The sequence below is a fragment of the Hypomesus nipponensis genome, chromosome 11 (genome assembly GCF_054491055.1).
Source record: "Hypomesus nipponensis isolate SF chromosome 11, ASM5449105v1, whole genome shotgun sequence".
NCBI lineage: Eukaryota > Metazoa > Chordata > Actinopteri > Osmeriformes > Osmeridae > Hypomesus > Hypomesus nipponensis.
In genome coordinates, this window is record NC_140371.1 from 17,403,566 (window position 1) to 17,514,662 (window position 111,097).

At 49.2% G+C, this 111,097-nt stretch overlaps 4 protein-coding genes across 6 annotated transcripts; 2 read left to right on the forward strand and 2 right to left on the reverse strand.

Moving 5' to 3' along the window:
• Window positions 1-4,259: 4,259 nt before the first annotated feature.
• Window positions 4,260-14,448, forward strand: tnfaip3 (tumor necrosis factor, alpha-induced protein 3). Its single transcript, XM_084710157.1, is given in 10 exon segments — window positions 4,260-4,500; window positions 5,622-5,962; window positions 8,757-8,947; window positions 9,131-9,272; window positions 9,895-10,065; window positions 10,180-10,360; window positions 10,538-10,668; window positions 10,671-11,483; window positions 11,786-11,991; window positions 12,129-14,448. Coding segments are annotated over 9 exon segments (2,445 nt in total). The 5' UTR covers window positions 4,260-4,500; window positions 5,622-5,655; the 3' UTR covers window positions 12,432-14,448.
• A 6,846-nt stretch (window positions 14,449-21,294) lies between these two features.
• On the reverse strand, window positions 21,295-26,770 carry perp (p53 apoptosis effector related to pmp22). The gene is made up of 3 exons (XM_084667273.1): window positions 26,414-26,770; window positions 24,340-24,480; window positions 21,295-23,052 (listed from the first exon to the last, which is right to left on the reverse strand). The coding sequence occupies exons 1-3, from the start codon at window positions 26,616-26,618 to the stop codon at window positions 22,841-22,843; spliced, it is 558 nt and encodes a 185-aa protein (XP_084523399.1). The 5' UTR covers window positions 26,619-26,770; the 3' UTR covers window positions 21,295-22,840.
• A 654-nt stretch (window positions 26,771-27,424) lies between these two features.
• Window positions 27,425-59,174, forward strand: sdccag8 (SHH signaling and ciliogenesis regulator sdccag8). Of its 2 annotated transcripts, XM_084708910.1 has the most exons (18): window positions 27,425-27,661; window positions 27,878-28,027; window positions 28,210-28,289; window positions 28,638-28,751; window positions 28,948-29,073; window positions 29,165-29,260; window positions 29,443-29,507; window positions 29,669-29,857; window positions 29,995-30,133; window positions 30,223-30,375; window positions 30,889-31,023; window positions 31,444-31,560; window positions 31,923-32,065; window positions 45,380-45,507; window positions 48,128-48,236; window positions 49,392-49,523; window positions 58,392-58,518; window positions 58,615-59,168. In XM_084708910.1, the coding sequence occupies exons 1-18, from the start codon at window positions 27,601-27,603 to the stop codon at window positions 58,633-58,635; spliced, it is 2,085 nt and encodes a 694-aa protein (XP_084565036.1). In that variant the 5' UTR covers window positions 27,425-27,600; the 3' UTR covers window positions 58,636-59,168. The 2 variants fall into 2 exon arrangements, with proteins under 2 accessions (XP_084565036.1, XP_084565037.1); XM_084708911.1 differs by lacking the exons at window positions 45,380-45,507; window positions 48,128-48,236; window positions 49,392-49,523 and having other exon boundaries at window positions 58,615-59,174.
• An 827-nt stretch (window positions 59,175-60,001) lies between these two features.
• On the reverse strand, window positions 60,002-77,991 carry LOC146268466 (RAC-gamma serine/threonine-protein kinase). 2 transcript variants are annotated; one of them, XM_084708913.1, is made up of 13 exons: window positions 77,871-77,991; window positions 75,776-75,844; window positions 75,394-75,505; window positions 73,318-73,471; window positions 72,853-72,984; window positions 72,464-72,529; window positions 71,769-71,837; window positions 70,087-70,209; window positions 69,399-69,527; window positions 64,956-65,170; window positions 64,759-64,846; window positions 64,441-64,543; window positions 60,002-64,062 (listed from the first exon to the last, which is right to left on the reverse strand). In XM_084708913.1, the coding sequence occupies exons 3-13, from the start codon at window positions 75,492-75,494 to the stop codon at window positions 63,977-63,979; spliced, it is 1,266 nt and encodes a 421-aa protein (XP_084565039.1). In that variant the 5' UTR covers window positions 75,495-75,505; window positions 75,776-75,844; window positions 77,871-77,991; the 3' UTR covers window positions 60,002-63,976. The 2 variants fall into 2 exon arrangements, with proteins under 2 accessions (XP_084565039.1, XP_084565038.1); XM_084708912.1 differs by lacking the exon at window positions 75,776-75,844.
• Between the last annotated feature and the right edge of the window lie 33,106 nt (window positions 77,992-111,097).

Consider the following 111,097-nt stretch of genomic DNA (forward strand, 5'->3'; position numbering starts at 1 on the left):
AGGATAACACAGCAGTACAACTACAAGCCATCTTCAGAACTAACAGGTTGTAATGCCCTCCATAGCCATGAAAATGCAGTGATTTGCAACATGGAAGCGGTGACCTGAAAGCAGCCCGGTTGAATCTAGCCAAGGACTCTAATCCCTCAGCAGGTAGGATGAAACCATGCAAGGAAGAAAAACCAGGCTAAACCTTCACCAGGCGCCTCCAACAACTTCCTCCAACAGATGGCCTGACGTCCCTCAGGACAGGCCTGTGTGGGCCACCCCGGGTTGCCAGGGGAGAGGGGGGTGACGGCGTGGAGGGGAAGGAGAGGAAGGAGGGAAAGGAGGGGAAGGAGGGGGCCAGAGGCATATGTCCACAGCCCTGTCCCCTGCCGACTGCCTGTCTCCATGTTGGGCTCCGATCCCTAAAAAGTCTGCCTAACACACACACACTCACACTCCCACACACACGTTTGGCAACGCCTGGCAGATTGCAGCAGAACACCCCCTTCCTGTCTTTCCATCTGCACCTTAAGACCCTCATGGCCCGACAATGAGGTGACCATGTCAGTGCCTGCTCAGAAACAGAGGGGCGGGCGGTGAGGGAGGGAGGGACACATTAACAAGCTATAATCTCAACTGCCTTATCCATAATGCATTGTCTGTGCCAATTTACATGGTGCTGGACCCTTTGGGAAAAGGACAACATCCATCACATTAGTTTATTAGCTTTCTCTCCCCATCTCCTTCTCTTTTCTTTTTTTTGTGGGCTTGTTTTGTCATGGTTGTTGTACAGAGCTGTGGCTAGCTCCATAAAAAAGTTTGAGCAGCTCCATGGCATGGCTGTGTGTAGCCTAAAGCATGGTAGAGACACCCCGAGGCAGAAGCCAGTTACAGATAGAGGTGGATGGATCGAAGAAGGAACAAGTTAGGGTTTGATCTTTAAAAGTACATGTTTCATACAAGTAAATGTTTAGGCCTTACTTAGGATATTGTATTTGGATATTTATTCTTATAGTTTAACCAGTCAACATTAACATCCAAATCCTCACTGACATTTCACCATTTTTTAATAAGGGAATTCGTTTTGACAAAAAAATAGGCCTTTACATTGAGGGCCTAATTTATGGCAAAGGAATAATTATAAATATCTATCACAACTGCAAACATTTAAGATTTGTTTTTAATGTTCAGTCCAATGTTCCAGCAAAAATAAAATATTATGATTTAAGAAACTGAATTTGATAAAAGAAAATAGGCAACTATCAGATACACTTACAGCCTTCCCTTAGTAAAAACACTTAAGATCATTTTTAAACATAAAACACAAATTCAACAATGAAAAAATATTGTTTGATTAAAACACAATTTAACATAAATATTATGTTACTTATAAATGTATATATATATATATATTTTATGGTTATTCCGATTTGTTTACTAAATGTGACAATTAATAGGCTACAGCACATTTGTTTCCTATTTAGCTCAACGTAGAGACACCCCCAGATACCTTTCCTACTAAGACTACTCGACTCCAAGCCGCCTGCGATCCATCAGTCTCATCTTACCCTCCCAGAATGGAGTCTGAATCAGAGGATAATAATTGCAATCATATATGTGGAAGTTTAACATTCACGCCATACTGTACCATTAGTTTCACAAATAAGTAATAATTTGCTAATGACAACATTATGTTGAGCCAGTTTAGGGGCAATTAAAGTGAGTGATATTTACATATGCCTAATGAATCACCGTGCGTGGCAGCTTGAGAGAAGCTAATGAATATTCATCCAGGCATTCTCAGCCGCCGCCGCAGTTTATAAACTGAATTATGGTTGATTTGCCCTTTTAAAAAATGAACATGGGCGCATCTCCCACAAGGAGGGAGCGAACAATAAAGGCTGATTATAAAAATGTTTTAGTGGTAAACTGCTGGTGAGGAGATCACGGGGCTAGTGTTTATAGACTTCCACCGCCTTCATAAAAAGCGCGCCTCTGCTCACCTTCTATTGGGCTGAGGTGTCGACAGGGCCTGCGGTGCGCCAGTGATTGACCTGCAATTATCGTGCGTGCGGTTGATTCCGACCCCTCAGGTGCGGGTTCAACGGGCAATCAGTAGCCCCATATTCGCGATACATGTTATATCATGCAAATACCAGCGTGCCAGCAGGTTTTACAAGAACAATCTTGATAACAGTTGTGGCCAACCACTAGGTTGTAAAAAATAGGCACAATATGTTTCCCTTTCCATAGATTTGTTAAGATGTAAACCATGTGTTTCACCTGTCGTGAACTGCAGCATGCATGCTTACAGCTTCAGTTTATGATGGTCCAAACGAGAAAAGTTATATTCTTGTTGTAGGCCCTTTCAAAAATGCATTCAATATGTTTTATGTATAAGTCTCTAGGCTATATAAACTCAACTATGAATTACACATACATATAGGCCTAACCATATATACTTTTATGTGTCCCAGTAGAGTGCTAATGATTCACATTAAAATATACAGCCATATACTTTTTGAACATGGCACACTCCGGCTTAGACAGCTTACAGCCTTCTGTCGTGCTTCTGCCATAGGAAATGGAGCTCAGGTCACTCGTCTGAGTGAAATATATTGACCACCCACTGCAACTTTATTGGCAATACATCAATCAATATAGAACTAGTTTGAGAAATCTAATGATTTATCAGTAAAAATTTAAAATTGTAAGTGCAGGTGGTAACTTTTTGACAATTAAGTTTACATTGATGCCGACCACAGAAAACTATTTTGAATAAAAATACAATGGGCCTACTACTTCAAGTTGTGCTAACATCTAGGCCTTGGGAAATATTGGTACATTATTTGTATAGGCCTATTCCACTTTCAATGAGTAGGGCCTATGTATTCAAACCCTTGCTAAACATGTTGCCTCTCACTCTGTAGGCCTGTAACGCAGAGTGGAAGGAACGGTATGATCTTCTGTCTACCCTAAAGTGGAGCGCGTCTGTCATCTTGTGGTTAATGTGATGTACTGCAACTAGCAAACATATTTTGTATCCACCCAATAATTACACACCATATTCAACTATAAAACGGATAGTGAATATCGTATTCACAAATGTCATGGCAATCAATAATCAAAGTTAACAGATCCCCTATCAACGTAATTCAATGTATTCAATTTGATAAGTCACATAGGCCTACTTATTGTCCTTTTATGTAGGCTAATAGTAATTTATAACAGACTATTGAAACCTAAGTGTCGCCTACCTATGTTATGTTGGGTTGCATGGTAGAGGAAACTACAGTTAAGTCCGGAAGAGGGCACTGCTGCAAAGAAAATCACAGGCATGGAGAAATCTGTTTTGTACAACAGCAAACATAGGCTACAGCAGCCTATTGATTTTACTTAACAGGGATAGGTTTTGCAGTCACATGGGGATTACAGGATGTGTAAATAGAAAATATAGGCCAAATCTGAAAAAAGTCGCCTCTTTATTTTGGGCGGTGGAAAAAGAAATGGTTAATTCTGTTCTTGTGATCTATTTTGAAACGTGTTTTAAATTATTATTATTTTAGGCTGCCACCATACAAGTGTTTGAATATTTAGGCTAAATGGTAAGACAAACATCAACATCTCCATCCCAACTCCAAAACAAAGAAAGTGACACAGGTTTTTGTCATCCACTTAACTATCCACAGACGTGTGACATATGTTCTGGGAGGAACCAGTTTTTTTCTGGCTAATGCCTTTTGCGGTTGTTGTGCTTTCCCTTCTCTTTAATTAGCAGTAACTGATACTGAACGTCCTGTCCAATTACCTGTTGCAAACTAGAATTTGGTGACGTTTTGTCTGAGAACATAACCTGTTCGCTGATTCAAGGCCCCATATCTCACGTAACAACATTTCGGTTCTGTAATCCTATTTGCGTGCCTTTATTCTTCCCTTCCCTTGAATTGCTATTCCTTTCCTTCCCATCCCCTTTCTTTTCCTTTCCCTGATTTCCCCCCTCTTTATTCCTGAGTCATGGCTAGGTCGGGCAATGACTACCCTCGTTCCAATGATTATTCTAGGCAGTCTGAGTCTCATGAGGAATATGCATGCAATGACGCTACTGTTTTTTTTTTCTTTTTTAGTAAGTCTCGTCCTTTGTGCACAGTAGGAGGGACAATGCTTTTTCAGTGCGCAATTCGTCACTAACCCGTAGAACGTAACGTCACTCCGTACAGAGACACAGACGGACGCCCCTACTGGCAAAAAGCCATAACTGCACCTATCAATGAGAGATCGGTGGAAAGTCCCAGCCTGGAAATCCCCTCAACCATCCCCGGGCTTTCCGTTCCGTTCTTTACAGTTGCTTCGCAGGATCTATAGGGTGCTTTGACAGAGCGTACATCGAACACACCGAAATAGATCTGGTTGAGAAGACTGAATGGCGCCGTGGACATCTGTGGTTGGGCAGACTGAAGTGGCAGAAGACCCTGAGCATCCTTAGGGCTTTGTTGGTACCGACATATTGCACAGGTAACACTCACGCCTTTGCTCTCTTTTTCTTGTAACACAGTAATTAGTATTCTCCATTTTGGGACATATTTCTTAATTTAGCACGATGCCTATGCGTATATTGTTTCTGAGGGACATGGTGATAGCTTTGCGAACGACAGTAGGCGCCATGGCTTTGACAGCCATTGTTTACGAAGACGTCACCCTCTCAAGCAATTAAAAGGCTTTTAACCAGTAAAATGAATAATTCATGTATCGTTGTACCTTTGCTTGTGGATTGCACGAGCCGCAATGTTACATTGTCTCAGAGGTTGCTGATTGACGAATTACGTAACCTAAACGTCAGCAAAGTCTGACTGTTATTGTGTTTGTGTGGCACCCGCAGAGCGCACCACTGTGGCACTGTCTGCCCAAAGTCTGCCCCTGTAGGAATAGAGGCTGCTGCTACAATATTAACAATGTTAAGCCAAATTTTGGAAATGTCCTTCCTTGGTAACAAAATAGTAGTAGGCTAACTATTGTCTGTGCACAGTGACTGTAACTAGTCCGGTAGGACATCATAGCACTAGTCCAGGTGTCGGACAGGCCAAATGAGTCTACTCACTGACTCGTGAAGTCTGGCGAGAGAAAGTTATTTTAGACAATGTACAGCTAAAAGTTAACATCATTATCACTTCTGAAAGCAGTTCCTGTTTTTGTAGCTTGTAAATCTCACAGCTCTTTATTTTATGCAGGTTTCCAGGGTTACTGAAGGTTGATTTATAATTCATGGCATATACCGTAGTCATTACATTTTAGACCTATATCACAGTCAATGATCTTCATGACTGCTGTGTTGGTGTGTGAGTAAGGTAGCTCACTGGTCTCTGCCAGTCTTATGTCCTATAGCCTGACTGTCCCTAAGGTTTGTCACTGTTATTATCAATTTCTACAGGGCATAACATGGCTCATTCCAGCTAGGCCTTTACAACCTGTTGGGATATTTAGTTTCTGAAAGTTTGAAAATAACAAATAACTCAAAAAAGCTCTTGTGGTCCCCATCACAACGATCTGTGCCCTTCTAGGAACAATGGTGACTCCTCCTGGGTTGATGCCAGGTTTCATTTGTGTATCCAAGAGTTCTCCATTTTTCTTCTCCTCAGTTCAGCGTTGGTGCTAGTCCGCGTGGCCAGCACCATGTCCCAGGGACAGAACTTCCTGCCCAAGTTCCTGTTCGTCAGCAACTTGCTGAAGGCAGTGAAGATCCGCGAGCGCGTGCCCAACGATGTGGTGAAGCCGGCAGCCAGCGGGGGGCTCATGCACCACCTGCGTGGCATGCACCGCTACACCCTGGAGATGATCGGCATGAGCCAGTTCCCCCAGGCCTTCCGAGAGGTGGTGCAGGCGGCCATCTTGGATCGAGCCATGCAGACCTCCCTGGAGCAGGAGAAGAAGCTGAACTGGTGCCGCGAGGTCAAGAAGATGGTGCCCCTCAGAACCAATGGTAAATAACCCTCCTAATAACCCTCCTATTACACTGCTATTTTCTCAGGCACGGGGATGGCTGTTGTGTCATACATTTACGAGAGGTCAGTGGTGGCTAAGGTGAAGGTATGGCAGGATTACAGAGGGTTACAGTTTGGGGTTTAAGGTTTGTGATGGTAGCAGCACCCCAGGTGTCCCACTCAGATGCTCATTGTCAAGGTTTCTCTTTTCTGTGGAGGAATTCTAACGTGTGAGAACTAGATGAGTCAAGATACTTTAAAATATGCTTTCAGAAATGACCCATTCACACATTTACAGTAAGTGAGACTCATGTCATCCTTCCACTTTCAGAAGTGCGACATTCATTGACTGCTGTTGGTTTTACTGCTGTCTGCCTACCATGACGTCAGAACAATAGCCCCAAACAGTAGGAAGGGATGTTTGAAAGCATACAGCAACAAGATTGTTGACGCCAGATATTTGAGCCCGTCTGGGAAATTCACAGTCACATTTTCTTTCAGGCTTCAGATGAACTTGTTCCATTTCGATGGGATAACACAGCTTCCTGTATGTGGACTGTGAATCACTGGCCTCTGTCCTTTTGTAGATTGTGAAACCATGTGTTCCAGTAACTCAGTCAAGCGATGAGGTATTTTGGGGGTTTCTGATGAGTGGTGTCTTGAGAAAGACCCCTAACATTCACATGTCTCTGTTCTGACCCTGCTCTTGCTCTATGATGACTGGAAATTCCTCCCAGTAATTCCCTGTGCAGGTGTACCTAAGGCACAGCGGGGGGGTATAAGTGGTGTATGTTGGGGCGTAGGGATATGATGTGTCTTAAGAAGTATGTGTGGAGCGGTAATAATGTGTCATGGGCAGAATGTGGAGCTTTTCATGACCCAGAAATCACTTTGAGCTGGAGTGTTCAATGCTGAGTCACACAAGCACACAACATCAGGTGACCAGAGGACAGGGACAAGGACAGGAGGAAGAGTCAGACAGCCTAGCAGGTAGGCGGGCGGGCCGACAGGCTGGTGGTCAGGCACGCAGGCTGACACAGATGAGGGCAGAAGAAGAAGACAGAAAGCCATAGAGGCGGACAGACTCTTGGACAGGACGCACGCCTCAATCCCTCTCATTCATGGACAAAGTATTTCCTCAGAGTGTCTAATGCAATTCCGGTCTGTTTCCTAATGGATGGGATTGTTTAGTATGTTTATGGGTATTTCCCAGATTATGTTGCATGTGTGTCATGTGTTCTTGTGGGTAGGAACAGGATGCTTTTTCAACAGACAGTTCTTGAGATTTCTGGAATGAACTGGTTCCCCAGGGCTTGATGAGAACTTGGTTAACTGGTGGCCATCACTGATAGATGTGGCTACTTGTTTGACTACTGCACAGACATCCGTGTGGATCATAAAACAGTTTAAAGAACGTTTGAAGCCGTGTCAATGGAGGAGGGGGTTTTGCACATAGTATCTGGGTATTTTCTCTCAGAAGAGAATATTTGTACAGAATGATGCAACCTCTGGGTGGAACATGAAGGTGACCTGAGACCAGAGCCTGAGACCAGCAGAAGCTTGTTTTTGGCTTCATTGGAACCATGTTTGTTCATGCAGAAACCTAAGTCTGTCTTACATTCAGTTTTCTCAAGCTGCTGAGAAGCTAATGTTAAATCTGACAGAACTTGCTGAGCAGACAATCAAAAACAGAATGTGTAGACAGTACTTAAAGGTAGTGTTATTTAATTATAGCCATATGTTCCTACACTTGACTTTGGACTTCAGACCTTACTAAGGAGTTGAGGCGATTCAATGCAATGCAGATTGTGTGACGTTGTAGCGGTTGCTATGGATTCCAGTTGTCACCGTAAGGCTCAGGTGTACAGCGGCGCAGAAATAAAGAAACAACAGAAACAGAGAAAGAGGAAGGCCAAAGGTGTCATGTGTCACATTTGAAAAAAAACTTCCTTCTTTCGCTGGACAACCAGTGTATGTACATTTTACATGGCAACACACGCGGCCCACCCCTGAAGTAAGACCCCAGTGGTTGGCTAGGACGACCGCCAGTGGGGAGCCCAGGCTCTGCCCCTTTGGAAAGTCCAGAGTTGGTAGGATCAGAGGGGATGAGTGGAATGGACACTCACAGCATTGACACACACACACACACACACACACTACTTATCAGCTCAACTGGGGGAAATTCCTCTGCTAAGTGTAGCAGTAAGAAGGGTTTTTCAAACCAACCTCTCACACAAACACACACAGGCATGCAAGCACACACACACACACAGATACACACTTTCTCATGTTTCCCAATGACAGAAAGACCCAGCCCTGTAATGAGAGATAACATTTAATTATTGCGTTTTGTGGTCAAGACACTTTAAGAGTGGTGTAAGAGCAACGTAGGTAACTTATGTAAGTTACTAAATACCCTAGAAGGCCGTATGTGTGCACACAGCTTCCAGAAGTGAATGAACTGTACAGGTCAAAGTTTACTCTACTTGTTAAAGACAAATGAGTTTGGGGGGCTATCTTGTTGTTATTATCAGACCTATGCACTTTGTAAAGCTCTCTTTTGGAAGTGTCTTTGGATAAAAGCGTCTGCTAAATGAATACATGTAAATGTCAAAACAGAGAGGTGAAAGCCCAGCTCACTAACGAGGACGCCGATAGAAACAGGGCTCCTAAACGTTTCTCAGGCTTGTCTCACCTTTCCTCTATGAGAGACGAATGGTCCGCTACGCGACGCTAACTCCCCTCTCTCCCCTCTCTCCGTGCCACGGTGTGTGTGTGTGTGTGTGTGTGTAGGGGATGGGAACTGCCTGCTCCACGCTGCGTCCCAGTACATGCTGGGGGTGCAGGACACAGACCTGGTCCTGAGGAAGGCTCTCCAAGGGGTTCTGAAGGAGACTGACACGGGGAGCTTCAGGGCTCGTTTCCAGACTGAGCTGCTCCAGTCGCAGGAGTTCACCCAGACAGGCCTGCACTACACCACCACGGTGAGGAGCCCACTCGCACGCAGACACTAATGCACGCACGCAGACACAGACAGGCCTGCACTACACCACAACGGTGAGGAGCCCACTCGCACACAGACACGCACGCACGCAGACGCAGACACAGGGCCTGTTACAGACCGGATCGGTGTCGTTAATGTTCATGCTGTGGTTGTGCCGGGGCAGAACTGGGAGGAGGAGTGGGAGAAGATAGTCAAGATGGCGTCTCCCGTGTCCCGCAGCAACGGGCTGCAGTTTGACTCCCTGGAGGACGTCCACATCTTCATCCTCTCCAACATCCTCCGCAGACCCATCGTCGTCATAGCAGGTGGGTGGGGCTGCGGGGTCAGGGGTCACGACTTGAACCTCGCTGGTCTACGTGACAGAGATGCACGGACATGGCAGAAAGAACCAAGTATCAGCAGGCAGGTCATACACAAGAAACTCACAGTCTGGTACGAGCAAAACCTATGCTAGGAAATGGAACATTTATTGGGAAATGGTAAAGTCAGTAGTCCTTTGTACCTACAATATAAAGTAGGAATTACCAAGCCCCACCAGACAGCGTTTTACAACAGGTAGTTTACACATTGTAATTGCCAGAAAAATACCCCATTGTTACTATATAATTAAAGGAATAACCAGAAAAATACCCAACATCTCCACATGACAGCCCGGTAACGACCAGGTAAATACCAGTGGAATCAATCTGGGAACATAAACAGTTATTAAATGAGAGAGGGAATTCCCTTCCCCTATCCTTTGTTGCAAGCAAATTGGCTAGTGAACTCTGGGAGGTGAGGGGAGAAGATCAGAAAAGTGCATTAAGTCGGGATTCAAACCCATGCGGCACCATAACCTGCCATTGAGGCAGGAATGTGAACCATCTGACAAGCACCACACACTTGTTGTCTAGCTGTGTCCCCTTCCTGATGCCTGTACCCCTACAGACCAGGTGCTGCGCAGCATGAAGTCAGGCTCCTCCTTCTCGCCGCTGAACGTGGGCGGGGTCTACCTGCCGCTGCAGTGGCCTCCAGGGGAGTGTTACAAGTATCCCATAGTCCTCGGCTACGACTCACAGCACTTTGCCCCTCTCATCACCATCAAAGACAGTGGACCAGGTGGGGAGCAGGTCACTCGTTGCTGCTAGTCAAAGATACCAGTCACTATTTATACTTGTTACTGACTATTAACTGTCACTCAACTAACTATGTGTGTGTGTGTGTGTGTGGCAGAGATCCGTGCGGTGCCCCTGATCAACCCGGGCCGGGGGGGTTTCGAGGAGCTGAAGGTCCACTTCCTGACGGAGAAGGAGCAGCAGCAGAAGGCCCGCTTGCTGCAGGAGTACCTGGTCCTGCTGGACATCCCCGTCATTGGCCTGGGCTACGACACCACGCGCATCATCAACGCTGCCCGGTGAGGACCCACGGAGGGGAGGGAGGGGGGGTGAAGGAGACGCGTGGAGGACCCTCTGTCTCATGATGATGACACCACACCACTCCATGGCTTCAGTTATTGCGCTGTTGGTTGTTGAGTGTAGTTGTTGTGTGTAGAGCTGTGGTGCTGACCAGGCGTGTGTCCCTGTGTGTTCAGGCTGGATGAGGGGAACCTTCCGGAGGACATGAACCTGATGGAGGACTACCTGCAGCTGGTCAACCACGAGTACAAGCGCTGGCAGGAGGACAAGGAGCAGGTGTGGGCGGCCCAGTCCCAGAGACCCCCCCCTTCTCCGTCTCCCAGCTCTCCCTCATCGAGATCCGCTGCGCCACGCCGCGGTGCACCTTCTACGTCTCCGTGGACACGCAGCCCCACTGTCACGAGTGCTTCGAGAAGCGGCAGGCCAACGGGCACATGGAGGCGGCGCCCACCAAGGGAGGGGGCCAGGCGGGGGTGGAGGCGGAGGCCCGCGGGGGCCGGAGCAGCCCGCCGGGCCGAGCGGTCGTGTCCAGCCCCCGCTCGGCCCCTCCCACGGCGCCCAGCCTCAGCCTGTACAGCGAGACGCACGCCATGAAGTGCAAGACGCCCGGCTGCCTCTTCACCCTCAGCGTGGAGCACGACGGCCTCTGCGAGCGCTGCTTCAACGCCCGGCAGAACGCCCCTCCCCCGGCCACCACCGCCCCGCCCGCCGCCCCCCCTGGGGCTCCCCAGGGCCTCCCGCTCCCTGCCCACCCCGGCTGGCCTCAGTGGGGGGGCCGGGAAGGCGAGGCGGAGAGGTGCGGCATGTGTCGCCAGGAGGTCTTCAGGGTGTTTAATGGGCTCTGCACCCCCTGCATGCAGAGGACTGCCACAGAAAGGGGGGAGCCCCAGCACATCACCCCCAGGACTGAGGCCTTGTCGTCGGGCTGGAGCCAGCCCCGGGACTCGGAGAGGTCGACCACCTCCGTGCTGAACCCCAGCCTGGCCCCCGGCCACGGGCACACGTCAGCCTGGCAGACGCCACTGGCACGACCCTGTAAGAGGTCGGGTTGCCAGTTCTTTGGGACGCCAGAGAAGCTGGGCTTCTGTACCATCTGCTATGTGGACTACCAGACCAACCATCGTAAGTTAAACCCAGCCTACAGTTAGCAGCACCCGTCATTTAAGAGTTCTCCAATATTCTGGTTTGTAGTGTCTGACGAGTGGTGTGTAGTGTGGTTGTGTCGTTTGGATCCATGTGGTTAGGGTTAGTTTTAGGCAGAGTGAGTGACTGGGAGCTTTTTGAGCCTGTGTGAAGTTGATTCTCTCTGACTAGTCTCTCTCTCTCTCTCTGTCTCTCTCTCTCTCTCTCTCTTTCTCTCTGTGTCTCTCACTCTCTCTCTCTCTGTCTCTCTCTTTCTGTGTCTCTCTCTCTTTCCCGTGCAGAGTTAGCTCTACCCCCAGCGCCGACACAGAGCCGCCACGCTTCGGAGGCCGGCTTCCAGAACGCCACGCGGTGTCGCGGCCCTGGCTGCGGCTCGCTGGGCAAGGCCATGCTGGAGGGCTACTGCAACAAGTGCTACGTGAAAGAACAGAGTGCCCGGCTCAACCAGGCCGCCATCCGCACCCCGCACTCCCCCCCTATGGTCATGGTGAGTGCAGCCTGACCTCATCCAACATCCTGTTGACCCCCATCTCTGCTCCTCTACCCCCCACCACCCCGACCCACGGCCCTGGTATAGCTGCTGACATGGTGTTATATGCTCTCCTTCCCCTCCCCCTCCTCTAGCGAGCTGCCAAGCCCAAACAGTCCCAGACGCAGACCCAGACCCAGACGCAGACGCAGACCCAGACTGAAACCCAGACCCAGACCCAGTGCAGGCGGAGCGGCTGCAGCAACGAGTCCCCGGGCTGCACGGACCTGTGTCCGGAGTGCCACACGCGGGGCCAGAGGGAGAACCGCAGGGCCCAGGCCCCCAAGGAGAAGTCCAAGCAGAGGTGCCGCACCCAGGGCTGCGACCACTACGCCAACCAGGAGAAGCAGGGCTACTGCAACGAATGTGACCACTTCAAACAGATCTACCGTGGCTGAAGCCAGGGACTGTACCCGACCTAGTTGTGCCATCCTGTGCCCACCATGCCAGTCAATGCACCACTGTTACAAGGACCCCCTCTCCATGTCAACTGTCTTATGAGGGTGGGGGAGGGGGCGACAGATGACCTCTTAGTGCAGTTCTATAATCTTACATGTATAGGAGGGGGAACCTGTGTGACTACTGACTAGCTAACTCATGCCTACATTATGTATCTACCTAAGGACACGATCCATCACATTTGGACAAAATGATTGTATGTAAAACCACGAGCATGAGATATGCGTTGCTTTAGAATCCGGCCAAGGAATACCATTTGTCTGTGTGTCTGTCTGTGAAGCAGCTACTACTGTAGTTCCTAGAGTCCCAGTGGAAGTTGGACCTGACCTCTTCTAAGCAGTGCCTAGTCGGGCCAAACCAACAGTGCACTAGCATAACAGGGAAGGAGGCTGGTTACCGTACAAACCTGGTTACTGCATACATGTGACACGTAAACAGGTGTACCTCTGCCAGTCGTCAGTCCCACTGTAAACTGCTGATGTACAGTGTGTTTGTGTGTGTGTGTGTGTGTGTGTGTCTGTGAGAGAGAGAGCTGCAGACACTGGACAGGCAGGACCCTGACAGTATGGTGCTACCTGTGCAGAAATACATCCCTCTTAATAACACAGAGCCTGTGTGCGTGCGTGCGTGCTTATGCATGCACATGTGTGTCCCATTTTAGTCTGGATGATACAGTAAATCTAGATGGCAGTAATACTCCACCTTCTCCATGGCACGGTGCAGAGATGTTGCCTTAGTGGTTGTGTGACACTGTTTGCTGTTGACCACTTTTATACTCTGGACTACAGAACCCCAGTCACTGCTAGCCCTGACAGAGTAGAGCAAGGTTCGAGTCTGGTCTCAACCTGTCCTCCACGGAACTCCAACTGTTGTTGACAAGGCCAGTTATTGACTGAATTCAGTTAACGAACAGATAAGAGGAGGAGGAGGGAGAGGAGGAGGAGAAGGAGTAGGGGATTGCCAACAAAGAAGGGAGTGTGTCAGAAGGGAAAGAGAAAATAACACGAGGTGAATTCCCCGCCGCTGTTCTCCAACCTCTCACCTCGCCCCTGTAGCAGAGCAAACACCACGCCCCTGTAAGGAGAAAGAGAGCGAGAGAGAGAGAGACAGGCAGGGAGGGAGGGGGAGGGGACAGATGCAAACAGGTGGAAAACATGCCTTTGGAAGGTGGGAGTCACTGTTCTCCTTCATCTCTTTGCACGGCCACAGTAGTCTGGGTCCCTTGACGGGAAGTATTCCTTGTCAGGCCCTCAGTCTCCATGCCTCGTCTGTAGCCCTGCAGTGATGTGCGCCTGTAGTCGGTAGGATAGTTGTGACCCCTCCGGTTGGCCGGTTCTCCTCTGAGGTCTGCTCACACGATGCCTCGGCCCTAGACTCGCAGCAGTCAGAGATCTCCTGACAGATCTGGGCTTTCTACAACTGACGTTTCTTGTTTTTCCTCATTCCTGCCAAACAAACTTGACGTGCCATCACCTAGCCCGGCGCTGCTGCTCTGCCCTGCTGAGGACAGCCTGCCTGTTAGATACCTGCTTAGCTGGCGTCTGTTGACGAGAAGACGTTTTGTGACAGCCTGGCTCTAGATAGAGAGATGTGCTTAAATCAGAGGAGAAACTCATTGGGGCAATTAGCAGTCAGCTTGCCAAGGGTTCTTGAAGGTTTCTGGGTCTGAACTGGATTCATAGCATCACAGACTTGTTGCACAACACTTTATAAGCTGCTCTGGAATCTGGCTCGGTACTTTGATATGCGTAGGGACATTCCAATGGTAGACATTGCCAAGCAAAGCTGTAACAAAAATGCAAAGGTGTAAGGTCAGTTTTGTGTAACCTTTCAATAATAGGGTATTGTACGACAAGCCTTGATTTGTTTGTTAAGTATTTATTCATATCAAATATCTGTGGTGTGATTATTTATATGTTGTCCTGAAATGAATTATTTTTATTAAGAAATCTGAAACACTGACTTTTCATTTTGTGTGTGCGTGCATGTGCGTGCATGTGCGTGCATTGTTCAAAGCAGTACTCATTGTTTTGCCAATTTGTTCTACATCTTACGGTATCACTTACACTATTACACTGACTATTACAACACTCCTCAACCCTCCACAACAGATGTTTCCCTATGAGTGATATTGTCAGCAGTTTGTGGAGGCATAAAGAGGGGACACTGTCAAATAATGAATCATTCTGATATAGAGTTTGTAATCATGCACTGCATCATTCTCCCCCCCCTCCCCACGCATTTTCCCCTTCTCTGTCTGACCCTCCTCCTGCTCTACATCCCCGGTACACATAAACTCACTCATGCTCTGCTGTTTGAGATTTTCTCAGGTAGTTTCAGTCCCTGCTCTTTCTAACAAAGTCATTCTGAAAGTGAACCCAGAGCCCACAATCTCTCACACCCATGCCCATCTGACAGACGGTGCCTGGAAAGCAGGTAACACACTCCCCATTCCCTTGATGTTGAGTCACAGCAGAGAGGAAATTGTTCATCAGGGATGCCTCAGATGCAGGGGGAGGGGGTATTTGATCAGAGATTGGGGGTATCTGTAGACATTTAAAGAATGTGTGGGAGGGAGTGTGCGTTTGTGGCCACAATGTTAACTTACAGCTACCAAAAGATAAGCAGGCGCGTTACTTGAATTTAGCATTGCATGCAGTATTTGTGTCATCTGCGTTTTAACACTCACTTTTATTTTGACACATTGGCCTAGTTTTAATGCATCAGGTGCCTGGTGTTCTGAACATTTAGGAGGAGGATAGCTCAGCGTGTTAGCAGCTGGTTGACAACTGTGTCTTCTTGAAACAGGAAGTCTGTCTTTATGTTCCTATCCAGCAGGAAGTGGGTTCCTCACCTTTTAAAGCCACCCTGACACTGCTGTGGCAACTGGAAACAAAACACACCAGTAGCGTATTTGAAGAACTGGTTGCTTAGTTACAATCAGATAAACGTAAATGAACTGCTTCACTGGCCTAATTGTAAACATGGAAACACAAATACGACACACAGCACACCCTATTGTTTACAGGTGGATAACCACAAATGTGACGAGCCAGATACACTTTTTTATACATACCATGAGCTCAGAAACAATAGGGAGTCAGCAGTTATGTGTCTGTTGGCCGACATGTTGAGAACCCAGTTTCACTCTGCATTCACAACACTGACAGAAGCTGCAAATTCATGGCCACTCTTTTTCTAAAAACTGATGATAGAAAATATGTTTAAAAATATATTCTATAAGTGTAGTGCCTTGCACTGCTGCCTTGCAGCAAATTCCTGGCTTCAGTCCCATCTGGGGGCCTGTCGGTTCTAAGATGGGCTACCTCCCGGGCCTTTTCTGCGTGGAGTTTGCATGTTCTTCCCATGCTCAAGTGGGTTCCCTCTGCAAAAAAAACAAAAACATTATAAAATATGCAGAACCGATTGCTTTCCTGCCCTTCTGAGTACCACTGATGTCGTTGCAGCTGCTCCTGGTTGCTCTGGGAGGAAGTCGCGGCAGTGACCTGTTTCTCCAATGAAGAAATGTGTCCAAAGCTCCCTGCATGCATGGGTGCCCAGACCGTGAGATGAATTAAGGATTGTTCTTCAAAAGTACTTAAATCATTTAGTGTTGTTTTATTTTTGAGGAATTATCTGTGTCTATATTATCTGTATTGTAATGTCGGCTCACAAAATTATTTGGGGTTTCCGAGACAGAGTGATATCTGTCTCCTGGGGACAAATGTTTTGTCAATATTTTTAGGACACTCCTTCGATGTTCTTTATTGTGAAGTTCCACTGTGTCATTTTTGTGATAAAGGTAAAGCTGACCGATGTTCAACAATGACCTGACGCAATTTGACCTCAAACCCTCATGGAATCCATAGTTGTGAGTTACCCAGTGTTGCAGATTTGAATCTGGTGATGTCATTTAGTCCTTTCTGCAAAGAAAATACTGCCATCTAGTGAATGTATTCAATAACATAAAAAAATACTCCAAGTAGCACAGTTACTTTAATAACTGTTACTCTTTTTATATTTAGATATTTACAATATTGAGTTACATACAAGAAGTCTATGTGCATTCAAGTAATTTACTCCCGATTTAGCCTTTACTTAATCCCAGGCCTAGGTTGGTCAGGGCCCAGGTGCAGACACAGAGACGTTAACATACATCACAAGGAAAAACGATAATAGGCGGCTGCATATATGAAAAAACAAACACCTAACCTCAAAAAAAAAAGTTTATGAGCTGCTTTTTGTAGTATTAGATGTCCTTAATAAAATACTCAAAGTTTGACCACTAGAAAGGTGTGATTTTCAAGATGGCGTCCAAGATGCCCTTAAAATATCGTAACTCCTTCATTATTTAACCTAGCCAAGTAATCTTGGTGTCTAACCCCATGTTTTCTGGGTCTTTGAATCCATTGGACTTGTCTAAATTGCACTGACATAATTACATACTTATGGAATACATGATTTCGTGAGATTACTGTAAGGTTTTATCTTTGTTTGGGGTGAGTTAGAGACGTAAACGATTTAGCCTGTCATGTAACTCCTACTCAGCACGTCTTTTTGGACACATACCCTTTTAGTTGCTAAAACACAGACTTGACATTCAATGTGAAAGTTGATTCTGAATTAGCCCGAACAGAGGCCTGTGTGTGTGAACCCTCTAAAATGGTCACTCATTTCAATTAGAATAAGGTAATACATATGTAATGCGTCCTAGATGTTTTTAAGTATATAGGTGACATTATACTAAACTCAACAAAACTAAATTCACGATTTTCAGCAATTCAGAAGATGGTGGAAGAGAATACTGACATTTGATATTGCTTGCCTCATTGAAAGGTTGATGGCAGCACAGTGTATACCATTTTGCGCAATTAAGCAACAAGCCCAAACTAGTGCAAGAAGTCACTCAGTTCACAAGCAACAAATCTTACAAAACTGTTCTGGATTCCATCCTACCAACTGAGCGTTATGTCCTTGATGATGACTCCCTGGTTCACCGCTTGGCATGGAAAAAGGGTGACAGTTACGGTGCCATTGCACAGTCATAAGCAGACTTTACCATACGCCATTATGGTAAAGCAACAGTTGTTTTTGAAGTTATAGCGAAGGTCCTTCCATCAAAGACAATAACGCATCAGAGACGTAGTGAAAACACTCACCCCATCGTTATCTTCAATGCAGAGACTGAGTGTGTGGGAAGAAAGGAGGATTTCCTTTCCAGATCTTGCAACAAAAAAGGACATATCAATCTTATGACCGAGGAGCTAAAGAAGAAGGGCTGCACTGTTATCAATGCATCAGGTGATGCTGACGGGGACATTGTCAAAGCTGCAGTCAAGGCCTCAGAACATCAGCCCACCTTGATAGGGGAGGATACAGACGTTTCCTCTCCTCTACTACCTCTACAAAGCTACTAAAGTGTACAACATCAGTGAGATGAAACACGTCCTGGGTAGTGACTTGTGTTCCTTGTTGTTTATTCACACCTGAGACAACTTCACACATTTTTTGTGTTCAGCATTCCAGAAACTTGTGAATGGTAAATCAACCGTCCAGTCCCGTGCGTGCAAATGTGTTTCTGCTCACACATCAAGCAAGGAATGTCATAGAGGACCATGGGACCAAGTCAATGGCAGTGTTGTTTGGTGGGTAGAGTACCGATTCACTTGCTACTATTGCGCTACAACCTTTTTAGCAAGAAAATTGTTACTGCCAAATCATTTGTTACCCCAGAACATCTGCCTCCAACTGAATTCTCAACCAAAAACCACTGCCAAAGAGTTTACTACCAGATCATGGTGTGGATTGGAAAGGTGGCAGCCCTGTTTTGACTAATTTTACAGTACCACACAGTTCTAATAAATGTATTCTTTATTGAAATCAAAAGAATGGTTATAAACCACAGAAACCACCAACACTAGACAAAATGATTTGAGAAAGGATAAATATGCAATTACTTATGGGAAATTGTAATTACTTTCTCATAAATATGCTTGTAACCAATTGCTTTAATATATAATTGCACTTGTAATCACTTATCTATCATGCAAATATGCTCATTAGAATATTAAATGGCCAAAAAATGTATCAGGTACCAGTATTCCTGGTTTAGGGGGAATACAAAGGAGTAATGGTAATTTAAAGGACCTGACGGCCACCATTTTGAAAATGGGGCCTTTCTTGGAGTCAAACTTTGGTAAACCTTTACGATGTTTTTAAGTACATCTGATACTACTGTAAATCACTGAGAAACCTTTTGTTAGAATTTTTTTAGTGGTCAATCCATATTTGCAGCTGACTAAAATCCAAAATCAAAACAAGGGAGTGACAAAAAGGTATGAACAAACTAAGATAAGGACTATACAGGTAAATCCAGAGTCAAAATTCTATCTTAAAAAGGCTTGGTAACACAGACAAAATCTGGCAAGGGAGTGACAAGACTTATATAGGTGAGTGATTGGCAATTTTCCCTAATGGTACCAGGATCCCAAAACTTCCATCTCTTTCTGAACACGGGGAATTAAATTATAGATTAATCAAAATTGTATTGTATGACAAACGTTGAAAGTGCTTCCGATCACCCTTTCCATCTTATTATCATTCATATGCATTCTATGGAAGTACTCCTACTCAGTTTGTTCTGTGGTTTTAAAAACTTTGTTAAAACATGGCCTGTTCAGCTTTGACAACCACCTTGGGTAAACCAAACAAATAAAAAATATAAACATCATTTCCATGGGGTGGGAGACTAAAGGAAGTATGGCTTATTTGTGTGGGAGTCAGATGGCCCGCCGTGCCAAATGACGTTGTGTCCTTGGGCAAGGCACTTCACCCTACTTGCCTTAGGGAGAATGTTCCTGTACTTACTGTGAGTCGCTCTGGATAAGAGCGTCTGCTAAATGACTAAATGTAAATGTATTTAATCTGGATGTAATGCTCCTTGTCCCCTGTCCAGAGGATAGGTCTGCTACGACTAGATGTCATTATGTTCCTGCATTCACTGTTCCCCGCTCCTCCACACACACACACACACACACACACACACACACACACACACACACACACACACACACACACACACACTCACACACACACTCTACTCATCCCTGCCTCCACCCTTTTTTGTGTTGTCAGAGCATGTAAAGAAACAGCAGTAACCAGACACTTTCTCACATAAATAAATAAATCCCTTTCCTGGGTGTGGTTCTCAGATTGTCAGTGGGTGTTGGGGTGGGGTGGCAATCTTGTCTGACTCCTCCTGTCTGCTTGTCCCAGCTACACAAATACATTGGAAACAGTGATAAGCATAGTTGACACTCCAAATCGGCCATATTATGTTCTTCTTCAGAATTTGTATGTCATACTTAAATACCCTGTTAATGGTTTCTGGTCTCGCCCTTACTTTTTACATTGTATACCAACGATCGTCTCAGCCATAGTAGCAACTGTTCTCTCATTTAATATGCAGATGATGTAGCTATTGTTGGTCTCTTAAATAATAATGAGGCAGATTATAGAGCTGATATCAACTGCTTTTATAACTGGTGTAAAAACAACGCACTGATCTTAAATACTAAGAAAACGAAAGAAATAATATTTGATTTTAGAAAAAACTCCTCTCACTCACCTGTTACTGTGGAAATACCACCATTGCAGTTGTACCTGAATATAAGTACCTAGGTACAATTATTAACAACAAACTGACATGGAACTGACACCAATACTGGTGTCAGATTTGCAAAAGCCCCAGCAACGACTATATTTTAAAGGAAATTACGAAGTTTAAAGTGAACAGTACAATGCTGAGATTGTTTTACTAAAGCTTTCTAGAGTGTTTGAACTTTTTGTATTGAGAGCTGGGGTGGAGGCCTTGTCTTTACAAACAAAAACAAATTGGACAAAATTAGTTAAGTCGGTAGCAAGATCACTGGTGAAGCCATGAACAGTATTTCATTTCTGTCTGACAAATACACTGTGAATCTGGCCCAAAAGATTGTTTCCGATTCACATCACCCCCTGATGTTTGAGTATGAACTCTTCCCTTCAGGACGCAGGTACATGATGCCATGGATGAGGACCAAGAGAGGCATCACATCTTGTCCCATTTTGTCCCAAAAAGTAATCAGCTGCTCAATCAAATCAGATAATTTTTATCCCTTTTTTATCCTTAAAAAAAAAATCATTTTTGGCACTGTGCACTTTACATTGTACTGGACCTGCTGACATTCTTAAGTTATTTCTGTAATGCTTTCAGTTGTATTTTGTATTATTTCATTCTTGCATTTATTGTCTCGCTGTGCTTTTTAATAATGATGTCATGTCCACTGTACTGTCCTGTCTGCAGTGTTGAATGTATCTCTGTTTTCAAGTTAATTCCCCTCGGGGCAATAAAGGTTTTAATTCATTCAAAACATACACCCATTATCCTGTTAGTATAGAGTCTTAGAAACTTTTTGGGGGCTCTATTCTAAGATTCTCCAGTTCCCTTGTTTGTGAGAAGAGGCTTACAGATCTTTTAGCCAGGAGTTAAGAGACATTTTACTGAAGTCAAATTTAAAGACATCATAGCCTAGATTGTTCACAAATTCCCATCCTGGGTTTGAGGGAGAGATTAAGAGCTCAGGATTAGATGCAGATTAGATAGCTGATTTGTCAAAACTAGTCCAGCATGCTATGGCATTAGTTCATTTGGCAGTATAAACTAGTAGAGTTTACACATTTACATTGAGTGAACAGCTTATGGGTGTCTATATTCACCTTTACTTTGCAATGTCACTCCAATAGCATTCAGTTCAAACATGATTTAGTTTAGAAAGAAATTCTTTATTGCTTAAAAATACACATACAGGTGAAAACTGCCTATGAGACCAAAGGAAATAACAAGTGATCATCGCCAGTCACTGAATATTGAATGACCTGCAAACTGACATATGTCTAGTAAAGCATTCAGTACATGAACAACAAGTTTTTATCAAGAAATTAAGGCACGGGTCTTCTAGACATTCTGCCATCGCACAGCACAGTGCCCAGTCAGTCATCAGAAGTCTGACAGTAAGAGAGCAGCAAGCCAACATTCAGTGCTACTGAATACCATGACTCTCTCGCCTGCTTCCCTTACACTGACTTCCTTACAGCACTCATTTAGTCTGGCTCCACTATTGACAGACAACATCCAATATATGTTTAGCAAAATTAACCCTTTTTATATATATAGATTTATTATTTTCATGATATTGTTGTCTTCTGTCAGCTATTGACAGTTTTGAAGCCAGACTGATTGTAAGCACATGGAATGGACTTTTCAATTTTATTCTATTTGTGTATTATCATTTGTGTTCATAAAATATAAAATGTATACAATGCAGCACATACCCACAGTCTTTCCCATTATCATAAAAGAAACACATATTTAGTAAAGATCAAAACACATACTAAAACAAAACACAAATGTACAAAATGGCCAAAACAAAACTGAAATACATTCTAAATCAATCTTCCACTTCAGTTTAATTGTCTTTCCTTGCGATACATACAGTCAGGCTATAACCATCCTCTTATTTACCTATGGCCCTCTTTCCTCAGAACTGACAGTTTTCTTAATACTAACCAAGCAATAATCTGCAGAATTTAAGATGCTTCAGGATGAAAGTGAATAAATCTTTTCAACAAGCACGAATAGAATGTAGAAGTAGAGAGGTGTCCCCAACATTGTAACTTATCTTACAAACTGTGACCAAGTGGTTTAGCTGGCTGGAACACTTGGGGACTGTAACTGGAGCACAAAGCAGTCTTATCTAGAACTAGGTCCCTCTGGGGGAAATTAGTTGACATCATTTCTTTAAGCTAACCGGTAATTGAGAAACCATCATTATTACAAATGTTTCAGACATTACAGGGTGACTACCTAGTTGTTAAGTGCACTTCGGTGATTTTTGCGATGACCAAATCACACCTGGAGACAGATCCGTTTGAGACAACCCCATCCCACGGCGTCACGGTTTGAATGTGACTTTGAAACTGTCGGATCAATGTGTCGGAGGGTGTGGGAGGGTGTAGGGGGACATCCACTTAGGAGACGACAACAGCAAAGTCAAACAATGCCTCTGAAGAGTCCTTTACCATCCTACACTACCATCACCCATTTTAGACAAGAAATACAACACTGACCCCACATTAGCACCTAGGGACATGTGGGACACTGCTGGGGAGAAGGGGATGGATCTAGGGGTGTGGTTAGGGGCAGAGGAAGGGGTATATTATGGGCAGAGAAATGGGCAGGGTTAGGGGAGGAAAAGGGGTACGGTTAGTGGGTAGAGGAAGCATCATGGGTTGGGGCTTGGCGGCTTCTTTATGCAGAGGAATAGATGTACTTGGTCTTGGCCATGCCTGTGAGCTCGTCCTCATAGCGCGGCAGGCAGCAGAAGAGAATGCCACAGCCGATGGTCAGGATGGTGGCGCCCCAAGCAAAGCCGTAGGCCCAGGTAAAGTCATAGTGACCTTCGAATATCAGGTCGTTGAACTTGACTGGATAGATGATGAGGGCGATGATCTGGACAACCACTGTGGGAGAGGAGAGGAAAACCATCAGAGACACACACACACACACAGACAGACACACGCACACACACACACAGACAGACACACACAGACAGACACACACACACACACACAGAGTCACCGTATTCCTCTCTCAGGGACTGGACTTCAACCTCAATAAGATACTGTTTGTTCTACGATCTCCAATTGAAGTGATAGTAGTGCATCTGGCTAAAGCAATGGATCAGGATATGGTCCAACTATATATCGCTATAGCGGTATATAGCTATAATTGATAACTAACGCTGTAAAATCTCTTTTTTGTACAGAGGGTTTAGAAGATAGCTGGTGAGAGTCTGATTAAGAGCAGCTGGTGGGAGAAATTTGACACAGTAGTGTGAGAGACTGACAACTCTATCAGGGTTGTGTGGAAAATGCCTTCACGTAGTGGTACTGTGGTTCTGCTAGGCCAAACCGAGGGCATGACTGACATTGGTTTACTATTAAAAGATCGACTGAAGTAGACTGCCTTATCATTCTCATTTTTTAAGGGAGAGAACCAATCTGTAGTCTAGACAGCGATACTTAATAACTACAGAATCCACACAGATGCAGGAAGAGAGCATTACAACTGTGTGACAGACAGGTAGACTCAACTATGACATACTCATGACTGAACATGAAGACATCCACACTCCTACACACACACATCGTTTCTGTTGAACACCTGACGGCAGCGTCTCTCTCCCTTTTCCCTAAGGGCTAGCAGGACTGAGTTAGACAAGCAGAGCTGAGTTCATCTGAAAGCTGGGCCCAGGTTTTAGGGGCGTGGTCTCTGAGGGGAGAGGCCTGGCTCAGTCATGTGGGAGTGTCCCTTTAGGATCTGACAATAAGAATGATGACTCAGTCTGAGTTCACACATTCTCCAAGTTCCCACGGCAACGCCATACCACAGCCCTGCCCTAAGTGTCCTTGCAGAAAGACTGATGCAAGTTCTTATCTGGGAAGATTCAATCCTCCCACATCTTACCTCTTCTTCTCATAGTTCTCGCTGCCTTTGATAGCTCCAAGTCCTTTATATGCTGCCTCTCTCTACAGAACACTTTCTCCCTTTCCTAAACCATTTATTTCCTTTGCTCTGTCTCCCCTATGGTAGCTGAAACACAAACTAAGGCTTGGTGACTTTCTGGCTCGAGAGTAGTGGTTGTTCTCATGTCAAATCCACTGACGCTGAGGAGAGTAGATTTGTCTGAACAAAAACAAAAAAACGTTTTCTCTGTAAATCTGCATATTAAGATTGCTTTGTCTTACCAACAATGAAGAGTAAGATTCCAATGATAGGCAGGAGGCCGATGTTGAGGGTGCAGCAGAGGGCGATGCAGGAGATGATGAAGGCTATGATGAGGATGATGAGCCCAATGATCATCAGAGCAGCCACAGCCTGGGCCCATGCTGTAAACAAACATCACAACACTCTGGTTAAGCCCCCTTCGCAAGATCAACTGATGGGCAAATCATAAGACTTCAGTGATAGGGTGATGCCAGGAACTCTGCATGCAGAGTGCATGGTGTCGTGTTCAGCAGTGGACCCCTAGAAACGTAGACCACATGATCTGGATGCAGGATTTTGAAATGTTTCTTTTTTTATTATAATTTATATTTCCCTCACTATAAAACGCTTACTTCTGCTGTAGTAAGTTCCGTGACAGAGGGAGTGCCCTGGTGGCTCATTGGGTGAGAGCATGTATCACTACGGCTATGCCTTCATGCAGGGGGTTGTGTTTGATTCCACACCCTGCCATTTCCTGCATGTCTATGCAGTACACTTCAGTACCCACGATTTGACACCCATCCCTCACCTAAGAAGATTATAGGGTGTCACCACTGTTTCTAGTGGAAGTGTCTCTGTCTACAGATTACGTCCTCTTCCCTGCCTCAACCACACCAGGGTGTGGCTTTAGGGTTGGGCCATCTACGCTCCGAGGCAGAGGAGTCACAAAGGAAAAGTTTGATCTCATCATTATTGCATCACTGTCTTAACTGCCAAGTTGTACTCATCAGCTGGTAGCAGACACCTGGGAGCTGCCATAGATTCTTCAGAAACCACATATTATCATCTACACCAGTGGTTCTCAACCCTGTCCTCAAGGACCCCCTGTCCTGCTTGTTTGAGATGTTTCCCTGCTCCAACACACCTGATTCAAATGCATGTTTGTTACTTGGCTTTTACAGAGCTAGTTAAAGACCCTTTTACGTGAATCAGGTGTGTTGGAACAGGGAAACATCTAAAACATGCAAGAGTCCCTGAGGACAGGGTTGAGAACCACTGATCTACATGTTGTAGTAACACCATTCTTTATATTAGTATTAGATAGATTCAGTAGTATTTGTGTCTGCGTGCATGACAGACTTACAGTCAGAGTGTCTGCTTTTCTCATGGTTATAGGCCCACGATCATAATAATAATAATCGTATAATATGTGAAGTCACCTAACCTGGTGACTGAACAGTAATGTGTGTGTCCTTCTCCTTCTGATGACAACAACAATGTGGCCCTTTGTGATGTGAGATAGCGACTGCACCATTGAAACCTCTCAACAAGTGAGGGGAACTAGGCTACCACTGGTGTGTGAACGACGGGATTTCTATTCCAGGTGAAATGTTACACTGAAGGACAAGGACGAATGAACTCAATCCCCCCTTCCCATATCTTTTTTTCCCCTCTCTTTCTCCCTCCCTCTGTCTAAGCTGGTCAGCAAGTGGACCTCCTCGGTTGGAAACAGACACTCATTAACTCTAAAAATAGCCCTGAGAAAAAGACTGTGTAAGCCATCTTGTTATGGACCCTTCATTCAGCTGGTTCACTTCAGTATTTTAAAACAATGAAGTTAACTATAGGATATAGACTATAAACTATGGAAAGGTTTGTGTAAATCTGTTTTTACATCTTTTTAGTTGTAAAAGTTGTAAATGATCGTAGCCATTCAGCTCCCCAGAGTATAATAATGTCTGAGTACCATGGCAGAGAAGATAATAGTGCAAAATTCAGTTCAAAGTTCATCCCAGCTGTCGACAGCAGTGGGTTCCCTTCCCCCATACTACAGCCAAACATGGACTACGTTGTAAATGTTTCCTTTCTCCCACAAGCCAAAACTATCTATATGATTGGTTTTATTTCAACGCGTACACTTTATTTATCATGATAGACATACGTGTACATGTCTGGATGTAACCTACGGGCTTTGACGTGCGTTCAGACCTGTTGATCAACTAGGAACCCTGCTTGCCAGTGCCATCGCTATTTTCCCTTATTTGACATGATTCGCATTTGTCGTGATAAAGAATGGATTTGAATAAACATCTTTGGGTTTGTTGATATACTTACGATTGTCCATAAGAGTCTTGCATTCCCATTGGTCATTCCTTCCTCGACATTGGGTCCACATACTGGCATAGTGGAACTTGGCACCCTCGTCCTCGACCCATCCAGAGGAAGCAGCGATGGCAATAATATCAAAAATGATAGCGAAAAGTAATAGAATAGGCAAGATCCACCTGCATCTTGGATATGCTATTCCACAACGAAACATGATCGCGATCAGAACAGACAGACACACAGTGCGAAACTGAAGCTCGGACTTGCAGCTTGGAGTTTTGAGGGAAGTAGCCTACACCTATTTTACGAATGAAGGCCCCACCCGTCTCTGCGAAGGTAATCGTTGTCACAGTAAACAGAAAACCTGTTCATAAACCTGTAGGGCTGGGCATGTCTGGTTGGCCTTGGCCCAATGCCGGGGGCCGATGGGTAGCCCAGCCCAATGACTGTTTCAAATTACAGTAACTCCTTCAGTGCCACTTGAGACTAAAGACGTTTTACTTTTTTGTCATTTTAGTTCTGGTTGATCTTTAATAGAGAATGAAGTCCTATGTATACACATTCCAAGGCTTATTATGTAGGCTATTACATAATATATATTTTAAAATATAATATTATTATGATGTAGGCTTACTGTGGCTACAACTAGCCTATAGCTTAATTATTAGACGAACAGTAGGCTACTTGTTTTCTTTCAACTTGATTAATATGATGGCTTTAGATCAGGAAATACATTGGTCTATTTCAGTGATCTAATTAGACATAGACGCTTTTACAATGGGTTATAATCTATGTATTTAAAGACAGACGTTATATTTCTTATGCACCTTGCTACCATGATATTATTGGTAGTCTTTAATGGATAGTGTACTATAGACTACGCTTTTACGCGAAAGGTTTGTTAAATTTATCATATTTTCCACTTGGAGGATATTTTTGTGACAAACCGCGATGATTGGTTTGTGGCACGTTTGCAGTCCGTGCATTTGAGATAGAACTACAAATCCCAGCTAGCGATAGTTTACGGAAGTGTGTGGACAAGCTGTGGTGGTTAAGTGGTTCATTTAACGGTTGACTCAAACAAACCTCAGTTATGCTAGGTAGATTTGTTCACGCCAACCGTGACAACATAAATATAGTTTGCTTATGAACAATCGTTTGCTAGCTGATTAATTAAGTAATTTATCATTCCCGAAATGAAACCATTGGATTCTGATGAGGATGAAGAGTTGGGGGCTTATCAGAAGAAACTGAGAGGTAACTACAGTAGTGGCTACTTCTGTTCTGTCTCTATCAAGGTAGTTACAGAAGCGCAATGCCTGGTTGGTTAGTGCAAGCAAGTGCGAAATTAGACAGGATTTCACATTTCTGTTTACATAATGACCTGATTGTTTACTTAGTTTGTAACGAAATGTCAGTAGTGCTACAAGTATGAAAAGTCATGGTCACCAACGTTTGAATTCTGTGTTATAGAGCGGGCAAACCGCAGCATCCAGCAGCTCAGAGGAGTCCTGGCGGAGCGGAGTTCGGATGGAGAGCTTGTGGAGGGAAGGGGCAGCCACTCTCCTGGCAGTCCGGGCGGAGAGGCATCATCCTGGACCCAGCGTCAGCAAAGTGAAGCTGGTAAGTAACACCAAATACTCTGGGAGGTGACAAGCAGGAACCTTCTGATGAGTCTCATATATCTGAATGCTTTTGGCTCTAGGCTACTCAAGAAGAGTTCATTTTAATTAAATGTTGATATCGATGATCCGTTGATCTCACTCTATGGTATACATGCAAAAATTTCAATATTTGTCTTTCAGTCAATCAGCTGAGGTCTCTCCTGCAGAAGCAGCAACGAGCATCATCCCCTCTCACTCCCTCCAAGACAAGATCTTCCAAGGTACTGAGACTCTCTGTAGGCTATGCATAGATACTATCCAGGAAGTTCAGTATACTCTTTATTAATTTAAGTTACTGATGAAAAACAATGCTTTACAGAATGTGAGCAGTTTTGCGATTTGTCAAACCAGTAGAATGACCATTCACAGAGGTTGTATGGTGCAGAGGGTTTGTTTTTGCAAAACACAATTTAGTTTATTTGGTTACTTCGAATAATTGGCAGTATACTTGACGACCATAACAGGCATTACTAGCAGTCCTACTACTATGAACATAATCAGTAATAGATCTCCACCCCAGTTCTTCTGATGGGACCTGTCTCTGAGTCTTTGTGTTTTGTCCAATCTAGGGACTTCAAGATGAAGCAGCCTCCAGCCTACCTAGCGTCCAGGACCTCGTCCCAATTATCCACAACCAATCAGAATACATCCAGCACCTGGAGGCAGAGGTCAAGTTCTGCAAGGTTAGTCCTGATTGGCTGCTCCTAGCACTGACTGTCAATAAAGGAGCACACAAATGTATTGATGGTTTACACAATAAACAATGATTGAAAAACAAGCAATGAAGACATACCATTTCGCCATGAATTATTCAAATCAAATGCAGAACCCGCAGCTGGGTTTTTTGGTGTGAGTGAACCACCTCTGCTTCACCTACAGGAGGAGCTAGTGAGCATGAAGCAGAGGATCAGAGTGGTGGTGGTGGACAACGAGAAACTTCAGGGAGAACTCAAGTCCAAGATGGTGGAGGAGACCCTGAAAGACTACACTCTCCTCAATGCAACGGTACAGTATACTGCTGTCCCAGAGCAAGTTCTGTCAGTAGCAAGTCATCCTCCAGTAAAGAGGCTGATAAGATCCTGTCCACCCGCCTCAGGTGACTGAACCTCCCCCCCCGGCCCCCCTCAGACCAGGAGCCCCCAGCACTCACAGCCCTGGGCCTTCTGAAGACCACCACTGGAGGAGAGAGCTGGTACGGAGGACATCTGCTGCTACTTCCCCTGGCCTCTCCGCCTCTTGTGTCACCTCCAAGCTTCCTGTCATTCTTGTGATCTGTAGCACCTCTCAGCCGTTTTGAGCCGTTGCTGTTGAGCTGGTGTGGGCATGCCCGTCCCTTAAGCTGTCTCATGTGCAGTGTGTGTGTGTGTGTTGCAGGAGCAGCTGAAGGTGCTTTATCAAGCCCAGACAGACACTCTGGAAGCCCAGGTCACGTCACTGAGGTAAAGCTTCAGCTGCGCAGCTCTGCTGCCACAAGAGACGCGACACAAAGAATATCTCAAGAACTGGTGTGCTCACATGTCTCAAGTCTTTGACACCGTCTCTCTGCATGGCTACCCGCCCGTCTGACTGCCTAGTCTGTCTGTATGCCCCGATCCACCAGGAAAGAGCTGGCCAGCTGTCGGAAGGAGGGTGAAGAGGTCAAAGGTCGCCTGAGGCATAAAGAGGCCATGGCGGCGCGCGGCGCCCAGCCCACCGTGGGCGGCCTGTGTCTCAAGTGTGCCCAGCACGAGGCTGTGCTCGCAGAGACCCACTCCAACATGCACGTCCAGGCCATAGACAGGCTCACCAAGTACACATTTCTCTTCGCGCAGATGCATTTGAATGAAAGACAATGTCATGTATACTTGGCATCATATTTGACAGACCCCTGTGTGCGTGCGTGTGTGTGCTTGTGTGTGTGTGTGTGTGTGCGCTCTGACCTGGCAGAGAGAGGGATGAGCTCATGGCTGTGCTGTGCTCTGTGAGGGTCAGCCAGAGCGAGGCCCAGCAGAGAGAGTGGTCGTCCTACCAGCAGGTCAAACAGGCCGTGGAGATGGCGGAGGAGGCCAACCTGGAGAAGACACGGGTGACTCCAACCGTCATACTAATACAGCTCTTAGTTACGGAGTGTGGAGCATCAATTGACTGTGTGTGTGTGTGTGTGTGTGTGTGTAGGCAGCTGTGCAGTGTGAGCAGTTGGGCAGGGAGCTGTCCAGGCAGAGGGAGAGGCTGGAGAAGGAGTCGGCCGTCCAGCAGCAGAAGCTCTCCGAAGCCAGAGAAGAGGCTCGGAGCGAGGCCCGCAAGGAGAAGGACGAGCTGGCCCAGACGGTAAGCAGCTGGAGCCCTGAGCACCCCTAACCCTGAGCACCTAGCCTGGCTGCCAGCCCAACTTCTCCCCGCCCACAAAAAGATTTGGTCAGGAAGTTGGGTCTGGAGGGTCTCGTATTGGGAACAACTACATAAAACCAGAATCTGGGCGGACCAATGAAATTGCCAGGGCGGGCTTTATACGATGATGGACAGATGTTCAACAGTAACGTAATCAACAACGTCACGAAAGAGCCTTTGGGTTGAATTCGTTTTCAACAAACAACATATTACGTTGCTCTGATTGGTTGTAGGTCTATCCAATTGAGCGAAGAGGCATTTGTTTTACGAGTTTGGTTGAAACACGCCCCGTCGTCACAGCCCAACGGAGAGTTTTCAGACTCATATTCCGACTAGAATTATGAGTATGACAACGTCAGGCTACTGAGCACCCCTCACCCTGCCGCACTTCACAAGCCGGACATTCCGTTCGACCCCAAACGTCTTGCGTGTGTGGCGTCGTCTGTCCTGCAGGTGGCGGGTCTCTCCCAGCGCGTGGCAGAGCTGCAGGGTCAGCTGGATAAGGGGGGCAGAGAGGGAGCCTCGCTGAACGCTCAGCTGGACGAGGCTCTACGCAAACTCACCGCTCAGGAGCAGGACAGCAGCAAGGTGTGTGTGTGTGTGTCCTCAGGGAGCACGTATGTGTGCTTGGACTAGTAGCAGGAAGCAATGTGCTACTTCACCCCTTCACCCTTTTTTACTGGAATTGTTCTATGGCTGCAGTAAACCCATGTAACCACTGGGTGGCACCAACGCCTTGTCAATGTCTGTGTTTTGTTAAGTGTGGCGAGTATTTTACTCAGAACTGACCCGATCATTTCTTTTTGCTCATACTTACTATATTTTATAATCTATAATCCATTGTCATTGAGACAGTGATACATTTATCAAAATACATAAAACCTCTGAAAAGTCTGAAAGTCCACCTTGATTTTCTTGAGTGCAGACTTTAAAGTCATGGTTGTACTCCAGCCCCATATGTCAGGTCATGTGTGTGTGTGTGTGTCTGACCTCCCTCACCTTCCTCAGGTGTGCGGGGAGCTGAGGTACCAGCTGAGTCAGGCCCAGCTGAGGAGAGACGAGGCGGAGAGAGGGCTCAGAGAGACCTCCTCCAAGAGCTCCAGACAGGTGGAGCTGGCTGGACAGGTGAGAAGGTCCGCAGCAGCAGGAGACAGGGTGAACACCAGGAAACGACATCGGGACACGGGACAGACGGCACGACATGTATTTAGATGCAGTACAGAACACGTTCTGACATGCTGTTCTGTAGTAGACGGTTGCGTGTTACTGCTGGACTCCTATTGCTTAACCGCTCATTTGTAACCTTCAATTACAATTAATCATTTGTAGCAACAATTACCTCAAGATTCATTTAAACGCACAACACATATATTCTGTAATGTTAGTAGCATCAAAATTATTTAGTTCCGACTGGGCCGTAACAGAGGAGACACAAGATGTAGCGTTGTATAAGCCTCTCCCTCCTTCCTCCTCTCTCGGCGGGACAGGAAGTAGAACGCCTGGGTCAGGAGCTGATTGGCTACCGGCAGCGATTGGAGGCAGCCCAGAGGGAAGCCAGCCAATCCCAGGCCGAGGTTCTGAGCCTGATGGAGCAGCTGGGACAGGCCCGCCACCAACTGCACCTCACCAGGTAACAGCTAATCCTATTAGACATGCCACAGCAGCACCCGCGCCCCACCCTCCCAGCCCTGCCCCCTCCGCTGTGCCCACCAGTGCCTGTGCCAGCCCCACTGCCCAGCACCCAACCCGGTGCCCAGCCCTGGACCAACTGGACCTCACCAGGTACCACTAATCCTGTTACACATGCCAGAGCACTACCCACAGCCCCTCCCTGCCACATGCCCAGGCCCGTTCCGCTCTGCCAGGCCGAATTCGACGACCCTCCGGCCCCCTCTGGCCAGCCCAGCCCCGCCACCCAGCCCAGCCCAGCACCCATAATCCTATTAGACATGCCACAGCAGCACCTTTCTCCCCATGCCCAGCTCCCTGCCACTCTACCCCGTCCACTGTTGCCCCCTCCCTGCGAGTGCCAGCCTCTGGGCTGCCGACCAGCACACCCTGTGTAGGTTCCCCCCTAATCCTCCCCCCTGCTCGGCCGTGCCAGGCCGGAGGCCCCCCAGGACCTCCAGCCTCAGCCCCAGCCCCAGCCTCAGACAGAATGTCAGCTCTGTTCACAAAGGACAGGACGGTGGCTCGGCCTTCCGGTCGCCATTTTCCTCTCCCGTCCTCTCATCTCAGCTGGCCTCTCGTCTCCCTTGCCCTCTCCTCCTCTTCTTTCTTTCTTTTCTTGTCTTCCCCTTCCCTCTCTTCCCCTCTCAACTTCTCCCCTCTCATCTCCCCATCTTCTTTCCTCCCCACTCTTCTCTCCCCCCTTCTTTTCTCTCCCCCCTCTCTCCCCCTCTTCTCTCTCCCCCCTCTTCCCTCCCCCCTCTCCTCTCCCCCTCCCCCCTCCCCCCCTCTTCCCTCCCCCCCCTCTTCCCTCCTCCCCCCTCCCCCCTCCCCCCTCTTCCCTCCCCCCTCTTCCCTCCTCCCCTTTTCTCTCCCCCCTCTTCTCTCCCCCCTCTTCCCTCCCCCTCTTTTCTCCTCCCCTCTCCTCTCCCCCCTCCCCCTCTTCCCTCCTCCCCTCTTCTCTCCTCCCCTCTTCTCTCCTCCCCTCTTCTCTCCTCCCCTCTTCTCTCCTCCCCTCTTCTCTCCCCCCCTCTTCTCTACCCCCCTCTTCTCTCCCCCCTCTTCTCTCCCCCCTCTTCTCTCCTCCCCTCTTCTCTCCCCCCCTCTTCCCTCCCCTCCTCTTCTCTCCCCCCTCTTCTCTCCCCCCTCTTCTCTCCTCCCCTCTTCTCTCCCCCCTCTTCTCTCCTCCCCTCTTCTCTCCCCCCTCTTCCCTCCCCCCTCTTCTCTCCTCCCCTCTTCTCTCCCCCTCTTCTCTCCCCCTCTTCTCTCCCCCCCTCTTCTCTCCCCCTCTTCTCTCCTTCCCTCTTCTCTCCTCCCCTCTTCTCTCCTTCCCTCTTCTCTACCCCCCTCTTCTCTCCCCCCTCTTCCCTCCTCCCCTCTTTTCTCCCCCCTCTTCTCTCCCCCCTCTTCTCTCCCCCCTCTTCTCTCCTCCCCTCTCCTTTACAGCGGCAGATTGGGGCTGCTGGCTCCTGCCTGTGCCCTGTACTTCTCATGACGGGCAGGACTGGCGCCGTCACCTCTCTCTCACCCCCCCCCCCCCCTCCCTTCCCATGTCACCCCTCCCCCCCACCTCATCTCACCCCTCTCTCACCTCTCTGTCCCACCTCCCCCTCCCCCCCCCCCATGTCCACTGGTGTGCCTCTGCCAGCCGCTCTGGGCAGTGTCTCGTCTCCCGCCCCCGGCCGAGGTGTCAGAGACAGGCACAGATGTGCCCTGGTGCCACGCGGAGCAGTCGAAGCAGCGGGCAGGCTGGCAGGCTGGCAGGCTGGCACAGTTGCAGGGCTACTGCTGATCTCACCCCTCCTCTCTCCCCTCCCTCCTCTCCCCGCTCCCCTCTCCCCCTGCTGTATGCTGCTGCTTCTGCTCTGATCTGTGTTTAACTGAGTTAGACTGTAATCTGGACAGCTGTGGAGAAGGACATGCTAACACCAGCGCTACATGCTGCTGGGCCGATAGGTGGCTCGCGGGCTTGAGGCTAGGCTAGCCGTAACACCCGCCTGGCATTCGTTGCGCTTAGCTACTTAAGGTGCACTTAATTTAGTCATGGTGGGGAGCCGCATAGCTCCTGACTTTGTGAACACTCCACACCTCGAGCATTTGAAATCATTTTAAGGTACACGTGTTTGTGTGCTGGCTCTCTGTGTGAGGGGCTGACCAGTGTGGGCCTTGGCATAGCGGCTGTATGTGTGTGTGAGAGTGTGTGTGTAGCGTTTAATGTGTTTAACACTCAGGCAGGTTGGAGGGCCAGCCATGGAGTACAGATGCAGCTGACATCTGGTCCTGGCTGAAATCTTCCTTCAGGCCAAGCTGAAGGACGCACACACACTCACACACACACACACGCCCGTTGTCGTGCTTGAAGCCCAACTAACATCCTCTATGTGATGTAGCGCGTGTCTCAGTCCAGACTGCAGCCCCCCTCGTGGGGGGGGGGGGGGGGGGAGGGCTGGGCTTCAGTCAGAGACACGTTCTCCAGCGCCCCCGCTGTTCACTCCGGGCGCTGCGGGGTCTTTGTAGCGGCGCGGCCCGTGTGTGTCTCTTCCAGGGAGAGACAGGGAGAGAGAGAGGGGGAGAGAGAGGGGAGAGAGAGGGGGAGAGAGAGGGGGAGAGAGAGGGAGAGGGAGAGAGGGAGAGCAAGCTGAGGGGCACACAGCCGTGCGAGCAGGCTTCTGATGACCAGCTTTGATTCCGGTCCTTTCTACCGTGTTCATCCCGCAGCACCGCAGATCACAGCAGCGCCGCTTCAGACGCTTTCCGAGGGACATGAAGCTCTTGTCGCCTTTCGTTTGATATTTAGGAACCTCTCCCCCTCCCCAAATCACACATACAAAGACACCCACCAACACACACACACGCACTCACACACAGACGTGCCCCCAGGCCCCATGGCGGCTGGTGCAGAGCAGGGCCCCCCATCCTGGCACTCCAGGATCGGATCATCAGCCAGCTGTGCGGCGAGCAGACCAGGATCTGGACTAATCCTCGCCACTCTGTTCTCCTTCCTCCCGACGCCGCTCAGCCCGGGCTTTAGACCGTTTGTTTGTTTGTTGTTTGTTTGTTTGTTTGCTCCCGTCTTTTGTCTCCCTCCCCCTCCCCCCGCTCCGCTCGGGGGAGCCCGCAGGACGTCACCCAAAAACACGCTGGAAAACCAGGCGGCATAACTTTTCTCGGCGCCACGCGCCAGATCCGCCTGACCTGCGGCACGTGGCGAGCGTGCGGGGTGGATCTGAGCGTGTGTGTGCAGCGTGTGCGGATTGGACGGCACGCCGTCCACACTGGCTCCCACTCTCTGCTCGGTTCATCCTCATCAAATTGAGCATCCATTTTAATGGCGGTGGCCTGGGAAGGAGGGGAGGGGGGGAGACATGGGGGGGGTGTTGGCTTTGAGTCTGGATGGGGGGGGGGGGAGGGGGAGCACTTTGCAGGGCAGGCCTGGGTCAGGAACATGAGCATCAAACTCCACAGTATTCATGATGTCACTGAGCTAACCCCACACAGCCCTCTGTCTGCCTGCCTGTCGGTCTCTGCCTGCCTGCATGTTTGGGATTCAGTCTGCCAGCCTCTTCCTCTGTATCTCTCCGTGTCTGTCTGACTCTGCTGTCTGTGAGCAGGTACACAGGCTGATTTGAACTTCCCTTTTATTTCTTGAACATTGCCATCTCTATGGCCTATCCTAGTCCAGTCCTAGTGTCCAGTCCTAGTGTCCAGTCCTAGTGTAGTCCTAGTGTAGTCCTAGTGTCCAGTCCTAGTGTAGTCCTAGTGTAGTCCTATTGTCCTGTCCTAGTCCAGTCCTATTGTCCTGTCCTAGTCCAGTCCTAGTGTCCAGTCCTAGTGTCCAGTCCTAGTGTCCAGTCCTAGTGTAGTCCTAGTGTAGTCCTAGTGTCCAGTCCTAGTGTCCAGTCCTAGTGTAGTCCTAGTGTCCAGTCCTAGTGTCCAGTCCTAGTGTAGTCCTAGTGTCCAGTCCTAGTGTCCAGTCCTAGTGTAGTCCTAGTGTCCAGTCCTAGTGTAGTCCTAGTGTAGTCCTATTGTCCTGTCCTAGTCCAGTCCTAGTGTCCAGTCCTAGTGTCCAGTCCTAGTGTAGTCCTAGTGTAGTCCTAGTGTCCAGTCCTAGTGTCCAGTCCTAGTGTAGTCCTAGTGTAGTCCTATTGTCCTGTCCTAGTCCAGTCCTATTGTCCTGTCCTAGTCCAGTCCTAGTGTCCAGTCCTGAGTGTCCAGTCCTAGTGTAGTCCTAGTGTAGTCCTAGTGTCCAGTCCTATGTGTCCAGTCCTAGTGTAGTCCTAGTGTAGTCCTATTGTCCTGTCCTAGTCCAATCCTATTGTCCTGTCCTCATCCAATCCTAGTGTCCAGTCCTGAGTGTCCAGTCCTAGTGTAGTCCTAGTGTCCAGTCCTAGTGATAGTCCTAGTCCAATCCTAGTGTCCAGTCCTATGTGTCCAGTCCTAATGTCCAATCCTAGTGTAGTCCTAGTGTCCAGTCCTAGTGTCCAGTCCTAGTGTAGTCCTAGTGTCCAGTCCTAGTGTCCAGTCCTAGTGTAGTCCTAGTGTCCAGTCCTATGTCCAGTCCTAGTGTAGTCCTAGTGTCCAGTCCTAGTGTCCAGTCCTAGTGTAGTCCTAGTGTCCAGTCCTAGTGTCCAGTCCTAGTGTCCAGTCCTAGTGTCCAGTCCTAGTGTCCAGTCCTAGTCCAGTCCTAGTGTAGTCCTAGTGTCCAGTCCTAGTGTCCTGTCCTAGTCCAGTCCTAGTGTCCAGTCCTAGTGTCCAGTCCTAGTGTAGTCCTAGTGTCCAGTCCTAGTGTCCTGTCCTAGTCCAGTCCTAGTGTCCAGTCCTAGTGTCCAGTCCTAGTGTCCAGTCCTAGTGTCCTGTCCTAGTCCAGTCCTAGTGTCCAGTCCTAGTCCAGTCCTAGTGTCCAGTCCTAGTGTCCTGTCCTAGTCCAGTCCTAGTGTCCAGTCCTAGTGTCCAGTCCTAGTCCAGTCCTAGTGTCCAGTCCTAGTGTCCAGTCCTAGTGTAGTCCTAGTGTAGTCCTAGTCCAGTCCTATTGTCCTGTCCTAGTCCAGTCCTAGTGTCCAGTCCTAGTGTCCAGTCCTAGTGTCCAGTCCTAGTGTCCAGTCCTAGTGTCCTGTCCTAGTCCAGTCCTAGTGTCCAGTCCTAGTGTAGTCCTAGTGTAGTCCTAGTCCAGTCCTATTGTCCTGTCCTAGTCCAGTCCTAGTGTCCAGTCCTAGTCCAGTCCTAGTCCAGTCCTAGTGTCCAGTCCTGCCAGGTTATCCTCTGGTTTAGTTGTGTTAGCAGAGGAAGCTAGCTGAGCAGAGGAAACGGTCTGTCTTAAGTCGCTTTGCCACCACATGGTATCAACTCGCCTCTACTTGCTTTTGGTACCAGGTTGGTATCCGTGGCTGCAGATCGTACCCCCTCAATCTTGCTGGTCGTCATAGCGACTCCGCATTGACGTTGTCTTAAGGGCGACACATACCACTCTCTCTGGTTCTTTTGATCGACAACCAGGAGGATGGAGGTTTTGCCCCAAAAATACCCAAAATGACAGCATACTAGGCACCAGGTTTGCCTGATGGAAAACCAGGAAAGGTGAGTCGGGTTGGGACAGTACCACACAGTGGAAAAGCACCAAGACTCAGTTCACCTTCCTGCAACCTTCCCCACCCAGACACACACAGAGACAGTCAGGCCAGACCTACCACTGTGCCCCGGACACCAAGTTACACATCTAGCCTCCAAATCCCATTAAATATGACACGCTCCTCTGCCCTGCCCTTAGCTTGTCTCACGCTCTCTCTCTTTCATTCTCTCTCTCCCTCCCTGGCAGTGTGTATTGTGGGGTACAGGCCCTGAGAGGGAGGGTGAGAGAGAGAGGGATGAGGGGAGTCTGAGAGAGGAAGAGAGAGTAAACTAGTGAGCAGATGCAGCTTCTCGCCAGAGGGAGAGAGAAATCTGTGCGCAACAAAACTGCTGCACTCCGAGTCAGTGGGAGGTGGTTGTCCAATCAGAGTGGAGATAAAAGGCTGCTGCCACGCGGGCCGCTCCTGTCGGGGTGGCAGTAATGAACTCTAGGTCTCTGCCAGCCCTTCAACACACACACACACACACACACAGTTCTCCTACACACACAAACCCCTGTGCCAGCCTGCTGAACCTGTCCTGCACCATAGACAGATACTCTATAGAGAAGACATCACCTGTCCAAGCACTGTATTTATTTTCTTCAAACTCTTTACCAAAACCGTACGTCGTCCCCTTTCCGGTGTGCCGAGCCCAAATCAAACATGGTCCCAGTAGCTACGATGCCCGATCTAGAAGCCCTAGCTCTATACGGGCGCAGGCATGGCCCTGCCAGGTAGGTAGGAGGGAGGGCAGGAGAGGGATGGAGGGGGGGGGGAGGAGGAGGGGGGGGAGGAGGAGGGGGGGGGGCGGGCACGGGGAGCTGGGCGGCAGCCATGTTGCTGGGTAGCAGATGGCGTCAGGGCTGGCAGGGGAGGGGCTGCTTAGTAGAACTAATCAGACAGTTACGGATAGGGCAGCTGGGAGGGCCGCGGGCCAGCCGTGGGGGGGTGGGAGGGAGGGCGGGGGCGGCGGAGGCGGAGTGTCTTGATGTTGACAGTGGTGTGCCCATTGGCCCGGGAGGAGACCTTGCCGTGTTCTTCTCGCCTCCCTGTCAATGCCCTCTCCCTGCCACCGCGTCCGTGCCTGTGCCCAGCCTCGGACACACACACACACTTCCGTGGCCAAGGCAGGCCTCTAATATCAACCTGCTCCTCTAGTTGCCCAACTCGGTGTACCTGTCTCTCCCGTTTCCTGTCTCGACCTGGCCCCCACTCACTCCCTCTCTCTAGCTGGATCTGTCTTTCATTGTCTCTCTGTCTTTGTCTTTCTCTGTCCTTCTATCTTCTCCGCACCTGAGATGGAAACTCAAAAAAGACCTCCCGTGTCCTGTGATGGCACACGGTGGAAGTCTTTGGACAACTAGAAACTCCTCTGGACATCCGGCCTTCTCTGCAGAGCTCCCCCTTTCCCCCATTCTCCTCGCCCCTTCTTCCAGCCCTCCATCTCTCCGTCTTGCTGGGTGGGACAGGAGGTAATGCTGAGAGACCTGAGGCTAACTGGAGACAAATCTGTCGGGTGCAACTGTTCTCACTTGGGCCAACTCTGCCCAGGGAGGGTGCCCTACTTACTGCTTCTGGAACACGCCTCACCATCCCTCCTTCTCACCATCCCTCCTTCCCTCCCTCCTTTCCTCCATCCTCCTTCCTGTCCTGTGGTGGAATCATGCGTGTGGTTTTGAGGGAAAGCCAAAGACAAAGCAAACCTCCATTTTGTGATTTTAGTGATAGCACGATTGATCTTAGGGAAGTTGTGGAATGTGTGGGTGTGTGTGTGTGTGTGTGAAGAGAGCGAGAGAAGGGCTATCTCTGTGGCCTCCTCTGCCCCCCCACACCTCCTGCTGTTTGAGTGGCAGCTTTACTGGGGTTCGCAACTCTGGTCCTCTCTCACTTGGGCTACCTCTCTCTCTGTCTCTCTCTCTCTCTCTCTCTCTCTCTCTCTCTCTCTCTCTCTCTCTGTCTCTCTCTGTCTCTCTCTGTCTCTCTGTCTCTCTGTCTCTCTGTCTCTCTCTCTCTCTCTCTCTCTCTCTCTCTCTCCTTCCCTCTCTCTCTGTCTCTCTCTCTCTCTCTCTCCCTTCTCTCTCTCTGTCTCAGTACTTTTCCTCAGCCCTAGCTAGCCTGCCCGGCCAGGCCCTCCTGTGCCAGCCATGCCCTGGTACTGCAGGTGCAGTAGTGCCACTCAGAGCAGATGACTTCAGTATTAGATCACACTGTCACACCAGGGGGTGGAGTGGAGAGAAGAGGAGAGGAGGTGATAGGGGAGAAGGAAAGGAGTGGGGGGGAGAACAACTATAAGAGGAGAGGAGAAGAGGGTATAGGTGAGAGGAGAGGTGGGAGAAGAGGAGATGAGAAGAGAGGAGAGAAGGTGAGAGGAGATAAGAGGAGAGGGTGGGAAGACAGACAGACACCACCCCTCCTCCCCTCTCCTCTTCCCCTCCTCCCTTCCTCTCCTCCAGCTCTGGTTGTGTTTAAAGACCCTCTTTGTTTCCCTCCGCTGTGGCCCCAGCTTCAGTGGAGAGTGTGTGATGGCTGCCCAGTGGCACCCAGGCTGTGTTTAATGTGACACAGTTGAGCGTAGTGGTTGGCAGAGAGCGGGGGCGGGCCGGGGGGTTGGTCCCTGTGTGAGAGCACATGAGAAGGGAGTGAGGGAGGGCGTCGAGGAAGGGTGTGGAGGGAGGGAGGGAGGGCGTGGAGGGAGGGAGGGAGGGAGGGCGTGGAGGGAGGTATGGAGGGTTTGGAGGGAGGGAGGGGTTGCACAGGTTGTACTCTGGCAAAAAACAACAACTCCTAGTCGGTGTGTGTGTGACTGTCACATGACCAGGACGTGTGAACTCCAGTTCAGGTGGTGACACAGGCTGGTTCACCGTGGGAGTTTACCCTGTTTACTCCTTTTCTCTTCCTTTCCATTTCTCTATTTCTCTCTGTTCTCACTCGGTTCCCGTCATGCAGTATTCCCTTTCTTTTGAATCTCTTTTCTCAGTTTATTTGCTACTATTATCCTTGTTTCTTTTTGCAATATTGTTGCTGCTTTTTCTTTCCTGCAATCTGTCTCTTTCCTCCTCTCTCTTGCCCCTATACTTCATTTCAATTCTTACAAAGAATTGAACATTTGTATTATATAATTTATGCACAAGTTAAACTGCAATTCTCAGATGTTTTAGGAAGTTATGGTCTCATTAATTTTGCTCTCCTCTTGAGTATGCTCTAAATAACATCTTATATATGGCAGAAGGATAAATACCGTATGCATTACTCACTATTTATGTAAATGACAGATATTACTGGGGAAAGATTTGTGTACATTGTAGGTCAATATTGAAGCATCCATATATGTGTGCGAAGGCACAGATGTCGATACATTTATGTAGCATCTTCTCATCGAGAAGAAGATTTCCATCTGTGTTGATTAAGCAATGAACTACCCACATGAGTTTGTATAAGTTAGAGAAGGAAGTTAACGTCTGTATTCTCCGCTGAGGTGCACTCTTAACCTGCGGGAAGTGTGCCGCGTGCCCTGGCGTGCGTGCGTGCACGTGTGCATGTGTGTGCGCGGCGCGGCGCATTGGTTACAAAAGGAAAGGCTCTTCTTTTTTCCCCCGTGTGTGAATTGAGGCTGATTCTCTCCGTCGGTGCGGCTGACCTTGAGGGGTGCTCGTGCTCCTTGAAGAAGAAAGCAGAAGCCCGCTGTAAACAAAGTTCACTTCTGACAGATGGATTGAATGACAGAGAGGTTGCGGGCGCCAGAATGGGCCTGGCAGCGCGGGCCGTGTTCAGCGGCCGCCAACAGGAGAGGAGGTGTGAACAGGTGCGGGGCTGCTGAAGGAAGAACCACCAGATGGAGGAAGCCACAGCCAGTTTAGTTAAAGGAAAAAGGGTGGGAGGAGAGGGGGGGGGGGGGGGGGAGGGAGGAGGGCTGGGGGGGGGGGCGCTCGGGGGGGAGAGGGAAAGAAAACTGATGGGAAAAAAAGCATGGTGGTGAAGATGAGAGCCCTCAGGATGGATGGAGGGATGGATATTGTAGACGGAGAGCGAGTGCTGTTCGCCAGGCAGAAGAGGGCTGCTTTTGATTCGTCTATTTCCGAGAGAGTGGAGGAGGTGTTTTGGGTGGAAAGCGGGGTGCAATTGACACACATCATCCAGTAGCTGTGTGTGTGTTTGACACTTCTGTACCCACGCGTTGTTCTTCACCAGTGCTTTGCTGCACAGTAGTTCTTCCATTGTTGATTTTAGTTTTAGCATTACTGTTTTAATACAATTAATATGAATGCATTTATAAAGGTGTGACGTGACCACTTTTGTTGGAGTATGTCAAATAGAGTAGTTTTCAAAAGGTTAGTAGATATGTGATATACAGTAAATCCCAGTGTTGAGATTACACAGTTCTTTTTGTTCAGTAGATGAGTTTGTAAAGTCAAATCCTGCCACTTTCAACTACATGCATCTGTAATGTTTGTTTTTAGAGCACATCCTAACACTGCTTTTATCATTCAAAACTGTTTTGACAGTAACTTTGTGTCAGTTTATTTACTGTTAAATATATTGGTAATTTTACCCCAGAATGAATGGTTTTAATCAAAGCTTGCCCTTCCTCTCTCTTTCTCTCCCTCTCTCGCTCCATCTCTCTCTCTCACCCGCCGTAGCAGCTAAGGCTGTTAGCTCAGGCACTCCAGAGCAGAGCGTCTGACTCCTATCCACGCTGGTTGTTAGGAAGCATAGCATTTGGCCGTTCCTGGCGCTGGATCATGGAGCACCGCGGGGTGCAGCTATGGCTGCGCTCTGCTGGGCCCTGGCAGGCCAAATCAAATGGACAACAGCTTGACTAGTGCCCACTTAGGCAGGCATGAGTCCTTACTCACCACTCCAGCATCCAGCCATGAGACGTCCAGGCTCCAGATACAACCTAGTGGCTACCCTACCTAGCCACTACAACCCCTGTGACCTCGCCACTCTAGATAACTACTCAAGTCCCAGTAATTAAGCTATCGAGCCACAAATAAGTAACAAGCTAGAATACCCGGCTAGCACAATACCCAGGCTATCGACTCCAAACTGAGCAATTCAACTACCCCACCTACCTACCTTCCTACCTACCCTAACAACAGTACCTAGCTACTCAACCTACATAACCCCACATCAGTAATTTGCTATCCTAACTAGTTACCTAATAACAGTCATCAGTCACCCCACCCCTGGATACACTCAGTCAACCCCATCATCTACTGCATGATCTGCCCCTGCTCCTGCCCCTGCCCCTGCTCCTGCCCCTGCCCTGCTCCTGCCCCTGCTCCTGCCCCTGCCCCTGCCCCTGCCCTGCCCTGCCCTGCCCTGCCCTGCCCTGCCCTGCCCTGCCCTGCCCTGCCCTGCCCTGCCCTGCCCTGCCCCTGCCCTGCCCCTGCCCCTGCCCCTGCCCTGCCCTGCCCCTGCCCTGCCCCTGCCCCTGCTCCTGCCCCATCTCCTGCCCTGCCCCTGCCCCTGCTCCTGCCCCAGCTCCTGCTCCTGCCCTTCCCCTGCTCCAGCCCCTGCCCCTGCTCCTGCCCTTCCCCTGCCCCTGCCCCTGCCCCTGCCCCTGCTCCTGCCCCATCTCCTGCCCTGCCCCTGCCCCTGCTCCTGCCCCAGCTCCTGCTCCTGCCCTTCCCCTGCTCCAGCCCCTGCTCCTGCCCTCCAGCCAGCCTGGCTCTGGGACTGGCTACACAGGTCACAACCCCACCGCCTCAACTCTGCCCCTCACTGGCGGGTCACAAGACCTCTGGCCACTAACCTACTGGACCACATCACAGCATAACCTACACATCACAGTGTAAATGTGAGATAGCAAAAATACATCTGGCCTTACCTGGGCCAGAGTCTTAAGATTTCGGTTTTAATGTGTGGCCTGACAAGACCTGCATCTGTACGTTCCACATGCTTCCTTATTCAGTTTGGCACCCTTGTCACCTCCTCTGTTTTAAGTTTCACATTCCATAATTATTGAAATTCCAGACTTTGTTATTGTCCATCCAGGGCTAAATATGCTTTGTATTCTGCTCTCTGTACGTGCTAGGAAGGCTATTATCCCATCTCTGATGTGAAAAATAGGCGGCTTATGACTCAGATAACAATGAGAGTATATTTGATCTATATTATCCACGTCAGTACTGGCTTATGAACTGCTGATCTGTACTTACTTCTCATAAGGAGCTAATCAACAACTTTGTGCTTTCACTCTTTTCTTGTCTTCCACACACACACACACGCACACACACACACACTATCTGACCACAGCTCCCCTCGTCCTTCTGTTCCAAACTCCAACTTTCTCCCCCCCCTTCCTCCTCCTCCTCTTCCTCCTCCAACCAAACTCTCTACCCTAGCTCTCCTAGTCATCCTCCTGTGTTCTGGAACTTTCTGGCCGGCTGTCTCATGCTAATTGGTGGTTAAACATGGTGGGTGTGAGGCTGGGCCCCCCTGGAAGCCGACAGGACCAAATGGCTGGCAGTGCCCGCCTGGCGGCCCCCCGCGGGGCGCTGGTGTGGATGGTGTTTTAGGCCGCTGTTCAAACCCAGCAGGGGTGCAGCGTTCTCTCCTGGTGTCCCAGGCACACCCAGCACCCGGCGTTCACACACGCACACACACACAGACTCAGTCACACACACACACTCACACAGAGGAACAGACACATAGACGCAAACGTAGGGACACACACACACACACAGGCACACAGCGTTCACACTCCAGACGACAGCAGGAGCACAGACGCGGTCACTTTGGAGACTCAGTCCAAACCCTGCAGGGGAGAAAAGTTTACAGTACTCTCTCTCTCTCCCTCTCTCTTCATTAACGCCTTTGGACTTTTGGAAGATAAGACTATTTCTTTCTTTGTGTTTTTTTTTTTTTTTTTTTTTGCGAGTAGCGATGTTGTTTTCTGGTGGACTCGAGTCTGCCAGATTGTGTAGGGTTGGACTTGAATCTGCCAGATTCATCCTGTTTGCCGTAGATTATTATGTGTAGAAATGTATAGAAGGCTAACCCTAACATTATAGGAAGAACCAAACCCTTCACATTCCTCCAACCAGACATAAACATGAAAGCAGCATCCGTTTAGTACGTATCCATATTGTCCTTTTTCCCCCCTAAATTGATACATAAAATATTAATCATCACAACGAAAGGGAAATTCTGTGCAAATGAAAACAGATGTTCTTGCTGAACCCACCAGTTTGATACGCGCAGATAGTTAGCACACCTCTCTGCCCTGTGTGAGAAGCATTCCTTGAACAGTAGCCTCTGCGCTGACCCACAGCGTGCGGGTAGTGCCGGGCGAACTGCAGTCGCTCGGCATGGCTCTAGTCCGGCGTGTGTTGTTGTGTTGTGGACAGCTGCAGCAACACTCAGGGGCTCTCGGTCTGGTGCTTGACACTTTTACCCTTCAGCAACCTCCTGAGATGGAACTCACTGTGTACTTCTGTCTCTCTCTCTCTCGCTCTCCCTGTTTTTTCTCTCTCTCTCTCTCTCCCTCTTTTTTGTGCTCTTTTTTTTCTCTTGCTTTTTTGTTGTTGTTGTTGTTGTTGTTGTCTCTGCTTCTTCCTCCTTTTGTCTCTACTTTCTCTTTTCTTTTGTCTCTATACTTTCTCTCACTCCTTGCCCTCTCTCTCTCTCTCTCTCTCTCTCTGTCTGTCCGGCACTCTCTCGCCCAGGCAGGAGAGGGAGGTGTGGGAGCGTTGCCGTGGCGAGGACATGGCGGCCGTGACCCTCTCAGCACAGCAGCGAGAGCAGGAGCTCACACTTCGGCTGCAGCAAACAGAGGCGCAGCACGAGCGCTATGGTGAGTGTCCAGCGGCTAGCCGCCGCCGCCGCCTGCCAACAACACCTTCCTCTCACCCCTCTCCTCCCTCCCTCACCTTCTCAACCTCCCTTCCCCCCCCCCCCCCCCCTTCTCCTCCATCAGCCGTCCCCTTCACCCCTCCTCCTCTCACCCCCACCTCAGGGCAGCGCCAAACCCAGCTCGAACCCGCTCCGAGGCGGATAGCGCCCGGCGCTAGCCACACCTGTAACCTTTGGCTGTGCGCGGGGAGCAGCTGTGGAGCAGCGGAGGCCCGGCCGCAGCGTATTAGTTAGCGTTTAAGGAGGGCGGGGAGGGGAGGGGGGGGGGGGTGGGGAGTAGCGGGCCCCGCTGTCTGTTGATTTGGGAGTGCTGCTCCCACATCTGTCGGACCATCTGGATCTCCCAGCTTTATTTACCTGTGTTTCTGAGAGGCTTGGAGGCCCGCTGCCTGCCAGAACAAAGGAGCAGGAGGAAACAAAGGGAGGGTTTTTTTTCTTTTCTGGCTCGGCATGGCTCAGCTCTCCGGCACACATGTTGTCTAAAGAGAGGCGGCATCAGAGACACAGCAGGAAACTCCCTGGGCCGGTGGAATCAGTCCTTTAATACCAAACCCCACTTCCTCTTCTCAGCAGCTAATTAGCCTCCACACACACACACACCCCTCTCTTCTCTTCCCCCCCTTCCCCCCGGCCTCAATCATCACTCTCTAAACTGTTTGGTTTTTGGTCAACGTCGGACAAATCGCCTCTAGATGATATATTTCTCCCTCCCTCTCGTTCTCCCTTTCACTCTCTCTCTTTATCTCTCGCTCTTACTGTCTCTCTCACTTTGTCCTCTGTTTGTTTCCGGTGCCAGTTTTTGTTGGTCTTTACATACCGTGTTTCTGTCCTACACATGCTCAGCTGCTTTCAAAGCATGGTGGCTAATTAGCATTCTTTGGGCAACTTTTTCTGCAGAGACAAAACTTAATATTGTTTGGGGTGTTTGCACTGACGCTTTGTGTGTGTGTGTCTGTGTGCGTATGCCGTTTGTGTGTGTGCATGTTGTTTCACTTCACACTAGGTCCAAAAGAAGATTGTCACACCACCTCCCCAATATGTGTCTCTATATGCTTGTAGGGGTGCCATGTCCCGTGCGTGTGTCTTTGCAGGCCCCCACTGTAAACAGGAAGAGCCTTTTGTAGAATAGCCGTTCTTTATCTGTATGAATGTGTGACCACCTCAGGACTGTTACTATTGCAAAAAAATAGTCTCACATTATGGGTTCACTCGATTTGTCCCCCTGCAATGAATAATAGATGAGTCCAATCAGTAAGGGATAATGTACAGTGAGACGGGTCATTATTGGAAAATAACCCCTGACTCGATGTGAAGGGTAATTTGAGTAATTGGATCCCGGTCACTATCTCTACAGTATCGCTGTACAGTATCTCGTTTATTACATGGCTACTTTCTGAAGAAAGCAATCATTTGACACAAAAAATATTTTATTGATATAAATGATTTCATTGCTTCTGCTAATAGAATAGTCTGTTATCGTCAATAGTTACGGTCTGTTCTTCATAGCAGCGGTCTGCTTTTCAGAAATAACAGATGTAGAATTCAGTAATTAGAATCAGAAATAAGTATTCAACAAAGCTGTGGAATTATGCGCTTTAATTCCTTTTTACAGTCGTCCATGTTATTTGGTGTTATTTTTTTATATTAACTCTAGCCTGATGGTACTGCAAAGTTTACTTTAAAATTATTTTCAGTTTGGTATAATAATAAATAACAAATAAAATACTAATAATAGTGCTTCATAGTGCTTTTGTTTTGAGAAGATCTTAGCTAACTTAGCGAACACTATTATTTGCAGCAAAAAAAGCCACCCCCTGATGGTGTAGCAGAGACATCGAAGGTGCCGTAGCGCAGAACAATGGCGTTCAATGTTTGGAGCTTTTCGTGGTAAATGCTAGTATTGTGCAAGTATTGTGCTAGTAAAGTTAAGTCAGAAAGAAAAAGTATAAGAAAAAGTATATTCAGTGAATGTGCAAGTGCAGATTTCTTATTTCTTTCTGGTCCCGCACTAGTCCATGGACTGAGGAAGGTTAGCCTCCTGGACATGTTTGTTCCTGTGGATGTGCTTCCTCCTTATCACTTTTTCAAAGACAAACAGTCCTTCATTGACTGTACTGTAACAGAATGGTGGAGCAGGTGGATTGTTCCCCAATCCAAACCTTGAGCAATGTGCTTTTTAAATAGACATATGTTTTGTGAAGAGAGCGTGCACAGTTTCAAAGCCTGATCAAAGCCAAAACGTTAGAGTGTTCTGAGAGGGCGGGTCGATATCGTTTGAGTGTGCAGGAACAAGGGTGAAAACCTGGCAAATAAAAACACTTTCAAAAACAAAAACAAACAAAAGTCTCTCGTCTGAACAATACACAGCTCTCGCTTCAATGCTTGATGATTGCCTACAAAGCTAGATCCACAGCACAAAGAAACATATGTAACCTTCTGTTTGGTTTTTCTTACTTCTCTCCATGATTCATTCTCAGCATGGGTGTTGGGTGTGGGATGAGTGTCTGACATACTCACCAAGCTGGTCCTTGACTTCTCTCCCTTCCCATAATCCCTTGCAGCGGCGGAGCTTGACTGTCTGTTGAGCTCCCAGAACGCCTTAATTGGGAAGCTAAAGGAGGAGTGTTGCATTCTGGGAGCCAGGCTGGAGGAGCTGACTGAAACTAGCAGGTAAGGCCGGGGCAGGTGATGCTGGTGCAAACAAGGCCAGGGGCAGGTGACGCTAGGAGCAGGCAAGGCCAATGGAGGTGAGGCCAGGAGTAGGTAAAGTCAGAGCAGAAGAGGCCAGGGAAGGTGAGGCCGGGGGGGAAGTCTTTTTCCTGACCTGCAGGCTTAGGACGAGAGAAGAAGAATCCATCTACTCTGTCCATCTGCGAGCACTCTGCATGACCAGTGATGTTGTAGTCATGGCCCGGGCTGGCGCTGGCTGGAGGCCTCTGGGACGTGCCAATCTGCTCGGGCCGTTTCTCTGTTTGTGGTCATGTGATCATGCATGTTCCACGTGTGAGACACCTCAGGCCTTTGGTCAGCTGTTGGAGCTGTGGAACACATTAGTCACATGACAGAGCCCAATCTGGCACCGCCAGACCGCCCCAACTTGAGCAGCACTGCGCAGAGACAACAGGATCAAACACACACAAGCACTGATCTCTCGCAAATACTCACAGGCACGCACGTGCACTCACAGGCCTTTCTACACGCGACACACCACAGTAAAGAGACACACACACTTTTTCAGCCCCTACATCTGCTGTGTGTGTGGCGTAGTGTTTCACCACGGTGTGGTTTGTAGTGTGTCTGCAGGCCGTTGTTGCTCCTGGAGCGCCGTGTTCAATGTAGCGTCTAAAGCCCTGCCGTCCGTCAGCCTAGCTGAGCCAGACATACCCACACATTGGCCTCCTCTATACCACAGCCAGGCTAATGCTAGCTAGCCTAGACAGACCCACACACTGGCCTCCTCTACACTACAGCCATGCTAATGCTAGCTAGCCTAGACAGACCCACACACTGGCCTCCTCTACACTACAGCCATGCTAATGCTAGCTAGCCTAGACAGACCCACACACTGGCCTCCTGTACACTACAGCCATGTTAACGCTAGCTAGCCCAGACAGACCCACACAGCCATTGCCCTCAACTATACTCCATTCTGTCTTACAGCTGTATGCACAAACACACACACAGGGTGTTCCCTCATCTCCAGGCCTGGCCAGCTCTATATGTATTTCTTCACAGTAAAATAGTATGAAAATGACACGTAGTCTTAATGTTATAAGGTGCGTATGTCATATAGTTAACGTGGTATTAACGTTGCCTGCGTGCTAGTGGCGAGGTGGAGCAGATGGCCCTGCAGAAGCAGCATCTCGAGGAGACGCTGGAGAAGCTGAGGACTCGCTCTGCTGCCATGGAGGAGCAGTGTGTCCAGCATGGCAGGATGCACCAGCGCATGAAGAACAGGTACACACACACACACACACACCTTCACAATCACACACACACACCTTCACAATCACACACACACACCTTCACAATCACACACACACACCTTCACAATCACACACACACACACACCTTCACAATCACACACACACACACACCTTCACAATCACACACACACACACCTTCACAATCACACACACACACACACACACCTTCACAATCACACACACACACACCTTCACAATCACACACACACACACACCTTCACAATCACACACACACACACACCTTCACAATCACACACACACACACCTTCACAATCACACACACACACACACACACCTTCACAATCACACACACACACACCTTCACACACACCTTCACAATCACACACACACCTTCACAATCACACACACACACCTTCACAATCACACACACACACCTTCACAATCACACACACACACACCTTCACAATCACACACACACACACCTTCACAATCACACACACACACACACACCTTCACAATCACACACACACACACCTTCACAATCACACACACACCTTCACAATCACACACACACACACACACCTTCACAATCACACACACACACCTTCACAATCACACACATCTTCACAATAACACACATCTTCACAATCACACACACATCTTCACAATCACACACACACACACACACACACATCTTCACAATTACACATATACACACATCTTCACAATCACACACACACAAGCAAACACACACACACACACACTAATAAGGTATTGTTTGTTGTGGCAGTATACGCAGTACACGTCACTAGTTGCACCAGTTTAAACCAACTGTACTGTACAATGCATTTATGTTTCAGTTTGCGTGTGTATGCATGTGCCAGTTTGCATGTGAATGTTTGTCTCCATGACACACATGCGTGTGGATGTCGCTTTGTGCACGTGTGTCAGCGTCTACATGCTTGTGTGTGTCCGTTTGTACATGTGTGTGTCTGTTTGCAGATGCGTATGAGTCAGTCTGTGCATGTGTGTGTGTGTCAGCTTGTACATGCGTGTGTGTTAGTTTGTTCACGCGTGTGTCAGTTTGCGGGGGCCTGTTCTCTGGTGAATCATGCGGCCCAGAGTGCAGAGCGGCAGGGCGTCTGGCAGCCGGCCTGCCAGCCCCGCGTGGGCGAGGCTGTGCGGGCGTCACAGAGGCTGTCTTAGCTCTGCAACACACACACACACATACACACACACACACATACACACACACTGTCCGCTGCTCCAAGTGAAGTACCACATATGGTTAACGCCAACTAACTTGCAGATAAAACCAAAAAGCAAGTAGTTGCACAAAAACTGCAATGAAATGAGAGAGAGAGATGGGTTTACTTTTACCAATTCCATCGTTTGTTTTTTGAACGTGTATCGAACACATGTATTTTGTGAAAGAGATTAAGATAAAATCTAATCCTGATTAATCTGATCAGTATTTCATTGAATCAATATCATTGTTTATTAAAATCCTTTCATTTAACTGTCAGATGATGTTCAGCCATTCAACATCTCCGTTCTCCGAATGATATCTTATTACAATTTCTAAACACCATCTTCTCCCGGCTGTAGAAGTTGATTTGATCCTCCAGTCCACCTCGTCATAGGATGTTTTATTCTCTAGTGTTATATGCCCTTTGTGAGTGAGTGTGTTTGGGTCTATACATATTGTGGTGTGTGTGTGTGTGTGTGTGTGTGTGTGTGTGTGTGTGTGTGTGTGTGTGTGTGTGTGTGTGTGTGTGTGTGTGTGTGTGTGTGTGTGACGTGTGCACTGAGGGCACTTCGCCTTGGCACTGGAGGGTTAAGGTGTATGTGTTAACAAGCTGGTGCACACGGGTTCGCCCAACACGCCAAGATCACGCCAATACTCAGAGCTCGCCCCACTCAGATATTCTCGATCGGGGCACAATCTGTGCTGCGAAGAATCTCAACAGCGTGCCACGTACAAAACATTTGGAAAATCAGCTTGATTTATTTTTACATTTGGAGCAGAATGCCAAGCTACACAGGGGTTTTAGCACACAATGTTTTGCTGCTCGGCTTCCTAATTTATTTATTTATCTCAGTATGTATTTCTGGGTTTTTTGCCCAGAGATTAGGGAGGCAATTCAGAATGAAAGCCGGCGTGAATTAAAACGAACATTAAATAGATCCTAGATGTGTAGGATTTAAATTTAGCATAATTATTTTGTGAAAACTATTATTCCACATAGAACAATGTTAGAAGTAATACATGTATATAATTTTTTTCTCTGGGAATATGGTTGTTTTTAGTACAAATCTGTATTTTATATGTTGGTATTACAGTTTATCATTTGTATTGCTGTCATATATATGCATTGAAATGGGCAAAGGTTGTTTGTGCTCCGTTCTTGCTAAAGATTAAATGGCAGTTCCAAGGTAGCGCTGACATTCACAGTTGCGTACAGGGAGAGGGCATGCTCATTTGTGCATGCCATTAGTTTAAGAAATGACAATAGAAATACTATAAATGAAGTATGTATTATGTACTTCATGGGAACTACTTAAATGTACATATTTAAACTTAATTAACCTGTTTTTAATTTGTATGTACTATTACTGTACTAAAAGAAAAAATTGCATCTTATTTTTAGACTTTTGATTACATAAAAACAAAATATACTGTATGGTAATTATTTTCGACAGACAGAGGATGACCCAATTGAGAGGTTGTGTTGGATGAAGATGAATGACTGGGGCCAGGACCTGGCCAAACTGCCCTCTTGATTGGTCTTATTCCTCAGTGTGAGAAAGGAAGGAGAAAGAAGAAGATCTTCTTGTAATGCAGCACAGGCTAGGTGGGGTAGTCTATTGTCTAGTCAGGTACAGTTGAACTTCTCCTAATCCCTGAAAGGTTTCCGAGAGTGATCTGTAAAGTCTGGATGACAGGCACATGAACAGAGTTGTTGGTGTATCTGGACAGAGCAGGTCAGTGGCTTAGACTGGGCTGGACTTGGCTCTGGTTATTTTCGCTTCACTTGTTGGTTCAGCCTCCGAACTTCTTCCTCCACTGTGCCTCGCTGTGTGAACACACACACACACACACACAAATCCATAAAACACTATCACCCCCGCAGCTGCCAGCATGCTGCTGCACCAATTATCACTAACACACACACACAGTCACACACACACACACCTTCCCGCACATTTGCATACACATACAAATACGCTCCCTCGGCTCTCAGACGCACACACACACACACACACAGTCACAGTGCGTGTCACTGTGGCGTCTTGCTTGGCGGCCCTTTAAGGAGAGGCGGTAATGTATACGCACAGATGTGCTGCTAAATCTACAGGCTTCTGTGGGCCATATGGCCCCATAAAGAAAGATGGTGTGCGCGTCTGGAGGAGAGGAGAGAGGGATGGAGGGATGGATGGAGGGACATGTGTGTGAGGAGAGCAGGCAGTTGTTGGAGCTGTGTGGAGGAGAAGGGCTCCAGGAGATTGGCTAATGGAACAAATGGTCGCGGCAGGCTGGGAACAGGCTTGCTGTGGCCGGGGGGAGACGTTGGCCCTCGGGCCGAGGCTGCTTCATCTGGTTCCCTGCCACACACGCATACACGCGCACACGCACACACACACACACACACACACACACACACACACACACACACACACACTGAGCTGCCATCCCCCAGAAGCAAGAAGACTCTCCTCAAACTTTTCATTTGCAAATGAAGTTGGCAGAGGCCAGGATATGTAGGAGTGTGTGTATGTGGTGTGTGTTTCTGTCTTTGTGCATGGGATCATATGGTTGGGTAGCAGAAGTGGTGGAGGATGAGTGGATTATGACCATACTTTGAATGCTTGCAATCCATACTGTGATGGCCTGTGTTGGAACGCAGACTGTTAGGGTGACAGTCTGTAAGTAGTGCAATAACAAAACGGATTGTTTTACATTCACGTGAAATTGTAAAGTTTCAAAATTTGTATTCAGATTCCGTTCTCTGATGGACAGATTTGTTTCCTGTCGTAACGCAAGCCCTATCTTTCTCTCTCTCTCTTCTGAGGTCTGTACCTTCTCTTGTGACTTGCCTCTCTTCCACTGCCCTCTGGGTGGTGCTACAGAGTCACACTTTCTCTCTCTGTCTCCCTCCCTCCCTCTGTTTCTCTCCTCCACCCAGCTGGCCTTTGTTGCCGGGGGCCACGGCAGGGCGGCTTGCTGAAAGAGCATTGTCAAACGGTGGCTTTACAGCTCTGATGCTGGGACACATACGAAAGCGCACACACATACAGTTTTACAGCCCAGGCGCAAGGCTGTACCCAGGGGCGTGCAAGCTGGAGCGCTACTGAGCGGAACATCAGATCAACAGCCATAAACTCCTAACACAGCACCACCATTCTCTCATCACACACGCACACACACTCTCACCCTCTCAGATGAACCATTACGACTTTGATGTAAGCTTGGTTGAATGAGTTTGAAGTTAAGTTCATTTCTGTTGTAATAGCCTACTCTCCTAAAACTAGTACCGCTCACACCTGAACCCTAGGGTAGGTCTAGACTCTAGAGAGTGCTATGGGATAGGTCTATAGGGTAGGTCCATAGGTGGTCTATGGAATAGGTCTAGAGGACTATGGGATGGTTCACCCAGATCTGATCCTGGGTGCTGTGTTAACAAGTCCATCATTCCCCCGCTCCCCTCTCAGATGAAATGAGGACATGAGGATAAAACATGAATGAGACCATGAGCTACAACAGGCCTCTCTGTTCCTAACAGGTTGGGAGGGGGGTTCATGCCCGCTAGGCAGATCCCACAGAACCAACACACACATCAGTTCAGTGCCATTCTAGATATGAACTGGGGTACGGGCTTGTGTGTGTGTGTGTGTGTGTGTGTGTGTGTGTGTGGAGCAGCAGCTGCAGGCTGCCCCTGGCAGTATTGTTTTAACCAGGCTAGCCAAGGCAGTCTGCCTGCATTCTTCACTCGTCCCTCCAGGCCAGACCCCCGCACCTCCCCTCCCTGCCTCTGATACCCAGGCTCCCGGCTGGGCTGTCCGAGGTGGCCGAGATTTAGGGTTGATATGAATGTTGCATAACTGCAGAATCTGTTATGCAGTGGGAGCGATTGAGAAAAATAAGACAGATTTCGAGATCGACATAGGTGAGGGTGATGTACTGTAAATGACCTGTGCGGATCCTGAATACTTTACCTTGTATGTAGTGCATGTGTGTGTGTTTCCAGAGCAACATCCGGTGTGATTAGCCACAACATTAACAGTGTGGCCCCCAGGGGATTGTGGGTAGTGTAGTGCCAGTTGTATTTGGAGGCTAGAACTACAGTGCAAGGTAAAGCCTGCCAGCCTAATGGCAGCCACACATACACACACGCCCCTGGGATGCACCAAAGACTTGGGCCTCTTCTCCCCTGTGAGGGGACAACCTGTGTTGTCTGCAGGTTCCCCTGTGACGCTCAGACATAATATGGGGTTCCCTCCTCCTGGAACATGGCTGTAGGACATACACACACACACACACTTAACTGTACAAAGCTGACAACAGTCTCTCGTGGATCTCTTGTAAACAAGCAAACACATAAACACACACTGCACAAACAAAGTATAACCTGGTCACCTGTGAATTCAGCCGTGGTGCCAGGAATGTGTTTGTGCATGCGAGCGAATCTGTGTGTGTGTGAGTTGTAATTAAGTTTATGTCTGAAAGCAGAGGTCAGCTTCATGTGACCAACTCCCTTTCCAACAGAAAGGTGTGTTCAAGTCTCCTTCAGAGAGGAACGTTGAAATGGGGTCGAACATGCTGGTTGTATTCCACACTGAGGCTGTCTGGCTCTCTGGATCAGGCCCAGCCTGGAACACAGCACGGCCAGTGGAACTTCTTTGACACTGTGTAGTTTAAGAAGAGGAAGGAGCACACATCCACACAAATAACATGGGAAACCGAGAAAACAACCTTTTGATTAAGTGTGTGTGTATGTGTGCGTCATTGGCTTGGTCTTTCTCCCAGTTTGCCATTGGATCCAGCAGATGGTGTCCTTTCACCAGGTCAGCGGGACGTCTAAGACTCGGCTCGCCAACCTTCCGCCCTCCTCACTCCCCCCTAACCTCCCTCTTCACATCCTCACTCCCCCCTAACCTCCCTCTTCACATCCTCTCTCCCCCCTAACCTCCCTCTTCACATCCTCTCTCCCCCCTAACCTCCCTCTTCACATCCTCTCTCCCCCCTAACCTCCCTCTTCACATCCTCTCTCCCCCCTAACCTCCCTCTTCACATCCTCTCTCCCCCTAACCTCCCTCTTCACATCCTCACTTCCCCCTAACCTCCCTCTTCACATCCTCACTCCCCCCTAACCTCCCTCTTCACATCCTCACTTCCCCCTAACCTCCCTCTTCACATCCTCTCTCCCCCTTAACCTCCCTCTTCACATCCTCACTCCCCCCTAACCTCCCTCTTCACATCCTCTCTCCCCCCTAACCTCCCTCTTCACATCCTCTCTCCCCCCTAACCTCCCTCTTCACATCCTCTCTCCCCCTAACCTCCCTCTTCACATCCTCACTCCCCCCTAACCTCCCTCTTCACATCCTCTCTCCCCTCTAACCTCCCTCTTCACGTCCTCACTTCCCCCTAACCTCCCTCTTTACATCCTCACTCCCCCCTAACCTCCCTCTTCACATCCTCACTTCCCCCTAACCTCCCTCTTCACATCCTCACTTCCCCCTAACCTCCCTCTTCACATCCTCACTTCCCCCTAACCTCCCTCTTCACATCCTCATTTCCCCCTTACTCCCCACCTCACATCTTCAACCTCCTACTACCTCATCTCATAACTCCTCACCTCACATCCTTACTCCCTCCTAACCAACCACCTCCCCCCCCCAAAAAAAAAAAAAATCCTCCCTCCCACTTATTTCCTCACCTCAGCCATCCCAGCAGTGGGCACCAGCCAGACAGCCAGCTAGCCAGGCTGGCATGTGAAAAGGGGGGCAGAGCCCTAATGCTAAGCTGTTTTAAAAAGCTAATGAAGTTGTGTGCCAGTGGATACAGGGGCATTATGGGATTGTCTTGGTGAATGGCTGGGTGGATCAACCCATGTGGAGGCCCTCTCAGGAGCGACAGTCACCCCTCCTGCCCCTGTTACCCTCCCAAACCTCACCCCCGACCCTCAACCTTGCATTATCCATTTGAGCTTCAACCTCTCCAGAACCGTGAACCTTCTCCTTTCCTACCTACCTTTCGCTCTCCCTCCCAGCCTTACCCCACACTCAGCCTGGTCCTCCAGCCTCACCTTTGCTCCAGCCTCACCCCAAAGTGAAGTCAGAGCCAAAGGAGGATGAGGCTCAGAGAGGATGTGTAACAGATTAAGATGCAGACAGACTGTATCCGTGTTGTGTCTCTTGCTGAGGTCGGGGCTGGGACTAGGGGGTTGGGGTTGGGACTAGGGGTCAGGGGTTGGAGTTGGGACTAGGGGTTAGGGGCTGGGGCTGGGGCTAGGGCTACTATTGGACCGGGGTTTGGGGAGTTCCAAGCTTGTCCGAGGACTTGACACTGTGAGAGAGCTGGAGTTAGGTTGTACAGCTCTGTGCTTTAATGCAATAGGCGGTGTTGAGTACCAGTCTTGACTGAGTGGCTTGACTGATACGTCACCGCTGATTAACTGGCTTGTCTGACTGAACTGGCTGCTCTTCACTGGGCCTCGCCAGGCAAACACGACGGCGAGATTTGTGACCAAACAGACAGGACAGCCTCAGTGATTGTTGCTCAAAGAGGAGGAGGAAGAAGGGGAGTCGGTTTAACATTGAACACTTGTCGTTTCTTGTTACTATGTAAGGGTCTTAAATAATCATACGTCCTCAGAAACAAAACTTTTGCTTCCCGTCGCTCCTCTCTGCGTGTGCGTGTGGTATGTTGGTTGCGTGTCACCCTCACCCTTCAGCAGGGCAGTGTGCTCTGGGTGGTTGACGTGGCAACGTCCTGCTGTGTGGGGGGGCGGCATGTGTGTGTTGGTGGTGGAGGGGGGGGGGGGGGTTTGTGACGCATAATGCTGCCCAGCCCTGTTAGCTTGGTGCCAGGCTGTGGAGGCTGCAGCTCCGGCCCCCAGCACAGCAGGCCCGATGCTGGGACAAGCTGGCCAGCCCCCGCCTGCTCCAGCTCTCACGGGGGGGATGGGGTGGGGAGGGGGGGGGGCAGGGGGGGGCTTTCAGGGGGAAGGGGGGGTGGCTTACCCCTGCACAGACGGCAGTGCCATTGCCAGCAGGGCGGGGGCATCTGTCTCCCCCTGCAGCAACAGCTAGAGGCCTCTCCCCCCATCCTCTCCTCCCCCCTCCCTTCTCTCCTCTCCTTCCATCTCCTCCTCTCCTCCTCCCTTAGTGAAGTGGTGGATCTAGGACATCGAGAGACGGAACTTCCTAAGCAGACAGAAGGACAGTTTCTCTGTACATGTCGAGTGAGACGGTCAGCAAACACACAAGCGAGCAGCCTGGATCCAGGGCCCCAGACTAAACTACACTCTCATCAGGGCTTCAGTGTGTGTATCTGCGTGCGGCTGGATGCGTATGCTAATGTAGTGCATTCCTGGCCTGTGAGTTAGCTTTGTTTTACTTGAGGAGGGGAGGAGGAGATATTTGAATGGGCTGGTGGGAACAACTATGACCCCCCCAATGCCCCTCACCCCCCTCCTCACCCCAGGATGAAAGGCCTCATTGTCACTGGGCTGCAGCAGGGAGAGTCACGGTGGCTCAGAGCCAGGGAGAACCTCATTATTGGAGCAGTAATGAGGATGTTCCCATCAACCCATAGTTTTATATTGTCAACAGCAGTTGTATTATATATCCTTTGTGTGCGTGTGTGTGCGTGCAGGCTCCAGCAGTTAGACCAGCACTGCCAGTCCAGTGCCCACCAGGTGTTGGAGTTGCTGGCCAGACAGAACCAACTTACACAAGAACGGCAAGTCCTCAATGAGGAGATGCAGAACCTGCGCATACAGGTAGAGATGGATGTGCGAGATGGGTTTGTGTGCAATACAAACAGTAAGATAGAGTCGTTTGGCAATGTGTGTTTGACCTTTTTGTTCTCTTTTCAGTTACCTAGTGCTAATAGTTGATGCCTGGAAACACAAGGCCCCATCGTTCAGAGATCCCCCTCTGGAACACTTGTCAAACTGTATGTATTTGTCATGAATTATGGAGCAGTGTTTGTAATTGTGTTTTTTAGAAAACATTTTGATTTTCTCTGTATTGGCTGACAGTGTATGTGCTTTTATATGAAAATCCAATTGGAAAAAGGTGATTCTTCTTAACTAGGAATTTCACTTTGAATAAATGTTTCTAAAACTGGGATCATAGTAATGCAATTAGTACACATATACATGCATACACCCATGTTTGCATACTGTATGTATATGAACATATAATATATAAATACATCAGAGATGGGAAGTAACAAAGTACAAAATACAAATTTACAAAAATGTACTTGTCAGTAACAAACCACTTTTCTGGTATCAGTACTTTTTTTCACACAAAAAAAATCAAACAACTTTTTATTTTCACAAATATCTCTACTTTCTACTTCTGCCATTTTCAATCCAGGTTCGATACCTTAGTTTTAATCTGTATTTGGTGGCATGATCAATACATGGCTCTGGATCAATATAATTTCTTGTCATTGTGCACCTTTTTTAATTTCCATCACGCTGCACACAACAGATGTTAGATTGTTTACGAAGCTACCATGGAGCAAGGCAGAAGGCAACAAGAAGAAAAAAGTCATGGATGAGACTGAGGGAGTTAGCAATGTCAACGTGACAGAGAATATAAACATTGCTGATCACGCATGGCCAAATATGAGGGAGATGTTAGAAATTGCTAGTGTCACAAAAGATTTCTGATGAATGCGCTGCGTCTATATATAGTGTATTTTTGTATTAATGTATTAATATGATGTAAGGCCCAGTTAGCAACGTGACACTAAAACAGGTAGTCGTAATGGTTACTTACATTTTTCTAAAACCTTGTGTTATCTTTGGGTCATTCTGACCCATCAGTCATTGTGACCCACCGTCGTTTGCAACAACTTTACCGCGTACAAAAACAAAGTGAAGCATTTTCTTTTAACCGTTGGGCTGTCTCAGACCCCCCACATTGCGACGGTTAAAATACAATTATTTTTATTTGCGTTTGTATTGGGTGAAATTGGGTAAACACAACGATGGTTTGTTATGAACCTTTTGGTCATGTGACCCGAAGGCAGCACAAGGGTTAAGTATATGTCAGAGCCCATACTTCAACTCGAGGGAAAAAGTGCACTCAGCTCTTCAACATTTACAAGTCTTTTTAAACATAAGTATCTGTACTTCTACTTGAGTGAAGGATGTGTGTACTTTTGACATCTCTGAAATACATACTGTACATACACACACAAACATATTTTTCATTTCAAGTCAAAGGACCACACAGACTGTTAGCAGATTGACATAGTGCTTTATTTAAGCCATCTGTACAAAGTAAAATAATGTGCATCCTATCATTTACCTTGACGTGTAAAAATACTAAGGATGTACAGTGTACAAAAACAGATTTTTGCCGGGGGAACCTTGTTCGCGTCTCCTATATGACAGTTTAGTCTCTGCACTCATCAGGTGTAGCCTTTCCACCTTGACACCTGACCCCACACAATGGACCTGAACATGAACCTTGCGATTGACTGACTCACTAACTGAGCTAGCGAGGTCTCACACTCTAAAGCTACATGGACATGAAATTAATTTACAAGTTATAGTCGTTTTTTTGCTTATTTTGTTTTTTTTACAGATTGGTCTCTTGTTTTTAAATAAATACTTTACATTTCATGCTCTTTCATAATACACTACCAGGAGCAAGATAACAAGAGAATCTGTTGTAGACAATACAAACAGTAGCAGCAAAGTGTGTGTCTGTTCTGGTGTAAAATATCACCCTGCAGTTAGTAAGGACTGAACGATGACATCCATCCGAGTCGAAGGATATCATTCAGCCCCTCCCCCTCCAATCAGAGTTTATTTCAGCTTACTTCCTCTAACCTTTAACCTTGGAGGAAGTAGCTGCTGACCAGAGAAGGAGTCCTGGGAAGGCTTAAGGCCCACAGAACTGGATCTCCAGTTGGGCTAATACAGGCCACCTGTTGCTTGGTGGTTCTTCTGGTCTGGATGGCCCACTCAGCGGTCCCCCCACTCTGCAGACACAGGACATCTTTACAGACCCACAGTAGGTAGATGAAGATGTGTCTCCACCTCTCCACCACCTTTCTTATTAGCATGTATTCTTTTTATGTCCAAGCATAGGGCAATGTTTCTATGGATTATATAAAAAGAAGTAGTGAATATGAAAGTGCTGCCATAGGCGCAAAGCTCAAATGTTTTAGTTTCACTTGTTTTCTTTTTTATACGTTATTTCATTTTTTTTTGCTATGGATTCTAAAGAGTATGATGGTTTTGGACCTCCAATGTCGTGTCATTGAGGACCTCTTCATGCACCCCCCACCTCCCTTTCTCACGCGTGTCTCAGGACACAGATCAATAAGAGCTGCACTGCACCCACCAGCCAACCCTGCAATTCTTCAAAACTAAACTGCAGATAATCCGTATAACCTTTAGACCCAAAATAATACTAAATAAAATTCAACCACATTCAATTAAATACAATTTCATAAATAAAAACAAAAATAAATAAAAGTTAATAATCAATTAAGAGACAGAAAAAAAACATCAATGAATACAAACATTTGTTTCAAATAAATCACCTTAGAGCCAAACATCTAGATGTTGTTTTCCCTGGTGGCTACACTGATCTCTCACACAGTAATAGACGTGATTAAGACTGTGTAGGAAGACATGAGATCAAACACTGGACCAAACTGAGCACCCACACACAACTCAGTACAAAGATATTATGAACCACAGGACCATCCTGGGTGAAAATACCTTCATATTCTTTCAATGTGCTGGATTTACTGAGAATAATCTGCAGAGGGTCCCACCTGACCATAAAGCTACATCTTTGTGATTTTGAGTACAAAACAGTGCTGCAGTGTGCCTCAAATCAAACAAACCTACACCCTGCTATAACAACTAAACATGAAAACCTTACAACCCAACATCCTGTGAACCTTCGTCTCAAACCTCTCATGCCTGCTCTAAAACTCTATTACATTTTTATAAAGTATATTTATAGTACATAGTATTTTCTATCCCAAGATAGACATCCTTTATTATGTGTGTCTTTTATGCCATCTCTCATGTTCTCACCACACTATTGAGCCTTCTCGTCACTGGTCCCCAATCAAACTGTTTACAAACACTCGAACAACGTACATTTAGACTGTAATGTGGGAATGTGTGCTGCTGTGTTAACCAAACTAGCCCTAGACACACCATCAGCTTTGGTCTATCTGTGGTTCATACCGTCACATTCACTTGTCTACCAAACTCTTCTATTCTTTAACCACTCTATCCATCTTCCTCTCCTTCCCCCTCCATTCATCTCTAATCCATCCCTTTCTGTTCTTCTCCTCCAAATTGTTCCATCTGTTTCAAATCCATCCCCCCCCCCCCCTCCCTCATCTCATGAACTACTTCCTCTTTCCTCCTCTCTTTTTATACATCACTCCTACTCAACTAATCACTTTCTGGTCTGTACAGAAGCCTCTCAACTGGGTTTGGTTTCTAGTATAATGCAGTTAAACAGCAGTGTATTGCCACCATTTTCTAAAAAGTAAAGGTTGAAAGAGCCAATAGAGGAAATTCTATTCCCAGGTCGGCTCCAGAGACCAGGTCGGTGCGAGGAGAGAAAACGTGTCTCGTGAAAACATGAACGCTAACAGAACCACAACAAAACTACACTGTCTTCTTGCCATCCCATTTTGGTCAAAGAACAAATAAACAAAGCATTAAAATGAGAGCAAAAACTAACTGTGGTCATGTGATCATCTACATTCGTCGGCCATTTTAGAGGTGCCTTCTTCATCCAGAAAACTGGACAATACAACAATTACAATATAATATGTTATAGAAACCAAAAAAATCACGAACAAATAAATAACATAATAGGAAGAAGCCAGACCTGTCTTACAAATGAACCACTGTCCTCTGATAAGCCTTCTCACGGTCTACAGACATCAGTCCTGTGTGTGTCAAGTTATTTATCCTTCTCCTCGAGGTACTAGGCCCCCCTTTTCCTTGTGGAACATCACACTATGTTGACCCCCTTGTCCCCAACCTCTCTGCCCTCAAACCCCAGAAGACACTCCGTCTCCAAGTCCTATACTGGCAGTAGACAGCCACTGTCTTGCTGTTCGCCATAAGATCGACGACTAACATTGAGCTTCACAGATAGCAGAGTGGTATGATGTTTGCTTGTGATGACGTGTGTCTGGATTGTAGGGACTGACACGTCTGCAGAGTGGACTGCACTGGAGGACATTCGGAGCCACAGGGACCATTGTACATGGGAGTTTCTACTCTTTCTCTGTCACCACAGTTTGAACTGCATCTTGGTTGGCGTACTGTAGTTTCCTAAATGCCACAGTTCAGATTCACAGGAGGCTTACAGCCAACAGTGCGGCAGTGCCTTCGGGCCCTTTCAAATCCTACACACATACACACACACGTTTACACAGTAAAACTGAGTATTGGCAGAGCGCAATCCCAAAGTGTTTAAAACAAACGATTCTGATGGCTGGTTTCACAGGAAAAAATTAAATCACAGCTTTGTCAACAAACAAGACGTAAGACTAAATTTGATCAAAGTAACGACAGAATGACAGCTTGTCTTACACAGGAGTCCAGAGTCGCAGGTTTTGAGCGTTGGTCGAGTATTGAGCCCTGTTTGAGTAGTACTGGCTGCTATACACTATGCAAAGCACAGCAAGTAGTACCTTTAACTGAGAGAGAGAGAGAGAAAGAGAGAGAGAGAGAGAGAGAGAGGGAAAGAGAGAGAGAGATAAAGAGAGAGATAAAGAGAGAGAGAGAGAGATAAAGAGAGAGAGAGAGACTGCTGTTTATTTGTTGTTGGTGATGGTGTGTGTGTGGTCCTGAGAGAACTTAAACTGGCAGTTTAGATTCCTGTACCTCCTCAAACAAAACAAATACACTATATTTCTCCTAAATCTCCTAACACAGATGACGGTTTGTATGTATGTTCCATGGAGAATGACAGGGCTCTGAGAGCACCTGGACAAGCCACAGAAAAGCCGAACACTGGAAACCTTCTGCTTGAAGTAGCCAAATCGCGCTCTTCCTTTTCTGGTGACACACACACACACACAGGACTGCCAGTGACACGGCTATGCCAGTCTGGTTTTTGGAATGATGGATCTCAGACAGACAGAGGAGAAGAGGAAGAGGCCAGGCTGAGTCGACTGGTCTCGTCGTCAAGTGAAGACCTCAAGGGGTGGTGATGTCACTCTGCTCATTCCCGACCACTGGCCGAGTAGGAGAACTGTGGGAAATGAGGTCTTCTCTCGTTGTCCATGCATTCCATCCCGTCCTCGTCAACTAGGAAGTAAACGGGACAGGAAGTTGAAACTCATATTTGACACACATACTGTTGGCATTGAACACTTTGACCTACTAAAACCCGACATTCAAATATCTTTGCCATTACCAAATATATGTTTTGCATTCTAGCCAGATTTAACAGCTGGCTTAGCTCTGCGATACCGTCAGGTTTTATACGAAAAGTTTCCAATCACCAATCAGGAAAGAAAAAAACTCTGAAATGATGTTCCCTGGGTGACGTTTACCAGCATGTTTCACACCTGAGTGGAGGTGCCAAACAACAACCTCTCACCCCTCCCCCTCTGTCCTCCCCCTCTCTCACTCTCCCACACACACACCTTCACGGAACAACATAAGACGGGTACCACAACTCACATTTCTCAGGGGGAGTTATTGTAATCGTCTGTGCCGTGAACTCCTCGTCGAAGTACCTGGTGTCAGTCTCTGAAGACACCTGAGGTTTGAAGGGAGGTAGCAGCTGGGGGGAGAAAAGCACCTGGGTCACACAAGCATCACCCCCCCCCCCCTCCCCCCCTCGAGACTTCCTGGGAGATATGAGGTTACACCTCCCACAATGCTCTCTGTCTCCACCTGAGTGTCTGTGTGTAAGAATTTCACCTTGTGAATTAGAGTGGCGTGTGGGGTGTGTGTTTGTGAGTGTGAAGGTGTCGAGATGACTTTGAGAACCTGTACCTTTTTATCATAAACATCCTGCCAGTCAATCCCAGTGAAAAAACTGTGTCTCATAATCTCTTTAGCGTCATCTGGACCTCCTCCAAGCCTACAAAACAGAACAAAGTGCAAAACAATCAAATACAATTACATAAAATAATCCTCTGAATATAGTTGTATTTTATAAGCCCACAAGACACAAATACACACACACACACCGCTTGTTGGGGTCCTTGATGAGCAGGCCAGACAGCAGGGACTTGGCGTCGGAGGACAGGGTGCGGGGGAACTTGATATCCTCCATCAGGATCAGCTCAAACAGCTTCTCGTGGTCCTGGTTGTAGAAGGGCAGCCGGCCGCACATCATCTCGTACATGACCACGCCCAGACCCCACCAGTCCACAGCGCGCCCATAGTCGTTGTCTTCCAGCACCTGAAGACAAGACATAGCGAGAGACAGACAGACAATGAGTCATACGGAAAGGTATTATATTTTTTTTTATAACGGACTGGCAGACATGTAGTATATCCAGTCAGACTGTTGGTCAGTGAGAAAGGACAGGCGTTTCTCCAGCCAAGGTCAGGGAGTGGACAGACAGACTGCAGAGCTGGGGAAGAGGCGAGCTAAACTGCTGTAGAGAAGCCAGTAGCCAAACGCCCCTGCCAAAGACACGCTGCACATCAGTACAGAATCCTGCACCGCCAAGTGTTTAACATACTAATGACTCCAACACAGGGAGGCAGAGAGAGAAACAGAGATGGAGAGAGAAAGGGAAAGGAGAGAAATGGGAAGCGAGGGGGAGGGAGAGAGGGGGGGCAAAGAAAGGAAACGAGAGAGAGAGTGAGAGTGAGAAAGAGAGTTTAGTCCGTCCAAGGGTGATCTGACTGCTCCTAGCTCCATGTCCAGCTGGTTAACCATTAACAACACAAAGCCTGTGAACACACACATATGCACACACAACTACCAAATACCCTATTACCCACAGTTGCAGGGAGAACAAAATCATGCAATGGCATGCTTTCAGAGGGTCTGGTGTGGAGATCGCTCTTTCCCCTGGTACAGATGCCCCTTGTGGTCCCTGCCAGCCTTTCCTGGCAACGGGAACTCTACCTGGCAAGGCTGGACAGGAAACTCGCTTTGACTGCTGCTGCAAGCCTCAGCGTGGTGCAGTGCCGCCCGGGTCAGGGGCGCTGCTACCTGAGAGGTGGGTGCCTGGCTGGCAGAGGGGCTGGGCGCCAGGAGTCACGCCTGGATCAAAGCCCTGTGTCTGGGACAGGCCGTCGCCATTCTCCCTGATAAGCTCGGCCCGCTCTCCGTCGTCCTCTCTCTCTGTCTCTCGACCCTTTTTACGTCTTTGGCCTGCTTTTTCGATCCTGCCTTCTCCTCCATCCTTTCATCGAGAGTTGTTTGCCGTGTTCTATGTTCGCTTCTTTCCCCCGCCCTCTTTCTCTCGGGTGTGCGGTCTCTCACCTTGCAGAGGAGCGAGGGAGCGAGTGAGCGAGGGAGCGAGTGAGCGAGGAATGGAGAAGGGGAGCCATTATCCCAGGTTAAGGTAGGGTCTGATTAATATGTCTCTCTAATGACAGGCAGCATTGGAGAGAGTCCAGAGTAGCATATGCTGCACATCTAGCTAATCATCACACACACACACACACACACATCCACACACACACAGCACACACACGCTTAACTATCAGGCAGAAAAGTGAGGTCCTCTTTGTCACATTCATTTAACATTCATCCATTTCTCTACTTTATTCTCTCTTTCTCATATCAAAATCTCTCTCAGTATTTTTAACTTCAGCTTTACTGAACTTGGGCAACAGTCACACAGCTCAAACACAGCAAAGCACAGTGGCTTTGTAACTAAGGAGGATAATCCCAGAGAATCAGTGATTTATCAGCCTAACTCAGATAGTTAACAGAAAAGCTGGCGATCCTCATGTGGAGCTGTGCTTATCAAGATGGCGGACCAGCATGGCGGAGCTGCTCCCCAACATCTCCTGACTGGCTGGAGCTCACTGCTGCAGGGGGAACACTGGCTCAGCCAGGACACACACACTCACACACACACACACACACAGACAGCAGATGGAATATTTATCCTCCTCATCAAATTCAGAAAGTTAGACGGAACACAACTCCATGTTTAATGTTGTTTCATCACCTGCAGCATGACAAGGGGAAGCAGAGTGATGCAATGTTCAACTCCACACACGCGCGCGCGCAAACACACATTCAGTGCTGGAATTATTTCCAGGCTAGGCTACGGGCCTCTGTGTGTGCGTGTGTGTATGTTTAGATGTATGCATGGACAGTATGTGAGCACGTTTATGTGTGTGTGTGAGTGAGCCACTTGTATGTCTGTTTACATGAGTATGTGTTCCTGTATTTGTGTGTGTGTGTGTTTGCGTCTGCTCAGGGAGGGGCTGCGAGGAGTTTGTCCTGGGACGAGCGCTAGCAGCTCGGGAGCAGGCAGGGAGGCGATTAATCCACACAGAGCCAGTTGGGGCGGCCCCTGTTCCAGAGCCCCGGGCAGGCAGGGGATGGAAGGAGGGATGGAGGGAGGGAGGGAGGTAGGCCTGGGGGAGGAGGCCCGGGCCCCGTTCGGACAGCCATGTGGCGGTGCTGCTGCTCCCTGGGCGGGGGCCCTTGGCAGGCCTGGCTGGACTGGGACGGCCAGAGGGAGCGTGTGGCTCCACCAGGCCAGATACCCAGCGGGGCCCAGGGAACACACACACACACACACAGGCATACACACACACAGACACACAATAGCATATGGATACAGGCAGTCTCACACAGGCATGCCCACAAATGTAAATATAGTTCTGTGCACACATACACACAACAATTACACAAAACAACTGCTTCAGTAGCTGTTTCGGAGTTGTTGATAAAAGTTGTACACCTTCACACAATCGGGGCCATTTGATTAGGATGATGTCATCATTTCAATCTTATAAAAATGTGATGCACTGTATTTGTGTGAATTGACTGATCAAATACCAAAAGATTGATACTTTGCTCTCAATATAAATATTAGCTGAGCTTGTGGACTGAAACACGAACTGACTAAGAGAATCTATAACCCCACCATCTCAATTCTCATTAGCCCCTTTTCAATGGAGGCAAAAGAACAGATTTCACGTACTAACAATTACAAAAGCCCTCCAAATCTCACTTCGATAACCCTACAGAATTGGAATATTTTCCAGCTCTTCTCATCTTCTCTCGCTCTTTTTTTAATCCCTGCTACTTTGCATCTCTGGCTCTTGGCGCCAAGTGTGTTGTGTTATTTTTACACCGGCACGCAGGAAAGAGAGCGAGAGAGGGAGAGAGAGGGAGCGAAGGAGAGCGCACGGAGCAGTGTAGGATTCCAGGTTTCCCGACCACCTCTCTTCAACCTCCCCCATCTGCCACCATCTGCCTGTGTTTAGCCGGGACTTTTTACTGCAATCACACACTCTCATGAAAAATAACCAACACCCAAATCATCTTCTGGCAGAAAAAAACACACACAAAAAAAACGGAATGCTGCGCCAAATAGCTCCACGTCCTTTTTCAAGTGAAATATATATTCAGCCCTTTCTTTCTCTCTCTCTTACTCTCTCTTGTTCTGTATCTCCATCCCTCCACCTACCCACTCTGTCTCCCTCCCCTCACCACTGCACTCTTCTCAGCGGAAGGACGTCCAGGCGTTGGGGTGGGAGGGGCACCATATGGGAAGCAGTTTGACCTAGAAGTGAAAAGGACCTCACTTACAGTAGTTCACATCCAGAAATGGTGGCCCTGCTAAACTCTGCCTCAATCTAACTTTGCTAAACCTTGATCCATATGCCTATATGCAGTAGATCCTCGGGTCGAACACTGTTGAAACACACATGATTCGCTGCTTCTTCTATCCTGACATGAGACTGCCAACCGTTGGTTTGATGTGACAGCAGTCTGACTGCGCGCTACCTCTGCCTGATCATGGAGAGCCCCCTATAGAACATGTGGGAGGTGTGGGAGGGGCTGATGGACATCCCTGGATCCCAGCCAAGAACATGGAGTCACCACGCTCCACACTGTAGCTGCCTGCTGTACATTACTCACCATCACAGCCTGTCTGCACTGTACTGTGCATCCCCACCTCCCCCTACAAGGAAACTAGAGAGGGCTGGCTGTGAGCTGGATCCAGCTGTAGCTGTCCTAGGGCCAACAAACCAGTCTCACTTTCTGAAATGCAATAACTCATTATCTGGTGACGGTCTGTCTTCCAAGAACCTTCACAAGATAATTTGTCAATATCAGAAAGGGCCCACATCAAGCAAACACAGAGGCTGACAAACACACAGGCGCACAGACAGACAGACAGACAGACAGACAGACAGGCACACAGACAGGCAGACAGACAGACAGACAGACAGACAGACAGACAGACAGACAGACAGACAGACAGACAGACAGACAGACACACACACACACACACACAGACACACAGACAGACAGACAGACAGACAGACAGACAGACAGACAGACAGATAGACAAACAGACAGATAGATAGATAAACAGATAGACAGACAGACAGATAGACAAACAGACAGATAGATAGATAAACAGATAGACAGACAGACAGATAGACAGATAGACAGACAGACAGACACACAGACAGACCTCTGGTGCCAGGTACTCTGGCGTTCCACAGAAGGTCTTCATGGTTGCAGCATCTGTGATGCCCTCCTTGCAGAGACCAAAGTCTGTGATCTTCATGTGACCATCTTTGTCAAGCATCAGATTCTCTAGCTGAGGAAGAGAAAAGATAGAACTACATTACCCACGTGGCATCACACGTGCAGTTTCCTGGTCTGCTACTTTGCCACCTAGGGTAAAATGCATGTAGTTTCACATACTCTTCTGTCTACTGTTAGACACACACACACACACACACAGTCAAACACAAGCAGGCAGGCCCACTAACAGACAGTGAGGACTTTAGGTTCTCTGGATCTGAAATTCACCCTTTTCGTTCTAATGGCTGAAGCTGTTGTGTAGTTTTCTTGGCTGCAGTCTGTCTGCCTGGCTCCAAGACCGCCAGCCACAGACTGACTGTGTCATCTCCCACTGCCCGCCAGACTTCACATGCTCCCCAAAAGCCCATCTCCCTAAACTCTCTCCCCTAATTCTGCTGTCTTTAATTACTCATTCCTGCCATCCCCCCGTTCCACTCATGTCAGATGAAAGGCAGAGATGCATGTTGGGAAAGAAGCACTCACAACTTCACCAAATATCAGATTGCTGCCTCCCTTACCCCGCCTCCCCCCACCACCACCACCACCACTACTGTCCCCTCATCTTTGTTTACCTTCAGATCCCGGTACACGATCTTGGCGGAGTGCAGGTAGTTGAGGGCGGAGACGATCTCGGCGCCGTAGAAGCGCGTGCGTTCCTCCGAGAACACTCGCTCTCTCGACAAATGGAAAAACAGCTGCGGGAGGAACAGCAGGGACAGGACGGCAATAATTACTGATTTATTGGAGGAAATTAACACAACACAAACTGGCTCCCTGCGCCATATTGAGATGATAGATGGAGGGGGGGGGGTCTCGGGGGACCCCCCAGCAAACCAACACAGCAGCTGGCGCATCATCCCCCGTACTCCGCTGGGCGGCCCTGGCGAGCCTGGCACAGGCTGGCACAGGCTGGCACAGCCTTGTGCATCAGCATTTTAATCAATACACCAGTCTAGTTAAGGACAGGCCGAGGCTTGTGAGCTAACGTTCCGCTAAAGAGCTGAGGGCATGGCCTGGGCAGGGAGTGCTGTCAACCAATCATCTATCGACCACTTTCACCCATCCACACATCCACCCATCCGTCCACCCATCCATCCCCCCCTCCCCCTTACCCCCCTCATATCTATCTCTGCCCGCTTCTCTTTCCCTCTATCACCATGGCTACCCCGGACCCCCACAGTCACATTTCAAGAGTCACACTTTTCCCCCAAAACTCCTCCCCCTAACTCTAACCCAACTCCTCCCCCCTCATGTACAAATTACCCAGGAGGCCACATGAGGAGTGCTAACAGACCGCCCACTCAGCCCCACCAGTGTGTGTGTGTGTGACAGGTGGGCCTTCATCAGCATACTGGCAGCTGTGATTGTGGCAGGTTTGTAAAATGGAGGGGGGGGGGGGGGGGCAGGGAGACAGATCGGCATGCTGAGGTGAGAGGGTCTGGGGTGCGTGTGTGTGTGTGCGTGCGTGTGTAGGGGCGGTTGACGCTGGCTGGACTATGGGGGGGAGCAGGTGATTTTTAGACTGAGGGAATGAAGGAGAGATTGCAAAGTGTCCCGATTAAAAATACGGAAATGGAAAATCGGGGAATCCAAACTCATTTCATCTGCGACTGTCGTTTAGACTCTATCACCCCCCTAGGGCTGTTCACAAATAACTAGGCAAGCTTGGAGAGGTGACAGGTATTCAGACCAGTTGGCCAGTAAACGACGTGCTTTCACTCTGTCTGCACTAGAAGGGAAGAGTGGTGGCAAGCTGGTTCTACAGAGATGAACTCTAGAAGATCCAACAGGGATCCCTCTCCAGTGTTCTGGATTCTAAACCCAAACTTCCAACATTCTATTCAAAGGCCAAACCATGTCAGCAAGGTTTTCCTTTTCTGCAAGTCTCTTTTACAAGGTTGGCCTGTTCATTCTACCTGCAGACAAGGTGACTTCCTCATCAACATGAGTGAGATGTCTGACAGAGGACACACAGCTTGTGGCATCACAGAAACATTCCTATACACCCCAACCTATCAAGCTTCATATTGTGAGTGTGTGTGTGTGCGTGCGTGTGTGTGTGTTTGTGTGTGTGACTGTGCATTTGAATGTGTGTGTGCTGGAAAGTAGTATTCTGTTAAGGTGGAGTAACTGACATTGAAACCGGATGAAACCACACATCCCACTGAGACAGGGGTGTGTGTGTGTGTGTGTGAGTGGGGGGTTGTTTGTTTGTTTGTGTGCTTGTGTGTATGTGTGTACATGCTGGACTTACCTCTCCTCCGTTCACATACTCCATGACAAAGCACAAGCGGTCTTTAGTCTGGAATGAATACTTCAGTGACTGGAACAGGAGACAGAAATACACCATTAAAACATCACAGAAAAAAAAACGAAACGTGTGTGTGTGTGTGTGTTTACGTGGAGTTTCCCCCGGCAGTTTCCTAGTCAGGGACACCATTAACAGTAGAACAGTTGCTGTCTGTCTCTCAGTGGGCCTCCAGTTCCAAGTGAGCCAGAGGTGAGCCCATGTGTTAGACATCTCATGTATCTGCCTAGTGGGGGTGTGTGTACAGTACATCTTCACATAAACAGCAAAACACAGCATCTGGAGTGTGACTGGAATAAGCACTGGGTGGTGTGTGTGTGTGTGTGTGTGTGTGTGTGCGTGTGTGCGTGTGTGCGTGTGTGTGTGTGACAGATGTAAAGCTGCTGTGTTGTCAGACAGATGCAGCGCTCCAGCCGACTCCTCCCTGTCTAACACCTCACACACACACCAGCATAATTAGTCCCCAGAGCCTCAGCTATATGTACAATACATGTATCACTACATGTGCATGTCTGTCTACCGTGCAAGTGTGTGTGTGTGTGTGTGTGTGTGTGTGTGTGTGTGTGTGTGTGTGTGTGTGTGTGTGTGTGTGTGTGTGTGTGTGGTTGTGTGTGTGTCCAGTTCTCCAGAAGGTTACTCACAGTTAAGAAAGGATGCCGAGTGTTTTTTAATACTCTGCTCTCCGTGAGTGTATGTGCCACTTCATCCTGCAGAGGGAGATAGAGGAGAGGGGAACAGATGTTTCTCCCACTCAACATCACTGTCATATGGACGACACTCAAGGTAATGAGCAACAGCTGTTTCAGCAGCCCTAATCTCTAACTGTTGAAATACAACAACTGGCTAATGACACAAAGTAGTGTTGCATGATATCTCAAAGCCAACAATCTATCACAACACCAAAGATATACTGTATATTGCCTGATGTTAAGCCACTGGATATATGGTTTATGTGATGATCATCTGTGCTGTGGGTCTGTCTTGGTGAAAGTGTCAACACTGTCTGACCCTATCTAACCCACACACTTACCTTTGCAATAATCACTTCTTTCTTCAGAATCTTCATTGCATAATATTTTCCACTGGCCTTCTCCCTGACTAGAATGACTTTACCAAAAGTGCCTTTTCCAAGTAGTTTTAAGTAGTCAAAGTCATTCATAGTCTGCAGAGGACAAGCAAGTAAAAAAAAATGTAGTTATTAAAAAGTTTGAATAACCAATAAGAAAGTACAGGAGAGTAATGCATTTTCTATATAAACGTCATCCTTACAAAGGGTAAAGGTAGAGGGTAGTGTGTGTGCGTGTGTGTTACCTTGCGTTTGTGGTGTGTGGTGGAGGTGTGTGTGTGTGTGTGTTACCTTGCGTTTGTGGTGTGTGTGTGTGTGTGTGTTACCTTGCGTTTGTGGTGTGTGTTTGTGTGTGTGTTACCTTGCGTTTGTGGTGTGCATTTGTGTGTGTGTTACCTTGCGTTTGTGGTGTGTGTGTGTGTGTGTCACCTTGCGTTTGTGGTGTGTGGCGGAGGTGTCCATCTCCTCCTCCCCTATGTTGTGCATCTGGGAGGAGGGGGAGGAGGGGCTACACTGGATCCTCTCCTCCTCCTGTCTTTGGAGTTTATCTGCTACCATCTGGATGGCCTCTGTCCACTCCTCTCTATAACACACACACACACACCAGCTAGTTAGAGAGAAACACATTACTCTGCATGATACCAAAAACAGATTGTTGAAGATTCAGGTGCGCACCCACACAGCTGCATGTTGTACAGACACACACGCACACACCGATACCTCTACAATATGTGCCCCAACAGAGCCTTCAAGCTTCACCCATGATAATTAGGAGAAACTGTACCACTAAAAGCTGTAGTCTCCCCCCTCTAACCAGGCCCTAATGGTCTGTTGGGCCCTCAGTGTTGGAGAACACAATGTGCTGACAAACGAGTTCTCATTTGTCGTTCTGTTCCAACATCTGTGGCAGATATGCAGCCATGCATCAGGGTGTGTAAGCATGAGAGTGTGCGTAATGATGACAAATACATTGTTTGTGTGAGGAGACTGAGGTCCTCCGCTAACAGCATAGCTCTGTAGTACTGCCTCCACAGTTGTGCTGGAAGGAGGAGTGGGAGTTCAAAGCTAGGCTAGGCTGGTGGGAGTGGTTTGGACAGACACAGTTTGTCACATGGATGGTTTGGCTCAAGACTCTTTTCAGTGATAGAAGTCTGTGGTCAGCTGTGCTCTGAAGTTTGTGAACTTCCCCTACGCATGATGAACAAGAGTAAACGAAACTTCAGCTGTGAACCGTGGTGCTTGTGTGTGTGTGTGTGTGTGTCAGCATGTTCATGTGTAAAAAGCATGTGTACTGCGTGCACACTTGTACTGTATACATAAAACAACAGGACTTCTCTCAAGGTCATGCAGACGAACGCCAGCGCTCCCTGTTCACTTTTTACTGTAATGAGCTTTTTTGTGCTAATGAGAGATAATGGGGCTGCCTCCAGTTGGGCATGGTGCCATCGTGTGCCACCCTCTCTCCTTACGGCTGGGCCTGTCGCTCCTGGGCCAATGCCAGGCGGGTACAGTGGAGCGGTTACAAACACACACGGCATTCATATGTGCCGTGCGCACACATGCCTGGACAGAAGCACACACACAAGTGGAGACGCTGTGTCGGAGAAATGCGTGTCTGTCTTTTCCCTCGGGAAGAGGAGAGAGAGTGTCAAAGGGTGTCGCCTCTTCACCTGTTCCCTGCTTGGGCATCGCTGCCGACACTGCAGACCAGACAGGGGACTGGATAGGTGAAGGCAAGATATGTATAGGAGAAGGGACACAGTGTCCATGTTACTTAGACCGATCAAGTCGACTCAGAACGACAGAGACGTCTGCCGGGCTGATGTGGGCCTTCGTGCATCTCCAGTTGGAAGCTGTAATAGCTCTGTTCCCCATCCCTCCCTGGCAGGAAACAGTGTTTAACATCAACATCTGTCTTCCTTTCCTCCCTCCTCCTCTGTTCTGCCCCTAACGGTTTCTCAAACAGCTCCCTTCCTCAGAGAGACACGCACGCACGCTCACACACACACACACACACACACACACACCACAGCTTATTATCAGAAGTCTTCTGGGCAAAGCTGTTCGTTCAGGAGACAAACAGCTTGGTTCCTCGAAGAAGAGCATCTGGAGAGAGTACGCCGGTCCTACATGAAAGGTTTCTTTTTGCCCGCCTGCCCGCCTACACTCACTCACCCGACCAACCAGCCACCCCCACCATCGCTCCTGCAACCACCTGCCCGGTCTGAATAGCACCACGTGGAGCTGTGGGCTGCTCGAGGGCAGATACAAAGCAAACAAAGTGACTGTTTGTTTTACAGATGCAAGAATGGCATTCTGACGAGCGCTTGTAATGAAGTCGGCACAGTTTGCACGTCGCCTTGGATAAAAGAGTCTGCTAAATGAATAATACATCAACAGTAATGTTAAGACAGTCTTAATATGCTACTGTAGCTCTATGAACCCCTTTTGTACTATGGTGTTATGCAGCGACACACACACAGAATCCAGGAGAAGGAAGCCCACCTCTCCTTGGGAGTGTCAACATGGAAGGTTCTCTCTATCACTGTGGTCCACTGGAGACACCTGATGATGAAGGTGTTGGGCTTTGGTCGCTCTGTCTTCATCAGCTGGCATTCTGACGCACAAAGGGGAGGAGGAGGAGGACAAGGAGAGGAAGAGAATGAGGAGAGGATGAAGCGAACATGAAGCAAGTAGGAGGCACACACACACACAGAGGTTTAGTATCAAAGGAGGCGCCGGGTTGTTACTGAGGACAATGGTCACTCGCTGTTTTTGTGAGGATAGATGAGGAATTTGGGACTTTTATGTGCATAGTGACTTTCTCCACTCCCCCCCCCCCCTTTCCACTCCTCTCCCCTCCTCTCCCCTCCTTTCCTCTCCTCACCTCTCCTCTCCCCTCCTCTTCCCTCCTCTCCTCTCTCCTCCTCTCCGCCAGCCCTTGGTGTGTGGAGGCCTATATATAGACAGGAAGGTTAATGACGACCCAGGTGAAATCACAGACGCCGCGCTGCACCTCTACGAGTCCCACTAACGGAATAACGGAATGGGGGCTCCCGCCGTTCCCGCGGAAAGCAAGGTCACGGCAGTGTTACCGCCGGCACGCCGACAGCAGACAGAGTCTCATTGTCACACCAGGGCTGGCAGCGACGCTGGCCACAACACAGCACCTGGAGAGAGTGAAGGATGGGCCGGGGACCGTGGCTGTCTGTTGGGTCACTCCAGAACACACAGGATGATTCTAGCTCAGAGCTAAGGCTAGCACGAGGATAGAGCTAAAGGTTAGCTAGACAAACACAGTCGAAAGCTATCAGAAGGCTGAATTGAGCATGTGTGTGTGGGTGTGTGTGTGTGCGTGTGTGTGTGTGTGTGTGTGTGTGTGTGTGTGTGTGTGTGTGAAAGAGAGTGAGACAAAGTGAGTGAATGTGTGTGCCCCTCTCCTGGGCTCCACTATGTGCTGTCCTGAACCATCTCTGTCCATTTGACCAGCCCAGCCTCCCAACACCACCTGGCCTCCCAGCTTTGGGCAACAGATGTGGCACTGCCACCCCTCTGCCAAGCAGCCAGAGCCGGATGTATGGGCCTGGCTATCCTGCCACCCACGAGCCCTCCTTTCCACCCCCTTCTCTCTCTCCCTCCTCCCTCTTCCGTCCACTCTCTCTCCATCGCTCTCCCATCCCTCCCCTCTTTTGTCACCCAGCCTCCTTCCCCTGTTCTCCACATCTCCTCACATATTTTCCTCCTCCTCCTCCTCCTCCTCCTCTCCAGTTAGATTCAATCATTCTCATCTCCCTCTTTCCCCTATCCTATCTCTCTCTCTTTCTCCTCCCCCTCATGCTGTCCTTCGACCTTTCCTTTTTTGAAGGAACCAACCCCCCCCCCCCTCCCCATGTCCTCTATACCTGAACCCAAAAAGAATTCTGGACAGACTAACCAATCCTCTTCAGCTCACCTTCTTTTCCTGAGAAATCCTATCTAGCAACCGACACTAAAGCAGCAGTATTTGTAGAGGTTGGTTTGGGGTTGTTTCTGGTATTTGTCTGCCCTATCGCGGGAGCAGAACTTGAGGCAAGGTGTCAAATGTTTTGACGAGCTTAGTGCCTGTCAGCTTATGTCGGGTTACATTTACATTACATTTACATTTAGTCATTTAGCAGACGCTCTTATCCCGAGCGACTTACAGTAAATACAGGGACATTCCCCCCGAAGCAAGTAGGGTGAAGTGCCTAAAGACACAACGTCAATTTGCGTCAATTTGCATCCAAGGGAACATCCCTTCCCTTGCCAGGGAAGTTTTGGGAACATCAAAACAACAACCTTGTATTTAAATATTATCCTCTGGCCCACTGGGTCGGGGTGGGCCTCATTGCGGAGTTGAATAGAGGCACCATAGTCGTAAGAACGGGGTTTCCAGTCATCTCCTTGTTAACTCATTAACAGATGAATAGCTTTCGCTCACACTCGTTAATGACGTTAACATGCTCATCATCATCTGGCAGCTGCAGACTGCGGGAGGAGGATGAAAGGGTTAATTAGCGAGAGGGTATAATCAGCCCTTTGACGTTGTACAGCCCACCGTCGCTGTCACAGTACGCTGCAGGAGGGAGAGGAGGCAGCCACACTATGATAAAATGGAGATAATTAAATAACTATTAACAAATGTTTGGAATGAAGGTTGTCAAGACTCCACCTGAGCCGTGGTTTTGTTCCTGCATTGACCTCATACAGTCCATGGTTCTATTTACTAATAAGTTATTTTTGTAATTCATTTACCTATTATTTTTCACTTATCATTTGTTATTCAAGGTCCTTTTCATAAAGCATTACTGAGGAGTTAATCTGGAGTTGCACTCAATCTGGTTTAGGTACTGTGGACTGTCGGTAAAATGTCACTGTCTGGAAAACTAATGTTGGATCCAATCAGTGTGCCGCATGAGTTGGCTGGACTCAGTCGAGCTGGGCAAGGTGTGTGGAGGACTCACTAGCCACTGAGAAGTTGTTGAGAGGGTAGGGCAGGTCTGCATCCTGGGGCTTCTCCTTGTAGCCAATGAAGGAGCCGTCTGTCTTGAGGAGGAAGTAGCGAGGCCGCCAGTTCTTGATGTACTCACCTGAAGAGAGAAGGGGGGGCGGGGGGGGGGGGGGGGGAGCAGAGAGGTGTGGGTTTAAATACATATCTCTGTAGGGATGGCAAGAAGCAGTAGGTAGCTTTAACATTTTGGATGGAACCTAGTCAGCCTTCTCAATCAACCGAGAACGGCTGTGTTCCCACACAGACACGCCGCTCTCCTCTATGGCCCCTCTCCTCAGTCCCACAGGGCTGCTATCACCAACGTCCACCAGTCCTGATATCCCACACATATCCCCAGATCAGACACACACACGCATCCAGTCACGATCGGCATGACTCACTCAGAACCTGTCAGCTAACCGGATTACCAGGATAAAACATGACAAAAACATGTTTACAAAGTCTGAGCTGATGTCCCTGCTGCTATCTCTGCTTGGCAAGGCCAGTGGACAGGTGTAGGGGTGGGGACCATCATGTCTGCCCCCAGGAGGTCTCCTTGTGTGGTGGGGGGGGTTGTAGGCTTCCACAGTGGGAGCGGGCAGCGGGGGGGGGGGGGGGGGGGTCGGATGGGTGCTGCGAGGGTCCGTGTGTCGCACACCTTTAACCCCCTCCCTGCTGGAGCGGCGAACAACAACATCTGCTAAGCAGCTGGTGACGGCGCATTACCCAGCGAAGCAGCCTGCTGCTGGGGATCACTCGGAGCTGGATTACAGGGGTGTCAGCGCTGCCGCGCTGCCACCACACCACCAGCAGCGCCCTGTCGCTCCACATCACACTCACCCAGCAGCGGGGAACACTTGCCTCCACTCAGGAAACAATGCAGAGAAGCCCAGGAGAGAGGGAGCTGGGTTTGAGAGGATCTGAAACAGTCATCCTCGATACTCTGGACTGAGTGATAAGCGTTGTGAGCATTGGCACAGCAGACCCGATCTAGTGTTGAGAACATGCATGTCACTTTGGTCTAATGGTAGAAGATCTGCATCAGTTAACAGACAGTACCAGGTCAATGGTCCAGCCTCTTTTACGTGTTGATGAAAAAAATATTCTGGAAGATTGTCTGAGAAAGGACAGCAGAATCTTTTCAACTAGTTTTAGTCACTGCTGTTCAATTCCACAGAATGTAATGTTCCCACAGAGAGGCCCTCACACACACACACATTATGCAGTACACGCTCACACACACACTGTAAAGATGTATCCACAAACACATGAACACACTCACGCACCCACACACACCCAGACACACATGCCTCAGTGACAGCTATGATCACCTTTTTTTCACTGGAAGAGAAAATAAACAACATGTTCTATTTGTAACATCCACTTAAAGCATAATGACAGCAGCTTTTCTTAATTAACACATCAGAGAAAAACACCTGCTCATGTTAATTTGAGGAGACGGGGGTCTCTGCCGGCATGGTGAGGGGAGGAGGGGGGTGGGGCGAGGGCGGGGGCGGGGGGTAACAGCTGATGGTGGGTCGCAGTGGGGAGAGGTAGACAGACAGACAGGAGACGCCCTCGGCGCAGTGCATTCACAGGATCTCCGAGTCACACATCGTTGGCACAGAAATAAATTACAGCTCTGATCACACGCAAATGCACATATACACACTGTACACATGCGGAGGGGGTGAGGGGGGGGTGGAGGGGGGGGGTGTAATTGCTTTTCCAAAAACAAGAAGATGATCTCTAAAGTTAGACATTTTCCAACTAGTTTGAGTCGGTCCAAGCCAGAACTGACCAGAGTCTAACTCCAACTGCCCATTTAGTCAGCTTGCCCATGGTGACCATCACTCTATGCTGTGGAGTGTGTGTTAGGTCTTAGCTCCATGCTGTGGAGTGTGTGTTAGGTCTTAGCCACCTAGCGCACAGAGGCCAGACACACGGCTGCATGAGGGGTCAGCCAGAGGTGGAACAGAAGGAGACAGTAGATAGAACGACAGATCCAACTCTTAACTCGTTCAATCACGTTCTGTCAAACCGTTCGCTCTTGGATCGGACAATAATGACTCTAGCTATGGAATGGGCATGAATGATGTCTCTAGTTTGGACTGGTGGTGAGAACAGCCTGTCTCCAATATACATACATACCAATGAGAAACTAACCAGGATGACAGACAAGACAACTAAACAGGCAGAGGAGACTGAATGTGTTTGCAGCTCCGTAGAGACTTCCTGTAGTTCCAACTTCAAATTGCAGTCAGAGGTAAACAGCTCAGACAGCCAGAGAGAAGACTCAGATTCCCAGCCTGCCTCTGTATCAGCTGTGACAGAGACCCGTCCAACCATTCCAATTGGACAATTAAAACAGCATACTGCATGGCAGCGCATTACTGGTCCAGATTAACTGTTAATTTATTCGGAAGCAGAGACAGGCAGGTGGTGATGGGAGGAGAGACATGGACTTGGACTAGGCTTAGACAGAGCAACACAGGTAGGGAGAGAGAGAGAGAGAGAGAGAGAGAGAGAGAGAGAGAGAGAGAGAGAGGAGGAGAGGGAGACAGGCAGGCAGAGCAGAGCAAGAGAGACAGCCCCCACACAGACAGAGAGACATACAGGTAGAGACAGACAGACAGACAGGCATGAAGGCCTGTTGAGCTACCGCAACCCCAGAATGTGGCTCCAAACCACCTCCACCGCAGAGGCACGGACGTCGGTTATCTCCAGAGACCGGCGGAACGCTCACACCTTCTTCCTCCCACTCACTCATTGGGCAGAATCTGTTTTTCCATTTCATGGGGGTGGGGGGAGGGGAGGTGGGGGGGGGGCTAAACTAAACAGCCATTTGTTAATCAGCCTGAACAGGGATTTAATTTAATGCTTTGGCCAGAGCTGCTCCGGTTTGCAGATGGCTTAAAGATGGGCTTGTGATGGGCACCCTGGGACCGACGCCCTGCCACGTTCCAGCACACACATACACACACACACAAACACACCGCCCGCGCGCTCCAGCCCGCACCAGCCCGCCTGCCCGCCCGCCTGGCCAGTGGGCACCGCCAGAGACAGCCGCCATCGCTGGCCCAGCTTGGGTCCCCACACGTGGGCAGAGATATGGACAGCAGCAGCCCAGAGAGGGATGGAGGGAGAGAGGGAGGGAGGGCTGGAGGAATGGACAGATAAAATAGGTGGCGTATTGGATATAAAGAAAGAGACAAAGAATGAAAGCTTATGTCAAGCAGGTAGAGAGGATGAGAGGAAGGAAGGGAGGCGGAACAGGTGAAGAGACAGAATAGGAGAGAGATCTGACAGTTGTCTGCTCTGCTGTCTGTCTAACCATGTAGCAGCTTGCTGAGGGAGAACGGCTGGAGCCACTTTGTCAGTTTGGCTCGGTGGCTAACTAGGGAAGAGGCTACCTGTCACATGAGAGAGAAGAAGAGGGGAGAGGAGAGAAGGGTAGAGGACAGGAGAGATAAGGAGGGCAGAGGTGAGGAGAGGAGAGGTGAGGAGTAAAGCCAGAGAGCTTGTCTGCGTTTGAGAGTCTTAGGGGTAGTTCATCCCCTTACAGAGATGAAGGTCATGTCACCAGTTAGGTGGACACACACTCCTAGCCTTTAACATGTGTATGTGTGTGGTTGGTTTTGTGTGTGTGCAAGGATTTAGTGCTTAGCCCGAGACACAAAAGGACTGGTGAGGCTTGAAGAGGGGGAGGGATTACCCCAACATCAGCCAGGTAAATCTAGGGTTGAGGCGGGTAACCGCTTGAGTAAAACCCTCAGAAATGTGTGTGTGTGTGTGTGTGCATGTATGCGTGTGTGTGAGTGTGTGCATGCGTGAGAGTGTGTGTGTGTGTGTGTGTGAGTGTGTAATTATCCAAGGCAGAAGGGCTGACCCTGTGCACAGCAGCTCTGCTAACCCAGGCCTCTCAGACATCTTAGGTGAATCAAGGGCTGGCTAAAGACAATCCACTTAGGCTGCATTAGTGTCATTACCAGGCTGGGGGGGAGGTGAGGGGGTGGTGGTGAGGGGGTGGTGGTGAGGGGGTGGTGGTGAGGGGGGGGAGGTGAGGGGGTGGTGGTGAGGGGGTGGTGGTGAGGGGGTGGTGGTGAGGGGGGGGAGGTGAGGGGGTGGTGGTGAGGGGGTGGTGGTGAGGGGGTGGTGGTGAGGGGGTGGAGGTTAGGGGGTGGTGGTGAGGGGGTGGTGGTGAGGGGGTGGTGGTGAGGGGGTGGTGGTGAGGGGGTGGTGGTGAGGGGGGGGAGGTGAGGGGGTGGTGGTGAGGGGGTGGTGGTGAGGGGGTGGTGGTGAGGGGGTGGAGGTTAGGGGGTGGTGGTGAGGGGGTGGTGGTGAGGGGGTGGTGGTGAGGGGGGGAGGTGAGGGGGTGGTGGTGAGGGGGGGAGGTGAGGGGGTGGTGGTGAGGGGGTGGTGGTGAGGGGGTGGTGGTGAGGGGGTGGTGGTGAGGGGGGGATGTGTGTGGGAGGAGGTGAGGGGGTGGTGGTGAGGGGGTGGTGGTGAGGGGGGGAGGTGAGTGGGTGGTGGTGAGGGGGTGGTGGTGAGGGGGTGGTGGTGAGGGGGGGATGTGTGTGGGAGGAGGTGGGGGGGGGGGGGGTTCCAGTTTTGGTGTCTCTGTATATGGAAAACCCCTGTTGGAACTTCTCTGCTACAGAGCTGTGGTTCTCTGGGAGCACAACAACGAGGATGAGGCTGGGGTTGGGTTTAGGGGTGGGGCTGAGGCTGAGGCTGAGGCTGGGGCTGAGGCTGGGGCTGGGGCTGGCGAGGGCAGCCACGGGGCAGGCAGATTGAGTGGGGACCCAGGGGAAATGCCCGTCCCTGGGCGAGCAGGGAGATTTCAGCCCGCCAGCTGCACACAGCGTGGTCCTCCTGGTGCCCCTCTGCCCAGACCCCCCCCCCCCCTCCCCCCACCCCCTCCCCCCACCCCCACTACACCCCCCAAGCTGGTGCAGAGCGGCAGCAGAGGGGAGACCAGGAAAGGGGCACCCAGCCGGCACGCACAAGCTTGCATGCCATGTCACACGCACAAATCACACACATACACAAACTCTCACACACAGACACACACACAGTCATTCACTGCACACCACTCGTCTTGTCTTAAGAGCTGCAGTACCAGCAGAGGTCGCTAGATGGAGCTAGCTCCCTGAAGCAGTGCAGCAGCCTGAGAAGTGGCCTGTCTGCCTGTCTAGCTGGCTGGCTGGCTGGCTGGATTGCTGGTTGTCTGTCTGTCTGTCTGTCTGGCTGGATGTCGGGTTGTCTGTCTGTCTGGCTGGCTGGCTGGCTGGATGGATGGCTGGTTGGCTGGCTAGCTGGCTGGTTGTGTGGCTGTCTGGCTGGTTGTGTGGTTGGCTGGTTGTGTGGCTGGCTGGTTGTGTGGCTGGCTGGTTGTGTGGCTGTCTGGCTGGTTGTGTGGCTGGCTGGTTGTGTGGTTGGTTGTCTGCCTGGCAGGCTGGTTGTCTGGCTGCCTGGCCACTGTCCTGTTGAGTGACTGACAGAGTCTCTGCAGCCAACTGGCCTTCCATAATCCTTTTACCCTCTCTACAGCACCAGCGTGTGTGTGTGAGAGAGAGTGTGTGTGTGATGTATGTGTGTGTGCATGTGCACTGCAGATCCTCTTTACTGGCACAGGTGGCGCCGTGCAGCCGCCCTCCAGCTAAGATGCAAACACCCCTCTAATCCCAGGGAGCATTAAGGGACGACGGGGCCCTCCTCCTGGGAAGGAGGATGGTTGAGGAACTCAGGAAACCTGGAGTTAAGGGTGGAGGACGGGGGGGGGAGGTCAGCGACTCCATGGTAACGGTAACTAGCGGTAACCCCTCCAAGGGAACACTGCGTACTGTACATCTACTGTACTCCTGCCTTATGCTCTGTCCCCCTCCATCCTCTCCTCCACCTGTCTGTCCCCGTTACGTCAAATCTGGACAGGGCGGCAGTGCTGTGTTGATAAACATGTCCATTAGCTGCTGGGGCCACACAGGGGACACCCTGGGATGTACAGCGGGCATGGTGCCCAAGCAATCCCTCCTCTGACCTCGCTCACCCCTGCGAGAGAGAGAGACTAAGAACACATGCTTTTCTCCGACATGTTGGTCAGGGTTCACCAGACAGAGGAAGTCTTTTCTGTACACACACACACACATTGCACCAGACACACAAACAGACTCACTCACGCGCCTAGACCATTTACCCATATTCTTTTTCTTGAGTCTTTGAGAAGTTATTTTGAGACTCAAATTCATGAAATAACGTACATTTGTTTAATTATGAAGGGGTGACTGCATTATGGCAGCCACAAGTGTTCAACCTATGTGTTGCGTGTCAGTCAACATGGTGTAAACTATGTGTTGGTGCTACACCCGTCGTGACAATATGTTATCTGCTGCTTTAAAAGAACCTGGCTTAGCCTGGTATAGTCCAGTCTGGTCTAATCAAGTATAGTCCCACTCCAGCCCCAGCTTAGCCCGGCTTGGTAAACAGGTGCAAGACTCTGGGAGTGTGTGTGTTTGTCGGTGTGTGTGTTTGTCGGTGTGTGACCATTATTCCAGAGTGAACGGGTCTGTATTATTTATTCAGCAGCGCTGTGCTGAGCAGGACCAGAGTAGAAGGCAGCTGGCACTGGGAGGGAGAGGGGGGGGGGGGTGACAATACGGAACCCCACCCTGACCCCCCTCCAAGTGCTCTTCGACAAACTTCTCCCACCCCATCTCTTCTCCACAAACACCAGGGCAACATTATGTTTAGGGATGGCCTTTCTCTTTCACTAATTCCCAAACAATCTCTCTCTTACACACACACACACACACACACACGCACGCACCACAGCCCAATAGGCCTATTTCCCATTCTGCTGCACTCTAAACAATCAAGTAGTGTCCAAAACCTTTCCTTTCCCAACTTCACACACACACACACACCATCAAAAAACACACATAAAAGCCCCCTCTCCATACCCCCCTCCACCCCCCACCCCCCCAACGCCCCTTGAGTAACACACCCCTCCACACAAACACCGCAGCACTCCACACTAATGAAAGCGTCCTAACAGCAGCCCCAGCCCTGCCCAGGCTCCAGATAAAGGCTCCATTCATGGGGCCCATTGAGGAGCAGGCAGACAGACAGTGAGGGCTCTCCAGCTCACGAGCTGCTGTTCTGCCAGGCCAGACTGGGGCTGGTGGCCATGACAGAGAGGCTTAACATCCCGACAGCTCAACACAGCAGGCAGACAGCCGGGTCTGGAAGGGGCCTCAGCAAACAGGCCCCACGTCTCACTCCAACACTCACCACCTTGGTGGTTCATTCATGGGGATGGGTCTCCAACACCGCACCGTTTGGATGCTTAACACATAAGGCGCTGTCTACAAACATGAAGAGAGGCACCACAGTCAAATGGCAACCTCAAGAGACAGTACGTAGATAGACAGGTCTAAATATAGTGCATAGCGATGGGTATGCCGAAGTTTAGAAACATAGTGAAACGCATAGTGAAACGCATAGTGAAACGCATAGTGAAACGCATAGTGAAACGCATAGTGAAACGCATAGTGAAACGCTGATGAGCCCCAGAATGTTAAACTGTAAAGAAAATTCCATGATTTGCTTTTCAGTACATTATTTACGTGTGAAATGAGTTTGCTGAAAGCATGTGCAATGCGCAAAAACTTTGTTGCACTGATATGTGGAGTTAGACCTTTAAACCTATTTTGCCCGCAGGTTTTGTTTAGGCGGGGCAATCCCCCAACCTATCTACGTCACAACCACCTATCTATGTCAGATCACAGACGGTTTATATAACCTGCATTCTTTTACTCAGCTGGTACGATGTAAAGACAAAGTAATTAACACATAAAACACTCAGAGACTGCAGGTAGGTCTGTTCTGATATCTGCAATTGATTAAGCTAGTTGTTGCGGTTGTTGCTAAATTCAATAAATGTGAGGGGGCAGAGCTTCAGCTCCTTCAGGCGACACGCCCCCCCAGTCTCAAGCAGAGAAGACTGCTGATTTTCTCACGATTTCAAAGCCTAATTTAACATACTTGTCTGTGTTTTTTTGTTCATTCAAATTTGGATGGGTAGTTAACAACACATTCGTCTGTGGTATGATGAACTTAAAACTCATTTTCAGTTCTGCTTTACAGTCACTTTAAACCTAGATGGAGGAAGTGAAGGTCTTTGCACATCGATGGTAAAACAATTTTGTGGGGAGAGGAAAGGAAAGGAGAGGAGAGGAGAGGAGAGGAGAGGAGGGGAGGGGAGGGGAGGGGAGGGGAGGGGAGTGGAGAGGAGGAGAGAGTGGGGGTTCAGAGTTGGGAAGGGGAGGCAGCACAGGGTTGGGCTGGGAGGGTGAAGGAGACTGGCGGAGATGGGTTACTTTACCTGACACACACACAGCTGCTCCAACCATGCCCACCTCTACCAGACTAGTCTTTACAGCATCTGTACATTTTCACGTGTCTGGTCCTCAGTTTCTCTCTTGTTCTCACTTTCTCTCTCTCTCTCTCTCTCTCTCTCTCTCTCTCTCTCTCTCTCTCTCTCTCTCTCTCTCTCTCTCTCTCTCTCTCTCTCTCTCTCTCTCTCTCTCTCTCTCTCTCTCTCTCTCTCTCTCTCTCTCTCTCTCTCTCTCTCTCTCTCTCTCTCTCCTCCCTCCCCTCCTCACAAGCTTCTGGCTTTCTCTACCTTCTCATCGCTCTTTCTTCTCCACACACACACATGGCCTCTCCACTGCTCACCACACGCTTACACACGGACAGGAACTCTGCTCTAGCTGGCAGCAAGTCAACAATCACACACAAACGCACCCACACACACACTCAAGCACACGCGCACACAAACACACACCGAAAACAAAAACACACAGAAACACAGGCTCTTCTGTATCATGTGTTTAGGAGAAAGGTCGGTTCTCTGGTGGCAGGAGGGTCTGCATGGCTGTGATTGGGGAACGGGAGAAGGGGAAGGGGGTAGATGGTTGGGCAGGGGCTTAGAAGGGGATGGGGGGGCAGATGAGGACCACTCTACAGACCGACACCAGAACTTTTCCTCGCATTTATTTTCGGTCGTATTCCAGTGTCATTTAGTCCTGCCTATTTGGACAGTGCTGTGGTGACTGGCGTTTGTATGCTGAGCCTGGCTAGCTCCAGCTGTGATGTCCCTGAAGTAGGTCACGGTGACATTTCCACAAAGCACTCCTGCACCACCAAGGTACCCCCATAAAAGGTGTTTTCAGAACTGGGATAATAAAGCTGGATGTCCTCTTAGAAAGAGCACTAGGACTTCAGCTGCAGAACACTGTTCACCAGCGTACGGTACGTTCTGGAACCGTGTTCCTAATCAAGTCTACGTGCACTCGAGCACAGTCAAGGCTGTTTTCTCGCTCTTATCTGCTGACTGCCAGCATTAAAGGACGGTGAGATGAGCCCAAAGTTAAGTTGGTGTGATCTTAGGCAGAGGGGGAAGTAGGGGCAGTGTGTAAGCCCTGCCAGCTCTGTGCCAGCATGGTGCCAGCTCTCTGGAGCAGCCAACCTGGCCTGTAGCCAGGAGAGCTCATCTACTCATTTATTACCACTGCTCATCTGCCTCTCTCTCTTTCTCTCTTTTTCTCTATCCCTCTCCCTTTCTCGCTCGACCACTTATTTTTCTCCTTCAACTCTCTCTCCCCTGCATCGTACCCTCACTCACTCACTCACCCTCTCTCTCTCTCTCTCTCTCTCTCTCTCTCTCTCTCTCTCTCTCTCTCTCTCTCTCTCTTCTCTCTCTCTCCGCCGCTCTCTCTCCTCGTGTGCAGAACTCCTCTTCCATCTTTCTCTCGCTTTCTCCTCCCGAAGGTATGAGTGATATGTGCCTGTGTGCAAACGCGTGTCTGCCGCCCCCCCCCCCCCCTCACACACACACCTTATTAAGACGGTCTGTAATGAGAGGGATGAGAGCGACTCATTTGAGGAGTCGGGCGTGCCAGTCCACCATATGGGGGGCATTTATCCCCCTGAACGGCAAGCCAGGCATCACTTACATGATTACCACAAGACTCGACGACGTTGCGCTCATGTCAGGCACTTCTTCTTCAGGAAAGATAATTAATAAGCTTGGATTGGCAACTGGAGCAGGAGCTGGGAGGCTGGGAGAGAGAACTGTCTCAGGCCAAGTCCTCAGATGTGATAGCTATTAGCCAGGCCCAAACAAATGCCCCCACTCCATAGGTGAGGGACTGTTAGTGTGAACAGGAGTGGTGCTCCCACACACGAATCAAACACACACGAATCAAACACACACCTTCTTAACAGACACACACTAGCCTGTTTTGGGGCTAGTGTATGAGATATACGTGTTCCGAGTTGACAATGGATGTAGAGAAAATAGCCCCAGCCAGTGTTGAAAAGGGAACAGGAAAAGAGGCGCACGATGCTGTTTCTCCACAGTAATACCATATTAAGAGCCCTGAGCTCCAGCTCCATGAACGTCCAGCCGCCGCCCTATCACCTCTTCCCATTTCACTAATTGCCCTCTGACTTTTAAACCCCACCTCTGTCCAGCTTTTGTGATAGGCCTGTGGCCTTTCCTTCTGGCCTGTGATTAGCTAGCTGAGAATCAGGCAGGATTAGCAGGGTCACTCCGCTGGGCTCTACTCCGAGGGACCTCTTTACAGCCCGGTTATAAACAGATTCTACTGGCCTAATCCAGCCCTCTCAGACTCAGTCTGTAATCCATCTTAGTCTCGCTGGAGCGCTTCCTCTCTGGGCCCCACTGCCGAGAAAACAACCAGTGCCTGTCTGTCCCCGGAGTGCAAACACACATCTGACCGGGGCGGAAGTAGTGACAGGTGGCCATGTTGATACAGGTAGCCGTGTCGATTTTTGATGATGCTAACAGGGACTGAAACACGCAAAGTCTGTTGTATAAACACAGACTTACCGCTGAGTGAATTTACCGAGCTAGTTGGTAATCGTGATACACGGAAGCTAAACAAACACGTTTACATAGCTATAGGGGAGCAGGATAGATTACAATAGGCTTTTCCCATGAAGACAAACAACATGCAGAGGCCAGCACCTTCACACACACACACACACACACACACAGCTGGTATACCGGTTCCCCTTGGCTACCAAGCCTAACTGCCACAGATAGAGGGCAGTGTGAGACAGAAAGTCAAGGGGTAGACACACACGCACATGCACACACACGCGCACAAAAAAACACACGCACACCTCCTGCAATATAAGGGCTCTGACAACAGCAGTCATCTGGAGAACCCTGGCCCCACAACAAACAGGTGTTCCGTTTCACAGCCTAACCCCCCCCCCCCCCCCCCGCCAACACACGCACACACCTCCATCCCCCTTACCGCCCCCCGCCCCGCCACTCCAGTCTGTTAGTGCAGGAGGTCTCTCCAGACAGCTGCTGCTCAGGCCACAAGGAGCTGTGAGGGGGTGGTACTGTAGCTCCTGTCCCTGTGTGTGTGGTTGTGTGTGGTTGTGTGTGTGGTTGTGTGTGTGTGTGTTCTCAGCATACACACAGGCTGAGGTGTCAGTGGGACACCTCTGTGTGTCCTTGTACCAGCAGTGTCGAGACACGTTTCCCTGGCCGGCCAGTTCCAGAAGTCCCTCCCAACAGGAACACCCTCTTCCTCTCCTGTTACACCCAGCTCCTCAGCTCTCTAGCCATCACACCTCAGCACCAACTGTCCTATCAGGCCCCATCGCCTCTGCTGGCCCTCGCAGTCCTCGATCCCTGCCGTACCCCTCAGAAGAGACCCCATCATCCCTGGTACAGAACATCTTGTGCTTCTCCTGCGCTCGCTAAAGGCCAGACTTATTGTAGCTTCTGCTGCCTAGAGTGAGGAGGAACTACTAATGTCTGTGGGTGTCAACCGTGAGAGTGAGAGAGAGAGAGAGAGAGAGAGAGAGAGAGAGAGAGAGAGAGAGAAAGAGAGAGGAGAGAGAGGGAGAGAGAGAGAGAGAGAGAGAGAGAGAAAGAGAGAGAGAGAGAGAGAGAGAGAGAGAGAGAGAGAGAGAGAGAGAGAGAGAGAGAGAGAGAGAGAGAGAGAGAGAGAGAGAGAGAGAGAGAGAGAGAGAGAGAATGAAACAACAGAAAAAAGAAAGACAGAAAGAAAGATAGAAAAAGTCTGTGTGTGGGGGGTGGGGGGGTGTACCCACCCCTGTCTGTCATCTTCTAACTTATATCACACCACCAATCCAATCACTTACCTGAAGCAGAGTGGGTCCACAGGGGAGGCACGCAGCATTGGAGATGAGAGAAAGACAGGTAGAGAAAGACAGGTAGAGAAAGACACGTAGAGAAAGACACGTTGAGAAAGACAGGTAAAGAAAGACACTGACTTTCAGACCATGTCTAACATTGTAACAGGAGACATTAAGTATCAAATTACTTGAATCTTACATACTGCAACCAAACCACACACACACAACCCTCAGTGCACACTAAAACACACACACACACAGACACTTCCGGCAGACCATGACAGAGTGAGTTCCACAGGAGCACCAGCCTGTTGACTCACAGTGTGTGTGTGTGTGTGTGTGTGTGTGTGTACGTGTGTGCGTGAGTGTGAGCTTTTCAATATTATAACCACCTCATGCAATATAGGAATAGGTATTGTTATTGTTTCTGTATACAGAATGTGACCAGACTGACTCCAGGAAGTGATGTCAGAGGCCTTTAGAGGAAGTGTTGCATTGGAACATGGGCACCAACCAACACCAGATATGTCATATTAGCATAGCCTTAGTGGAGCTAAAGAACACTGAGCCTCTTGTCTGTGTGTATGTGTGTGTGTGTGTGTGTGTGTGTGTGTGTTGAGGTGGGGGGGGGGTACAGTAGGAGGTTTTCTGCCTCAAACCAAAAACAATTCCAGTCTTTGTTCTATCCCTGAGGCTTCACCGTGCTCTAAACCTAGACCTCATTCCGATTAGACAAGCATGGCTCTTTTTCCCTCTGACAGGTCAGAGTCTGGGCTATGCAGACCCCATGAGAGCCTACACTACAGCCTGGTGTTTATGCTATCCTTCCTAACTGCATAATCAATCGCTCAGACAGGAGAGATACAGTATTTGCAGCACTTGGTCCAAGTAGCACTTGAAGCCACAAGCTTAGCCATTAGTCAGTACTGAATTGTCTGTGCTGTTTAAGGGTGGTACAGAAGCTAGCGATGAGAAGGGAGGAGAGAGAAGGAGAGGAGAGAGAAGGAGAGGAAGGGAGAGGAGAAAAGAGAGCTCTCTGGAGGTAATCCAGTCAGAGAGAGATTACAGGTTCAGACTATTAATAGCTGACTGTCCCTTACCCCGTCTACAGGTAACGTCACCACTTGTCTCATCTGTTAAGTCACCATTACCACGGTTACACAACACTACACTACGCTAAACTGTTTTCGACAGTCCTAGGATAAAGTATTTTGTAAATAACCACTGCCGATTAAGATTGGATTTGAGAACAGCCTGGAACTTTAACCACAGGTGCTATACAGTAGGTCAGTAAACCTAGAAGCTTTAAGCATGGCACACACGTGTGTGTGTGTGTGTGTGTGTGTGTGTGTGCGTGCGTGCGTGTGTGTGGCAGCTGTGAGGCTGCACTCTGCTCCTCGTTAGGGATGAAGGGCCAGCTGTAGGAAACAAACCCACTGGAGATGAAGAGGAGAAGAAAAGAGAAGAGAGGAAAAGATCATTACTCTCCCCCAGCAGGGACAAAACAGAGAGGGCGAGAGAGTGTGAGATAGAGAAAGAGGAAGAGAGAGAGAGAGACAGGGTGAGGGTCTGGGCTGTGGAGAGATCACCTTTTTACCATCACCTCCACCCTCCCATCCGCTACCAGCCACCTGTCTTTCCCTTACTTCCTCAGCCCCTCTCCACCTTACTACCTCCCCCCCTTCCCCCTAACCCAGACCTGACAAACCAGCTGACCCACTCTCTGAGTCTTACTGGGGATAGGGGGTCTACTCAGGATGGCCACAATTCTGTCCATCTTAAAGTGCAGAGTCTGGATCAGTCACACACACACACACACACACACTTGGCACAAGTGTACGGCTGAGTGCAGATGTATAGAGACCCTCTTAGACGGGGCGGTGGGGGTGGGGGGGGGTTTGGGGGGCAAGTGCGGGAAGGCAGAGGGTCTGGGAGAACATGGGGGGGGGGGGGGGGTAGGGGGGGGACTGCCCCAGACCCAGTCTGGGTTGTGAAGGAAGAGGTTATTCATGGGGGACTGAAGGAAGAGTTATTCATAATCCTGGTGGAGGGCCAGGGTTTTGTTTGGTGGCCATTCTCATTGATATGTCCCCATGGCTGAGAGACTGCCATCTGGGGGCTTTGTGTACCCTGCGGACGCTTTGTGCTTGGGTGTGTGTGGGTGTGTGTGTGTGTTACAAGAAGGGGTTCCCAGTTGCAGGGAGCAGCTTGAAGGGCTAAGAAGGGAACTGCACCCCTCCCCACGCCCCCCACCCACCCCACCCCCCACCCCCATGGTCCCAGGGTGCCACAGACCTACAGCTGGACCAGCTCCTGGGCCTGCTGGCCCACAGAGATAGAAGACCACATCCAATAGATAAGACCCCCGTATCCTTGTCATAGGTCAATGGTAACTTGAATGGTTGATGCGTGCGTGTGTGTGCGTGCGTGGGTGTATGTGTGTGTGTGTGCCTTTGTATCTATTCTGCTTGCATTGCCTATGTCGGATATTGTTATGCATGAGTGTGTGTGCATGTGTGTGCGTGCCATTGTGCTGTTCCAACCCCCTGCATAGGATCATAATGCTGTCTGAGAGCAAGGGGACGGCGTGTTCCAACTGGAGACTTCCTGATGCAGCGCTGACACAGGAGCACACACACACACAGACACACACACACACACACACAAAGCCAGCCAGACAGCACTGCGGCTGGGGGTGTACATACCTCAACCTCAGCTCTGCAGTCTGGGAGAAAGAGAGCATGCAGCGCATAGTAATAATCCCGGCTATATTTAGACACGGGAAACTGACTGACTGACACAAGCATCATCGACACACACAAACACCCATACACACAAACGAATACATAACACAGACATCACAAATCACTCTCTCTCTCACACACACACACACAGTCAGTAAAGCTCTTCTCTCACCTGAGAAGACCTAGCCCTGAGGGAAGTCTGTAAGCCCCCTCTTTCTGAATCTCAATAACCAGACTGTGTACGGTACACAACCTTATGTAACAGACATGGTCTTGCAAGATCCGTCAGAGGCATATGGGCAACTATCCGCTCCGACTGGGAGTCGAACCTACCACCTATGACTTCCCAAGCGCCACCACTACCAACTACGCCAACATAAAGCTAGCATTTTCTCTGACGCGGGTAGCCTGTTACATACTTGAGGAGTGAGTTTCACCACACACCGGCTATATTTACACATCTCTAAACTTTCCACTATCCATCACGCTGTACCAAACTGAATAAGTTAGGCTTACAGCCTGCCCTGCTCACAGGTAGATGGGACCCAGCTATCGCTTGGTTTCTACTCCATCATGTTTATAGAAAACTAGAACTGAATATGGACACATCTTGGACCCTCTGATGCCTGCATGTCTAGAACTGAGCTTTGCTGTCGAAGGAATGATACGATGAGGGGTGGAGAGCTTCTCTGAGGGGCAGACTGCCCACACCAGCAGGGCAGCCGAGGCTGGGGCCAGGGCATTTTGGGTAAAGAGCGTGAGCATGGCGAGAATGTGTGGAGGTGTCTGAGAAGAAAGATGGTAATGAGGAGAGAGAGACACTCAAGAGAGACATTACAAGTCTGGCCAACCTGGCAGGGGTTGCTCTCTCTCTCTCTCTCTCTCTCTCTCTCTCTCTCTCTCTCTCTCTCTCTCTCTCTCTCTCTCTCTGTGTCTCTCTCTCTCTCTCTCTCTCTCTCTCTCTCTCTCTCTCTCTCTCTCTCTCTCTCTCACACACACTCTCTCCCTTTCTCCCTCTCCCTCTCCCTCTCTCTCTCTCTCTGTCTCTCTCTCTCTCTCTCTCTCTCTCTGTCTCTCACACTCTCTCTCTCTCTCTCTCTCACACTCTCTCTCTCTCTTTCTCCCTCTCCCTCTCTCTCTCACTCACACTCTATCTCTCTCTCTTTCTCCCTCTCCCTCTCCATCTCCCTCTCTTTCTCTCTCTCTCTCTCTCTCTTTGTCTCTCTCTCTCTCTCCCTCTCCTTCTCCCTGCTGGTGTCAGGGGTTTATAAATAAAGCCCTGCCCTCTCTCCCTTCCTCTCTCCTGCCCTTGGCCATTTCACCACTCACTCTGGGAACATGACAATGTCACGCTAGAAGAAGGGTAACATACAAACAGAAAGAGAGAGAGAAAGGGAGAGGGAGAGAGAATAGCTACTGGTGATTAACCTTCAGTGGAGTTGTGCGTGATAGGTGAAGAGGGGGGGGGGGGGGGTGGCATATAGGCAGGGTGACCTGGCACTGTGAATGTCGCACTGCATGCTGGGACTGACACATGTAGGCTGGTCAGGTGATCTGGGCCACTCTGTTGGTCTTCTGGATGACAGAGCGTGTTCAAGAAAACACACGGTATGACACAAACAGTGTGTGTGTGTGTGTGTTTGTGTGTGTTTCTCGTGTGTGTTGACACTTTTGTTTAGGTCGATGGTTCATCTCAGCATATGTGTATGCTGTCCTGTTAGTGCCTTTAACAGGCGTGTTGTTTCAGTAGCTGTGTTGTATCTTTACAGAGGGCATCTAAGGTTAGCCCCGGGTTGTGTGAGGGGACAGACTCTGAGACAAGAGCTAATGGGAGAGGCTGAGTTCTTCCTGAGCTTTCCTATCACCCACTCATCAACTTCCATTAGCCATGCAGCTAGCAGCTCATACCTAATAGCAACAGCCCTCGGTGATCCCGGATCCTCTGGGCAGCACAGCAGCAGCGCGGCTGTCTGAGAGGCAGAGGAAGGGGGTTGGGTGTGGCATAGAGCGCTGACACGCTCATGCGTTCCTTGAAAGCCTGTCTCTATCTTTGCAGCTTCACTACCGGCAGGGGAAAATGACTTCCTGATGGCTTTCAGAGACCAGTACATTTCCTCTCTCCCTCTCTCTAGCTCTCCCACTCGCTCTCTCTCTCTCTCTCTCTCTCTCTCTCTCTCTCTCTCTCACTCTCTCTCACTCTCCTCTTCCTTTCTACAAATAGAGGGAGGTAATGGAGAAGATAAAATAGATCAAGAGGAGAAATCCAACTAGGGGGTTGATAGCACTGAGATCCAGGCCAGGCCAGGCCTGCTCCTGCCTCACCCGGTCTGACCCATCCTTCCAGGAAGAGGAAGGGGTTTCATGGAAGAGGTGACAGCTTAGAGGGGGTGCTCCAGGACAATCCCTAAGTCTTTACCTTGACTTGACACTGCACACACACTCGTGCCTTCAATCCTTCTCGGTGTCTTCTGAGGTACTGCGAGGTAGTGAGAGGAATGTGTGTGTGTGTGCGTGTGTGTGTTTGTATGCAAACATGCACACAAGCTTAAGGGGAGTATGGCCCAAGAGGATCCCTGAACACCAGGCGTTCACCTGGACTGGACCCCACACAATCAGGCAAGAACGTACAGGTCTAACCACCTGCTCCCTTCGGTGTGACCCTTATTTCCGAATTGATTTGTCGCAAACCGAAACGGCACTAACAGCTGTCTGTATTAACAAGTACAGTTTGGGCAAAACAGGAAAGGATCGCCGTTTGTTTCTATAGGATGAAGGTAGAAGGAAATCATGGGGACATCATTTGAACATGAGGATCCTTGCAATCCAGTCCCTGTTTGGTGATCGTTCTTCCTGGCTGAACGAACCTCCATGCAGTGACAACACATTGGACAGTCGGGGAGACAGTGTTCTACTGGTCCAGCTGTTGCACTGGAGCAGGCAGGGGTAGAGGACACAGGGTACATTGAGCATCATGAGATCCCATGATGCTTCCAACACACAGTGGAGACTTCGCCCTGGGCCGGCGACCTGCCTGCCGAGCATGTCAGTGTGACAGCTGTAAAATCCTTGCCAGCAGCTACATACACACACATGCCCAGGCACACACAGAAACACACACGTGCATACACATAGAAATACACACACACACGCAAACACACACAGAGAAACACACACACTTTTACAGCCTGCCCTTGTGCTTCTGGTCATCACTTCAGCTGGAGAGTAAATAAACTGACAGGCCTGGTGGGATGCGTCCCCAGTCCGGCTCCCCTCTATCTCACCCTTTCTCTATCTCAGCCCTCCCCTCTCCTCTGTCTCACCCTTTCTCTATCTCAGCCCTCCCCTCTCCTCTGTCTCAGCCCTCCACTCTCCTGTGCCACCCCTCCCCTGTCTCACCCCTCCTCCGCCTCACCCCTGTCCTGCTCCCTATCTGTCTCACACCTTCCCTGTATCACCTCCCATCTCACATCCCCCTCCCCTGATCACCCACCTGTCTCACCCTTTTTTTGATCTACCCGTCCCAAACCCTGTCCCCAACTTCATCCATTCCCTGTTTGTCTGCCAGCCCCCTTCTCCTCTCTGTGTGAGGGAACACAGGAGGCCCTGTGTGCGTGTGTGTTTGGCTGGTCAGACAGTGATCAAAGATGTGGGAGTAGGTCAGCAGATTAGTGTTCCTGAGCTTCAGCTAATCCCATTACCCTGCTTGCTGCTACATTCCCAACTCCCACCTTCCTTGAGAGTCTTCCGGACCTTCTCTGGTCCTCTTCTGTCCTCTAGTAGTCCAGAATTTCACCCATGGGCATTCCATCGGTTCTGTGTTTACATTTTCAAATGTTAAGTGTCTACGAAATAGAAAGAGCCTGTTATGCTAACAGGGTCTTGGCTGTAGCCTGTGGCCCCAGTGTAGCACGCAGGGCTGAGCCTTCTGATGTTTCCAGAGCAAAGACAACAACAACAACAACAACTAACATGGCCATTCTGTCCCACCCCTACTGGGTGACTCTGTACTAGACAATGGAGTCTGTAAAACCACACAGAAGCTCTGACTCCGGATGTGAGAGAGGATGTTGTTCACCACAATACATCCACTGTTTGTGTGTGTGTGTGTGTGTGTGTGTGTGTGTGTTTAAATGTAAATGAAACTGAAAGAAAGGAGGATAGAAAAACGGAAGCGAGGGAACGAGAAAAGGGGGAGAGGGAGAAAGAGACAGAGAGAAGGAGAGAGATTGGTGTGTTGACAGTCTATGCAGCAGCGAAAGCTGCAGTGGAGGGGAGGATAAGGAGGGAGGAGAGGAGAAGGGAGGGATGAGAAGGGCGACAGCAAGACAGCGGCGGGCGGGTGATTGATATCGGAGTGCGCTGGCACTGCCACCTGATCTGCAGGCGGCTCCAGCAGCACTGAACCGGCTGAACCCTGAGAGCCGGAATGGCTGCCTGGCAGAGGAGGGAGGGAGGGGGGCTACGGCAGCACTGAACTCACTGAACCCACAGAGCCATCATGGCTGCCCGCTGGCCCAGTAGCCTGCTAGCCTACCTACCAAAACAACACGGATAAATCCACCATCGCACCATCGCACCTATCCACACACACATCATCCGGCTGTAATGCAAATTCCAAGACAAATATGACAAAGTATTTCAAGCTGGGTGCCAGAGCTTCACTGAACAGCTTTCCCCAATCCGGTCGTGTCAGAACAGGGACTAGTCAGGAATGAAGGAGGGATGAAGGGAGGCTCGTAGATTGGTGACAGGGCCCAGAGGAACTCTGCTCTGCTCGGCAGTGGGAGATTAGCTCTGCAAACTGAGAGGGAAGCCGGAGAACAGAAGAGCTTTTTTTTCCACACACAAAGGACTACTTTTACCACAGGATGTTGGAGAGCTGTTCCAAGATGGGAACACGATGACAGGTCACTTTCAATTTTGACTTGCCCTCCAAGGTCACAGGCGATTTCAGGTTTGCGTCTCACAGGAAATGGGAGATCCTCAGCACGACCTCTGAGGTGCCCAGGGTTCTAGCCTAGCCTCTGAGCAGCTGTACTACAGTCTGACTGGGAGTGTCACACATCCCCACGACGATGGATGCCTGGGCTAGTCTGCATTATCATTGACAACCATCATCACCACTACATGCTATCTATGGCCTTGGGTAAACTGATAGTTGTTGGTGTTGATGGTATAGTGTGTTTGTGTGCGTTTGTGTGTGTGGGATTGGCAGCACCTGGGAACACATCTGTCAAGGTTCCCCAATTGTCCTAATGGAGTAGTAGTGACCATGGTGACCAGCATGCATGAGGGCCATGGCATCCCTCGATTAAATAGCGGGGTGTGCCCCGTCCACATGCTCAGTAATGAAATCCCACCAGTGGGGGGGGGGGGGGGGGGGTTACCTCATCATTAAAACATGGATGTGGATGAACCGCACTGTTATAGAAGATCGCGTTGGGCAGCAGATCCCTGTTTCATAAATGAACGTGAAAGCTACTTCCTTTTCTTTCCTTCTATCAGTCTCTCCCTCCCTCTCTCTCTCCCTCCTTCTCTCTCACTCTCTCTCTCTCTCTCTCTCTCTCTCTCTCCCTCCATCCCTCTCTCCGTCCCTCCCTCTCTTATCTTCTTGTGTTCCAGGAGAGAGCCTGGTCCTGGTGACTCAGCTCCACGACCCTGCTCCACTGCCTCCTCTCCTCTGAGTCCCTGGTCAGCAGCAGGCAAGCCCTCACTGTCAAACACACACACACACACACAGGCTCCAATACCCTCAACGCAGACAGAGATGCACGCATGCACGCGCACACACACACACACACACACACACTGCTGAGTCGTGACTGAGGGGGCTGCACTCCTCTTAATATGCACAGACGGCTGTCTGAGGAACACGCTGGCAGGCTGAAACACACAAGAGCCCATGGAGACGTCCAAGGGAGAGGAGGAGAGGAGGAGAGTAGAGGAGGAGAGGAGGAGAGGAGGAGAGTAGAGGAGGAGAGGAGGAGAGGAGAGGAGGAGAGGAGGAGAGGAGGACAGGAGGAGAGTAGAGGAGGAGAGGAGGAGAGGAGAGGAGGAGAGGAGGACAGGAGGAGAGTAGAGGAGGAGAGTAGAGGAGGAGAGGAGAGGAGGAGAGGAGGAGAGGAGGACAGGAGGAGAGTAGAGGAGGAGAGGAGGACAGGAGAGTAGAGGAGGAGAGGAGAGGAGAGGAGAAGAGAAGAGAAGAGAAGAGAAGAGAAGAGAAGAGAAGAGAAGAGAAGAGAAGAGAAGAGAAGAGAAGAGAAGAGAAGAGAAGAGAAGAGAGGAGAGGAGGGGAGGGGAGGGGAGGAGAGGGGAGGAAAGGGGAGGAGGAGAGGAGGGGAGGAGGAGAGGAGGAGAGGAGGAGGAGTGGAGGAGGAGAGGAGGAGGAGCAGAGGAGCGGAGGAGAGGAGAGCGGTCTGCTGTGTGACAGTGTCATTTCCTGTAGAATACATTCCTGGTTACAAGAGTTAGGGATAGGGCTCTGGAAATCCCCTTCTGTCTGCCCCGAAGGGACGAGCATGAGCACATGGTCTGCCACTACTGCCCTGTGAGATCACACTAATAACTTCCTGGTTGAGGTCACATGGTCAAATCTGTCACATACACACAAACCCCTTGGGGACACATATATAGTGAGAGACATCGATGAGAAAGGCGGGGGTGGGGGGGGCTAGGGAGGGAAGGGACATAGAACCCTTGCTTATAACCCTTCCTCTCCCCTCCCAATATAGAACATAATGTTCTGCTAATAATCTGACAGACACCGTGCGGTCAATCTCTCCAGTCCATCAATCAACTAATCCCATCCAGTGTTCTACATGAGCATTCCACTGTACTACCATTCTGCTGCTGGTAAGGATGAGAGTAGCTCAGCTCTACTAAGTTCAGAACCTGTTGAATAGGACATGGGTGAATTGTTTATATGTGAATGAGAGAGAGTGAGGGGGAGAGAGAGAGACAGAGTGGGAAAGAGAGGGAGAAGGAATGACACTTCTTTTCAGCTGTTCTCTCCATACTGACCCATTCAGCTCGGCTGTAAACAGGAAATGTGGTCACCATTGATTCCCTGTTCCATTTGCCCCCATCACCCCTCACCTCCTCCCCGCTCCTACCCTAGCCCGCTGCGTCTCCTTTCTCCCCCTGGCTGGCCCTCCTTTTCATTTTCTCCTAGCTTTCTTCCCCGGGTCATCCAAGAGTCTGCTTGCAGATACACACACAGATAGACAAACAGACAGACAGACAGAGACAGACAGACAGACAGACACACAGACACACAGACAGGTGGGCAGACAGACAGACAGACAGAGACAGACAGACACACAGACACACAGACACACAGACAGGTGGGCAGACAGACAGACAGACAGACAGACAGACAGACAGAGACAGACAGACAGACAGACACACAGACAGGTGGGCAGACAGACAGACATGCAGACTGAAAAGAGTGGATGAGAGAGCTGGAGATCCTGGAGTCCGATTTAGGGACAGAGGGAGGGGGAGTGTCGGGGAGGTGGGGAGGTGAGTGAGGTTGGGAGGTGAGGGAGGTGGGGAGGTGAGTGAGGTGGGGAGGTGAATGAGGTGGGGATTAGGGGAGTTAGGGGGGTGGGGAGGTAGGGAGGTAGGGAGGTGGGGAGGTGAGTGAGGTCACATTGGCTCCAGTCCAAGACAAACCACTAAAGCACTCAGTTTCCCTTTCCCTACCCAGTATGAGGCTGGGGCTGAGGCTGGGGCTGAGGCTGGGGCTGAGGCTGGGGCTGAGGGTAGGGATGAGGATGGGGAGGCCGTGGGGTCTACTGGATCTCTCACAGGTCCTCTACCACGTTTTTAGCCTGAGGCTCAACATCACACACACAGACATTCACACACACCCTGGTCTCAGACACAATCAGACTGAAGGTATACCCTGGCGTTTAGCAGCCAGTCAAGCCTGACTGTGATGAAGAGAGCAGTCCTAGGAGAGAAACAGCCTCTCTTACACACACAACGTGCCCCACACACACACGCACACACGCACACAGACAACATGCACGCATGCACACACCCGCACACAACATGCACACACACACACACACGCATGCACAAATACACACAGAAAAAAATCCATCCATGTGCTCACCCCCTTTCTGTCTAACTCACTCCCATTTATGCTTGCTCTTATCTCACACACACACACACACACACACATGTATAAAGCGGCATGTTTCTAGAAGGAGGAGAGGCAAGGTACTCACCCCGTTTGTGCACCCAGCCCTCTTTAACGATGGTGACATCGCTCATGGTTCCTCCACGGCGAGCTGGCCGCTCCTACACACCACGCTGCTCCACGGGAGAGAGGGAGGAGGGTGGAGGGGAGGAGGAGAGAGAGGGAGGAGGGTGGAGGGGTGGAGGAGAGAGAGGGAGGGAGGGCTCCGCTCACTCACTCACTCCCTCCCTTCCTCGTGCTCTTCCTCTTGTCCGCTCAGTAGCTCTCTCTCTCTCTCTCTCTTACACACACACACACACACACACACAAGTGGTGTGTCGTCTCGTCTCCTCTCGTGGTTGTTTTCTTTCCCTCCTACCCCTCTTTCCTCTCTCTCTCTCGTTCTCTCTCTCCAGACCTCCCCCTTTTCGCCCGGCAGTGACTCAGCCTGGAAGGAAGTAAGAGAGAAAAAAAGAATGTAAGGATTTATATCTCTCCTCCCTCCTTCTCCTCCCCTCCAAACCCCTTTCATTCTTACACAAGCTGACATGACAAACAACTCAGTCATTCATTGTGAAGGCAAATACCCCCTACATCCTCTCTCTCTCCCTCTTCTCCTACCTCACTCTATCTCTTTCATTTCCTCCCTCCCTTCTAATAACTCTCTCTATCTCTCTCCCTCTCTGCCAACCCTAACAATCCCTGTCTGGTCAGACCACCCACCCACTGACAGTCCTTTCTGTGTTTGACTGTGTACCTGGACTCAAGCAACATACAGTCCTCTGGTCTGCTGGTTCTGAACACAGTGAACTGGGAGGCTGGCTACTGTAGCTGTCATCAGCAGCCACCAGAAGATCTCCTAACTTTGGAGCCCTGGTCTGAAGCAGAAGACTGCCTGTCTGACTCGTGGATGAGGCTTCGTTCTCTTCTACTTACCTCAATCCCACACTCTGGAATATCACCTCACTGAAGCTCTACTGAGAGCAAGAAATCATAAGATCAAAAGATCTTAGAATTTATATTTCGGTTGGCATCTCTTCCTCAAACTATGCTGTGTTTGAGTATGGCAACAGTGGTTGATTTCCCCAGACTAACGACATATTGATCCCGTTTTGTGTAGTTCTTCAAAGACTACCTCAATCACTCGCGGGTCAATCTGATCAGTCAGGCTCTGGCCAACTGTCCAACTGACCAATGAGAGAGCAGGAACCATGAGTTGTTACCCATGTAATGGTGTCTTATCCCATGCAAACCATTGAACAGGGATTGAGATCCTCTTGTTCACTAAACTCAGACACAATACCAAAAGGACCAAGATCATGATTAATTGTGCAGACACAATCCTGTGGACTTTAAATGAAATGTCTGTTGGATTGATTGATGATCCAAGTCCGACCATTTTTTCCGAAGCCTTCACCATTGCTACATATTGCTTGCCGCTAGCTCCTAGCCTCCAGTTGCCCGTGTGCCGCTCGCACGTCTAAGAACAGCTTCATCATAGTAGGCTTGGGAACACATGACGCACCACTCCCCTCCCAGAGCAAGCCTCCACCAGCAGTCTTCTGTGAATACTGTGAAGAGCCACGCTCTGGTGGCAGCTAATTGTTAGCACAGTGTCACACCATCACTGCCTGAGAGTCGGTCTGAGGCACGCCCCAAGTCTGTCTCTCAAACACACCAGTTGGGATTCATTCGTTCTCAATACAGCACTAAAACCCAAGACTTCTAACCAGGGCTGTGGAGGTGGAACCCTTGATTTGTGTTACACTTGTTCAGTCGGATGCCTGGACGTTGCCCTGCCTCTGACTGAAATAACATCCTCCATGTATTTTATTTTCTGAACATCCCAGAGGTCCAGGCTGTAGTACTGTAGCTTCACTGTACGGACCTTCTGTGTCTTTAATGTGTCTTATGGTAAATGTTATACTTTCTAACTTACTTCCTGGCTTAGGTTCATTAGTAAGTCATGCAGACCCATTTGCTTATTTCCTCTATAGACAGAGGACTCACACGAGGGTCAGTAGTTGAAACCAACTATCCCTAATAAGCTTGAACTAAAGTGATCAGAGTAAAGCTCTTGAGATGGATAGTTCAACAGAGGAGAATTGGCTTTGTTGCGCAGGTAGGCCAGGTACTTTGGGCCATTGATTGTAAGCAGTCAATGCAGGGTTGTGTGATCCTTATGGAAATACTGTCTCATCAACTGAGCATATATGCTTGAGTTAACAAAGTCAAATCATAATTTATAGAACCGGTACTGACAGCAGAGGAAAAGATAAGATAAGACAGGAGAACAAAAGAAACAGAGAGAGAGAGAGAGAGAGAGAGAGAGAGAGAGAGAGAGAGAGAGAGAGAGAGAGAGAGAGAGAGAGAGAGAGAGAGAGAGAGAGAGAGAGAAAAGAAGAGAAAAAGGGTGCATAGGCCAGACACAGTCATTAATCAGTCTGGCTGCCTCAGAGAACAGCTCCCAATCCAAATAGGAACACCCCGATGAATTGTGGGTAACTTAAGTACTCCAACTACACTCAGTTAAGAGCACAGACACAAATATTCCAACAAAATACACACAACATTTAAGAAAAAACTCAGTTGAACAAGCTGGGGTCGAAGATAACAGTGTCAGATCAATAATGGGACGATCTGAAAAAGCAGCACTGATGAACCACCAGGAGGTTAACCTGCCTTCATATCATATCAGATGCAAAGAGACAGCCTCAGACTCCATGCTGTGGACCTTTACCTTATTAAATCTGAGGAAACAGCAGAGTAAGGGTAAGCTGAGGGAAGATCCAAGGAAGCACAGAAGGACCCACGTTAAGGGAGCTGCCTGCGCGCAAGGTGACGAGAGAGAACCTGTGAAACCGCTGACTCCATTCAGAAATAAATGATCGTCCATGAAGCACTATCCCCTGGCCTTGCACAGACAGATCAGCAAAGCCGCACGGAAACACAAGAGACCGGGGGAACAGGAGAACCTGTCTGTGGCAGAGCTGAACACGTGAAATATAAGGCTGAGGGGCCTGACAGGCTAACTATTTCTGGAGGCGTTCCAGACTTCTACTGACAAAATGTTATTGTTCATTTTTCTAAAAGGCAACCCTAAGAAAACTCTTCCTTGATATTAGTCTAGTTTGCTACAGCTGTTGTACCCATCAACATTTAAAAAAAGAACATGAATGCCCTTGTTTGTGGCAGAGGAGGGAGATTCTGATGGAGGGTACAGCCTTGTGTTTCTTCAGTAGAAGCCGGGTGATCATGTTGCTGTACATGACACCCACAGGCCAGCACATCTAGATAAGCCTGTAGCTCCATCCTGCAGCCCTGTGGGGTAACTCTAGATGGCTGTGTGGAAACACTCAGGACACCTGGGCGGGCCACTGCCCCTGTCCTCAGACGTACTCTCCCAGTATCAAACATCGCTCGAGAAGCCCGGCGACTGAAGTCTACGCACGCACGCTCACGCGCACAGACACACAAACACACAGGTGTGCACACAAATATACATTCCGACACGTTAAAGGAAACACTTCAGCCAGGAAGTGTAGATTTATGTCAGCAAGGGGTTTCTGAAGGGTTTAGAGCCCTTGTGTTGTTGTTATGGTTACATATGAAGCTGTATAAAAAATGTCAGTGCTAACCTGCATACAGTTCTCTGGGGCCTGATGTCAGTGCTTTGGGCTAATAGTCTGATATCACAAGCACCATCTAAAAGGTTCAACAGGGACATTGAGCAGTGGTCTGGTTGGCTTGTGATATCAGTGTTTATATGATGGTCAAAGTACCAATTAAAGCAAATTATGGTAATCTTGCATAAATCAAAATCATCAAAAAACATTTGAAGGAGTAGGCTACTAAGTAGCTACTGTGATTAGATTCATAGATTTATGTTTAATCTTACATGGTTGGGGATGTTCCCCCTTTGAGGACATGGCCTCTCTCAATTTACAAATAAACACTTATATCATGTTTGACAATATAATTACAACTCAAAGGCAGAAACACGGCAATAGACAAATTGTTGCTCCCTGAAACGATATCACTGTTGCACCTACTGTAGCTAGCCTGCATCATTTCACTTGACTGCACCGAGCTAGCTGTCAACCAGCAGCATGCTTCAAGCAGCAGCAGCTAGATAGGATATTTGCATGCTTCCTCTGAATCGAAAGAACTGACATTAATGATTCTGTCCTTTAACGAACGGCATGTATGGATTCCATTTCCTAGGGTAGAGGCTTGAGAGGCGAGAGATGATGGTTGGAACAGGCACTAGGCCATATCCGAACCCAGAACTCGCTGCCTCCCCTAACTCCCTCCTCCTTCAACTCAGCCTCCTCGCTCTCTGCAGCATCATCCAGCACTTGCTGTGTAGTATTCTGTAGCTGTCAGCACAGCAACAACCACACCAGAGTGTCTACTATCAGAAACACACAGAGTGAATGCCGAAACTCACATAATTAGCCAACAGACGAATTTGCACACTACACTATATAACTACGCTTGTTGTCATGGTTATTACCTGGCGCGGGATCTGATGGGGTTTCCTTTAGCCCCCGATATTACGCTGCTGTAATTTATGGGCTGGAGCTTCCCTTTAACGCGTTTTCAGAGCAGGCGCTTAGAAAAGACAGCGTCTAGAAAAAGACAAGAACGCACTGCTCTAATTGTTACAATTGTTTAATTTCCAAATGAATATCAGCGGTCGGCAGCGTAGTTGAAGAAAGTGGCTGTGACTTGTTTCGTGCACCTCCGCTGTCAGGTTACCGCTGTGGGTTGTTGTTGACTTTCAGGAAAACTCGTGACGTCACCAACCACTTCTCGGACGGCTTCCCCGTCTCTGTTATTCCTGTCTGCACCGTTTACCGTGCACTAGGATCGGTAGGTACCCCGACCGACTGTTTCATTGCTCACACTCTTCAGTGTTTCTCTATGCTAAGCCAACCCTCGCGAGTCGCGAGAATCAGGTGGTGTCGGTACAGTAATAAGGCGGCTGCATCTGTTGGATTGTAGCCTGTTCTACTGGGCTGTGTAGATAAACTACAACTTGCTGAGGCTACAGCAGGTTAGGGCTATGGCCTATGAACTGTAGTTATGCGTGCTTTGCAGGCCTCTACAATCCCTAAAACTATAGGCTCAAAATATACGTTATTTTTTCTTTAGAGCCTGTAAGATTTTCCTAAAATTTGATGTTTAAAAAATCTCATGGGTTTGTTTTCCTCGTTGAATAAAGGTTAAATATATGAAAATTCAGTTAGAACATTTTTTGAATTGTTTCTTTTTGTGTATAGCATTATATTTCAATATTAAACCGTTGAAAATATTTGCCCCCCCTTAATCATCATAAGGGGATGAAATCATAATTTAATCCCCTTAAACTCTGCACGTGGTAGCTGTGGTACATCCAGATACTGATGGAATTCCTGGAAACCTAACCCCAACCTAACACTAAACCGACCTCTCAACCTATAAGAATGAAGGATGTCTGATTCATAATTCCTTCTGCAACACATATCATATTCATGCAGACGCAGGTAATTAGTTGTGGCATCTCTCACTAGTACATCAGACACTCATGTGGTGAAGGATGGAACTGCACTCTGTCTTGACTAGAGTGCATATTACTAGTTGTGGTTTGGTCAGTGCCAGCGTATGGACTAATGTCAATGCTTGAATGACATAGCATTACCTCATATAATACATCCTTAGTCCTTAGGAAAAGTAGTCTTAAAAATGGAGAGAAACCACCAAAAACATATTTCAATCATGCTCGCAATCATTATCAGGGAAAGGACTCGTGGAAAGTGTTGTAGGGCTGTGGCCTAGTCAGGAGAAGAGAGATTGGGATAAAGGCTGGGGATCTCGTGGCCAAGAATGTGTAGGACGTCAGGGGTATTCAGGCTTTTGAGGGTCAATGAGGTTGAAGTGCAGGTTAGGCCCAAATCCTTTTCTAAGACCCAGATGGCATAGGAGCACCGAGGCAGAGAGAGGGGCAGAGGCAGGGGCTGCGCGGTGACACAGGTGGAGCTGAGCATGCCCATACTGTCCTTCCTGTTCTCCCAGGGCCTCATGGAGCCCAGGGCTCAACAGACGCCATCGGTCTGTCAGCTGGCCCTCTGCTGTGGCAGGAGGGTAGAGGAGGGGGTGGGGGGGGGGGGTCTCAACCTGTCCCACCGCACACAGGCACAGGGTGTTCACACACACACAGGTGCATACATGCACACACACACACGCACGCATACAATACATGTAGTGGCACGTAAAAAGTGCTCACATGCAAAGATGTAAACATCTTGTCCACACGCACGGCCTTTGTCAAATGACGTCATCTCTCCATGGGCGTGTACAGTTGTAGACAATTGGAAATGTAGGTTGGATGACTTTCTGTTTGAGTTGTTATCTTGCTATGGTTCGTGGCCCTGGGGGTCACATTCATCACTTGGCTGCGGTGACCCATAATGGAGGCCTGTGACCGTGTTTGCTACCCTCAGTGGAGCACTGGCCTGCCTGCCTGCCTGCTGCACACCTTTGGCTGAGCGTCTAGCTCTGGCTGCAGCTGCCCTGGCCAGCCTGCTGCCTCCTGTTTCCTGTCTCCTGTGCCTGGTCTGTCCGCAGCTGTCTCTCTATCTACCTGAGGCCTCCCAGGCATGGATGACCCTACTCTCCCCCACTCTCCCCTCCGCTCTTGGACTCACATGAAAGAACCAGGGGCTACACAGCTTCCCAGGGCAGGGGGGGCTGGGGAATCTGGGTGGGAGGAGGGGCTTGGCTGGCCATGGGAGTTGGGCTTAGGGGGGAGGTTGTGGGGTGGGGAGGGGTCAGGTGGTCTGCAGCCTCCCTTGGTGGTGACACAGGGCAAGAGAGGACTGTAGAGACAGACTGGAGGCTGAGGGAATGGGGGAAGGTGGGATTAGGCTGACGGCCTCCTGGCCTGGCAGACCGTCTGTACCTCAGTGTTGTTGTGGAATGTAAAGGGGGTGCAGCTGGCATACTGTCTCACCTATAGGGAGATGGGGGGTCCAGGTTGGTGATGGCGGACTGGGGCCCTGGGGTCACCACAGGGCTGGTCCCAACGGACACGCTTGACTGGGCAGGCCTGGGCTGCGTACGTCTGTTTAGGTGTGAGTGGAGAGGGGCCTGGGGTGTGTGTGTGTGTGTGTGTGTGTGTAAGAGAGAGAGAGCAAGACAGAGAGAGAGAGAGAGACAGAGAGTACTGTGTGGGACACTGCCGTGTGTTTGGTGTGTGTGTGAGAGCATGCTTTGATGAACAGGCTGCAGCCAGAGAATTCCACCTTGACATGGGGACTGCCTCTGAACTGGCAGACACGTAGAAGAATGCCAGACTGAATCTAGACAGGAAGTTAGTAAATAATAAACTATTAAACTTTAGTAAAAGTAAATCATGTATTATTTTGTTTACAGTAATTTAGTTACATTTTCAACCCATATTTATAACTGTTACTCCGGATTATTGTTCTGCAGCTCTCTGGCCTCTATTTAGGGTAGGGAAACAGGAGAATGGGATGTCCAGAGTCTAGTTAGTGCTTCCATTGGAGGATAGGAAGGTCTTAAAGGCAGGGCTTTGTGGATAATAGATGTGTAATGTCAGAGAAAAGGGTGTGATACCTGTTTTGCAGACAGTTGAAGAAACTTCATGCTGTTAAAATTCATGCCATGTAACTTTAGCCCATATATCTATTTTAGCCTGTAAAACTGGGGCTGGATGCTTTTGTAAGGATGCAAGGACGACTTGACTGTTAACGAGTAGACAGTGTGCGGTTGCGTATGTGTGTGAGTGTGTGTGTGTGTGTGTGTTAGGGGCACGTCTGGACATGGAAATTAGAACAGAAGAGTTCAGACCTCTACTGCGGTGGGTGCTGATCCTTTTCAAGTTGTCCTTGTCCTCCTGCATCCCCACTCTCAACCGTTCATCTCTGTTTCTCAACCCCCTCTCCCCCTCTCCCCTTCTCCCCTCTCCCGCTCTCCCCCTCTCCCCTTCTCCCCTTCTCCCCTCTCCCCTTCTCCCCTCTCCCCCTCTCCCCCTCTCCCCCTCTCCCCCTCTCCCCCTCTCCCCCTCTCCCCTTCTCCCCTCTCCCCCTCTCCCCCTCTCCCCTTCTCCCCTTCTCCCCTCTCCCCCTCTCCCCTTCTCCCCTCTCCCCCTCTCCCCCTCTCCCCTTCTCCCCTCTCCCCTTCTCCCCCTCTCCCCTTCTCCCCTTCTCCCTCTCCCCCTCTCCCCTTCTCCCCTCTCCCCTTCTCCCCTTCTCCCCTCTCCCCCTCTCCCCTCTCCCCCTCTCCCCCTCTCCCCTTCTCCCCTTCTCCCCTCTCCCCCTCTCCCCCTCTCCCCCTCTCCCCCTCTCCCCCTCTCCCCTTCTCCCCTCTCCCCCTCTCCCCTTCTCCCCTTCTCCCCTCTCCCCCTCTCCCCTCTCCCCCTCTCCCCCTCTCCCCTTCTCCCCTTCTCCCCTCTCCCCCTCTCCCCTCTCCCCCTCTTTCCTTCTCCCCAGATTAGGTGTGTCACAGACAGATTGAAAATGTATACAAACTCGACAATGAAGACAACAGATTTTGTGGTGAAATACTTCATGTACTGGATGCACATTCGGGAATCACGTAAAAAAACGAGCCAAAGACAGGAAATGCTGTGCTGACCCAAATCCAGAGCACCTCAAGTATTCGTAAGTACAGGCAGGAAGTATGAGGTGTTTAGGCCCAGTTCCCTGTCTGCCTGAGGCTGATCCAGCTGTTACCTGCATGAGGCAGTTGGAGCAGGGAGATCCTCCTCCTGCCTGAATTCTCACAAACATCTCCAGGCACCCAACAACATCTTCCTCTTCCTGCGTTCACCCACCCACACACTTTCGCACAAACACTCTCTCATACATACACACACACACAAAGATACAAATGCTTCTTCCGCTTCCAGCTGCATGCTGTCGTTCCATCGGGCGCCATCAGAGCTCATCTCAGATTGGTCTTCTACTCAATGGAGCGTCCAGGGAGAGGAGCCATATGTCAAGGTTAGGTTGGGGTGATGGCATGGAGGCTGGCCTTGTCTGGGGCACACAGGGGAGAGATACATCATACTGATGTCTCCTGGTAAGATCGGAAACAGTATTTTGTCATCCTCATTATGAGTCTAAAGTACCCAAATACTAATTTGTTTCGAAACTTTTCAAAATATGATAAAGTTGAAAATTGGATGTTTTATCACTTGGTCTCATAAAGTTCCCTCAATCTTTGCCAGTCAGAGGGGGATCATTCTGAACCCATGTTCCTCTGCTGCCAGTCCTGTGACTGGCATGAACCTGGCACTGACTAGCCTCCAGCTGCTTGTCTCTGGAGACAAATATGTGTATGGAAAACCTTCCAGGCCACTAGGGAGTGCTGTGCTGTCTCTGGCTTTCTTCTTTCTCCCGGCTGCCTCTCGTTAAAGTCAACACACTGACGAAAACGTCTTGTGCTTCTCCACACAGCTGGGGTGGCCCTCAGACTCCTACAGGGACCCACTACTGTATGTACTGTAGCTGTGCTGTTGGATCAGACACTGTTAGTTTAGTGGTTGTGCTGGGGGCCCTGCAAAAGAAGGCTGGGGTTGGGGCTGGGGGTGAGGCTGGGGCTGAGGCTGCCTCCAGGGAGTAACTTGCTGAGCTGTTTTAAACACATCTGGGAGCACAGACGCTGTTTGGTTTGAAACAACTGGATTCCGTCGGCATCCATCCGCCCCAAAACAAATACGCAGGCACACACACACATGCGGAAATATATATACACAGCCGCACACGTTAGTGTCAAACACCACACACACATGTACACAAACACAGTCCTTGTAGTCTGTCATATTTGTCTTTGATCCCCCTCAGGGCATTCTTTCTATCAGCTCCAGCTTCCTAGGGGAGGCTGGAAGGAATCTTCACTGAATGCTTTAGTCAAACATATTGAAGCTTTGAAAGACGCTCACACACACACACATACACACACCCTCACACACATATACCCCCGCAAAACAACATTTGGTCAGATCTTTTTAAAGGTTGTAGTCACACAGTACAGAAAGTCTAAGGGGGGGGGGGGGGGGGA

Excerpts from the sequence above, each read along its gene's own strand:
- sdccag8 (XM_084708910.1), top strand. The coding sequence starts at position 27,601 with ATGAAACCATTGGATTCTGATGAGGATGAAGAGTTGGGGGCTTATCAG. Across the intron at positions 30,134-30,222 it reads CCAACCTGGAGAAGACACGG|GCAGCTGTGCAGTGTGAGCA; the intron begins GTGACTCCAACC and ends GTGTGTGTGTAG. Across the intron at positions 31,561-31,922 it reads AGGTGGAGCTGGCTGGACAG|GAAGTAGAACGCCTGGGTCA; the intron begins GTGAGAAGGTCC and ends TCGGCGGGACAG.
- perp (XM_084667273.1), bottom strand. The coding sequence starts at position 26,618 with ATGTTTCGTTGTGGAATAGCATATCCAAGATGCAGGTGGATCTTGCCT. Across the intron at positions 24,481-26,413 it reads CAAGACTCTTATGGACAATC|CATGGGCCCAGGCTGTGGCT; the intron begins GTAAGTATATCA and ends GTTTGTTTACAG. Across the intron at positions 23,053-24,339 it reads AATCTTACTCTTCATTGTTG|TGGTTGTCCAGATCATCGCC; the intron begins GTAAGACAAAGC and ends CCTCTCCCACAG.
- LOC146268466 (XM_084708912.1), bottom strand. The coding sequence starts at position 75,494 with ATGAAGACAGAGCGACCAAAGCCCAACACCTTCATCATCAGGTGTCTC. Across the intron at positions 71,838-72,463 it reads CTCGGCATCCTTTCTTAACT|TCACTGAAGTATTCATTCCA; the intron begins GTGAGTAACCTT and ends CTCCTGTTCCAG. Across the intron at positions 65,171-69,398 it reads CAGAGTACCTGGCACCAGAG|GTGCTGGAAGACAACGACTA; the intron begins GTCTGTCTGTGT and ends TCTTGTCTTCAG.